This window comes from Erythrolamprus reginae, chromosome 2, assembly GCF_031021105.1.
Source record: "Erythrolamprus reginae isolate rEryReg1 chromosome 2, rEryReg1.hap1, whole genome shotgun sequence".
Taxonomy (NCBI): domain Eukaryota; kingdom Metazoa; phylum Chordata; class Lepidosauria; order Squamata; family Dipsadidae; genus Erythrolamprus; species Erythrolamprus reginae.
In genome coordinates, this window is record NC_091951.1 from 228,230,618 (window position 1) to 228,355,869 (window position 125,252).

At 42.7% G+C, this 125,252-nt stretch overlaps 1 protein-coding gene across 2 annotated transcripts; it reads left to right on the forward strand.

Annotated features, from left to right (window-relative positions):
* The first annotated feature begins 63,733 nt into the window (after nucleotides 1-63,733).
* Nucleotides 63,734-120,983, forward strand: PRAG1 (PEAK1 related, kinase-activating pseudokinase 1). 2 transcript variants are annotated; one of them, XM_070742171.1, is made up of 7 exons: nucleotides 63,734-63,979; nucleotides 82,763-83,178; nucleotides 85,480-85,587; nucleotides 86,736-87,940; nucleotides 111,190-111,308; nucleotides 115,295-116,031; nucleotides 119,630-120,983. In XM_070742171.1, exons 2-7 carry the CDS (start codon nucleotides 82,861-82,863, stop codon nucleotides 120,647-120,649), a joined length of 3,507 nt encoding a protein of 1,168 aa, XP_070598272.1. In that variant the 5' UTR covers nucleotides 63,734-63,979; nucleotides 82,763-82,860; the 3' UTR covers nucleotides 120,650-120,983. The 2 variants fall into 2 exon arrangements, with proteins under 2 accessions (XP_070598272.1, XP_070598273.1); XM_070742172.1 differs by lacking the exon at nucleotides 63,734-63,979 and adding an exon at nucleotides 75,944-76,002.
* The last annotated feature ends 4,269 nt before the right edge of the window (nucleotides 120,984-125,252 follow it).

A 125,252-nucleotide genomic window follows, 5' to 3' on the forward strand; every position in this document is an offset into this window, starting at 1 on the left:
ATTGAGCTGTAACCAGCACATGCTTTGCAGGTGGGAGGTTGCGTGAAATCCTCAGGTGAAGTCTCAATGGGTCAGCAAAAAACTCCCATCTGCAACAAGAATCCCTAGTCAGTTTTTCTCAGCCAGATGATGGCATGATAATTGGCCAAGAGCAAACATAAACATAAGATGAATTTTTATTATTATTAACAACACAAAATAAAAATTTTGCTCATACTTACAGGAAACTCATCTGCCAGTTTTTCTACTAGTGAATTAACTGGCCTGGTTCATTAACTGGTGGGACACAAGTCAATTCTTTTCCATTGGTAATGGCCAACAGCAAGTCACCTTTTTTGGTTCTTTTTGGTTCTTTTTTGTTGTTTATGATATGATTTTTAGAAGGCCTACACATTTTAGGATCCATCTCTCCAAACATGCATTGCTGTTTACAATTTGCTGAATGCACCAATCTTTGCAAATCATTTCTTCAAATAATGCATTTTTGCAAATAATTTTTCTAAACACATGGGATTCTAATGCACATTTCTTAATAGAAATGACAACTGGTTGGCAAAATTAAGAGCACTCCAACTTTCCAATGATGACAACATTTCTGTTTGCATATTACTTTGTGCACTTGAAAATATTGAAAATTTATTTATTTATTTATTTATTTATTTATTTATTTATTTATTTATTTATTTATTTATTTATTTATTTATTTATTTATTTATTTATTTATTACTTAGATTTGTATGCCGCCCCTCTCCGAAGACAAAACATTGTAAGGTAGCTTTGGATTTAAATACTAATTAGCAATTCCACCCAGCTAAACCCTCCTTCCCAATCACTCTGCATCCATTTCTAATCTCCATCAAATTTGTTGGGGAGAAAAAGACAAGTCTCACTGTTCAAAGTTCAAAATGGAGAAAAGCATGAAGATTAACCCCCCTCTATGTTGCTGCCCTGAATTAAAATTTCTTGTATTTCTTTTGCTGTTTTTCTGCTGCTATTATTTATGGGATATCAGAGATAGTTATCACAAATATCAGGATTTTTTTTTTTTTTCATCTGAGATGGCTGTAGGGATGTGGACACGTGAAGCCATCATGCAAGCGATGATGATGGCTTTGGTGCAAGCCATGATGATGTCACACATCATGAATTATTGGCATTGTGTGCACCGTGACATCATTGCCCACATGATATACCCGGCCAACGGTTTCTCCGTCGGCCGGAGTTGCCTCAGGGGCGGGGGAGGCGATGAGGCAGCTAATTTTGCTGCGAACTTCCGGTCTCGGCCGAAATCGGAAGTTCGGGTTCTGGCAACGCGCCAATCAGAGCGCGTTGCTAGCAACTTGAGGCGGGCCAGCAGATCGCCCTATTTAAAGGGCGATCTGCAAAAGCGGCTCCCATTGCTATTTTCTGTTTGCAAACAATCAGTTTGCAAACAGGCTATTTGACGGCGATCGGCGGCGGCTGCAGCGGATCGCCTGCAGCGAGGACGGACCTATCCAGGCCCGACAGGTTTCGAGTCAGGGGCTTGCTGCCCCTGACTCTCTTTTCTGTTTTCTTTTGCAGTGGAGGGTAGGGTAGCCTACTCTCCAGGGGGGTGGGGACAGGTGGCAGCCGGGCCCGAAGGCCTCACCCGGTTAGCGTTTGTGACTCTGGGGCTTTTTGCCTCGGAGTCTGGGTTTGGGATTTTGTTTTATTTGCTGTGAAACTTTTAATTAGTTCTGGGAAAGGCTGGTGCCAGGGGTTTAAAGGGGTGTAGCAGGCCTCTTCCCCTGGGGGGGTGGTAAGCTAGCCCACCCACCCCAGCCTAGGACCCTCTGCAGGGGGACGACCCCCCCCCCTTTTTTAGTGAGGGGCACAGGGGTTTTTTGGGGTTTTTTGGGCCAAGGGGCCTTGTTTTGGGGGTGCTGGGATTAGGTGGGCTGGACTGGTGGTTCCCTACGGTCCCTGGGCTCCCTTAGGTGGCCACGCCCTGGTGAGTTTTTGTTTTGGGGTTTTTTCCCTTGGTGGGGTTTGCCCCAGGGTTTTTTAGGACCTCTATACCTCCCATCCGGGGGGCTAGGGGTAGAGGCCCATTTTTGGAGCCTCTTTTATTTTTGGGTTTGTGCTTGCGTGGCCTGTTTGGTATGGGCCCCAGGAAGCGTGTAGCCAAGCAGGCTCCACAGGGCCCTCGCCCTAGAAGGGCCAGGGTCCCCTCTTGCAGGGCTAGGGAGGCTGGGGCTGTAGTTTCTACCCCCCAAACGCCATCCCCGCCTGCCGCCCAGGCCCCTCAGGGCCAGGGAGCGGTGGTATCTGCTCAAGCTTTTTCTGCTCTCTTAGATCGCCTGGACCGCATGGACGCCCGCTGGGAAGCCGCCTTCGGGGCACGCGGTGGATCCGGGCCCTCCGCAGTGTTGGGGGCCCCTCTGGCTACTGCGCACGCGCAAGGAGCTCCGGACCAGATCGACCCTGTGGTGCGGGATGCCAGTTCTGCAGCGGGGGCCCTCGGGGTCCCATTGGATGGCAGGGGTGAGTCTCTTTCCTTCGCACCCACACCGGTTGTTCAGGGGTTACCCACCCTAACCCCCCCGGCGGGAACGGCCGGCCTGGGCCCTCCTTTGGGGTCCAGCACGCCTGCGGTCTGCTCCCAGGTATGGGGGCCGACCGCACCGCCGGCTTTAGCTCCAGCCGGGGCGCCAGTGGTGACCACGGGATCTTTGATTGGCACGACTGGGGTGACCGGGGTCCAGGTGGCCCCCACTGGGATGGGTGGTTCTGTGGTTCTGCCTGGATTGGCCAGCCTTCCGGCGGCCGTATCTTCGGTGGGGTTGGCCAATAACAGTGTGGCCACCTCGACTGACCCCATGGCAGCCGCCGTGGGGGCGCTTCCTACGGGCCTTCCCTCGACCCCTTTGGGGTATCATTTACACCCCTCAATACGAGATAAGATTTGGAGGGGGGAATACATTGATCTCTACACCCTTTTGAATAGGGAAGTTCCCAAGAAGGAAAGGGATGAAGAGGCCCGTACCGACCGGGCCAAAAAGGTCAAGGTACCTAGGTCGTTCCGTTCTTGGCTTTACGCCTTTTTGACATACGCCACGGTTGTCATACAGAAGGAGCCGGGCAGGGCCACGGCGCTCCTTAAGTACATTGACCTCATTGCCATGGCACACTTCGAGGTCAAAGGGGATGCCTGGCAGACTTACGACGAGTCATTCCGCATGAGGGTGGCGTTTGACCCTTCTCTGCCCTGGGATCGGGAAGTTCCCGATCTATGGTTTCAGGCGACCCGCAAGAGCGGGTCGGGCCAAAGGACCGATAGTGGTCATTTGATGGAGGAGGAGCCGGCTGCGCCCCGCACGGTTGCGGGGCAGGGTGTTCGAACCACCCCGCTTTGTTTCGAGTACAGCGCCAAGGGCTCTTGCGCTCGCTCCTCCTGTAAGTTCCGGCATGCCTGCGGGAAGTGCGGGGGTTCCCATGCCACGCACATGTGCCCGCGTCCCGGGAGAAACAGGAACGGCAGGGACGAGAACAAGCCCGCAGTTCCTGCGACTCAAGGGCCCCAGTCCGGTCAGGCTTAAGCCCCTGACTGAACTCTTGCGGGGATACCGACCGCCAAATAGGGCAGCCGCTATCCTGCGGGGCTTTAGTAAGGCTTTAGAATTCCGTATCAGGGTCCCCGTAGGGCCTTTATGGCCAAGAATTTGAGGTCCCTTCAGGGTTACGAGGAGTTGGTTAGGATAAAGATTAAGAAGGAAGTAGATGAGGGGAGGGTCCTGGGCCCCTTTCCCTCCCCTCCCATCCCGACTTTGAGGGTATCCCCCCTTGGGGTGGTACCCAAGAAGGCACGGGGTGAGTATGGTTTGATTCACCAGCTTTCTTTTCCCCGGGGGGAGTCGGTGAACGGCTTCATACCGGAGGAACTGTGTTCGGTCTGCTACGCCTCGTTCGACGCGGCAGTAGCTATGGTTCGGGCTTGTGGGGTCGGGGCGCTCATGGGCAAGAGCGACCTTAAGTCCTTTTAGGCTCCTGCCCATACACCCCGACGATTTCGATCTCCTGGGTTTCTGCTTTGAGGGAGGTTTTTACAGGGATTGCACACTCAAAAAGCAAGATTTGCTTCTCCAAGCAGACTTGCAATTGCACTCCGACGCCTCGGTTTCCCTGGGCTTCGGGGTGATGCTAGGAGGGAAGTGGTGCCACTCCACTTGGCCGGCCGAAGGGGCTGCTGCTGGTATTGCACGGGATCTTACATTCCTGAAATTTTTCCCTTAGTGGTGGCGAGTTTATGGAGTTCAGGGTTAGTAAAGGCTATGGGCTTTTGTGGCCCATACCGGTCGACCAGTTGTTGGAACACTGCGTGCTGCAGCTCCAACGGGTCTGACCGTGAAAACCATTAGGGGCAGGTTGGCTGGCTTGGCGTTTATCGCCAAAGCTCAAGGGTTCCCTGACACGTGTAGTGACTTTCGGGTTAGGCGTATGTTAGAAGGGTGGTCCCGGGAACGGCCGCACCGGCGGCTGATGCCCGGCAGCCCTTATCCATATTGCAGCTGTCGGCCCTAAGCCAAGCGTGGGTCAGGCTGTGCACTTCACACTTTGATGCCTGCCTTTTCCATGCGGCAGCGACTACGCCCTTGGGGCTTTTCGGGTGAGTGAAGTGTTAGCCAGCTCTGTTCGGGACAATAGCATGCGCGCGCTCCAGCGGAGCGACGTGCAGCTACAAGTTAGGGGTCTTCATACGTCTGCGACAGTCCAAGACGGACCAGGTGGTCGCAGTGTGGAGATTGTTTTGGCACCAACGTCGGATGGTGCAGTGCCTGGTGTCGGCCCTAACTGCCTTTTGGGCTAATCGGGGGGAACACCCGGGGTTTTTTATTTTGTCATTGGAACGGGGCCCCCTTAACTAAGTACCAATTATGGGCGGTTACTAAGCGGGCCCTGGAGCAGGTGGGCGCGGACCCCGCTAGGTTCGGCACCCACTCGTTTCGTATAGGTGCGGCTACCGCAGCCGCCAACGCTGGTCTGACGGATCGCCATATTATGGCCATAGGCCGTTGGAGATCGGCGGCCTTTCGTACATACGTTAGGCCCTCCCGATAGGGACCCGTTTTGGCTGCTTTAATTCTCTGTTTGTCTTTTCAGCTGTTGCTGGTTCCCGGCCCACAGTTTGGCTCATGGGCCACAGTTTCGTGTTTTGGGCCGGCCGTTTTGCCTCACGGTCCCCTGTCGGATCACGCTTTCCCTGGGCTCGACGATGGACGTTGTTCGGATGGGCCGAAGGGGAATGCGCTGGGAGGGGCTCTGCCCCCTGTTTTTGAATGGTGTTGTGCCAAGGGAGCCCCCGAGTTGTTGGTGATCCACCTCGGGGGCAACGATCTTGGCTTTTTGAGCGGCCTGTCGGTGAGCATCCAGGCTCGCGAAGACCTTCGGGCCATCGCAGCCGCGTATCCAGGCACACGTCTGGTTCGGTCTGAGATCCTTCCCAGACTTGTTTGGCGGGATGCTGTTTCACCCGAAGCCGTTAACTAGGCCAGGTTGAGGGTCAACCAGGCCATTGGTAATGTGGCTAGGGAGTTGGGGGGGGGTGTAGTGAAGCATCCCCATATAAAATTTGGAACCCCTTGGCTCTACCGAGCCGACGGCGTTCACCTCTCAGAGGAGGGGAACGCCTTTTTCCTGTCGGACCTGCAGAGGTGCCTCCAGGAATAGGTGTAGGAGGCTGGGTGGGGGTCGGGGGGGCCAAGATTGAGATCTGACCCCCCCTCCGTGGCAGGTTTGGGGCGGAAATGGGCATTTAGATGCAACTGCGCATGCTCCTTTCAGGGCATCATTAAAGGGTGATGGACCGCCTCTCTCCAGGAACCAGAGGTTTAACAACGTCGGGGATTGGAGAGAGGATGTCCATGGGGAATCACCGGATCCAATGTCCCACGGGGATTGGAGGGTGATCTCCTCCCACACGCAGAAGCGTGGCTAGGATCCAGGTGATGGTGGTACCTTCACCTGGATCAGCATGGAGTCATTGCCCAATGTTGCCTAAGTATGTTATGGTAGGAATTTCCGCCCCGTTAGTTTTGCTCTGCAGGTCCTTAGTTTGTTTGGAATTAAATATTCAAATTTGTTTATGCAAATTTATGCAAATTTATTTAAATTTATTTATTTAAATTTATTTAAAGTTATTTAAATATGTTAATTAATAAATGACTCTTAATTAATCCACAACTCACGTCTCAGCGTCGTTACTCCGCCTCCGGGGGCAACTCTCTTACTCTATCCCCTGGTCCTCCATAGGTAGAATCATGCATGTTCAACTCATCTAAGTCAGATTTTGACTCAGGAGAAAAAGAATGTCATGGAGATGAAAAATATTTCATACAATCTTGAGAGCTATTATCCTTGAATCACCTGCTTTCCTACCCAGTTACTGCAGATCTCTCCTCTCACTTTGTAACTTCCTGCTTTCTGAACCACAATATGTTAACTGTTTTAAATTCAGATGACTAAGCCACTGATCAGTTGAATTGAAGAAGCATCTGTAATTTCAGTTTATTATGTTGTGCAACCACTCTGTGTGTGATGGAGTAAAGAAAAAGTGCACTCAAGAAGGACTTCAAGTTGCATCCTACAAAAATCAGAGCTTCTTGAAGTGAGAAAACAAAATCTTTAAAGCTTCCCTTCAGCAGCCTCATGAGAAGAATACCCTATGCAACCAGACTTGAAATCATAGGCTTAGAAAGGTTAGAACTACGTCGCCTTAAACACAACCTAAGCATAGCCCATAAAATCATCTGCTACAACATCCTTCCTGTCAATGACTACTTCAGCTTCAACCATAATAATACACGAGCACACAATAGATACAAAAAAAATGCTCCAAACTTTTGCTATGACTTTAGCAACTGAGTAGTTAATGCATGGAACTCACTACCAGACTCTATAGTTTCATCACCAACCCCCCACCCAAAAAAAACCCTTTACCCTTAGACTATCCACTGTTGACCTCACCCAATTCCTTTTAAAAAAAAATATTTATTAAATATATACATTAAAATAACAGAAAAGAAAAGAGAAACAAAAGAAAAGGAAAATAACAAAAAGAAAACAAGCATATAGTCTAACACTTAAAACACGCCTAGATTCAAAGTACATTGGCTAAGATAGCCCATAAATATCTTGTAGTAATATATATCACCATTTAAATTTAATTTAAACCTCAAATCTATTCCAGCCACCTTTAACCTTGTCTGTTTAGCGTAGAGAACATATCTGTCAAGCATCCAATTGACATACTGTGCGACCTAGTGTTATTTTATCTATAATAGGTATATTCTATCTCACCCGATTCCTAAGAGGTCAGTAAGGGGGATGCGTAAGTGCACCAGCCTACCGTCCCTGTCCTAATGTTTCCCTCTTATTAGCATCAATATCAGTGATATCTCTGTATACTATATCAATATGAACTTGACAAATGAAAAATTAATAAATATAATAAATAGAAGTTGCTTCTTCCTATGACAGCTGAAAAGGAGCATATGCAAGCTAAGAAAAATTGCAAGGATTGAAGAATTTGGCACCCTCTTTGACTGATTTTGAAGACGAATGTTATTTCAGATACTTTCCAGCATATCTCTTCAAAACAACCATGGATTATAACTAGCAGGGCATCCTGCCCATTATATCATTGAATCAAAATAGATAAGGATTTAATGGGGAAAAAAGTGGGGGCACTTCTGCTTGCATTAGAGATTTCAAGTTCATTTATAATTCGTCATATTCCCATAAAATTTATCCTACAATAACCTATCTATCCCTCCTGTTGAGCTCTTTATCACACTGTTTAGGCTTCTTGAAAGCTGTCAAGATATGTTGTCTCCAACTTGCTCGAGCTGAATCTAAACAGTTCTTACTGTATCTGCACACTCCCACAAACAAGTATGGTAGGAATTCATATGGCCAAGTTTAACTTACTAGCTAAAATGAAGGAAAACAACCTTGGAATTACAAGAAACTGCACTGGGAGAAGGGTTTTGGGTCAAAGAAATGAAACATTAATTTTATTGTCTTTTTATTGTAGTCACCCATATTTTTCGCCCATGCTGACACCCCCATGCATAGAGACATACATTAATATAAATGCCAACTAAACATTCCAGCATGAATTTACTTTGTTTCGTTTATTCATTCATGCAAAACATTTATCCAACTTTTAAAGCCAAGCAACCCTTTACTAAATAGTGTGTTACAATATCACAGACATCAGCTAGATGTAGTATTATAAGATGGAGGGGAAAACATCATATGTGTATTACACAGTGAAACTTCACAGTTCATCATATTGTAGGGAAAGGGGGGGGGGGGGAATAAAGCTTTTTAAAAATCTATATCAATAGGAAAAATGTTCCAGAGTTCAGTCTCCAACACTATGAAGATCCAACATGTAAAGCAGAAAAATGGAAGAAATTCCTGCTTCATCTGTATATGTTCTTTTCTTATTTCCCAGAGGGAGAAGGTTGGATCTTCTCCATAGACCTACTAAACCACTTATCTGAATATTCAGTATTAATTTAAATATGTAATTCTTAATTCCTTTTATTTATGGGGAAACAAATATGTAGGTAGTGTTCTGCCAAATTGTTAAGTAACCATGTGAGCCTTTATCTTCCTTTAAACCATCTACACCCTCCCTCCAAGGTTAATTCAATCTACTGTATATTCATTTGGTTAAGAGAGGTTCACCCATTAAACCCAACATTTTCTGCTTAATCTTTGTGTAATCGTTCATAAAAACAATTAATAGGTGTACCACTTTCTCCTACGGCAGTTTATAGTACTTATGAAGATAGATGTTTTATCCTAGTTTTATTGTTAGTTATCTCAACGCAGTGTTTATATCTAATGCTCTCATCTTCTGTTTTCCCACAACCACCCAAGTTGGGGGAAAGAGAATGACTGACCCAAAGTCCACTCGGTCAGTTTTTATATCTGGGGGGGGGGGCTCATAGTATTTATTTTTTTTAGTATTTATTCATTTGTCCAATGCACAATACATATGGAAGAGGATAGACATGAAGTAATATATATAAAGATAATATGTAAAAATAGAGGAGAAGATATATGAAAGGAAGAAAATATATATGATATATGAGATAAAGGAAAAACAATTGGACAGGGGCACTTATGTATGCCCCTTACTGACCTCTTGGGAACCTGGAGAGGTCAATCGTGGAGAGTCTAAGGGAGAAATGTTGGGGGTTAGGGGTTGACACTATTGAGTCCGGTAATGAGTTCCACGCTTTGACAACTCGATTGTTAAAGTCATATTTCTTACAGTCAAGTTTGGAGCGGTTAATATTAAGTTTGAATCTGTTGTGTGCTCTTGTGTTGTTGCGGTTGAAGCTGAAGTAGTCATTGACCGGTAGGACGTTGCAGCATAGTCTTATGGTTTCTAGCCCAGCACTTCAGCCAGTGTATCAAACTCGGAGTTGACATTAACCCTCGCCGTAGTCAGAGGCTTCTGAGAACTGAGAAGCTGATTACCAGCCGTTTCTATTCAAAAGAACTTTTCAAGCTAGAACTCATTTGAAAAACAGCCTTGTGGTCTTTCTTCTTGGGTGTTTTCGCTTTTTACTTTCGTGGGAGCCTCTCCCAGTCCTTTTGAGGTTGCAAAACGAAAATGCCTTCCCGGGAGAATCTGATGAACTTTTGACATCTGAGGAAGATACCTCTGGGTTTTGAAATGCTTGTATTGGTGTCCTGAGAAAAAACAGAAGGGTCATGAATGTGCCGGTTGGAGACCGATGGAAGGGGAGGGTGGGACTTTTAGAACTTTTAATGATCCATTGCAAGAACCAGAGAGGCTGCCCTGGAGGGATGAGCAGTACCGCTCCTTCCAAATTTCTACCACGTTGTTGTGATTCCATTCCCTGATCTGGCCATTGTCCCCTTCCTCCCACAAACACATTCAAACTGTGGATCCTTTTTATCTCCAATACCCTCAGCATTTGTGAGTGAGGCTGCCATGGGAACAGCTTAAAGACTTTTCTGTTCTCCTGGTATTATAAATTCCAACACCCCCCCCTCACCTCACAACCAACCCTTACCTGTCCCAACTCAGACCATGATGCATCTAGTGTTGCAGTGTTTACATTGATCGTCAGCATCCAAAGGAGGGTTCTTCCCTGGCTTTACCTGAAGAAGCCAAGAATTAAACTTCAACTTTTTTGCATCCAAAGCAGATGCTCTAGTTGTGTCTGCCAGAGAGTGATAGAATTTATGACAGAATTCCTAATATTGAGTAAGCATTAAGACCTGTGCTTATGGTGCTTATGGTTAAGTCTGAATAATTATTTGTATCATCATACATCACTCCGTGAGAGATGGATGTGGTTTATAAATTGAAGAAATCAAAGGCCAGTCCTCTTTAGCCTACTCAGGTTTCCTTGTATGGTGCTAAGCTTTTTTTCTAAACAATTCACTATGGACTAGAAAACTGCAAAGTCGATAAGATTAAAAACATGAAGTCATGGATACCTGTCAGTGTTCCAAATAGCACCCAAAATTAAATCAGAGTCCAAAGCATGGCCTTCCTCCAAAGTCCAATTTATTAGGAGAGTCATGTTGGCACATCTGGGAGAAACCCGAATCTGAAGTCCCATGGGTTTCTCCACCCAGTTTGTTTGTTTGTTGATTTGATTTGATTTGATTTGATTTGATTTGATTTGATTTGATTTGATTTGATTTGATTTGATTTGATTTGATTTGATTTGATTTGATTTGATTTGATTTGATTTGATTTGATTTGATTTGATTTGATTTGATTTGTATGCCGCCCCTCTCCGTAGACTCAGGGTGGCTCACAACAGTGATAAAACAATACATGGTAACAAATCTAATATTTAAAATCTAAAAATAATAGTTTTACATTAAAAAGTCTTAAAAACCCCAATATATAAAAACATATACACAATCATATCATACACAAAACTACATGGGCAAGGGGGAGATGTCTCAGTTCCCCCATGCCTGACGGCAGACATGGGTTTTAAGGAGTTTACGAAAGGCAAGGAGGGTGGGGGCAATCCTAATCTCTGGGCAGATCTGGTTCCAGAGGGCTGGAGCCACCACAGAGAAGGCTCTTCCCCTGGGTCCCGCCAGCCGATATTGTTTAGTCGACGGGACCCGGAGAAGGCCAATTCTGTGGGACCTAACTGGCCGCTGGGATTTGTGCGGCAGAAGGCAGTCTCACAGATATAAGTTTCATTCCCTTGTTCCCACACCCACAAGTTCATCACATGGCCCAGTTTGGTTCTGCCAACATGTCCGATCTTCCCATCAACTTCCAGGCAGGTGCTGAACAAAGGATGACCTTGAACATCCAGAAGGAATTCATGGCTACCATTCTACAACCCTCATGCAACAGCCCCTCCCTAATTCTCACCGACTAATATGTTCTCGTACATTGTTATATGTAGCAGGCCAAAATCTCGAACTCAAACGACGGCTTTGACCTGACAATACCCTTATAGAGTTGTATAGAAAAGAACTGATTTGGTTTTGAGTAGCTCTGTTTCAGTTCTAATTATAGTCTGCATATGGCAACTAGGTTGGGGAGGAGCAAAACCTGTCCATTTTCTTCAAATAAAAAGTTATTTATAAGATGCAGGGTTTATTGCATCCCTACATGCCGGAGAAATTTTGAAGTTTCATCCTAAATCCTTTTTCCCATTTTGTGCTGGTACTGATGAGTCAATATGAAATGTTTGCATCTACTGCTGATCATCTTTTAACTGTGTTGTTTAAATTATTAATTGCTTTAAATTGAACACTTGTGTTGGGAAAAGGGCAGTGTGGTAACCCAGCTGCCCCACTGAGAAGGAAGTAATTCAGTAGTACAAGCATCCTACTACAAATACAGCAGCGATGGCAAACTGGATCTGACTCAAGAGCCCAATTCACATACATGCACAGTTGCACACCTCATACTACCTGCAGCCTGGATTATTTTCAAGGGCAGGCTTGGCCCTTGCCTGAACTCGTGCTCCCAATCTCACCTACACTGGGAGGAAAAGCCAGTCCTTTGAACACTTGCCAGCATGAGTTCTTCCTAGTTCCCTTTGTGAAAGATGTGAGGCTGTAAAAACCAAACCAGCAATTGCGGATGTTCCAGATCAGGGTCCCCGACCTTGACAACTTTAACACTAGTGGGCTTCAACTCCCAGAATTCCTCTGCCAGCTGAGGAATTCTGTTCTAGATGGACCACTTTCAAACCTGGGGCTTCTCCTGTACTTGATGGAAGGCCAAGATAGGGAGATTTTCCAGGGTGGAAAAAGTGGCCAAGGTCCAAACAGAACCAACACTGGGAAGTATAATAGTTAGAGCCTTTCAAAGGATAATCTTACACCAACTTTCAGACTCCCTTTTCCTTGACGACCAAATAAGGGAGATTTTGGTGGGAGGGACCTCCCCTAGCCTGGAGAAGTTGATTTTTTTTAATGGCCCAGGTTAGGCCCATTGTCCAAAGCTTCCCTGTGCCCACAAGAGAAAAATTTTCAATATGTTGGACCTATTTGTTTATTTGTTTGTTTGTTTGATCATTCATTCATTCTGTTTACTTACTTACTTACTTACTTACTTACTTACTTACTTACTTACTTACTTACTTACTTACTTACTTACTTACCTACTTACCTACTTACCTACTTACCTACTTACTTACTTACCTACTTACCTACTTACCTACTTACCTACTTACCTACTTACCTATTTACTTACTTACTTACTTACTTACTTACTTACTTACTTACTTACTGTACTTACTAACTTATCAAACATGTACAAGATAGCAACCGAGGTGACTTCCTTCCTGTTTGGACTGGTTCTACACAACAAGTAGGAACTTGGCAGCCTGGGTCACTAGAACCGGCAGCGACCCAGGCCTGCCACACACCACGCTGGTTCTCCCAGCACCGCCATAGGTGCCACCATCTTGTTTTTAGGTCTGTGCAATGTTTTTATGTACTTTTTAAAAAGTACTGCACAATGCACGCACGTCTCCATGGTGGGTCCCTAAGTGAACTGGCGGTAAAGAAAACCAGAATCCACCCCTGGATAGCAGGTATTGGTATAAACATAAAAAAAGGAAGTATTGTAAGTACAGATAAATAATAATAATAATAATATAATAATAATAATAATAATAATAATAATAATAATAATAGGACTAATACTGGGGGCACAAGAACAGGCCATTAGAACAAATGCTGTCAAAGCCAGAATTGAAAAATCAACAGACGATCCAAAGTTCAGATTCTGTAAAAAAACAGATGAAACAATCAATCACATACTCAGCTGCTGCAAAAAGATCGCACAGACTGACTACAAGCATAGACATGATGCTGTGGCACGGATGATCCACTGGAACTTGTGCCGGAACTACCATTTACAAATGGCAAAGAACTGGTGGGATCATAAGCCCCAAAAAGTGGTCAAAAATGAGCAAGCAAAACTACTGTGGGACTTCCGACTTCAGACTGACCGAATTCTGAAGCATAATACACCAGACATTGTGATCGTGGAGAAAAAGAAAGTATGGATCATCGGCATCGCAATCCCAGGAGACAGCAGAATTGAGGAGAAGCAGCTAGAGAAATTAGTGAAATACGAAGATCTAAAAATCGAGCTGCAACGACTCTGGCAAAAGCCAGTGGTACTTGGCATGCTGGGCGCAGTGCCAAAGGATCTCAGCGGACATTTGAAAACCATCGGAATTGACAAAATCTCCATCTGTCAATTGCAAAAGGCCGTTATACTGGGATCGGCAAACATAATTCGCCGCTACATCACGCAGTCCTAGGTGCTTGGGAAGCGCCCGACTGGTGATGAAATATGAAATCCAGCATAGTGATCTCATTTGATGTGTTGTACTGACATAATAATAATAATAATTATTATTATTATTATTATTATTATTATTATTATTATTTATTAGATTTGTATGCCGCCCCTCTCCGAAGACAGTAAGACAGGGATGGTAGGCACGCTGCTGCTGTGCTTGTGCACGCCCCCTTTACGGACCTCTTAGGTATAGGGTGACGTCCACAGCAGACAGTCTGAGGTTGAAGCTGTGAGGTTTTGAGACTGTAACAACAGTCGGGTAGAGCATTGCCGGTGTTGAATACTCTGATGCCGAAGTCGTATTTTCTGCAATGGAGTTTGGAGCAGTTTACCTTGAGTTGTATTGATTGCTTGCCCGTGTATTATTGTGGTTGAAGCTGAAGAAATCATTAACAGGTAAAATGTTGTAGCAGACAATTTTGTGTACTATGCTTAGATCAGACCACAGGCGGCTCAATTCCAGATTGTCCAAGCCCAGAATTTCACATCTGGTGGCATAAAGGATTCTATTGTTAGTGGACTACTCTTCTTGTGAAATACCTCTGGACCTGCTCAATTGTGTCAGTGTCAGATATCCAGTGTGGATTCCAGGCGGATGAGCTGTATTCAAGAATTGGTCTGGCAAAGGTTTTGTATGCCATATGATGTTACTGGAGAAGAAGCTTCACAAGATTAGGTCTTGTCTGTTCTATCCTATTTGGTCTTGTCCTGCTCTCTTGCATTGCATTTATATTAAGAGGTATAAATAAGGTCATGTTCCTTATAAATATGTACTTCATGAAATAAATCTGGGTTTGCTAGACAATTCATTGATGTCACGCTTTGTCAGAATTAGTTCATGTGATTCATGGATGTGTCTTTAGGACTGAGTTATAATTATATCCTTTTGAATGCTTTTTCTACGATTATTTCTATATTTCTAAATCCTTGATTAAGATTTATGTAACATTTTTCATATATTTATTTTGAATGCCACCCCTTAATAATTTCCCCAAAGAAAATAAGGCTGCAGCTGGCACAAATAAGCAAGGCAGCTTGTCCTAGTCATACTCAACACTCACTTTTTAAAAAATGACAATCTAGAATAGGGCTCTTACTTAGAATTGAATGCCTTCTTCACATACATTGAAAGTAAAAAATGCCTATAATGCTCTTTCTCCATTTTGGGATAATTTGTGACTACAGCTCCCTGAATTCCCAGTCAGTATGGGTGAATTCTGGAGATTGAACCTCATCCTATTTGGTAAGGCTGTCCTCATAACCATTCTGATATTTGCTGCAGCATCTTCCATGGGTTTTATATGGACCTAAAGAAACTCCAGGATGCTTTCATCAAGCCTTCACATTTAAGCTGAGTCATATACTGTATACCAATTCCTGCACAAGTCTTAGCATTCCCTCCAAGATGTCAAGGTCCTCTTTGAAAGCGATGGACGAACATAATCATCACCTTTAGCTAGATACAGATCCCATAGATCTGAATATCACATTTTTTGTGTTGCAGTGTACTTGAAGGCCTTTCCATATTTGAAATAGCAACTTATATTTATGTTTATCCCAAATTTACTTTAGTCTATTGCAAGAAATATGCATTCACTAATTCTTAAAACCCACCTCTGTCGTCAGGCATGGGGGAATTAAGATATTCTTTCCCCCTAGGTTTCTACAATTTATGTATGGTACGTTTGTATGTATGATTGGTTTTAAAATAAGGGTTTTTAGCTACTTTAGTATTGGATTGTCGCATGTTGTTTTTACCACTGTTGTTAGCCACCCCGAGTCTACGGAGAGGGGCGGCATACAAATCCAATGAAATGAAATTAATTGTACACTTCATATAATTCCCTTATTTTACCTTAAGATTTTTGACACTTTCATTTCATTCTGAATGTGGTCATTTAATGTAAATGTAGTCATTTAAAGTTTTATTAGGGACCATACAAGCATAACACTGAACCTGCTTAACTTTCCGCTGAATATCTGAGAATTTTGAGAGTTGGATCCAACCGTTTGGAGGCCTTCAGTAGGCAGGATGGGTTTATCTTTTGCAGAATTCTTATCATTAAAAGGAAGAATATAAGATGTCAAATATTCAGTACCTTTGGACATTACAGATACTGGTTAAGGGGAAATAAGATAATGAAGATTTGGACAGAAGTTGCCAGTTCTGTAATATCAGATCAATCAATGGAGCATGTCACCAAGCCTTCAGTCGAGATTAGTTGAAGCATGTTTAACTATGCCAACAGATGAAAGAAAAAGGCAAATATTAAAACACACATTTCTTGCAAAATAAATTCCATGTACAGGAAAATAAGATAAGCCTGAAACAAAAGGAAGCCTTTGCTGTGCCAATCTGTTTCGAAAATATTTCATCACCATCCTCCACGATTTACAAGATTGATTTGTTACTGACTTAGACTGCATTTGGTTTTGCAAGCGCAGCTGTCCTCAGAGGTGGGGCTCTGAAAGGCAGGCTTCTCTTCCAGCAAGATTTGGACGATGGTAGTGTCCACTAGTGTCTATTATTTTTAAGCAGTGTCTACAGTGATGGGCTGCCAAAATTTTTACTACCACACTGTGGGCGTGGCTTATGCATTTTGTTTCAACATCTTTCAGTACAAATTGGGTGCTCTGGGGTGGAGCTCCAAATTTTGCTACCGGTACTGCGTACCTGACCGTACCCGTACGAGCCCATCACTGAGTGTCTAGTAGGTATGCTTCTCTTCAGGCAATATTTGGACAATGGTAGTGTCTACTAGTGTCTATCATTTTTGTCTAAAAATATAGGATAATTATATATTTTTAATTGGCTTCTTCAGTTGGAACAGGAGGAAGTGGAGAAGGATCCACATATTTAAAGAGAGAGAGAGAGACAGACAGACAGACGGACAGACAGATAGACAATATTCCCCAGATTTTAGATGGCTACTCCTCTCAACGATGAGAAAGGGAGGCCTAGACTTATGGATAATTGAGTAGATAGTTAGAGAACCGCAATTGATAGCATTCCATGCCGTCTCCTCATTATACCTAGAATCACTACATCACTTGCAAACTTCCATCTCAAAATCATCTAATTTATGTCCCTCATCTGAATTCTTGCAGGAAATAAATCAATTTACAGAGAGTAGAATTATGATGGAACAGCAGCGGATACATTGTTCAGAAAAACATTGTTTTAAAATGGAACAAGATCAGCTTTTTAAGAACATTGAGGAAGCATTTCACCCCAACTTGTGCAACTACTAGTCCAGTGATGGCGAACCTTTTTTTCCTCGGGTGACAAAAGAGCATGGGCGCACGCTATCGTGCATGCACGAGTGCCCACATTCATAATTCAATGCCTGGAGAGGGCGAAAACAGCTTCCCCATCCCCCAGGGGCCCTTTGGAGGATAGAAATTGCCTGTTTCCCAATTTCTGGTGGGTCCAGTAGGCTCATGTTTCGCCCTCCCCAGGCTCTGAATGCTTCCCTGGAGCTGGTGAAGGATAAAATTTCATTTCATTTCATTCATTTTCATTTTATTGGATTTGTATGCCGCCCCTCTCCGTAGACTCGGGGCGGCTAACAACAGTAATAAAAACAACGTGCGACAATCCAATACTGAAGAAGCTAAAAACCCTTATTTTAAAACCACTCATACATACAAACGTACCATACATAAATTGTGGAAGCCTAGGGGGAAAGAATACACCCTCCCCCACCCCCTGGAGGCTCTCTGGAAGCCACAAACGCCCTCCCAGAACCTCTGTGTGAGCCAAAAATCAGCTGGCCAGCACACATGCACTTGGAGCCTCGCTAGAGCAATGGCTTGCGTGCCAGCAGATATGGCTTCGCGTGCCACCTCCGGCACCTGTGCCATAAGTTCGCCATCACTGTTCTAGTCTGTCCTCACCACTGAAGGGTTCCCTGTTCCTGGCGCACATTGGAGTGAGATTCGGCCTCTACCGAAGACAGTGGTTGGTTGGTTGGTTGGTTATTTATTTATTTATTTATTTATTCATTCATTCATTCATTCATTCATTCATTCATTCATTCATTCATTTATTCATTTGTCCAAAACACAATACATATGGAAGAGAATAGACATGAAGTAATATATATAAAGATAATATGTAAAAATAGAGAAGATATATGAAAGGAAGAAAATATATATGATATATGAGATAAAGGAAAGACAATTGGACAGGGGACAAAGGCACACTAGTGCACTTATGTACGCCCCTTACTGACCTCTTAGGAACCTGGAGAGGTCAATCGTGGATAGTCTAAGGGAGAAATGTTGGGGGTTAGGGGTTGACACTACTGAGTCCGGTAATGCGTTCCACGCTTCGACAACTCGATTGTTAAAGTCATATTTTTTACAGTCAAGTTTGGAGCGGTTAGTATTCAGTTTGAATCTGTTGCGTGCTCTTGTGTTGTTGCGGTTGAAGCTGAAGTAGCCATTGACCGGTAGGACGTTGCAGCATATGATCTTGTGGGCAATACTTAAATCGTGTTTTAGGTGCCATAGTTCTAAGCTTTCAAGACCCAAGATTGTTAGTCTATTTTCGTAGGATATTCTGTTTCGAGTGGAGAAGTGAAGGGCTCTTCTGGTGAAATTTCTTTGGATGTTTGGAGGCATAGCCAATGATGCACCCTCCTTTCCGGTCACCAGCCAACCTCAACCTCAATCTTTCTTCCCCAGCCTTTGCTCTGTGTTTTGTTAGCATTTTGTTTCCCAAAGGGTTTATTTTTAAAATGTCCATTATCACAGATCTTAGTCGCCAATATCAATTTGTCTCCAGGTTTCCAATAAGGCAAGGCAGACCTCCAGGAGGAAGAGGGATTTGCTTTTGTTTATTTGCCACTTTCACCTACTTCTCTTTTCTCTTCTTCTCTTCCTCTACCCTTGGAGAGAGACTAAGCAGTTTCGGTTACCCCACACTGGAGAAACTAGCTATTCATATCAAGGCACCTTTCAGCGATGCCTCAGATCAGGCCCAAAAGAGGTAGGGTAAGAATTGGCTTTGGGGACAGCACATTTAAGGAAGGCATTGTTAAGTGCTGACTCAAGGAGAGGTTGGATAACACTTCAGCTTAGTCATGGCTTTCAATAAACGTCCTTAGAAGCTTTTCGTCCTCCTCACGCTGAGAATTCACCCCCTTTGAGAACCAAAGCCGGGATCATTTCCTCTGACCTAAGTTCCTAGTTCTTAGAGGGTTAAAGAGACTTCGTCCACTACAAAGCACTTGCATTTTAAATCAGGAAATCATTATCAGAAAGTGGAGATTTACACCCTGTTTAGGCAGGGTTTCTCGGGGACTTTTAGAAATAGAAAAGAGCCACTCAGGTGCTTGAAATTGGACTTCCCTGTTTCTTGGGTTCTAAAATACTTCTGCATCCTCTTATATGCCATGCAAAAGTTTAGAGAGAAATCAGAGAATCTAAGTAAAGATAAGTTAGGGTGTTCCTCCAGGGGTGGGTTGCTACTGGTTTAGACTAGTTGGTGCGAGCTGGTGGCGGAAATTTTGGCCCCATTCGCTGAATCGGTAGTTGTGGGCAGTTTGCCACGCCCCTGAACCAGTTCCCCGGTCACTGTTGCTTGAAAGCAGCTAGCAATGAACCCTCTGTGCCTGCTCAATGGCATCTATTCAAATTGTCTTAAAATGCAAGTTCCGAGTATAATTTACTGTACTTTGTTTGTTTGTTTGTTTGTTTGTTTGTTTGTTTGTTTGTTTGTTTGCCACCCATCTCCGAAGACTTGGGGCGGCTTACAACATCTAATAAAAACATTAAAATATAATGGTGAATCCAATTAATTAAACTAAATAACTAACCTAAAATCCCCAATGTTTTAAAAAATCAATCATACACATTCAGACTCAGCCATACATAACATTCATCGGCCAGGGGGCCAAGATCTAATTGCCCAAGCCTGGTGACATAAGTGAGTCTTAAGAATCTTGCAGAAGGCAAGGAAGGTGGTGGCAATGCAAATTTCTGGGGTGAGCTGATTCCAGAGGGCCGGGGCCCCCCACAGAGAAGGCCCTTCCCCTTGGCCCCGCCAAGTGACATTGTCTGATTGATGGGACCTGGAGAAGATCAACTCTGTGGGACTTAACCGGTCACTGGGACTCATGCGGCAGAAGGCGGTCCTGCAAGTAATCTGGCTCGATGCCATGTAGGGCTTTATAGGTCATTACCAACACTTTGAATTGTGTCTAGAAACCAATCGGCAACCAATGGAGTCCGCGAAGTGTTGGAGAAACATGGGCATATCTAGGAAGGGCCATGACTGCTCACACAGCTGCATTTTCCATGATTTGAAGTTCCTGAACACTCTTCAAAGGTAGTTATAGACAACGAAATGATAGACATCAGTGTTGAATATGTAAATAGTTGAATGCAAATAGTTTGAATTTGAATATTTAAAGTTGATTGGTTGATCCATTTGAGCGGGAGAATTGTTTAACTGTCAACCCAGCCTTGGGCGGGAAAAAAAGAGTATAAATATAGGAACCCAAACGCTGCTCGCAGTTCAGGCCTGAATACTTAGTAGCAGCTTGGAGACAATGTTATTACTAAACCACAGCGAATAAAGCAGCTACTTTTCTAGCGTCTGAAGCGCGTTATTTCAATCACGATCTCCAGAACGTTTAAAATTAAGCCCCTGCTGACATTGTCAGAGTGTAAAATCCCCATTGAAGAGATGCTTGCTTTTATGTAATGCCAATTGATTTAATCACTGCACATGTAAAGGCTTCTGTGCATGCCCAGACGGTCAGTACCTGGATGTATTGTGCGTACACTCATGAGCATTTCCGATGCAATGTTCACACTTCTGAACCAGTAGGGAAGGTAAGAGAAACCCACCTCTGGTGTCCATTGGTACTTTCTGCTGCATTTCTGAAGGCTTTTTTTCTTTCCGCTCAGAGCCATAGCCCACTGTGTGACTACTTGATGGAAGACCTGGTTGTTCATTATGAAATCAAATATCCAGGCTGCTAATCTGATTTCACCACCATTCTCTGCTCCTTCCCCCCTGCCAATCTTCATGCATCGGGAGAATCTGAGCAGAAGTTGCCTATCGTTAGAATAGAGAATAGAATAGAATTTTATTGGCCAAGTGTGATTGGATACACAAGGAATTTGTCTTGGTGCATATGCTCCCAGCGTACATAAAAGAAAAAGATACATTTGTCAATGTAAGCTCTTTGGAAGCTCTTCCATTTTTAGGTAAAACAAGCAACAAAAGCTAGGAAGGTGCATACATATGCACCTAAAATAAACTTTATACCAGAGCAAATGTTGAAGTAAAAATGTGAAAATATATAAAAGGTTTTACTTTTAAATCAAAACAAACAAAAGAGGAAAGTACATAGGAAAAAACATTATAGTAGCCTTATCTTCTCCCCGTCCCCCATCACCCATTGCAATTAAAATATTTCTCTGCTATGATTTGGACATCTGCAATATTCTTTGTTTCTATTTGGAGCGTTTTAATTATTTTTTTAAAACAAATTCTTCTTTTCCCTCCGAACCTATACTGTATTTTAAATATCATAGTTTGCCTTGCTGTGTAACATAGCTAAGGGAAAATTCTTATTTGAATTTGGCAGATTTCTTTTGTGACTTTATGCAATTAATTGATCTATTGTCATATATTCTCCAGTTTTAGCCCTCTACTTTTGTATTGTTGGCAAAGTTTCTCTTTCCCCATGTTGTGCTAGATTGATTCTTGTCACCCGCAGTATATAAATTAATAACTTGCGGTACTTTTTATTTATGTTCTCTGGAATCATACCTAGTGAAAATATTAGTGGTTTTAATTCAGATTTTATTTTTAGAATTTTATGGCTCTTCTATGTATTTATTTCCAGTACTTTGGAGTCTTTTTTTACGTTACCATCACATATGATAAAATGTTCCTTTTTTGCTGTGGTATTTCTAACATTTAATGGATAAATTGTCCACCCTGGCAATCATTGATATGGCTAAGGAACATACATAGGACATTTAGTGCTACTTTAGCCTCTAACTGTAGGTTGCTGTGAATTTTATTGATTTTTCCATAGTTCTTATGGTTCCATTGTTATCACTTCCTTAAAAGTTTAGATCTGAAGCTCTTCTATTATAGTCAGGCAGTCTGTTACGACAAGGCACCCCAGTTGCATGGAAGATTACTCTGTGTTACAGTACCTTCCAATGCTAATACTGTAGCAACTCTCAGTAGGTAGAACTTGGATTGAAGCCATTATGTAAATCACCAAGCTGAATATGGGACCAATTGCATGCATTTCCATCCAGTTTCACAAATTAGAAGAACAGTGGGGCACAGCCAATATTTCTGTCTCAATGGATGATGGGTCCCAACAATTCTGTTTTTTGTGAAAATTGGCACTTCAGCAGGTGCACTTTTTTCCTAACCCTGTAGAAATATTTACACCTATTCAAATATGAAATTTTGCACAGCTGTTTAAGATTCAGGAGCTCTGCTTCTGTTGTTCACCTTACTAAGATTTGAACCCTTAAGAACCTAGATAGTCTGCCTGCAATAAATAAATACTTCTGGTAGCCTAGTTGAGTAAAGGGTCAAAGAATGTTCTGTGATTTAAGATAGTAATTAAGGTTAATATTTTACGGGTGCCTGTTTGTGCGAGTCTGGAATTTAGCAAGCTCTTTATCAGCTTTTTAGCAATTTCATGGATGAACCTGTTGGTGTTTTTAGATTCCCTTCTCTGCCAATTTCAAGATTCTTCCATCCTCTACAAAACTATTTGCTGCTTGCTGAGTTGAAATGCCTCTGATACCCACTGTATGCTGAATAGGAAAAAGATGGAGGAAGGACGGTAGCATAGGAAGTAAGATGTCTGGAAACACCCATTTCTAAATCATCTATAACTACTTAGACTGGAGTTACTTTTTGAGTTATTTATTTATTATTTATTTATTTATTTATTAAATTTGTATGCCGCCCCTCTCCATAGACTCGGGGCGGCTCACAACAGTAATAGAAAACAATATATAATACAAATCTAATAATTAAAACTAAAAACCCATAATTTAAAAAACATGCACACAACATACCATACATAAACAATATAGGCCTGGGGAAGTTATCTCAGTTCCCCCATGCCTGACGGCAGAGGTGGTTTTTAAGGAGTTTATGAAAGGCAAGGAGGGTGGGAGCAGTTCTAATCTCAGGGGGGAGCTGGTTCCAGAGGGTCAGGGCCGCCACAGAGAAGGCTCTTCCCCTGGGACCTGCCAAATGACATTGTTTAGTCGACGGGACCTGGAGAAGGCCAACTCTGTGGGACCTAATCGGTCGCTGGGATTCGTGCGGCAGAAGGCAGTCCCGGAGTTACTTTTTTGTATCTCTCTGCTGCCTACTTATTATACTCTGGGTTTTTGTAATTCAGATCTGGCCTGATCTGGTCTCCAATTAAGAAAATAGGTTATTTTCCTTTGTCACCTATAGGCTTTGTCCACAATGATATGCTTATCCTTGGCTAACTTTCTCTCTGTCACTCAAAGTAACAGACCCAAAAGTGAGCTTATAATTATAAAACACAGTGCCTCAGCAGCTAAGATGCTGAGCTTGTCATTAAAAAAGGCGGCATTTCGGGGGTTTGAATCCCTAGCATCACTTAATGGAGTAAGCTCCCGTTACTTGTCCCAGCCTTTGTCAATCTAGCAGTTCGAAAGCATGTAAAAATGCGAGTAGAAAAATAGGGACCACCTTTGGTGGGAAGGTAACAGCATTCCGTGTGCCTTTGGTGTTTAGTCATGTTGCCCAATGACCATGGAGGCATCTTCGGAGAGTGCTGGTTCTTCGACTTAGAAACAGAGATGAACACCACTTCCTAGAGTTCAGAACAACTAGTACAGTACATATATGCAAGGGGAATCTTTACCTTTACCTTTTTATGGTTCAAATATTATATCGAATGAACTAAATCATAGTTGGAGGAAGGAATATGAATCAAAAGGGAAGCATCCGGGGTGGCACAGCAGGTAGTGTGCTGTACTGCACGCCACTGAAGCTGACTGTAGATCTGAAAGTCAGCGGTTCAAATCTCATCACCGGCTCAAGGTTGACTCAGCCTTCCATCCTTCTGAGGTGGGTAAAATGAGGACCCGGATTGTGGGGGCAATAGGCTGGCTCTGTTACAAAAGTGCTATTGCTAACATGTTGTAAGCCGCCCTGAGTCTAAGGAGAAGGGCGGCATAAAAATTGAATAAATAAAATAAATAAATAAATAAATCCTCATACTCTCTATGCTCTAAGAAAGATATACAAAGGCAGAAACCAGGAAAAGTTGAAGAAAGAGCCCAAAGGAAGAAAATTAATATTTAAAAACACAAATATTTCTTTAAATTGTGCTGCTAAGTGGGCTGCTGAGATTGATAATTTTACCAGAGGCAAATGCAGCTGAGCAAGCAGTAAAAACTCATCCAGGGTGGAGGTAGAAACTTCAAGAATGAGAAATATTGGATTGGAAGCCAGCTTTTTAGGCTAATAGGAAAAGTCTGCAAAGTGACAAATTAACTTCTGGCGTTTAACCCATCTGAAGTACAGGTCCTTTTGTTGAAGCCACTGATCGTGGGAGAATGCTTGTTTGCAGAAAAATACCCAAACTGCTTCTCAGTTCTTTATCAGAAACATTTTAAAGAGGCTTCATTCAACACGATAAGTACAGAAAAAGAAAGCATTGGCAAGCCTAGATGTTTCCTAACAGAGCAGGGAGCTAGATACATAACATGGATACTTCACTGGGGGGGGGGGGGGGAGGAAATCACTCTCCATGTTACTTGCTGAAACACTGTGCAGGGGGAACAGGGGTCCATGTTGTTCGGTTTATTTAATGTTGGAAAATTGCCACCATGAAGCCCAAAGGTATTCATGGCTCTTGCCCTTATGAAAAGAGGCTGCAAGACACACAAACTCACGACTGTATCATGGCCCAGAGCCAAAGTGCCGCTATTGCCGTGTACAATAGCTACTATTTTTTCTTTGAAAGCTTAATGTGTGCTTCTACTTGCACTGAAGATGATATACAAGATTGGACCAGGAGTTTTCATATTCTGTAACACATTAATTGACAACTTTATTTGGATATCACAAATTCTCCAGTCTTTTTAAAAGAGTCTGAATGCCCAAATAAAAAAAAAATAGAACATGAGTTATGAACCTGGACACCCATCAACTGTTTTGGACCTATCCCCTTTAAAACCACATCAAATCCTGAAATTCAGCATATTTGTAAAACTTAGGCTGTTGAGCTTCTATGTGCTTTGGCAATCGGCCAGTTCCCAGTCTATTTGTTGTGAAAACAAAGATGATATCTGCAAGAAAAGTTGATAACAGCTTTTTAATTTCCTGAAATGTAAAACAGGTTGGGGGAAAAGCTACATTGATCCAATGTGCACTTAGACATGGGTATAAGTGACATCCTTTCAGAGGTTGTTTTTTAAACATTGCAGAAAATGGAAAGGAGCAAGACCCCATTGGTTCAGATAGGCATGCATTTGATGGATGCCATGATTAAAAGGCCAATGATCGATATCTTCAAAAGTGAAGTGACCTCATATTGCCACCAGTTGTGCTACCTTCATGCTTGCCCCTTCCCACGGTACTACCTGTTACAATCAGCTTTCTTGTTTTTCTTGATAAGAAAGTGTCCTTGTTCCCTTGTTCAAGTACTCTCCAATTTCTAAGAGGTTTTCTTAGCTCTCTTTCTTTCTTTTGCTATTGCCATTGAATTACTCTTTTGAATCATTCTTGTAACTTTGCAGTCTCCGTATCTGAAGGTGCTATAAAGACGACATGTATTTATCTATTTATTTTGTTAGTTAGTTAGTTAGTCCAATACATAATACACATTGAAGATAATAGATATGTAGTAATATAAATAAAGAAAAGAATAGAAGAAAATATATAAAACTATAGGTGAACATATTTGAAAGGAAGAAAAGATAAATGAGATAAGGAGAGACAATTGGACAGGGGACAGAAGGCACACTGGTGCACTTATGCACGCCCCTTACTGACCTCTAAGGAACCTGGAGAGGTCAATCGTGGATAGTCTAAGGGAAAAATGTTGGGGGTTGGGGTTGACACTAATGAGTCAGGTAATGAGTTCCACGCTTCGACAACTCGGTTGCTGAAGTCATATTTTTTACAGTCAAGTTTGGAGCGGTTAATATTAAGTTTGAATCTGTTGCGGGGTCTTGTGTTGTTGCAGTTGAAGCTGAAGTAGTCATTGACAGGTAGAACGTTGTAGCATAGAATATATAGATATTCTATATTAAACTGCTAACATTCATATAGAACATTGACAACTACGATGACCATATTTTCTGGGACAAAATAAAGGACAAACCTGGGAAGGGGCAAATCTGAAAGAGATTCATAAGGATTTTTTTAAAAAATCTAATTGTTTATGTTTATAACTTTACTTTACAAAGGAAGATTCAACAATAAAACATTACTAAAATGCATATTTAAATTAAGAAATACGTACAGTCAAATATTTTATGCAAATTTACTCAAGAAAGATCATTCATTTTTTCCATGTTTTTCACAATATGAAAGATTATGCACTGTTAAAATAGTTCTATGGTAAAGGATCTAAATAAAATCCAAAAATAGAGTTTTTGAGAAATAAATCTAAAGGACGTCTTTCTGAAATATAACTGTTTTGATCATGCAGACAGTATAGATAATGTTCTTTTTCAATATTTCTCCACTATTTATTTTCATCTTGCAGAATAGCAAAGAAACTGGGAAGAACTGAGATAGAGAGTGTGGCAGTATAATCCTACTGTTTCTAATAAGTGCCATATTAATATGGTATGGTAACAGATAAAATTATATTCATATATCTGCCAGGGATGAAATGTTCCCGGTTCGCTCGGGTCCCATCGACTAAACCAGTGTTTTTCAACCAGTGTGCCGCGGCACACTAGTGTGCCGTGAGACATGGTCAGGTGTGCCGCGAAGCTCAGGGAGAGAAAGAAAGCAAGAGAGAGAGAGAGAGAAAGCAAGAGAGAGAGAGAAAGCAAGAGAGAGAGAAAGAGCAAGAGAGAGAGAAAGCAAGAAAGAGAGAGAGAAAGAATACAAGAGAGAGAGAGAAAGCAAGAGAGAGAGAGAGAAAGCAAGAGAGAGAGAAAGCAAGAGAGAGAAAGAGAACAAGAGAGAAAGAAAGCAAGGGAGAGAGAAAGAGAGAGAAAGAAAGAAAGAGAGAGAGAGAGAAAGAGGGAGGGAAGGTGGGAGAGAGAAAGTCATAGAGGGAGGTAGGGAGGGAGAGAGAAAGAGCAAAAAAGAGGAAGGAAGAAAGAGAGAAAGAAAGAGGGATGGAGAGAGAGAGAAAAAAGAGAAAGAGGGAGGGAGGGAGAGAGAAACAGAGCAAAAGGGAGGAAAAGAGAGAGAGAGATTTTTTTGTCCAAACTTTTTTTAGCCCCCCACCCCCACTCAATGTGCCCCATGGTTTTGTAAATGTAAAAAATGTGCCGCGGCTCAAAAAAGGTTGAAAATCACTGGACTAAACAATGCAGGTTGGCGGGACCACGGGGAGGGCCTTCTCTGTGGCTGCACCAGCTCTATGGAACCAACTACCCCCCAATGTGCGTACTGCTCCCACCCTACTGGCCTTCCCAAGGCTATGAAGACCTGGCTTTGCCGGCAGGCCTGGGGGCCATGAATTGTGTATCTTTCATGACCAAATTTTATGAATGGTGTGTATGCATAAGGTTTGACTGTTTTTTATACAAATGGGTTTTATCACGGGGTTAGTTTTAGAGACTATAATCTATTTCTTTTTATTGCTTTTATCTTTTTGTATTGTATCATATTATTTTGTAAGCTGCCCTGAGTCCTTCGGGAATAAATAAATTAAATAATAATAATAATAATGATGATGATGATAATGATGATGATGTCTGTCAGTCATCAGAGAGCCGGTTGCAAAGGCAGCCTGAGGCTCCACCTCAGGTGCTGCCATTTGGGTACTTTTACCCTCTGTGCATGCACAAATCATTCTGTGCATGTGCAGAGGGTAAAAGAACCTAATTGGTGGCATCTGGGTAGGTGGATGGAGCCTTGCAACCGGCTCTCCAATGACTGACAGGCATGAGCCAACCAGGAACATTTCACCCTGATATCTACTCTAGTGATCTATATATAACTTTGGTAGCACTTTGGAGCAAGGAAAACATTCTTAAAATAAATGTAATTCCCATGATAGTTTCTATCCTATGTAGAATTCCCATGTACACATGTAGGAAACATTTTCAAAAACTCAGTATACCATTCCATAAATTGTGATGAGATACTTCAGTTCTGAAGATAGTACCCATGTTTCCCTGAAAATAAGACCGGGTCTTGTATTATTTTTTGCTCCAAAAGACTCATTAGGGCTTATTATTGTTTTCGGGAAAATACAGTACTAAATGCATCTATCTGGCTAATATATTAACTGGAGCTTATTTGAGGGGTAGTGTTTGAAGACCATGGCTTAGAATAGAATAGAATAGAATAGAATAGAATAGAATAGAATTTTATTGGAATTTGTCTTGGTGCACATGCTTTGAGTGATATTTTTGATGAGGCTTGGTCTAGGACTTCTGTGTGTGTGTGTGTGTGTGTGTGTGTGTTTGCAGTCCATGGGTAATCATCACCTCCAGCACCACAATTCCAGCATCATCACTTCTGCTACTACACTGCCTTAAATCAGAAAAAATATTCCTCTGAGAACTGCAGTACAGTGATCTCTCGGTTAGCGCGGGGGTTACGTTCCAAGACCTCCCGCGCTAACCGATTTCCGCGTTATACTGGATGCGGAAGTAAAAACCACCATCTGCGCATGTGCGCCATTTTTTTCATGGCCGCACATGCGCAGATGGTGGAGTTTGCGTGTGGGCGGCGGGGAAGACCAAGGGAAGATTCCTTCAGCCGCCCAACAGCTGATCTGCTCCGCAGCGCGGAAGCAGCGAGGAGCCGAAGATGGGGTAAAGGCAAAGGGGAAACCCCATCTTCGGCTCCTCGCTGCTGCCGCGCTGCGGAGCGGATCAGGTGTTGGGCGGCTGAAGGAACCTTCCCTTGGTCTTCCCGCCAGATCACTTGCCGCTTGCCGCTTGCCAGTCCACGCCCCCCTGGATGAGCGGCCCCGCATGGCCCCAGCGCCAGACTCCGAACGCCGAAACCGGAAGGGGCGAGGTGGGGGAGAACGGGAGGCTCAGCATTCCGTCAGTCGCAGCGCTGGCTGTCAACTTTTCTTTTTAGCACTGGGGAGGCAAGTCAGCTCCTGCCCAGTTTTAAAAAGAAAAGTTGACAGCCAGCGATTGTTCCGCTGCCGCCAGCATGGCCTGGCTGGCAGCGGAAGATGTAACGGAGCCCACGGGGGATTCGCCTTCCTCCCACCCGCAGCCGAGACTGATCGTGGGCTCCTTCGCAACCTCGGAGAGCTTCCAGGGCATGAAAGCTCACGAAAACCAGGAAGCTCTCCGAGGTTGCGAAGGAGCCCACGATCAGTCGGCTGCCGGCGGGAGGAAAGCGAATGCCACGGGGCTGGGCTCGGCTCCCCCCTCGGCTCCCCCCCTTACCAGCCCCGCCGCGGAAGGCTCCATTCTGTTCCCTGCCGGCCCGATTGAGCGGCCGGCGGTCTCCATTCAGGGAACAGACGTCCACCCCCTCCTCGGAGTCCCCGGCACCCAGCGTCCCCACGCCGCCTCCACCTCCCGGTAATGCGCCCGACCTCTGCCTCTCTCTTTCTCTCTCATATACCACGCCGGCAACAGGGAGAGAAAGAGAGAGAGAACTAGCGTGGACTTATTTTTTATTTTTTAATATTTTATTTTTTTAATTAATATTTTTTGAAAAACCGCGTTGCAGCGTTTCGCGCTAATCGAGAACGCGCAAATCGAGGGATCACTGTACATTACATTCATTGCTACAAATGGAACATATGAGAGCGGAGAGAACCATCTCACCTCGAATGTGGCCAGATAGTTTGAAATCTCTTCCTTTTGCATTATTTTGCAAAAGAAAAGGAAGCGGATGTTTATTTTTAAACTCCAGGATTTGTACCTCTTCAGGTTCATTGTTTATGTTCTCAGCAGAGGGAGAAAAATATTCATGTTTTTATTATGTTTATCAACACAATTAGCTTCTCCACTAAGATATATAAACTGAAAGTGTAAAACAAATACAGTGGTACCTCAAGATACGAACTTAATTGGTTCCAGGGGGAGGTTCGTAAGACGAAAGGTTCGTAAGATGAAACATTGTTTCCCATAGGAAACAATGTAAAGTCAATTAATCCGTGCAACAACAAAAAACCCGCAAAAAACCGCTGCCGCCCGGCTGTCACCTTTTAAAACAGCCGGGCGGCTTCCCAGGAGCCTCCGAACGCCAAACCCGGAAGTTCGGGTTTGGCGTTCGTAACACGAAAAAAGTTCGTAAGAAGAGGCAATTTTTTTCTGAACCCCGGGTTCGTATCACGCGTTGTTCGTAAGATGAGGGGTTCGTATCTTGAGGTACCACTGTATATTGGTCCAGTAGTTGTGCCTGAACATAAGATTTATGCCATGCAAACAATTCAATCTTATCTCCATTCATTACCCCTCCTTTTTAGAGTAAAAACATGGCAACTTACATTGTAGATGATGTCAAACTATTTAATACCACTGACAATGCTGCTACCCTTCAAAAAGACCGTGACCACGTAGCAGAATGGTCTAAAACCTGGCAACTTCAAATCTCTACCACTAAATGCTCTGTCTTACACATTGGTAAAAAGAATCAGAATACTAAATATAAACTTGGAGGAATGAACTTATTGATAACCCTCAATCTGTCAAAGACCTTGGAGAACTCATATCCAATGACCTAAGTCCTAGAGCCCACTGCAACCACATTGCCATAAAGTCTTTAACAGTTGTTAACCTAATCCTTCGCAGCTTCTTCTCTGATAACATTAATCTGCTAACCAGAGCAGACTTGAAATTCTTGATTTAGACAACTTACAACTCCGTTGTCTCCCTTCCGACTTAATTATAGTTCATAAAATCATATACCAAAATGTCCTACCTGTTAGTGACTACTTCACCTTCAACCGCAACAACACACGAGCACGAAATCGATTTTAACTAAATGTCAACCGCTCCAAATTGGACTGCAAAAAATACGACTTCAGCAACAGAGTAATCAACGCCTGGAATGCACTTCCTGATTCTGTGGTTTCTACTCCTAACCCAAAAACCTTTAACCTTAGACTATTTACAATCGACCTCTCCCCCTTTCTAAGAGGTCTGTAAGGGGCGTGCATAAGCGCACCACTGTGCCTACCGTCCCTGTCCTATTGTCTTCTTTTGTTACTTTTTATCATTACTTATCTAATGTTTTATTTGTACAAATTACCACCCTATAATTATTTGACAAAATAAATAAATTACAAAATCTTTTTTCATAGGAATCTTTTTTCATAGGAAAGCTATTCTAGCCCTTTGATCCTCTTAGTTGCCCTCCTCTGAACCTCCTCTGGCTCCTCTACAATTTTTTTTGAGGTCCAGGTGCAGTTGGATCTTAAATTTATACCTCAATACATTCTCTATGGCTTCTGCAATGACCTAAATCATGAGTCTGGTCACAATCTTTGGACTTAGGACAGCAATTAATCGAGGAACAGGAACACCTGGTGGTAGCTAGACTTTTATTTCAATATGCATTTTTATCAGTGGTAACTTTTTATTCCATGGGTTGCACAGAGCCATAGGGACCTCTCTGAATAACCAGGTCAATCAAAAGGATGGAAACAAGTTTACACCTGAAAATTTGGGCAAGGCATCAGTGTAGAACAGGACTGGTGCCAGGAAAGCATTTTGAGTAATGGTTTTAGATGCTGGGTGTAGAAGCTGGAGCAAGGCAGCAGCTTGATTACCTGGGCTGGATCCCAGGGAAGCAAGAACAAAAAAAGAGAAGTGTAGCCTTCAAAACAAAAAAGTACAAAGGAGCCCAATTGCTCTCAGGTTGGATGAAGATGAAACGAAGAATTGTGATGATTTGCCTTTGGGAATTTAAAAAGGGCCATAGGAGCATTCCTGTGTGACTGAGTTTAATCTGCTTTCGTGAACGCTGAAAAGCAGCATTATGGAAGAGCATAAAAGAGAGATATGGAAAATTAAAAAGGTATCACAAGGGACGCTCTCCCATCTGATATCTTGACTGTCTTATTTTTTAAGGATTGCTACAGGATGTTGCCAAGACTCTATTGTACAATTCCCAGGAACTATTAGAGGTATACGTTTAATTGTTTAAATAAATAACAATGTGAACTAATAATACAAAGCATTTGACATGAATAGAAAACTGTTGTGGTTGGCTCTGGCCCAGCTCCTGCCCCAGGGAATGTGGAGGTGGAGGCAGGGGAAACGTCAACATGTCATAGGCCTGTTTTGTTGCCGGCAGAGTCAGGGAGTGCAGTTTCCTCGGACGAAGAAGAAGGTGGGGGTGACTTGGAAGAGGGGGGCTTGGCATACAGCCCAGGAAGCCAATCACCATTATCTTCGGTCGATTCGGATGATGAAGTGTTAGACCCACGCAGGGGCAGACTTATGCATCGAAGAGACCAATTGAGGAAATATTACAGGAGATAAGAGAGGCCACCTGTGTTTGGGGGGGGGGCTCCAGTAATTAGAGCTGCTGCTATAAATAGCAGCGTGCTAGTTTGGCCCTTGTGGAAGATTATCTGATCGCAGTTCTTCAGGATCGTGCCTCGCTGTGTCTGAACTTTGTTTGTGGATTTTTCACGCCTTTGACACCAAAGCAGAGTAAAGTATGTGTGTGTTTCACTTTGTGGGAAGAAGGAGAGCTGTGATGTTTCTTCACAGCTACTAGCTAAGCACTTAAGGACTGATTAAGGGACTTGTACAGCCGACAAGGTTTTTTGGGGGAAGAGTGCTCTTTGCAATACAAAAGGGTTCTCCTGGCTCCAGGGAAGTCTTTGGAACCTCAGGAAGACGAAACACGAGCTTACTGGGCCTATCAGAAGTTGGGAAACAGGCCATTTTGGGCCTCCAGAGGCCTCCGGGGGGGCGGGGAAGCTGTTTTCACCCTCCCCAGGGATTGAATTATGGGTGTGGTCACTCACACAGGCATGAGAGCGCATGCACATGCTCTTTCGGCACCCAAGAATAAAAAGGTTCACCACCACTGTTCTAGGAGAAGTTAATTGGGTTTTTTTGAAGCTTAAAAGTGACTGTTAGGGAGTACAATTATTCAAACACAACCAATTTCCCATCAGTGATCCTCTGTCTCCTAATTAGAGATTCCAAACCTGGAAACCTTTAGACTTGTAGACTTCAACTCCCAGAATTCTCCAGCCAGCACATGCTGGGGAATTCTGGGAGCTGAAGTCCACAAGTCTTACATTTTCTGAGTTTGGAGACTCTATGACCTGAAAAAGAGGGGAACCTTTTAGCCCAGTGCAGTCTCTTTTCTTTTTAGTAAGACAGTTGGAATGAAATGATATGTGTAATTACTGTTCATTATTTCAACAGAAAGGCGTGCACGCCCAGATTGTTATAATACATATTTTGAAGAAAAACCCAGTAATTAAGATATATGTAGTACACACAAAGAACATGTTTCTCTCTCTCTCCCTATCATCAAAAATACTACTGTGTCTTTCAAACCTCTCCTTGGCAGCAGATGACATTTCAGAAGATCTGTCCATAAGATGGAAATAACATTTCCTCTTCCCTTCAGACCCACTCAGAGTATATTGTTAATCAAATGACAAAGAATTTTGAAAGAATGCAACCACTTTTGTCCTTCCCCTTGGCTGCCCATAGAAAGTGTTTCCTGCATCTTGCTGCCCCATAGTGAATAAAATCAAGGGGAAATACCCTCTTTGAAGCTTTTGTGCTGCATTAAAAAAGATCATAAGGCAGAAGTGATTAGTCTTCAAAGAAGAAAAGCTAACTGGATCTAAAAAGCATCCTTTTTCTCTTATACACGCATGGCTAGATTTTACTGGTGAGGTCTACTACAAATGGTCTTCTAAAGAGTATCACAATTACAGGGTAGCTGCCTGTACAACTTAGAACTAACGTATGCCAAAGATGCTGGCTGGTTAATTCTTAATCCTTAGCCTGACAAGTATCTAGAAATGAGACCTGTAGTCTAAAACATGATTGGCTATTTAAAATCTACGGGTGATTTTCATCTGGCTTCTGCTTCTGAGGTTAACATGGATCTCCTCTGCTCGCTCTTCCTTCAGTTCCACCCAATGTACATTTTCTCATATTGAGTCTTCTGATTTGCTGGGCTCTCGTCACCTTCCTTCAGCTTTGGAGTCACCTGCTCCTTCTATCCCTCAGCCAATGGCATCTGAACTTCCATTGGAAGTACAACTTACATCATTTATTTATTATTTATTTATCAAATTTGTATGCTGCCCCTCTCCGTAGACTCGGGGCTCTTAACAACAGTAATAAAACAATATAAACAAATCTAATATTTAAGTTAATTTAAAAAGAAACCCCAATTTGAGAAACCAATCATACATACAGACATACCATGCATATTTTTTTTTATAAGTCTAGGGGGAAGGGAATATCTCAATTCCCCCATGCCTGACGACAGAGGTGGGTTTTAAGGAGCTTACGAAAGGCAAGGAGGATGGGGGCAACTCTGATATCAGGGGGGAGTTGGTTCCAGAGGGCCAGGGCCACCACAGAGAAGGCTCTTCCCCTGGGTCCCGCCAAACGGCATTGTTTAGTCGACAGGACCTGGAGAAGGCCAACTCTGTGGGACCTAACTGGTCACTGGGATTCGTGAGGCAGAAGGCGGTCCCGAAGGTATTCTGGTCCAATGCCATGAAGGGCTTTACCTCTCAGGCTCAGTGGAAGCTGCCCAAAATATTTAACATGCTATGGATAGACAAGGGGATTTATTGTACACTGTGATGAAGTCACTTAATAGAGTTGACTCAAGGACCTTCTGTCAACATGGAGACCCATAGTATAGCATCTCTATATAGAGCAGACCTGGGCAAGGGGCGGCCCGCGGGTCCCATCCGGCCAGCCCACTGTCTGTGACTGGCCCGCCCGCTATCTGTGACCAGTCCATGGAGGTCAGGGTCCGCTCCAATGCAAGGATGAAAGAGCTCACCGCGTCTGCCGGGACTCCTCCAGTTCCTGCTTTCCTGATGAATCATAAGGAAAGCAGGAACCAGAGGAGTCCCGACAGATGCGGTGAGCGCCTTATTTATTTTTATTTTATTTATTTATTGATTGATTTTGTCCAATACACAATGAGGGTTTTAGTGGGTATACACACAGTAAAATACATAATGAAGGTTATAGAGGAGATACTCATAGTAAAATATATCTAAGAAAAAATAGAAGTTATAGGAATAGAACATATCAATGAAAGAATAGAAGAAGGAGATATAGGAATAGAAAAAAGGTATAGGAGATATAGGAGATATCCTCGCATTGGAGCAGACCCCGACTTCCTACCGAGAACGGCCGAGCACAGAAACCACGCAAACACTCCAGCGCAGTGACTGTGGTGCACCATGTTGCCGTAAAGCAAACAATTAGGGGTCTCTAGAGTGGGTCTTTACAGTATTGGGTAGAACTGAGTTAATGATATTAGTCCGGCCCTTTAAAACCATCCCAATTTGTCATGCGGCTAAACAATGTCGTTTGGCGGGCCCCAGGGGAAGAGCCTTCTCTGTGGCAGCCCCAACTCTCTGGAACCAGCTCCCCCCAGAGATTAGAACTGCCCCTACCCTCCTTGCCTTTCATAAACTACTCAAAACCCACCTTTGTCATCAGGCATGGGGGAACTGAGATATCTCCCTCGGGCCTATACAATTTATGTATGGTATGTTTGTATGTATGTCTGCTTAATAATGGGTTTTTTAAAAAATATTTTAAATAGTAAATTATTAGATTTGTTATGAACTGTTTTATTGTGTTGTGAGCCGCCCCGAGTCTATGGAGAGGGGCGGCATACAAATCTAATAAATAATAATAATAATAATAATAATAATAATAATAATAATAATAATAATAATGGCAAAATTAATTGCCCACCCCTGACATAGAGTGTAAAACATTTCTTTCCCCCACTTTTTTTTTCACAGTTTAACAGATATTTAGCACTGGCTGTTGACATGAGTGACATTTCTGCCCTGAGCTACTGTAACTGCCAGTGGAGTTTTCACAGTTGAAAATCAGATTAGCTGCCTTCCTTACACCAAAATGAGGGGGATCTGGTTGTTTGCCTGGAGCATCGAAGTGTCCTCAGCTGAGAGGCTGGAAAAAAGATATAAAGCAACAATACAGGCTAGTGTAGTGACTAGGCAGGGCCCATTCATTCAATCGTCTGGTGTAGGTAGGTAAGGCAGGCAAATCCAGTTCTCCACACTCATTAAGTCACGTCTAATCATTTATTCAGACAGGAAAGCAACATCTTTGCTTCCAAAGTCAAAAGATGCCCCAGAGTCCATACACTTTAGGCTGCAGGGAATAAATGTTTAGTCATTTTGGAATCCTCTTCTCAAAAAGGGAGGGGGAAGGCAAGAGGCTTGCTTGGGCAAGCTCAGGAAGAGATCTCCCCAGTCTCCTATTTCTGGTTCAAAAGTCTTGATTTTGAGGCCTGGGGTGTGGTTGAGATCACTGAAACACCTAACTGGGAAAAAGAAAAGCAGAAAATGTTTGCAATGGGCTGAAGGGATGAGGGCTGATGAGACCCTAAGGGAGAGCTGGGCAATAACAAAAACACATGGCTTTGAAAAATAGAAGGTAGTGCTCCAGATATGTGAAGATGCTTTCTCTAAAGCAGTGTTTCCCAACCTTGGCGACTTGAAGATATTTGGACTTCAACTCCCAGAATTCCCCAGCCAGCAGCATATGTGGCTGAGTTTTCCTGAACTCACTATTATTTTCTAACTAAGGCAGATTCATTGCAGGATTTAAAAATTCTATTAAATTTTCTTATATTTCTCCATCTAGCTATTTCTATCCACCAACTGGCAAATTGCAAATATAAATGTATAATCTTACTTCCATCCATAAAATGTTGGGAAGTACAAGTAGTTCTCATTTAGCATTAAATGTTAGCATTAACAGTAAGTAACTTTGCAACCAGTCCTCACGTTTACCATGTCTGTAAAGCAGTGTTTCCCAACCTTGGCAACTTGAAGATATCTGGACTTCAATTCCCAGAATTCCCCAGCCAGCGAGTTGAAGTCCAGATACCTTCAAGTTGCCAAGGCTGGGAAACACTGCTCTAAAGCAGGCGTCTCCAACCTTGGCATCTTTAAGACTTGTGAACTTCAACTCCCAGAATTCCTCAGCCGGCAAAGCTTAAAGGTGTCAAGGTTGGAGACCCCTGCTCTAGGATAAAGCAATATTTTTCAACCTTGGCAACTTTAAGATGTAATGCCTGAGGAGTTCTGGGAGTTGCAATCCAGACATCTTAAAGTTGCCAAGGTTGAGAAAGACTGCTCCAGGGAATGGAGGAGAAGGGAAATCTGGGTCAGATCTCCGGAAGCCTCTGGGAGACACAGGAGCTGAACGAAATTGTTCTATGGTCTCTTAATTGAAGTTACAATCTACTTGAATCAGAGATTATCCAGGAACAGCCAATAGGAAAAGCATGCTGAGGTTATCTTTCAATGCCTAGCTGAGGTGGGTTTCAGCAGGTTCTGACCAGTTCTGGAGAACTGGTAGTGGAAATTTTGAGTAGTTTGAAGAACCGGTAAATACCACCTCTGACTGGCCCCATCCAGTGGTGGGCCCTAGCCTAAACGGTGGGGAACGTGGTTCCGGTGGCAGCCATGTAGCGCATAGCCTAGCTCCGGTGGCGGCAATGATCAGCGGCGAGTGGGCACTTACTTGTTTGCCCATTGCCAGGTTTTTTCGCTTCTGCGCATGCGTAAAGTGAAAAAACCTGGAAATTGCACTCAGACTTCCTCGAGGGTGGCAGAAGCGGGGGGCGCTCCCAGCCCGTTCTGGTAGGGCCGAGAATGGTAGCCCGCTCTATTCTCTGCCTTTCGAGTCCCAGCTAATCGGGAAGAAATGGGGATTTTGCAATAACCTTCCCCTGGAGTAGAGAGGGGATGGATATTTTACAGTATCCTTATTTATTTATTTATTTATTTATTTATTCATTCATTCATTCATTCATTCATTCATTCATTTATTGGATTTATATGCCGCCCCTCTCTGATGATTCGGGGCGGCTAACAGCAATCATAAAACAGCGTACAATAATAATCCAATACTAAAAACGATTAAAACCCCATTAATATAAAAAACCAAACATACATACAGACATACCATGCATAAAATTAATTAATTAATTGATTGATTGATTAATTAATTAATTTACTTACTTACTTACTTACTTACTTACTTACTTATTTATTGGATTTATATCCCGCCCCTCTCCGAAGACTCGGAGCGGCTAACAGCAATCATAAAACAGCGTACAATAATAATCCAATACTAAACACGATTAAAACCCCATTAATATAAAAAACCAAACATACATACAGACATACCATGCATAAAATTGTAAAGGCCTAGGGGGAAAGGGAATCTCAATTCCCCCATGCCTGGCGGCAGAGGTGGGTTTTAAGTAGCTTACGAAAGGCAAGGAGGGTGGGGGCAATTCTAATCTCTGGGGGGAGTTGGTTCCAGAGGGCCGGGGCCACCGCAGAGGAGGCTCTGCCCCTGGGTCCCGCCAAGCGGCATTTTTTAGTTGACGGAACCCGGAGAAGACCCACTCTGTGGGACCTAACTGGTCGCTGGGATTCGTGCAGCAGAACCCTTCCCCTGATACACCCACCAAGCCACACCCACAGAACCTGTAGTAAAAAAAATGAATCCCACCATTGATTCCAAGGGTGTGTCAGACAAGGCTCTGTTCTTTGTTTTAAATTGTGTGCTGGTCTGCTTTATTGACATTGATATCTTGTTTCCGTTAACTCTGCCTACCGAGTAACCTTAGTACCTGAGAAATATTGACGTGGGTAAAGCAAATTCAGTACTTAGTACTTTGTGCGGTCTATGATTTTGCCTTATTCTGCCCACCTTAATTAGTTTTGCAAACGACTACCTTATAAAGTTCAAAAGAAATTTTACATTTTCCCTTTTTCTTGTTTTTCATAACGTTGTATTTTTAATTATACATTGTGTTTTGGTTTGAACTGTCCAACAAAGGAAATAGGCAGGGCTTGTTTTCTCTGGTGACATATACCTCTGGGGTACAAGGGTCAAGAGGTGATGCTGTGGAGTTTAGTTTCTGTTTTGTGGTTGTTGTTGTTATTGCTGCTGCTGCTGCTTGTATGCCCAGTTATTAGAAAGTAAGAGTAACCAGATGGTGAGGTCCCCTGTCTGTCTCAGGGGCAACTGTTAAGGAAAACTTAACTTAAAACTGCATGGTTTTAAATGATGGGGTTTTATATGTTTTTAATATTAGATTTGTTTTATTGTAATATTGTTTTATTATTGTTGTGAGCTGCCCCGAGACTTCGGAGAGGGGCGGCATACAAATCTAATAAATTATTATTATTATTATTATTATTATTATTATTATTATTATTATTATTATTGAAGCCCCAGATGGTTTTACATTCTGTTTTTCGTCACTGTTGTTAGCTGCCCCGAGTCCACGGAGAGGGGCGGCATACAAATCTAATACATAATAATAATAATAATAATAATAATTATTATTATTATTATTATTATTATTATTATTATTATTATTATTATTATTATTATTATTAAGAAAAGACCAGAGCAAGGATTCTCCTCAGTGGTGACATCTGCTTATCTTCACTACCAGTTTGGAAGCATGCATGCTAGCTTTGCACGTGTACATGTGTGCCACTATTGCACATGTTTTTTCACCTTCTGCGCATGCACAGAGAGTTAAAAAAACAAGGAAATGGAGGTGTCCAGGTGGGTGGGCGGAGCCTCACGCAGTCACTGCTATCAGTTCTCTGAACCACTTGCGGCCACCAATACCAATACACCCGAACCAGGCTGGACTGGTAGCATTTTACCCCTGATTCTCCTGAATATTAGTACAGTAATGTTAATGCTGGCTGGGGAATTCTGGGAGTTGAAGTCCAAATACCTTCAAGCTGCCAAGGTTGGGAAATACTGCATTAGAAGATGAAATTTCTTTTTATAAATAGGATTTTGATACAGGAAAGTGGTTGCGAGGGCAAACGGGAACTGCTGTCCAGCAGCAAAAATTCTGTTTCTGAATCTCTGTAGTGGCTGCTCTCTCTCTCTCTCTCTTACCTCAGCATTAAATCAAACTAATTTCAAGGTTGTGGGCTGGAGCTGCCGGTTTTTGGTACAGATGTACTGGTGTCTCTGGAGCCCTTCTTTAATCCAGGAAAACTGTTTCGATAAGAAACAATCTCAAAAAAGGCAAATTGCAGGTAAGGGAAATTTGTTCTTTGTAAATTGGTCCCATCTGAAACTGATCGTTCAAAGGAGGCAGGGAAGGAGGGAGAAAGAAATAAACTTTCCAAATTTAGTTACCCGTATTTGCAGGTAAGATCGTGATTAGCCTGTGTTATGCTGCTGCATGGCTGCCCTTCAGCTAAACATACTGAGATGACCTTGAAATATCCAAACGTCTCGATTTACATTTCTGAGGCTGCTTTTTTCCCCATCTCTAAAATTTTCTGGTCTCTAACATTATGCTGGTGTGTGACTACAGTAGTGGATTGATCTGAGAGTATATTTGTGGTGATGGTATCTCTGTATAGATAACACCCAGATAACAAAGACACCTGCAGATCTTAGTACTGTAATTGATACTTTCCAGCAGACATTTGCAGAGTTAACAAGTTCCATAATCCATGCAAAATTTGTGGGTTTGGGTTGACCTTGACTTGATGCAACAAAGCAGTGAAAGATCACATCTCTTTATGACTGAGCTTGGCTTTGTTATTGCTGTTATTTAAATGCAGAGTATAAGAAAACCTATTCAGAAACAGAGGAAATCATTTACATTTTTAAAAACAGATCAACAAGAAAGTAGCAATTCCTGTAGCAGCAAAGCTGAGCCCGTAGGGCAGTGGTTCTCAACAGGGAGTCGACTCGGGACCCCTTCGGAGGTCGAACGACTGGGTCGCTTAAGACCCTGGGAAAAGACAAATTCCCCATGGTGTTAGGAACTAAAGCTTCTATTCTGGCGCCTTGGAACATATTTTTACAGTCCAACCAATCAGTCGTTTACAGTGGGGTTTTCCTTCTGACCTTCCTGCCAATCAGCTTAAAGCTCTGTTGGGAGAATTGGCGCTAGACTTATGGTTGGGGGTCCCCACAACATGAGGAACTAAAGATCATGGCATTAGAAAGGTTGAGAACCACTGCCATAGGGTGAATGGTGGAAGGTCTTAATCTTCCCCTCCAGAAGCAAGGTCCTTTGGTAGGAAGATAGGTCTAGCCATCCTCCTACCTTCGTGCAACGATCAGTATTATCCCTTCCTCTGCCATTACTAATATTCTGGGGGTGTTGAAATCCAGATATCTTCAAGTTGCCAAGGTTGGGAAACACTGGTCTAATGAATATGTGCAACATCTTTACCTATGATGAAAAGGTTGACTGATGTTTCCACATTTTAGCAGGCATTTTCTTGATTTTTGTTCTTCTGTCTTCTTGTTCATTCCAACATCTCCAACATTATAGTTACCGGCTGATGAAAATCTGTATGAAAAATGGGAAATTTCATGATTGTGCCTTGTTTTTATATTAAAGGCAACAAATACTTGTAGAAAATAAAAGTAACATACGTAACTAATAACAGTTCATTGGGGAGAGTTTATCTCAAGACTTTGAGGTGGCTAAAATTTAAGGTCTGTGGATCTATGGTAAATACATATTTTCTTCTAACTCTAGGAATGGGTTTGTACTATTCATCAGTGCAGACATTATTAGAGCTTCCACCATAGCTCTCCAAATGAAGTTCCAAGATTAATTAAAAGTCCTGTTCCTGACAGAAGTATCCATGATGAGAGGGAGATGTCAAAAAAGTCAGGATGGCAGCCACAACTGTACTATCTTTTTTTTTAACTCTTTAAAAAAAAAAACATGCTACTTAAAAAGAGGTGTGGATACGATTGCCACCATCTTGACTTTTTGACACCCCTGCCCTGGCTGTCATCTTGTTTCCAAACCACTAATAAATGCAGCTACTATACATACCTGACACTTCAAGTAATCCAGTCCCACTGTCATCACCTCAGATCTAAAGGGTTCTCGCTTTTAATGTCTAGCATGCTGAGGCTGCTAGGGTTCTGGGTAAGAGTCCACTCAATTGTTTATCTCACTGTGGGGAATCATTTAATAAAATATTTTTCTTTTGCTGATTATACCTAAAACATGCCACTATTTTTTGCAGTGCCTTCACAATAGAGCGCCCCCACCCCCCCAATGTATGGTTTAATACCACTACTTATCAACATCCCAGCATTGGTTCATAACATAAAGAGCAGAGATGGGTTCCTCCCTGTTTGGACTGATTCTCCCCAATCAGTGGCAACCTGCTGGTGATGTCATGATGATGTCACAGAACCAGTTCAGTCAGTGCTGTTCCATGGGTGCCTCCATCTTTTTTCGTGTGCTTTTTGGATTTTTTAAAAAAATTTCCCTGGTTTTATTTCTTCTGAGCATGCACAGAAGACGAATTTCCTGCACATGCGTCACCATCTTGTATTTGGCTTTTAACTATTGGATTTGTATATTGAATATCTCCAGGACCGTTCTGGGTAAGAGTCCACTCAATTGTTTATCTCACTGTGGGGAATCATTTAATAAAATGTTTTTCTTTTGCTGATTATACCTAAAACATGCCACTGTTTTTTGCAAAGTGTTTTCACAATAGAGCGCCCCCACCATGTATGGTTTAATACCACTATTTATACCCTGCCCACCAGTATTTATGATTGACATAAATACTCTTAAATAAAAGCACCAAAATTACTTTTTAGTAGGATTTCTCAATTGGGCAACTTTAAAGCTGGTTGGGGAATTCTGGGAATTGAGCTCCATCTGATTTAAAGTTGTCACAATTAATAAATGCTGATTTTAGGACAGAAACAATCTTTTTAGGATGCTTCGCAAAGGGAAATTGGTAGGGTGGATAGAAGTTGAGATGGCCTTATAAAATGGTCCTGGACTTTTCCCTTTTCCTTTTTCTGCCTTGATGCATTTCTTTTGCTATTTACAAGTGTGGCTTTTTGCTGAAGTAGCTCATTAGATGCCTGCTGTGAAGACGTTGTTGATGTTGTTAGCATATCTGCAAAAGGAGTACTTAAACTGGATTAGATGTCTTTCCTACTAATAGTCCACCAGGCGTGGGGAACTATCAGGGCCTGTTTTCCCACAAGAGGATCCCATCACTTGATATGTTGATCCAAACTTATTCAGATGAGGTTCCCACCTCATCTTTAATCTCTTGAAGAGGACAAGCTCAAGAATAGAAAATAAAGAAAGGAGGAAAGGATAGTTTCTGTGAGGACACAAAAAACGTGTGAACAGCCTCTATTTTTGCTGCAAATTGTCTTTATGCAACAAACCTCTCAAACAATTCAGCACAGTTGCACGCCACAAAGGGGAAATTATAACTTCCCAATATCGCACATACTGTGTGATTCTAAACATTTTCAAACTGAAAGTCTGCCATCGGTAGTTGAGAAATTGGTAATGTGTTTGGGTTTGTTTGTTTGTTTGTTTGTTTACTTACTTACTTACTTACTTACTTACTTACTTACTTACTTACTTACTTACTTACTTACTTACTTACTTACTTACTTACTTACTTACTTACTTATTGTTAGAGTTGGAAGGGACCATGCGGGTCATCAAGTCCAACCCCCTCCCTAAGCAGGAACCCTATAGCATCCTAGCCAAATGGCAGTCCAATTTCCTCTTTAAAATGTCCAGAGTATTGGAGTTCACAACGTCCGCTGGTCGGTTGTTCCACTGGTTGATCATTCTGACCGTCACTCAAGCCTGCCCAATAATCTAGAAAGCAGATCAAAAAATATTGAGGGCTTAAACAGCTCTCTTTTAGCAAGAAGATATCAATCTGTGTGTGTGTACATGGCAAGGCTTTAATCTATTTGTTAGATTTATATCCCACTTGTCCTGCCGGAGCTGAAATACCTCCTCCCAGTTTTCTCCATTCATAAACTTGGGGGTAGGGGGTAGGTTGGACTGAGAATGACTGGCTCAAGTCACCAGGTAAATTTATGGATGTGGGTGAATGTGAGGCCAATCCAGCACCTTCACCATCCTGTCAGAATGCAATTTGTTTGGTTCTCGCTTTTTAAAAAAAATGTTTTTATTATGCACTTTCTTTTATTATACATAATGTTTCCATTTCTGCAATGTCAGTGTATTTTCTGTATTACATCTCTTTTAAATACACATAGTTTTATACTAGGGTAGGTTCCGATTTTCTTTAGTGCTGGTTCGGTCAGGGACCCGCTATGCAGGTGCACATGTGTTGCGTGCATGTGCGCATATGCAGTACCAAAACAAAGCTTCTGAGCATGTGCAGAAGCAAAAACCGGTGGCAATGCCTAAGACACCACCAAGAAAACCAGTTCTGGGGTGCGACAGGACTGGGTCACTTCTGGTTCCAGTAACCCAGGCTCCAAGTTATTACTGGTTCTATAGAACTGGTCAAAACCGGTAGATAGAAACATAGAAGTCTGACGGCAGAAAAAGACCTCATGGTCCATCTAGTCTGCCCTTATACTATTTCCTGTATTTTATCTTAGGATGGATATATGTTTATCCCAGACATGTTTAAATTCAGTTACTGTGGATTTACCAACCACGTCTGCTGGAAGTTTGTTCCAAGGATCTACTACTCTTTCAGTGAAATAATATTTTCTCACGTTGCTTTTGATCTTTCCCCCAACTAACTTCAGATTGTGTCCCCTTGTTCTTGTATTCACTTTCCTATTAAAAACACTTCCCTCCTGAACCTTATTTAACCCTTTAACATATTTAAATGTTTCGATCATGTTCCCCCTTTTCCTTCTGTCCTCCAGATTACACAGGTGAGGTCCCCAGAACTGAACACAGAATTCCAAATGTGGTCTCACCAGATAACCACCTTTGTTTTATACACACCACAATTATGACCATTTTTCTCATAATATGAGAATAAGACATACAATGTAATCTTCCCTTCTAATCACCCTATACAATTTAATCCATAATCAAATATAATCCAATAATAATATTCCTTATGTATTATTATGTATGTATATGTTTGTGTATATGTGTGTGTGCGTATCTATACACACACACTTTTATTTAATTGGTCATCCTTAATTATAAATTATTAACGTCTGCTTCTATTAACTAACCATTTATAAAATAGGTCGCAAAATTAAATAGTACTCTGTTCCCTCTTTATCCTTAATTTTCATCATTAACCATTTTGGCATGGTCTAATATTTTCTTTATTAACATTTCCATTTATAGGTATATTTCCATTTTTCCAATTTTGTGCACACATAATTCTCACCGCTGTTCATTGTTTGCTTGGTACACAATGTACAAGCTAAAACTTGTCAGCTTTCTTGTGACTCACTACATTAATCTTTATGGGGAAAATTTGTTTGGTTCCTCATGTCTCCTGTAACCAATTAACAGTATTGAGGTACCACTGTGTAGGGTAACCTCAATTTTAAATCATGATAAAGAATTATAAAATAGAATATTAAAGGGTTATATTCTGTCAGGTGCAAAAAATCAGGACTTCTCAAGAAGTACCAGCTAAAGTGATTTATTAATCATGCCTATGCACAAGACTCTACTCAACTAATGGTTGTTGTTGGACAAGGGTCAACGGAATACAACAGGGGTTGGACTTTGTTCATTTGTGGCTATGTTGAGATTCTAGGCCAGTGATGGCATAAGGTTGTATGGAAAGATTGTGTGTGTGTGTGTGTGTGTGTGTGTGTGCACTCATCAGGGATTTGCTCCAGAAAAGCTGAACTTCCATGTCCTAGCACGCATGCGTGCTCGATAACAACTGGGTGATGCGCACGCTCACACTGGTTTTCAGCACTGTTGTGTGTGCGAAGGGATCGGGCTCTGGAAAAGCTTAACTTCTGGGTTCTGGCGTGTATGTGCAGCCAACAATCAGCTGGCTAGTGAACATGCACATAACAGTTTTCAGCACTGTTGCATGTGTGAAGGACAGCTGATCATCTCATGTGCATGCACGCCAGAACCCCAGAAGAAACAAGTAAGGCTGCACATGCCAGGCGACATGGTTTCGTGTGCCACTTTAGTCATGTGGGCCATAGACTCGCCATCACGACCCTGAGTCTTTCAGGATTGGGCAGCATAGAAGTCAAATAAATGAATGTGTTGTGTTGTGCTCTGACACAAAAAGATTTTGGACTAGGATATACAAATGTATACAGGAAATTGCCCATCTACAAATAGAATTCGCACCGGAACTTCTCCTCTTAGGAATATTCAAGAATGACTATACTACTAAGAGCATTAAATACCTCATACTTCATATCACCACAGCGGCTAGGATCACCTTTGCCCAATTTTGGAAAGATTCAGGAACACACACACAATAATTAGCAAAATTTATGAATGCGCTGAAATGGACAGGCTAACAATTGATTGCGAGGCCAGAAAGATTCAGAGTATTTTGAAATATGGAATAGATGGTACCTTCGGATCGAGAAGAGAAAAACAAAAGTAAAAATAAAGAGTTATAATTAGTGTTGGGCAAACCGAACTTGCACAGTTCGGTTTCGTACCGAACTTTGCAGTGTTCGGCATGCCGAACCCGAACCCAAACTTTTTTAAAAGTTCAGGGTCCAGTTTGGCGTTTGTGCCAAACACCGCAAAGCGCCATCATCCGGCTGTCATCTGCTGAGAAGAGGAGGAGGAGCTGGGCGCTGGTGGTGGCGGGGGAAGGCAAACACCGGAGAGCTGTCGGCCGGTCGGGAGACTCGGAGGAAGGTGCAAAAGGCGGTGGGGAATCCCACGATGGGATTCGGGGGGCGGAGCTTTGATGACACGGAGACTTCTTCCTGGCGCGTGGCTTTATTTCCAGAAGTGTTTGGGTTTGGGTTCGGCGAACTTACCCGAACTCTGCCGCCAAGTTTGGATAAGTTCGCCGAACCCGAACTTCGTTGGGTTCGCCCAACACTAGTTAAAATAGAAGTATATCATGTAAATATGTATATAGAAAGTATAAGTATTTTAGCTATTGTAATAATATAATATCAGTACTATATGTCCAAATATATAAAATGTGAGGTAACTCAAAAAAAAAGATGCAATGATGTAACAATGCAGAATTTAGATATGTTTTATTTTAATATTAGATTTGTTTCACTGTTATATTGTTTCTATTACTGTTGTGAGCTGCCCCGAGTCTTCGAAGAGGGGCGGCATACAAATCTAATAAATAATATAATAATAATAATATAATCACTTATTGTATTTATTGTATTATTATATTATTGTTTTTGCAAAGGAGACTGAAAATTAATAAACTCTATTAAAAAAAAATAAAAAATAAACAAGTAAGTAAATCTGCAATCCATGAGCCGTGGGATCAGGGGCATTCCGGGAAATCCCTGGTGGGGTGGGTGGGGAGGGGGACAGAAAACATTCAAGGTGGTTGCTGCTGTTGCATCAGAAATGCATCAGAAATGCAAATAAAAAGGGGCCAGGGCTTTAAACATGTGGTCGCCCCAGTCCTCTTGACTGTTTTAACTTCCCCGTATGAAAGGAAGAGAATTGTTTCTATTTTGTTTTAATATTTGCTTCAGTTCCAGGAGGGAAAATCTATCAATAGTTATCCCCTCCTTCCATTCTTATTTCTTAAGCCTTCTACAACTGATGTTAATCAGACACCCCCCCCCCCCCAAAAGAAAGGGAACATGTTGAAGAAGCAATTTCTATAGAATAATGGATAAGTGAAATGTGGGATTCATTATTATGGCAAGACTCTCATGCAGAGGATATTTCCGTGCTCTGTTCTGCTTTAATTGACTCAACGCCCCTACCCCCCATTTGTAATTTTGCTTTTGAGACCTGCAGATGCAATAATACATAGAAATGAATGTGCAGCTAATATATTTCATTAATTAAAATATTTACCAAGACAAGTATAATGTTTACACAGAGACAACTATGCAGTGTTTACATTGGCTCCTTCTTTGTTTGCTTAAGTATCAAAGCAGGAGTGCTAAAGCAAAACAAAATTAATTGTTATTTTTTTTGGTTGAGAATACAATTGTGTGTATGTTAATTGGAACTTGGGTGTGAGGTTTTGGCTCTCAGAACACATGCTAAAATGCAGCGAGAGGGAGGGAGGGAGGGTGGGTAGTGGTGAAGGCACCAGGCTAGAAACTGAGAGACTGTGAATTCTAGTCCCATGCTGGATATAAAGCCAACCGGGTGATCTTGGGCCTGTCCTTCTCACTCAGTAATGGGAAGGATGCAAGAACAAGCCATTTCTGATATCTTTCCAAGTCAACTGCAGGGACTAGTGCAGGCAATCCCCAGGAGCCAACATTGCCTTCAAAGCACTGTACAGTTTACACTGTATACATTTATTACAGCTTCTTTATGAGTCTTATAAAGTGATAGCAAATAGATAGTGAAAAAACATACCTTTAAAAACAATATCAAAAGGCAACATGATAAAATGCAAAGCAGGTCAAAACTAGTAAGATAAAAGCAGCTGAAAAGGAAGGAAAGAAGGAAGGGAGGAAGGAAGGAGATAGGAAAGGGAGAAAGGAAGGAAGGGAAGGGAAGGAAGGAAGGAGATAGGAAAGGGAGAAAGGAAGGAAGGAAGCAAGGAATGGGGGGAGGAAGCAGCTGAGAGCAAGCACAATTGAAAACTGATGAAGTTGGGAAGAGACATAACTAAAATTCCATTTAATATAGTAGCATAACAACAGCCAGCTACGTTAGTTAGCTTGAGAGAAAAGCAGTCTCCTCAGCTGGTGTCTAAGCATCTCACAGCAGGTGCTAGACTAAATGAGAGAGGAGCCACCCCCTGAGGAAGAGGGTGCCGCACTGACCAGGAATTCACTATCCGCTGACTTGAAAGAGGATATTCTAAGTCGGAACATCCTGTTTGTGGAATGCCTTCCTTGTCAGTGTGGCTGGGCCTTGTAAACGTTTGTCACCAGTTTGAAGAGCTTTACTCAATCTGATTCAACTACTTTAAGCTGATTTCTGTTGTAGCCCATCCTGTGTAGGAGATTTTAAGGGGGGGAAAAATCCATCATTATTATTATTTTACAAATGTTTGCAAAGAGGCGGTTGTTGCATATTGTATTTCTTGCTCTTTTTTCTCATAATATAGAGCAGTGTTTCCCAACCTTGGCCACTTGAAGATATCTGGACTTCAACTCCCAGAATTCTGGGAGTTGAAGTCCAAATATCTTCAAGTGGCCAAGGTTGGGAAACACTGATATAGAGGCTCTCAGATTGCCTACATTGGATTGCAGTTTGGGGATGCTTGAGCCAGAGCATCTCCAGCTATGTGATGTACTTTCATGTCAAAGATGGAGAGGATGAAGAGTGAAGTAGACAGGAGGCCACACCTTTAACCACATCTAGAACACAGATACCGCTTTCTACGTGGATTTGCTATTATGAAATGCAGTCAGGGCTGTCAAATTGAATAGCTTTTCCATTTTTTTTTTAAAAAGGCAAATGAATTGAAAGGTTTGCTTCAGGTTTGTTTGTTTTTTTGCTTTCGATGCTAAAGCACTTGCGTCCTTGGCTTTCTGCTGTTATTGCTTTTGTACCTTCAGCAATCAAAAATGAGACCTTTGAGCCCTCTCCTTCGCTGGAGGTTGAATTTCAATACAGAGGGTCCTTGACTTACAACAGTTAATTTAGTAACCGTTTCAAGTGACTTATGAGAAAAGTGACTCGTGACTGTTTTTCACACTTATGATTATTTTGGTATCCCCCATGGTCACATGATCAAAAGTCAACCTCTTCATCAAAGGCTCATGTTTATGATAGTTGTAGTTTCCTGGTCAGGGGCGAAATGCTCCCCGTTCGTTTGAGGCTGTCAATCATCAGAGAGCCGGTTGCAAAAGGAGCACGAGGCTCCCCCCACTTGCCCTGATGCCAGTTGGGTTTTTTACCTTCTGAGCATGCACAAAGAATTCTGTACATGCGCAGAGGGTAAAAACCCCAAATGGCAGCTTCCATGACTGGTCAATGGGGAATCCAGAGTCACTATATATTTATTTTTATTTTATTTTATTTATTCAATTTTTATGCCGCCCTTCTCCTTAGACTCAGGGCGGCTTACAACATGTTAGCAATAGCACTTTTTAACAGAGCCAGCGTATTGCCCCCCACAATCTGGGTCCTCATTTTACCCACCTCAGAAGGATGGAAGGCTGAGTCAACCTTGAGCCGGTGACGAGATTTGAACCGCTAACCTACAGAACTACAGTCAGCTTCAGTGGCCTACAGTACAGCACTCTACCTGCTGCGCCACCCCGGCTCTATATAACCACGTTAATCATGATTACCATGATTCTCTTGACGACTATTGGATTTGGACTATGGCAAGGATGGTTGTAAAACAGGGCAAAACTCATTTAACAACTGCTTCACTTAGCAACAGAAATTTTGGGCTCAGTTGTAGTTGTGAGTTCAGGACTTATCTGTATTCAAATGATGTACTGTAGCCATTCGTATCAAAGCCCACTGACTTGGGCAAAGAGATGAAAAGGACTCTGGGTTGAACTCAGCAAGACTTTTCTGACATTCTTGTCGATCCTCTATTTTATTTTATAATTTAAATAATTCCATGAGTTATAAATGTGGCATTCCGTTTGACAGTGGGAATAATATATTATTATCTGACACAATCCAGGTCAGGGAAATTGACTATCTTGTCAATCCTTCTGCATATTTTCACTGGTCAGCACTCAGATAGGATCAATAACCACAAACAGCCACAGCTGCTACTCTCTCAAAAGAACTGCAGAAAAGCGTGAAGCTGAAAAGGCGGAGATACAATATTCTGCTTTTGGAGATCCATATTCTGTGTTAGAGAGTGGTTGCATGTAAGCCCTTTAAAGTTTTCAGATTCTCAATGAATATTAGTAACTATTTTTTTTACCTAATGAAAATAACTGGGTTCCAAAGCATTGCACAAACAGTGAACCAAACTACTACTAATAATAATAATTTATTAGATTTGTATGTCACCCCTCTCTGAAGACTCGGGGCGGCTCACAACAAACTACAGGTATTCTTTGACTTACTGTCAGCATAAAACAATTAGGAACATTTGACTTAATCCATTTGTAACCATGCAGAGGTCTTCAAACTTGGCAACTTTAAGACATGTGGACTTCAACTCCCAGAACAATTGTGCAAAGCATTAAATAAGCAGTGAACCAAATTACACGTATTCTTTGACTTACTGTCAGCATGAAACATCAGGACCACATGTGGAGTTCCAATTAAACTCATTTATCGCTAAACATGCCTATGCACGGGAATCTATTCAACTAATGAGTTAGCATTATCTTGGCATTAAATGAGGGCTAACAGTATTTAAGAGAGTTGGACTTAATCCATTTATAACCATGTAGAGACTCTAGAGCCGAGCTCTTCAAACTTGGCAACTTTAAGACTTGTGGATTTCAACTCCCAGAATTCTCCAGCTATGCTGGCTGGAGAATTCTGGGAGTTGAAGTGTACAAGTCTTAAAATTGCCAACTTTGAAGACCTCGGCTCTAGATTGATTCCACTTTTGACTCCTCCCATAGACGCTGCCACTCCTACTCCTACACCTATGACCCCAAAAGGAATCAAAATTTCAGGATGTAAATCAAGGTGCAGTCGTAAGTCTAGGGACCATGTGACCATACCCAGTTTCATGACAAATTTTTAAAAAATGGCTTTAGAGCAAGTCACATGGTCATTACATGAATCACATGATTGTTAAGCAAGTCCAGGTTCCCTAATGCAGTGTTTCCCAACCTTAGCAACTTGAAGATATTTGGACTTCAACTCCCAGAATTCCCCAGCCAGCGTTCGCTGGCTGGGGAATTCTGGGAGTTGAAGTCCAAATATCTTCAAGTTGCCAAGGTTGGGAAACACTGCCCTAATGGATGTTTTTGGTGGAAAGTGACAAAAAAAAGTTGCAGATTTTGATCATGTGAACGCAGGAGGCTGCAACAGATCATAAAGGCGAGCTGCTTGCCAGGTGCCCTAATTGCAATCACAGGGGTGATTCAATGGTTTGCAACAGTGGTAAGGGTAAATGCTGATTGCAAAGTACTTTTTCCATTGTAATTCCAGAGCATCATTAAACCAACAGCTGTAAATCGAGAGCTACCTACCTGTATTGTTTGCAGTTTTTCAAAACCTGACTGCTGCTGACACAGTGGGCTTGTAATTTGATCTGGATTAAGTGATTTTTGTTGAAATAATCGGCAACAGCTAAGTGGCATACACAAATCTATTATTTGCTCTTGCATGTAGAACACATTTCAGTTCCTTTCGCACAACTTATTTTGTCTTTCATTGATTAAATAAATCAATAAATACAGCAATGTTCTTTTTAAATAATTTTTAAAAATTAAGTTATTTACATTTAAAAGCAACAAAATGACACATATACAAAAAGTAGACAAAACAAAACAACGCCATACAACTACACTCCATAACCTCTAAATTACAGGATAGAAAATAATTATGAAACCGGAAACATTTCTTCTGGGAATACTGGACCTGAAATTGGAGGGGGGGGAAATTATTATATTGTATTACATATATTTAGCGCAGCTAGAATCAGCCTCATGCAATGTTGGAAACAAAGTGATATACCAATTGAAAATATAATAATTAAGAAAATTATTTACTGTGTTGAATTAGACAAAATGATGATGGAAATTTGAAATTTGGAACAAATTATATGATTGGCTTGAAAAGAGAAAGCAAAATAAATAAGTAAATAATTAACTTAGTGTAAATATGATGATTCTCAACTATGTTAAAATGGAACAATTATATCAATGAACAATAATAAAATATGTTAATGAAAAAGACTATACTGTATAAATATATTAGTGGAAAAGATTAAATAAGCATGAATTTACTGGCAATATAATTTGTTGTATTACAACCCTAGTGGTTATGCAATGTAGTTTTAAGTAAAGCAATGTTCTATTTACATTAAAAATTTGCTTTAGTCTGTTTCTCCTGGTAAAAAAATGAGGGTCAAAAATTAATGAACCAGACAATGGTATTAGAACTAGACGTTGTAATTATTGTTTTCTTTTGAAAAATTGTCATTGTTCATCAATCCTAATATAACCCCTTTAGAAACAAAGATAGCAGAGCATGAAATGTCAGGATAAACCTATGGAGATTCTCAGTCATCCAAGTCATGGTTGTCCCAAATGTGCTTTTTCAAGAGGCAACTGGACATTTGGACAAAATTAGACAAAAAGTCCAGTTGCCTCTTGAAAAAGCACCTTTGCGTCAGGATAAACGAGAGAAAACAGAGCCGGGGTGGCGCAGCAGGTAGAGTGCTGTACTGCAGGCCACTGAAGCTGACTGTAGATCTGAAGGTCAGCAGTTCAAATCTCATCACCGGCTCAAGGTTGACTCAGCCTTCCATCCTTCCGAGGTGGGTAAAATGAGGACCCGGATTGTGGGAGCAATATGCTGGCTCTGTTAAAAAGTATTATTGCTAACATGTTGTAAGCCGCCCTGAGTCTAAGGAGAAGGGCGGCATAAAACTTGAATAAATAAGGTATCTACGAGACCACCTTCTGCCGCACGAATCCCAGCGACCAGTTAGGTCCCACAGAGTGGGCCTTTGCCAGGTCCCGTCAACAAAACAATGTCGTTTGGCGGGGCCCAGGGGAAGAGCCTTCTCTGTGGCGGCCCCGGCCCTCTGGAACCAACTCCCCCCGGAGATTAGAATTGCCCCCATCCTCCTTGCCTTTCGTAAACTCCTTAAAACCCACCTCGGTCGTCAAGCGTGGGGGAACTGAGACATCTCCCCCTGCCTATGTAGTTCTAGTGCATGATATGACTGTATGTATGTTTTTTATATTGGGGTTCCTTGCTTTTAGATTTTTAAATGTGTAATCGTTATCTTAGATTTTAATTATTAGATTTGTCAGTATATATTGTTTTTGTCACTGTTGTGAGCCGCCCCGAGTCTGCGGAGAGGGGCGGCATACAAATCTAATTAATAATAATAATAATAATTAATTAATAAATAAATAAATATTTTAAAAGGGAAAAAGTCACCTATTATATGCAGTACCTCAATCAAACCTGAACTATAAAGACTACAAGCCTCAGTCACGTCAAAGCACAGTACTAAAACAGCCCAATGCTTCTCTGTCCCCATAGAATGGCATATTTTTTATTCCACTCAAACTCCAAGGCATTCTGTTGAAGAATTTTATGTCAGTTTTGATCAGAATAGAATAAATTGAGGTTAAGAAAATAGAGAATCATCTCTATGATTCAGTCACTTACAAACTTCCAGACAAACACTTGACTGAAGGGAAGAGTTTGACCCGCAGCTTTATTTAGAGGGGATTCGATGACTTAATCAGCAAAAACTTTGCCTTTTTATGTTCGCTTGTTCCCTCTTTGCGAGACTAGACTCCAAATAAAGTGCCCCTATTGTGAGCAGCACACTGGAGCAGCTGCAGGTGTCCGGGTAGTGGCATATGACAAAGCTCGTTTGTGAATCAGCCCTTGTCACATGGCCTGCGGTGCCCTGCTCCATCACTACTGCCTTCAAAAGCAAAAGCTACGCATTCAGTCAAAAGAGCCATTCTTCTTGGCTTTCTTAGCAACTACTGTCCTTGGTAGGTATGTAAAGCAGGGGGTCTGTTTTTCGCCTGATGCCCAGAACTAAGAGATGGGTACAGTGGCTGTTCGGGCTTCTGCTCAGTTTGAGGATCCTTTGAAAGAATCTACATGGATATTAAAAAAAAAAAAAAAAGATTAAGGCACACCAAGAGAAGTTAAACAAGGATACCAGACTGGCAGAGATGCCAGAAGAATAGCTTTCTTCCAACCCTTTGAAACCCAAGGAACCACTATCAAAATGCTTGGCAATATTTGTGGCTTTATCTCTTTTTTTTTATAAGGGTAAAAATGGATCACGGGAGCTATCATTAATCATTTCCTTTTTAAAAAAAAATTATATACTGCTCAAAAATAAATAAATAAAGGGAACACTCAAATAACACATCCTAGATCTGAATGAATGAAATATTCTCATTGAATACTTCGTTCTGTACAAAGTTGAATGTGCCCAACAGCATGTGAAATTGACTGTCAATCAGTGTTGCTTCCTAAGTGGACAGTTTGATTTCACAGAAGTTTGATTTACTTGGAGTTATATTGTGTTGTTTAAGTGTTCCCTTTTATGTTAACAAAGGAGTTAAAAACAGTCCATAAATTCATGGATTACTTATATACAAAAGCACATTAATATTAGCCCATCATTTCATACCATAGATCTATTAGTTGAAATAAGTAAGCTATTGACATTTGTCAGATCATTTAACCAACAGAAACAGTGGGGGAATTAAGCCTATTAATAAGTAAACGCAATCCAGATTTCTAAATGGCTCTCAAAATAGCTCTGTTGGTGCAAATGCGGAATAATACAGTAAGCGGACTCCTGTATCAATTAGTATTTTCTTCAATCTTCACAACTTCAAGATGTCTAGACCAGTATTTCCCAACCTTGGCAATTTGAAGATATCTAGACTTCAACTCCCAGAATTCCCCAGCCAGCATTCGCTGGCTGGGGAATTCTGGGAGTTGAAGTCCAAATATCTTCAAGTTGCCAAGGTTGGGAAACACTGGTCTAGACTTCAAGTTGAAGTACAAGCATCTTAAAGTTGCCAAGATTGAAAAAATACTGGATTAGACTGACCATCACATACTGAATAGTGAGAGCCAGTTTGGACTAGCGCAGTGATAGCTAACTTTTCTGGAAAGAGTACCCAAAGTGCACGCGGGCATGCGCAAATGCATGCATGTGCATCTGAACCCCCAAAATGCAATGCATGCATGACCCCTGTGCATGCATACATACCTCCACACGTGCCCTGCCTTGTGCATGTGTGCACAACTCCCACAAAATCTCATTGAAATCTCATTTGAATTTACTAGCTGTCCAATTCCAATGGACTTTTGTGTGAGAATACCAACAACTCAAACCGTCGTGGAGAAAGCCTTATTTTTGTATGAGTTCTTGTAAGTTTTCAGCCACATTTTTTTCATTACTATTATTATTGACTGGATTTCATTTCGGAATTGTCAATCCAATTTTGCAACTATAGAAGGTTTGTGGTCTATAGGTGCTTTATTGCCAAGCCCACCCTAAATTGCATAATATGCATGGCTGCCAGGCTAATTGCTACATTTTACACCCAACTGCAACTTCCAAATACTTAGCAATATAAAGAGTGTGGTGCAAGAGTAAAGATGGGCTGAAACCAAAATGTGAATAACTGTTGCAAACCCAACTGGCATACAAATCCTCACAATAGGTGTTCTGGCTATAATTGTGGAAATGCATCACTCGCTATAATCACTGTGCTGCAAAACTTATTCCAATTTCCTTTTGGCAACAGCAGCACAACATTTAACCTTAATCTCAGCTTTTTTATTGTTTCCTATGCCATTAGCCAGGGTGATATTCAAAGTTATCCACTGATTCTTTGGAATTAAATGGTAAGGAACAATAGAGCTGGATGCTATCAGCATCATTACGACAATTCAATCCAAAGTTTCGAAAGTTTTGTCTATGCAGTTTCATTCACATGCATATTATGGTAGCATATGCCTCTCTTCTTCCACAGAACCACAGTTCCCAGGAATCCATTATTCAAAGCAGACTGACTCACATTGGCCTGGAGCTGTAGACTCCAGAGGCGGCAATTCATTCACTATTATTTTCCCCTACCCTTTCTTCTAGTTTGGACTGGCTTCCCAAATCCTTCTGTATTTTTCAAATAATTATGCACGAAATTACATAATAATTACATACAAAAACAATATAGCATTCATTTGGTTTTTGGATTGCATGCGATTGTGTCATTTTGACAGATTGCCCATGAAACTGAAAAAACTATTTTTAGATTTTGCTAAAACAGGCAACTTTCTATTTCCTGTGCGACTAACCTGCCCCTTTCCTTCCTGCTAGATAGAAACGCTAGATAGGTTTGTACAATGACATGGATTTTGAAAGTGTGAAAACTGCAGTAGTCCTCCCTTCCTATTTCTAACATAAATAATACAGTATTTGTTAAATCTGAAAACATGAAATTAAACTCCTTTGAATTTCTTGCTCCCATAAATTAACATGGTTTCCCTCCTATCATATTACTAACATAGAGAACCTGATGTATAACACAGTAAGAGTATATAACTAAGAATTTGTTTGTTTGTTCATAAAATTTATTGATCGCCCATCTTATCACAGGATAAATTGACAGTTACATTGTACTTCATGTCTAACAATAAAATTTAACAAAATCTGTTTGCAGTTGCATATATCAAAAACTGATTCCTTTCTCACTGTCGCATGATTATCATTGATAGGTGGGAATTATGGGAATTGTAATCCCATACTCATAAAAGGCTGAGTGTTTCCAATTAGCTTTGTAGCTTTGAAACAATTACAAATGATACGTATTTATCAAACCTCAAAATGGGGGTCCTTCTTTCAATCTGCCTTAAATTTTCAGGTTTCTAGGAGTTAAAAAAACTGCTATGTCTACAGCCAAAGCAATTAGATTAGATTAGATTATTAGAGTTGAAAGGAGTCTTGTAGGTCATCTAGTCCAACCCCCAGGTCAAGCAGGAGTCCTACACTATTTCAGACAAATGGCAGTCCAATCTCCCCTTGAAAGTCTCCAGTGTTGGAGTATTCACAATCTCCGCAGGCAAGCTGTTCCACTGGTTGATCGTTCTCACTGTCAGAAAGTTCCTCCTTATTATTCCTTGTATGGCCTTCTGGTACTTTGGAGAACAGCTCCCCACCATGATAACACCATGGGCCGGTCCTTCGCTGTTTCCACAGGCCAGATTTAAGCACCGTGTACACCCGGCCCCCGGGCCTTCAGTTTGACAACCCTGCTTTACAGTATTTCAAGCGGTAGAATAAGTGTTCAAAATGTTGATAGATAGATAGATAGATAGATAGATAGATAGATAGATAGATAGATAGATAGATAGATAGATAGGGAGGGAGGGAGGGAGGGAGAGAGAGAGAGAGAGAGAAATATATTAAATGTTTCACTTGCTAAAACATCAAACATTGGGAATAAAATCTATATTTAAGGCCATTGTTGTTTTTATTTTTCCTGTAATGCCTCTAGTGACCCTTGGTTTTTTTATGTCCATAGTATGACAACCAGTTGTGCCATTCATTTCCATCTTTAATAATGACTAGACAACCCGTGACTCACTGAGTCATCATTTTAGAGTTACTTCTTTATTTAAACAGAAAAGCAACCACAACTTTGCTAATTTCAGTTCCACAAGAGTCATGGGTCCTAGATTTTGGGCACATTCTTAAAGTTAGCCCATTGGAGATATCTCTTGGTTCAAAAAAAATGTTGCCTTTTGATTCACTGTTTCACTCAATTAAGAGTTGAACAGACAAGGCACAGTGGCTTTACAGTGAATGAATACTTCAAGAAGCTGCCCATCATCCTTAGTGCACAGGTGAATTGGGAGATTTTTTTTAAAAAGGCATCTATTTAACCAACAGTACAATTTACTGAAAAACATTACACATTCAGCCATTTTAACTTCCTATATAGTTTGATTATTCTGGGTGAAGCTCCTTTGGAAACCAGTCAGTTGAGATCAGATCGTAGTTGGCAATGTTTTGACTGAAACCAAGAAACCAGGTTTCTGACAGCAGCAAGAATATGCATAAAAATGGACGGACACTTTGATTCCCATCATGGATGAATGGTTGCAAATGCTGATGGAGTTAGCAGAGATGATTAAATCGACTGCTTTGATTAAAGAAAATAAAGGGGGGGATTTTGGTTTTGCTGGTTGGATGGATTTGCTGGTATAAACGGCTAGTAGAGATTTTTATGTAAAAGGTTGAGGTTATATGTTATCACCTTATTCTACCACAACAAATGAAGTCAAAGTCAATGTTTTTCTTCTTCTTCTCCCCTTTACCCTACACTTTTTTCTCTTCCCTTTTTCCTCCCCTATTTTTTCATTATTTTCATTTTTCTTTGTATTTCTGTGTTTCATCTTGATAAAGTAATAAAAATATGAACCCCCCAAAAAATTAAGTTTCTGCACACACCAATTCTTTACATCTAGTTTGAAGTCAGAGTACTGGTTATCATCTTTAAAGTTTAGAACAGCTTTGGGAGAGAATGTCTCAATAATTGTAATTAACAATGGAATTACAAGATTAAGCGGAAACAGAATTTTATAAAATTTAGGAGAACTGGTATAATTGGTTAGGATGCAAAAAAATCAAATAAAACAACCAACAAGAAACACAGAATATAAGAGGGCAAGTAGATAGAGATTGATAAATGATTTAAGAAGATGGAAATAGTAATAGAATAAAAATATTTGAAGATAGATAAGTGAAGGAATTAATGGTACAGTAACCTAGAAAATACAATGGTACGTAATGCTGCAAAAAATATTAATATCAATTGTTTATGTTTTTGTCAAATTATGTTTATATGTTGATGTTATATGGAGTTTGATGGATGTTTGATTTGTATATACCGGTATGTATATTTGTACACACATGTTGCTTTTAAAATTATTCAATAAAAATATTTTTTTTTTTAAAAGTGCTAAACTCATATCCAAAAATAGCATGACTGCCTGGTCAAAAAGGACAAGTGTCCATCCTGGAATGAGACAGGACCCCAATGCATCTTCCGTCTCCTATTCTCCACCTGTGACCTCAGCCAACAGATCCCAGGCCCAATGCTGTTCCGTGGCTGCAAATTGTTATTCGAATGGCTCAATTGGTAGCCAAGCCTGTCTTTCAAAGCATGTGCTTAAACTGATCCATCCCCAGCCCATCCTATATTTTTTTTTATTTATTTATTTATTTTTAATTTTATTTATTCAATTTTTATGCCGCCCTTCTCCTTAAACTCAGGGCGGCTTACAACATGTTAGCAATAGCACTTTTTAACAGAGCCAGCATATTGCCCCCACAATCTGGGTCCTCATTTTACCCACCTCGGAAGGATGGAAGGCTGAGTCAACCTTGAGCCGGTGATGAGATTTGAACCGCTGATCTTCAGATCTACTGTCAGCTTCAGGGGCCTTTATTTGTTTGTTTGTTTGTTTGTTTGTTTATCAATTATAGGATGGTAATTTGTATCAACATAACATTAGAAAGTAATGATAAAAAGTAATGACAAAAGACAATAGAACAGTAGGAGAGGGAGGGTAGGCACAATGGTGCGCTTCTGCACGCCCCTTACAGACCTCTTAGAAAGGGGGAGAGGTCAATTGTAAATAATCTATGGTTTAAGGTTTTGGGGTTAGGAGTAGAAACCACAGAGTCAGGTAGTGCATTCTAGACGTTGATTACTCTATTGCTGCAGTCGTATTTTTTACAGTCTAATTTAGAGCGGTTAACATTTAGTTTAAATCTATTGTGTGCTCATGTGTTGTTGCGGTTGAAGGTGAAGTAGTCATTAACAGGTAGGACATTTTGGTATATGATTTTATGAATTATAGGTAAGTCGGAATGGAGGCGACAGAGTTGTAAGTTGTGTAGTCAAAGTATTTCAATTCTGGTAAGGTATTTTGTTGTGGAAAGAGGAGTGAAGGATTCTTCTTGTGAAATATTTCTGAACTCTCTCAATTGTGTTGTCAGATATGCAATGTGGGATCCATACAAGTGAGCTGTATTCTAGGATTGGTCTGACAAATGTTTTGTATGCTCTGGTTAGCAGATCAATGTTACCAAAGAAGAAGCTGCGAGGGATTAGGTTAACAACTCTTAAAGCTTTTTTTTGGCAATGTTGTTACAGTGAGCTCTAGGACTTAGGTCATTGGATATGAGTACTCCAAGGTCTTTGACAGAGTGAGGGTCATCAACAAGTTCATTTCCTCCATGATTATATTTAGTATTCTGATTCTTTTTACCAATGTGTAAGACAGAGCATTTAGTGGTAGAGAGTGATCTGCCATTGATTCCACCAACAGATGAAAGAGGCAGCAAAGCCAGGAAATTTCAAGTTTCCTTAACTTGTTCTGATTGGAAACAATAAAGATGCACACCACACACCCGCCAACCTTGTTTCTGAGGCTGAATAAGACACATCCGAGCAGTGCCATTGAAAGTCATAGTTTTCTTCTAGTTTTAGGATCGTTTGGATTGTCATTTGATACAATAATAAGCTTGCATCCAAAACAGAACCAGGATGAACTGGGCAAAACTACAAGTGAAAAAAGAAGGGAAGAAAGAGGCAGCAGGTAAGATTGCAAAGGAGAGGGGGAAAGGAGGGGGAAGAGAAAGAAAAAAATTGAACAAGAAGAGGGAGGCAATAGAAAGTTACACTAAAGAAATCTGGTGGAGAGAGAACTTCCCCCATGAGCAAGATAAGAGTAACAATTGGAATTGGTGAAAAGATGAAAACAAGTCTACACAGGTAGTCCTCAACTTACAATTATTTGTTTAGTGACCATTTGAAGTTACAGTGGCAATGAAAAATGTGACTTATGACCTTTTCTCACATTTATGACCACTGTAGCACCTTTCTGGACACGTGATCAAAATTTAGATACTTGGCCACTGGCATGTACTTATGACAGTTGCAGTGTTCCCTGGTTATGGGATCACCTTTTGTGACCGTCTAACAACCAAAGTCAATGGAGAAGCCAGACTCATCATTAATCTTCTCATCGTTCCCATCACCCATCTCCTCCCACAAATGACTGTATGACTGTAACTTTGTTGTTTGTGTCCTTATGATTTACATTGCTTGCTTCCTAACATGATTTGATTGCTTATTTGTACTCTATGACAATCATTAAGTGTTGCAGCTTATGATTCTTGACCAATGTATCTTGTCTTTTTATGTACACTGAGAGCATATGCACCAAACACAAATTCCTTGTGTGTTCAATCACACTTGGCCAATAAAGAATTATATTCTATTCAATCGAGGGCCTAAGTGGAAGACTACTGTAAAACAATGATTCTCCAACTCGGTTCCTTTAAGACAGGTGGACTTTTAACTCCCCAGAATTCCCTAGTACGGGGAATTAACTGCTTTTCCTAGCAGGGGGAAATTCTAGGAGTGTGCAAAGCTCTGCTTTATTTTTAAAGATCTAACTGGCAGCAACGCAAAACCTTCCTTAAAACAATTGCTGAGAAACCTGGAGGCGACAGCGATGGCTCGCTGTGCCTGCCACAACAAATTGATTGATTTGTCAAAACATGTACAAGATAATAAGTATGGTATAAACTTAAACAAAAACAAGTAGGTATGGGTAAATTTGGACAATAGGATAGTAGGACAGGGACAGTAGGCACAGTGGTGCTCTTATGCCCTCCCCCCCTTACAGACCTAGGAATGGGGTGAGGTCGACTGTAGACAGTCTAAGATTAAAGTTTTGGGGGTTTGGGGAAGAAACCAGAGAGTCAGGTAGTGCATTCCAGGCATTGATCACTCTGTTGCTGAAGTGGTATTTTCTGCAGTTCAGTTTCGAGCGGTCGACATTGAGTTTGAATCTATTTTGTGCATGTGCGTTGTTGAGGAAGCTGAAAAAATCATTAACCGGTAGGACATTGTAATAGATGATTTTATGAACTACATTTAGAACAGATCAAAGGTGAGGTAGCTCTAGGTTTTCTAAGCCCAAAATTTCAAGTCTGGTGGAATGAGGTACAGGGGTACCTCTACTTAAGAACACCTCTACTTAAGAACTTTTCTACATAAGAACCAAGTATTCAAGATTTTTTTGCCTCTACTTAAGAACCATTTTCTACTTAAGAACCTGAGCCCGGAAAAGTTTCCCAGGAAATTTGAGAACGGCACGAAGGCCCGGCCAGTTTTTTGCCATTCCCCCTTTAATCCCTGCCATCTTGGGCTTTTTTGGGCTGCCAGAGGAGCCTTTCAGTGGCGCTTAAGGAGGCTTTGGCAGTCCAGAGCGAACAAAGCATTTTCCTTTCTCGGGGCACCGCCTCAAGAGTCCCTCTTTTTTTTAAGCCTTAAAGTTTTGCATTTTTTTTATTCCCCTCACATTACTTTCTTCCTTCGGCAGCAACTGTCCTCCTCCCACCCAAATTCCGAGCTTTTATTTCTTTCTTAATGGGTTTGCACGCATTATTTGCTTTTACATTGATTCCTATTGCTTCTACTTAAGAACTTTTCTACTTAAGAACCTGGTCACGGAATGAATTAAGCTCTTAAGTAGAGGTACCACTGTATTCTGCTGCCAGCAGAGCAGCGAAGGAATCTTCTTGTGAAATATTTCTGGACTCTCTCAATTGTATTAATCTCCGATATGCAGTGCTGGTTCCAGACGGGTGAGCTGTTTTCGAGGATTGGTCTGGCAAATGTTTTGTATGCTCTGGTTAGCAGTGTAATATTGCCAGGGAAGAAGCCAGGCAAGATTAGGTTAACAACTCTTAGTGCCTTTTTGGCACCTAAGACGCCACTCTCCTCAGAGACACCAGCTAACCAGGCGCTTCTGAGGGAAAGCCCAGGCGCGCTTCCTCCGGTGCTGGGGGGGGGGGGGGCAAGAAGGCGGGGCGGGCAACTCTTGGGGGGGGGCGGAGGAAGGAGGAGATGGAGGATTCCTTCGCTGCTGCAGCAGCGGGAGGAGGAGGAGCCGCCGGCCAATCTTCCGCGGCTGAGGCGCACACGCGTGCACGGCGCCCCAAGTTGTCCCGCTTCCTAAGCCGGCGGGGCGCTCGGGGAGCGTCGGCCGGTGGGGAAGCAGAACGGATAGCCCCGCTCGCCTTAGCCAGGAGCTTCGGCTTATGGCGCTGCAGCCGTATGTCTGGGACGGTAAGTTTGCCGCGGCGCTCCCTTCTTGGCCGCGGGTGCACACCGGGATCCGCCGCCGCTCCGCAACGCCAAGAAGGCGAAGTTTCCTCTCGCCTGGGGTTGTTGGCAGGAGGCAGCTTCCCCACGAATGACGTTTGCTGAGGCAAGAGACAGGCGCCCATTCATTCTCGGGTGCCTTCCTTTCGGAGCGAGACCTTGGCCCCCAAAGCGCCCTCGGGAGTCCTCGTGGCAGCGGCCGAGGAGCCGCGTTTGCACCGCGGGGAAGAGCAGGAGGCGACTTTGCACAAGATTTCTTCTTAGGAACAGGCAAAAAAAAAAAAAAGGCTGAGCCCGCCTGGCTTTTGTTTTGGGGGCAGGGCGCTTTGCTCGGAGCCCTTGCCGTGCACGTGCGGCGTGTTCTGTGAGGTGCCTTTTCTCCGCTTCGGTGGGGAAGCGAGGAGCCCGAAAGGTGCGTTTGCGAGGGGGTTTTTTTTTGCGCCCTGCGCGGGAAAGGAAAGCAATGTTTTTTGCCCCTGCGTTGAAAGGACGCCCGCCCGCCCCGTGCGCGAAGTGACAGGGCTCGCTCAGCTGTTCCCTACGGAATCCTTGCGGTGCCTTCGCTGAGGGAAAGAGAAGTCTCTCCACAAACACCCCCATCGCCTCCCCGGGGCTTGAATGATGGGCTTTTAAAAAGTCAGGTTTTCGTTAGGTGCTCGAATTGAGGGGGGGGGGGAAAGGAGAGGAAATGTTCCTAATAAAGCTGTAGGGCTAGAAACTATGGTGGGGATTGGTAGTATAACCTCTTTTTCCCTCTATTTCAAACTCGGCAAACTTCAAACACCCCCCCTCCCTTTCCCCCACCCCCTGAGTATTTCTGGAATGCGGCATTTACAGGCTTTGTTTGGTCTCTTACCTCTGTATTGCTCAATTATTTTCAAGTTGTCCATTTCCTTAAATCTTGTTGGATGTAAGCTACATTTTAAACTGTCTTTTCGTTTTAGCTGAACCTTCTGGCCGTTTTTTGCTTTTTTAAAAGTTATCATTAATGGGCTTGTCACTGACTCATTTCCATATAATTTGGGGTTGATGGATTCCCCTTTCTTGAACAACTCAGATGTAAAATATTTCAGATTTTCAGGAAATATTTCAATATTTCAGGATTTATTTTTTTTAAAATAATTCAATATTTCAGAGAAAAAAAATTATTGAAGGCATTCCTTTCTGACTTCATTCCAAAAAGCTTAAAAGATACACAGAAGCAAGCAAAGAAGCTAATGTTTATGTATTCATTTCGTCTATGGCAAAATAAGCTAATGCAAATATTGAAATGTAATAATTTTTGTTGATTAATTTGCAAATCTAGCCCTAAATTTGATATAATTAAGGTTTTTTTTCTTCTTCTGGGCAGTTGCCAGAAATCTGAATTGTCAGGTTTTTGCCTACCAAACTGGACCTTTTCAATTTCTGGTTTATAAACTAGAGCAAAGCTTTTTTGAATGTACAATCTGTAGTGCACTAGAACAGTGTTTCTCTATCTCAGCAACATGCTGCCTAGGGAATTCTGGGAGTTGAAGTCTATACAGTCCATATAGCCTGAAGTTGGCAAGGTTGTGAAAGACTGCTAGATGCTTGATAAAGCTAATTCTACTGCCTGCTTGTGACTGCTAAAGTAATGCAAAGTGTCACACACCTGGCAGGCCTGGTTTGTCAGGGATCCTTGTAATATTTTTAGTCCCATGCTGCAATTTCATTTTTCTCATATTCTGACATTTCATCTCAGTGAATTTTAAAGTAGACACGTTTATACCTGCTCCCGGTTTTATCTTTTACCCGCGGGGATGACCCAGCCATTTTAGTTCCACTGATTTAGTGGGTTTAAATTTCTCCTGCTGAAGTGAATAGAACTGATTTTGTTCATTAGTTTTTGCATTCTCTGTCTTTAGAATTTAGCATTTTGAGTCTGGGGCAGAGGTAGGTTCCTGCCGGTGTGGTCCAGTGTGCCGCTTCTGTAGTGGCCCACCGATGATGCAATTTGGTGTGACGGGTCTGGTGCTGTTTTTACGGGACCGTGTGCACCGCCATCTTTTTTTCCTAATTTTTGGGCAATTTTCACCTCTGCGCATTCGCGGAAGGAAAGTCATCCCTCTGTGCATGTGTGGAAGCCAAATCACAGGAGGGGATGTGTGCGTGCAAAACATCACAACGGGCACCAGCAAGAGGAGGATTAATTATTCCACTAAAATAGGCCTAACATATTCTGCATAAGGCGCCATGGGTGATGTTTAGTCATTGACCAATTATTTTTATTATGTTTTTATCGATTTTATATCTGTGTTGTTCCATGTTTTTATGCCTTTATGAGGCTAACTGCCAGGAGCCTTTGTGACAGTGTTCAAAGCCAATAAACAATAATAAATTTGCAACCATCCACATTCCTTCCAGGAACCCACTTATCTCTTTGTGCGTGAAATTGTCCCACTTTTGTTGTAACTGTTGGGTGCCCCAAAATAAAAAGTGGGTCCCCTGGGCATTACGCCTGTCACTAATCACGGAATCACTAATTTATTTATAGTGACTAAAGCCCAAGCCATTTTTGCTGAATGACCTGCCATAACCGTGAATTATGCCATATGGCCTGTCATTTTGTAACCGCTCTTATATTTCACTGATAGCTTTGTGACTTTTCTTGCCACAAGGTCTGAATGCAATCTCCAGGGATTTTTTGAGAGGGGTGGGAGTGGGGCCTCCTAGGAAAGCCCTATAAAAAATGAATGCATCTGTGCATATCCTGTTGATTTGCCATTCCCATGTTAGTTCAAGCACCAGCTGATCAGAACAAATAGTAATATTATTATTGATCCGGGCAATGAAGAATTAACAGATGGAGCTGCCAATCTAATATCCAGCATTTCCTTTACACCTCCAAACCTAATATATGTGTACTTACCTCCCAAAGCTGTTCCCTTTTAGAAAGAGACGATTGTGCACAGCATTGGAAAAAAAGTTAATTAACCAACTAAATTAGAGGCAGAAGGTAAAACAAAACCTAAATAAAATCTGGTCAACCTGAGTCCCATTCATCAGGATCTCTCTCTCTCCCCATACCTTTTTAGCCTTGCCAAGCCATGTTTTCAACACTTCTGCATTGTGGTTCATGCATCATCTTTTGCTATTTTGATTTGTCATGTGCCTCTTTGAGAAGATTGCATGAACTGTATCAGCCACGTCATCCTTGGTTTTCCCTTTCCTTTAAGCCCATTCACTTTTCCTTCATGCATTTGTTTTACCGTTTCTTCCTCGTTCATTCTTGCCATATGGCCGGATCATGTCAGCCTTCTTCTTTTGTACTCGGTTTAGTTCCTTAGCCACATTCTTCAGCGCTCGTTCATTCTTGATCTGAATTCTTCTTGTTTTTATCAGACACATTTCCCTTAGTAACCTGTTCAACGTAAGGTAAAGTTTTCTCCTTTACCTCACATCATGCAGAATGCAGCTGCGAGAGCAATCATGGCCTTCTCTAAATATGCCCATGTTACTCCAACACTCCGCAGTCTGCACTGGTTGCCGATCAGTTTCCGGTCACAATTCAAAGTGTTGGTTATAACCTATAAAGCCCTACATGGCATCAGACCAAAATATCTCTGGGACCGCCTTCTGCCGCACAAATCCCAGCGACCGGTTAGGTCCCACAGAGTGGGTCTTCTCCAGGTCCCGTCGACTAAACAATGTCGTCTAGCGGGACCCAGGGGAAGAGCCTTCACTGTGGTGGCTCCGACCCTCTGGAACCAGCTCCCCCCGAGATTAGAACTGCCCCCACCCTCCTTGCCTTTAGGGAACTCCTTAAAACCCACCTCAGCCGTCAGGCATGGGGGAATTGAAACATCTCCCCCTTGCCCATGTAGTTTCTGTGTATGATTCGACTGTGTGCTTGTTTTTTATATATTGGGGTTTCTTTTGGATTTTTTAACCTAAAACTGTAATTTAGATTGCTAAATATTAGATTTGTTACTATGTATTGTTTTTTACCATTATTGTGAGCCACCCCGAGTCTACAGAGAGGGGCGGCATATAAATCCAATAAATCTAATCTAATCTAATCTTTCCAGTCATGACCAACTCTAGGGAGCAGTGCTCATCTCCATTTCTTAGCCAAGGGAACCGGCGTTGTTTGAAAACCTTTCTGTGGCCATGTGGACAGCATCAGTAATGGGTTGCTAACTGGTACGCGCCACACTGTGTACCGCCTGTGTACAGGCGACTGGTGGGAGAGGACACGCTTGTGCATGAGATTTCAGTGGTTTTTTGCCTTTTTTGCTTCTGTGCATGCACGGAAGCAAACAAAATTGCCAAAATCTCAGGCGGCCATGCAAACCTCTCACGAGATTTTGCCTCCTGCGCATACGCAGAAGCAAAATCTCGCTCAGATGTGCACGTGCGCACGCTAATCACCCAGAGCTGTGTCCTCATCACGCCAGTAGTGGCGGTGAGTAGGAACCCCCGCCTGGACAGCATGACTGTACACTGAGGAGCACAGAAAGCTGTTACCTTCCCATCAAAATGGTACCTATTTATCTACTTGTAGTTGCATGCTTTTGAACTACTAGGTGGAAAGGAGTTGGTGCAAACAAGAGATCAACTTGTTAAGTGAGCACTTGGGTCTTGAACCCAGGCTGTCAGCTTTCCAACTGAAAAGTTTAGCTTCTTTAACCAGTGAGCCATTGGGCTCACCCCCCTCCCACACTTTTATGTTTCTCCTTAAGTACCCAAGTCTCATTTTCATATAACAAAACCAATAGAAGCCCACTATTATACACAGGAATGTTTGTTTGTTTTTTCAGCAAACATTCTGGGTCTTAGCTGATGGAATTTAAGAAAGTTTTTGAAATAATTTAATAACTAACTTAAGGGGGGGGGATAAAAGTTGTACATTATTTTATGCTGGGACATAAAAAAAGGGATGAATGAAAGGCAGAACAGTAAATATAAGTAGAAAGGAAACAATTAATTCAGCCACACCCCAGAAGTATGGGCTAAAAGTAGTTGAAGGACAGATGTCCTGGCTGCTTCTAGGAGGTTAGATTAGCCAGACCTTGATTTGAAATGATGCATTGGTTCTTTAGCAGGCTAGCTGGGTTTTCATCATATTGCCTGCAATTAAAATAATTTTATATTTCATGTTTAACATTGTCTAGATCCAATCCTGTATTCCTGTGCTTAGGGGGTATTGCTGTCCCGTATTTGGAAGAAAACACATGTAGTGTATTATTTTCTCTCTCTAAGATTGCTGCTTCAGAGACTCTACCAGTGATGGCGAACCTTTTTTGGTTCGTGGGCCAAAATGCGGGACCATGGGGAGGCGGACTGTGTGCATGCGTGCCCACACCCATAATTCCATGCAGAGCCCCCCGCACATGCGTGCATAAACACACACACAGAGCACACAATGGGAGGCCCATTTTTTGCTCTCCCCAGGCTTCAGGGACTTTATTTATATACAATTCATTGTACAGTATATAAATTGTTTGTTTGTTTGTTTGTTTGTTTGTTTAGTCAAACAATTATAGAGTGGTAATTTGTACAAATAAAACATTAGATAAGTAATGATAAAAAGTAACAAAAGAAGACAATAGGACAGGGATGGTAGGCACAGTGGTGCGCTTATGCACGCCCCTTACAGACCTCTTAGAAAGGTCAATTGTAGATAGTCTAAGGTTAAAGGCTTTGGGATTAGGAATAGAAACCACAGAGTCAGGTAGTGCATTCCAGGCGTTGATTACTCTGTTGCTGAAGTCGTATTTTTTGCAGTCAAGTTTGGAGAAGTTGACATTTAGTTTAAATCGATTTCGTGCTCGTGTGTTGTTGCGGTTGAAGGTGAAGTAGTCGTTAACAGGTAGGACATTTTGGTATATGATTTTATGAACTACAATTAAGTTGGAACGAAGACGACCGAGTTGTAAGTTGTCTAAACCAAGAATTTCAAGTCTGGCGTAGTAAGGTATTTTGTTGTGAGAAGAGGAGTGAAGGACTCTATTTGTGAAATATTTCTGGACTCTCTCAATTGTGTTGATGTCAGATATGCAATGTGGGTTCCATACAGGCGAGCTGTATTCTAGGATTGGTCTGACAAATGTTTTGTAAGCTCTTGTCAGCAGTTCAAAATTACCAGAGAAGAAGCTGCAAAGGATTAGGACCTGTGAATATCTCTGGATAGGGCAATGTGGTCTAAGGGGGGGGAGGGGGGAGAGAGCAAATTAATTAAAATAATTAAAATTATAAAGGAGTCAAGTTGTTTTTAAAGCCTAACATAGTTTTTACTGTATGATCTTGTGGGAGATAGTACTATAAATTTCGTAAAATATGAAGAGAACTGTATCATGGTAGTTAGTGCCATAGGCATTTTTTGGATTTCAATATGATATTACTGCAGTAGGATAATATGGCAACCATCTGGAAACTATTAAACAATTGAGAATTTGACTATTGCCCACAATGAGATGTGTACATTGTAAATGGAGATTCCAGAAATACTGCATTGCATCTGCTTAATAGAAATTACTTCAAATCATTCTGTTAATTATGAGAAGAGTCTAGAGTTAATCTCTGACTTAATTTTAACAAGACTTGAAAGCTTATGTGGAATTTTCTAATTGATGACAAGATGATCCTAGTAATTAGAGATCAGGTAGTCTTACTTCAATCTGGAATGTAGTAATGGAGAAAAAAAATATCTGAAATGGAATTTAACGAATTTATATCAAGGGAGGTTTAAAAAGAGAAATGTAAAAATGTCAGATATTCTGGGGTTGGGCTACTCTGGCTTCTTAGTCCGATAACCTAGAAACACTTAGAGGCTGTGGTATCTGTATAGCAATAACATCATCGCAATGAAGATCAACCTGGTCTCATTCATCACCAGAGATAATTGTGAGAGCTTGGATCCTTCTGAGGCCAAAACGATACCACTCTTGTAAAAGAGTGAAAGATAGCATACCCTGGAAGGAATGTCAGTGTTTGCAGAAGGTGCTATAGATCTACTTAAAATAGAACATCGCCACCACCCAAAATAGGCCAAAACCCCCCTCTTATCATACTTATCAGCCATAAAGGAAGACAGAATGTTGGGAAGAATGCAATGGAAAGCCCTGCATATGTCGAAGTGGCAGAAACCCTAAACTGGCATTTTTCATTTTGCAAATTTTCTGCAGACTAAGTGGTTGCTAATATAGCTGGTTAGTAATATATCAATTATCATTATTTATATAGCCTTAATTCAATTCTTGGAGGAATTGAAATGCCACCAGTTCTTGCAAAAAAAACCCTGTTTAAATAGACTATTACAGATTACAGAAGAATTGCAACTAAAAGAAAAGGTGATTTTTTTTCCAGTTAAAACTCATATCACTGTATGTTGTAAAGGAAATTACTATATTTGTGAACCATAGCCCCATATCTGTCACACAGAATGCCTTAACCAATCTCAGAGGGTGCTCATTAAAATATTATGAAGTAATAGGGCTGAAGTACTTTATTCATTAAGAATACATTGGACAATGTGATGGTTGTACCAGTACTTAATCCCTTATGATGCTATAAATTCTACCAATTCTCTGTGTGTTGTTTTGAATATTTGGGGTGCATAAAAGCATCATGAGATAGTCCTACTTTACACTGCACTGGTAAGACCCCACTTGGAATGCTGAGTCCAATTTTGGTTACTATGATACAGAAAAGATGCTGAGACCTGGGATGGCGAACCTGCTAGCATCAAAGCAGGCTGGGAGGGTTACCAGTGCATATGGTGGGGGGGAGCATGAGGGGTCACCCACGCATGCGTGGACAGCATTCGCATGTGCACTTTTTTGGCACCAGCGGAAGAAAAGGTTAGCCATCACTGCTCTAGACAGAATGCAGAGAAGAGGAAAAAAGAGGATTTAAGATGAATGGTTGTGGAAACTAGGTATGTCTGATGTAATGAAAAGAAGGACTAAGAATGACATGATAGCAATCTTCCAATACTTGAGAGGCTGTCACAGAGAAGAGGGAGTCAACTTATTCTGCAAACTACTCAAGCGCAGGACAAGAATGGCTGGAAAATTATTAAAGAGGGAGCCAATTTAGGATTAAGGAGAAATTTCCTAACAGTGAGCAAAATTAATCAGTGGGACAGGCTGTCTCCAGAAGTTGTGAGTGCTCTTTCACTGGAGGTTTTCAAGAAATTGGACAACCCTTTAAGAATTGTAGAGTATCTCCTGGTTGAGCAGGGGGGTTGGAATAGAAGACCTCCAAGGTTCCTTCCAATACTGTTTATGTTCTATCTTCTATTATTGAAAAATAGGAAAAGTTTTGCTACTACAGTATTAGACAGTATTCCATTATTTATTGGATTGGACCAGAATAGAATAGAATTCTTTATTGCCAAGTGTGATTGGACACAGAAGGAATTTGTCTTTGGTGCATATGCTTTCAATGTACATAAAAGATATGTTTGTCAAGAATTATGAGGTGCAACACTTAATGATAGTCTGGGTACAAATAAGCAATCGGGAAACAATCAGTGTTAATATAAATTGTAAGGAAACAAACAACAAGTTACAGTCATACAGTCATAAGTGGGAGGAGTTGGCTGATAGGAATGATGAGAAGACTAATAGTAATAGTATTGCAGCCTCAGTGAATAGTTTGACAGTGTTGAGGGAATTACTTGTTTAGCAGAGCGCTGACATTTGGAAAAAAGCTGTTCTTATGTCTAGTTGTCTTAGTGTGCAGTGCTCCATAGCGCTCTATTTGTTCGTTTATTTCTCGAATTTATAGATTCATCCATCTCACAGTGATTTTGGGTGGCACACAGAATTAAAATACAAGAACAACAAATTGAATAAACAAAGCAATTTAAAATGACCATTAAAGTCCAACGAAACAGCTAAAATTTTAGTGAATACACAGGAGAGCGCAATCCAAACTTATAAACAATACAATCATTTTGCAGCTTTTATACTTCCATGGAATCCACTGGCCAGCGACAAAAACCAGATTTAAGGGCCTTCTAGAAGGTTAACAGAGTAGGAACCAATCATACCCTAGGAAGGGCAATGATGTTCTAAAGGGTAATTGCCATTCAACATCATGTCAGCATTGCACTAATACAACAGATGTGCGGGACCCAGGGGAAGAGCCTTCTCTGTGGCGGCCCCGGCCCTCTGAAACCAACTCCCCCCAGAGATTAGAATTGCCCCCACCCTCCTTGCCTTTCGTAAGCTACTTAAAACCCACCTCTGCCGCCAGGCATGGGGGAATTGAGATACCCTTTCCCCTTAGGCCTTTACAATTTTATGCATGGTATGTCTATATGCCTGTTTGGTTTTTATTATAATGGGTTTTTAATTGTTTTTAGTATTGGATTATTATTATATACTGTCTTATTATTGCTGTTAGCCGCCCCGAGTTTCCGGAGAGGGGCGGCATACAAATCCAAAAAATAAAATAAAATAAATAAATAAATAAATAAAACAGTGATCACAAAATACAAGATGTGAATGTTCAAAATATTTTTGTTAGAAAGTTTTAATTTAATATGCAGCATGTTTGCCTATCCTAGCACTAGAAGCAATTGCTTCTAAAATTGCTGATCCACCTGGGGTGGGGGTGAATAACAATTGCTGCCAGGTGACTAGACAGGGACCTAAAATGTTGGTTCATTTATTTTTCTGTTTCAACTATACATTAGTCAGTAGGTTTTGTAAATCCCCCCCCCCCAATCACTGCACATATATAAATCGATTCTAAAAATTGAGATAAGCATAAAAAAGGTGGAAAAAATACATGTACGGAAACTATTATAGTGGGCTTTTAGCAAAGTCTTATCTTTTCACCTCTTCAGAAAATAGCTAGTGTTTCAAAATCTGGCAGATACCTGTTATTTATTTAGGTGCTTTCTTGAACTTCCAGATGTTAACCTTCTGTATGTGTTAGATTCACATTATTTTAGCATTGTTACCATATTTAGTTACGTAAAACAGGAACTGCTGTACTTCACAGGGTGAGCTCAGCTTCCCTCTGTTTTTTTCACTGCAAATGGTATGCATCATGGTGAGTAATTCTTAGAATTGTTTTCCTTCCCTTACACTTTATTTCATATGTTTCTGTAACTTAAAGTTCATTATTTGAAGCACAAAGACACACGGGCAGAATTTGGAAAATCTGAAAGAAGAATTCACTTGGCTTTGTGCAATCAGCTTCTGCAACAAGCACATAGAGCCATTTCATTTTTAAAGAAATTTTTCTGATGAATGGATTGCTCCATGATGTTCCTCTACTGTGTTTTTCCATCCTTCTTGAACAAGGATGCAAAAATTGAATGTCTTGTAAAGGGGAAAGGTCAACAAATTAGGTTGGGGATTTTTTTCTATTCTATGGAAACGGGCTTCATATTTTGAGCCATTTACGAAAGAGATGAAAAATTACAATTTCAAGCCATTTCCCCCCATAATAACAATGCCAATGAATGAGACTAAGCTGAAATGCATTATATTTACATATAATGTACAGTACATATTTAAACACTGTATAAATGCATACAATGTACATTGTACATTGATAGCTCAGCTGACAATTTCATATATTGACCCTTCCTTTTTCCCCCTTTTACTCTTCATCTTTTACATTCAATCAGCACCTAAAAAACAATAAATTATTGGACCCAAATCAGCATGGCTTTACTGAAGGCAAATCATGTCAGACTAATCTCATTGATTTCTTTGACTATGTCACAAAGGTGTTGGATGAAGGTGGTGCCGTGGATATTGCCTACCTGGACTTCAGCAAAGCCTTTGATACGGTTCCACATAAAGAGCTGATAGATAAATTAGTGAAGATTGGACTTAATCCCTGGATAGTTCAATGGATTTGCAGCTGGCTGAAGCATAGACACCAGAGGGTTGTTGTGAATGGCGAGTATTCTGAGCAGAGTCAGGTTACAAGCGGTGTGCCACAAGGGTCTGTTCTGGGTCCTATTCTTTTTAATATGTTTGTGAGTGACATAGGGGAAGGTCTGGTAGGGAAGGTTTGCCTATTTGCCGATGACTCTAAAGTGTGCAATAGGGTTGATATTCCTGGAGGCGTCGGCAATATGGTAAATGATTTAGCTTTACTAGATAAATGGTCAAAGCAATGGAAACTGCAGTTTAATGTTTCCAAATGTAAAATAATGCACTTGGGGAAAAGGAATCCTCAATCTGACTATTGTATTGGCAGTTCTGTGTTAGCAAATACTTCAAAAGAAAAGGATTTAGGCGTAGTGATTTCTGACAGTCTCAAAATGGGTGAACAGTGCAGTCAGGCAGTAGGGAAAGCAAGTAGGATGCTTGGCTGCATAGCTAGAGGTATAACAAGCAGGAAGAGGGAGATTATGATCCCGCTATATAGAATGCTGGTGAGACCACATTTGGAATACTGTGTTCAGTTCTGGAGACCTCACCTACAAAAAGATATTGACAAAATTGAACGGGTCCAAAGACGGGCTACAAGAATGGTGGAAGGTCTTAAGTATAAAACGTATCAGGAAAGACTTAATGAACTCAATCTGTATAGTCTGGAGGACAGAAGGAAAAGGGGGGACATGATCGAAACATTTAAATATATTAAAGGGTTAAATAAGGTCCAGGAGGGAAGTGTTTTTAATAGGAAAGTGAACACAAGAACAAGGGGACACAATCTGAGGTTGGTTGGGGGAAAGATCAAAAGCAACATGAGAAAATATTATTTTACTGAAAGAGTAGTAGATCCTTGGAACAAACTTCCAGCAGACGTGGTAGATAAATCCACAGTAACTGAATTTAAACATGCCTGGGATAAACATATATCCATCCTAAGATAAAATACAGAAAATAGTATAAGGGCAGACTAGATGGACCATGGGGTCTTTTTCTGCCGTCAGACTTCTATGTTTCTATGTTTCTATCTTTTCCCCTTTTCTTTCAATGTATCATAGAGCAAAGTATCTTTTGGCTCATCAGAATATGGACTTATGATCAGATCATCTTCAGAATGTGAGCTTCTTAAATTTCTATTGTGACTAGTTATGCGGACATTCATAAACATATGTGCATATGCATGGGTTTTTTTCTTTAATACATTTTTGCGAATGAAAAGAGCATTTTTATTCTAGTTGGCCTCCATCATTTAGGAATCTAAAACTATTGTTTCAGTAAATAAAATTCAACAGGCTACAGTATAACTTAATTGAAGGGTAAGAAGATTTGGAGTTAGCAAAAGTAAGCAAGCATATTTAAAGAGTTTTATAAAATGCCTTAATTAAATAAAGTTGTACTGAACAACATTCCTAATTATACCTGTAGAATTTCTTTTATTGTGCCTAGAGAAAATCTCTATGGAAAAATCATTTAAATGAAAGCAGGAATTTTCCAGAGTATATAGTATACTAAGCAATAATTTACTTGAATTTAGAATGATGAAAGTGAAGGAAACAACAAAAAAAAGTATATTCTGGCTGGCTCTAGCTACTATTTAGTTTAGGGTTATAGGACTGAGCTGAATGTTAATCAGTAGTTTCTTTATAGAGCAGTGATGGCGTACCTTTTTTCCCTTGGGTGCCGAAAGTGCGCGTGCCCACACCCATAATGCAATTCTGCCACGCCCCATTCCCCCTGTGCATGTGTGTATGACGTTTTGTTTTTTTAAATATTAGATTTGTACCAGTATAATATTGTTTTTATCGTTGTTGTGAGCCACCCCGAGTCTTCGGAAAGGGGCGGCATACAAATCTAATAAATTATTATTATTATTAAATTATTATTATATGCTGCCCCACCCTTGCATGTGTGCAGACGCTGCCCCTCCCTGCTGCCCCGTTTCCTGACTTCCAGTGGGCTCAGGAGGCCCATTTTTTGCCCTCCCCAGGCTCCAGAGGCTTTCTTGGAGCCTGGGGAGGGTGAAAATGCAAGCCGAAAATCAGATGGCGGGGTGCACACATGCGTGCTGGAACTGAACTAGGGCAACGCTCGCATGCCAGCAGATAGGGCATAGCTTCACCATCAGAGTTATAGAGTATTTACTGTGTATGGCACTCAAATGACTCTTCTTTTGGGGAGGTCAAAATTAGAATCAATTCCGATTATTTATTAATTTGTTTGTTTGTTATTAGTTAGATTTCTAAGCCGCCCAACTCCTTTCAGACTCTGAAACATAGAAACATAGAAGTCTGATGGCAGAAAAAGACCTCATGGTCCATCTAGTCTGCCCTTATACTATTTTCTGTATTTTATCTTAGGATGGATATATGTTTATCCCAGGCATGTTTAAATTCAGTTACTGTGGATTTATCTACCCCGTCTGCTGGAAGTTTGTTCCAAGGATCTACTACTCTTTCAGTAAAATAATATTTTCTCATATTGCTATTGATCTTTCCCTCTGGGCGGCGTACATCAAATTTAAAAACAATAAAACCCCTAAATATAAAACCACTCATTCTTCCTGGCCAGAGCTAGATGATGCTTCTCAACAGCCCCAGGCCAGTTGATTCCAGAGGACCGGAGCCACCACAGAGAAGGCCCTCCCATGCAGCCCTTCCAACCAACATTGTCTAGTCAATGGGACCCAGAGTAGGCCAACCCTGTGGGCCCTAATCGGTCACTGGAAGGTATGTGGCAGAAGACGATCCCGTAAATAGTCTGGCCCTAAGCCATGTAGGGCTTTATATACTTAAGTACTTAATGCATAGGTAGTTAATACTTATTGAATTAATCATGAATAATGATTAATTGTATAACAGTTCAGGCAAACATGCTAAATAAGAAGGGTTTAAGGTAGTGTCTAGTCAGGATCCCCACTGGAGTTTCCTAACACATTCAAATAAACCCGGATTCTACACAAAAATATTCAGATTTTTTAAATCCCACAATAAATTTGTTTTAAACTAAAATATTTTCACATATTTCATATGGATAGTATTAACTGTCCTGTTGGCATATTGCAGCAGAAGAAATTCCTGGGACATTGATTTTCCAAGAGTGTAGCTTTAGTGATAATTCTATATAGGTGTAGTAGAAGAAGCAAAGACAGTTATGAGGTTTTCCTATGAAAAGCACCTTAAGGAAAAATCCCTTTGCCCCGGGCCACCCACTGTCCATTGTCCACCAATCATATACAGTCAGTTTCTTTTGAGAACAGTGTGTGTTTGAGAGGTTTCTCAGCATTTGACCTTGAGGTGTAGAAATTCTCTCAGACCAGCTCCTCATACATTTTAATCACTCCCTTCCCCCCTCCCTAGTTTCTGGTTGCAAGCAGTTGTGTATGAGAAGTCAACCAGTCTTTGATGTACAACCACAATTGGGACCAGTATTTCCACTGCTGGTCAGGGTTGCTGTTATGTACTGACAGTTGTACATGGTTTCACCCAGGTCCAGCGTTTGAGCGGGAGAATGCTCAAACACTATTGGTTGTTGTATGTCACAGCTTCTGTCAGACTTCAAGTTGATGGGTGTCTTGAGCAATTGCTGAGTAAAGAGCTATTCTATGAGCCGAGATGGCGCAGTGGGTAGAGTGCAGTACTGCAGGCCATTAAAAGCTGACTGCTAGATCTGCAGGTCAGCAGTTCAAATCTCATCACCGGCTTAAAGTTGACTCAGCCTTCCATCCTTCCGAGGTGGATAATATGAGGACCCGGATTGTGGGGGCAATATGCTGGCTCTGTTAAAAAGTGCTATTGCTAACATGTTGTAAGCCCCAGTCCAACTTCCTTCATGGTTTTTGCTTCCAGGAAACTGAGTGGAAAGGTCGCAATCATGGCAATCATTTGACCTCAGGACACTACATAATCATAATGATAAATACATGTTGGTTGTCTGTTCTGCCGGGCTCTATGGTATGAGTCTCCCGAAAATTCAAGGGTACAAATTTCAGACACACCCAAGTTCAAAAACAAAGTTCTTTATCACAAAATTCAAAAGAAACAAAGCACCCTTTTTGTATTGCAAAGAGCACTCGTCCCAAAACAACCTGGTAATCTGTACAATCCCCTTAATCAGTCCTTAAATACTTAGCTAGCAGCTGTGAAGGAACGTCACAGCCCTCCTTCTTCCACGAAGTGAGACCCCCACACTTTGCTCTGCTTTCGTTTCAAAGTCGTGAAAAATCAACAAACAAAGTCTGGAAACAGCAAGGCCACAGTCCTGAAGAAACAATGATCAGATAATCTTCCACAACGGCCAAGCCAGCATGCTGCTATTTACATCAGCAGCACTAATTACTGGAGCCCCACCCAAACACAGGTGGCCTCTCTTATCTCCTGTAATATGCCCTCAATTGGTCTGCGCCTGCATGGGTCTAACACTTCCTCATCCGAATCGACTGAAGATAATGGAGATTGGCTTCCTGGGCTGTGTGCCAAGCCCCCCTCTTCCAAGTCACTCCCACCTTCTTCTTCGTCCGAGGAAACTGCACTACCTGACTCTGTCGGCAATAAAACAGGCCTATGACATGTTGATGTTTCCTCTGCATCCACCTCCACATTCCTTGGGGCAGGAGCTGGGCCAGAGCCAACCACAACAGTTGCCAAATGCCTGGATTTTGATTAATAACCATAGGGATGTTGCGTCAGTTATAAGTGAGAGAACTGGTTGTAAGCAACATTTGAACTTTGAACAGTTACTAAATGAATGTTTTCTCTCTTCATCATTCCTTAAATAGATTTGGGGAGTGGCCAATTAGCTCCAAGCCTACTCCAGAGGAGACCTCCTCCCGAGTAGCCATTCCTGCTTTTTGACAGCACTGCTGTGAGGTGCTAGAAGTTCCAAAGGCCCTGGCTGAACCTCTGCCTCTGGCACTGAGTCCTCGCCAGCCTCCCCACTCTCCGACTCAAGTGCCAGCTGCACAGGCCGCTTGCACATCACATAATCGGCCTCGTCTCGGATGGGATCCGCTACCAGCTGCAGGGGTTGCTGGTGGGTCACAATAGCAGGAGTGTCAAACTGGCAACGTGTGGGCGGGATGCATCGTGCGCGGGCCATGCCCATCCCAGGTCCACAAAGGGGGAAAACCATCACAATATGCCATGTGACAGCAATGTGATGTGGCAATTTTGACATCTGCTCTAGAGCAGTATTTCCCAACCTTGGCCACTTGAAGGTATCTGGACTTCAACTCCCAGAATTCCCCAGCCAGCATTTGCTGGCTGGGGAATTCTGGGAGTTGAAGTCCAAATATCTTCAAGTGGCCAAGGTTGGGAAACACTGCTCTATAGGCTTTCCTAAGGATCAGTATTGCATAACAAAAGTTTCTTCCTGTTCCGTTTGATAGGGTGGCCTAATTAAAATCTAGATAAATGAGTGGCAGGCAGGCAGGCAGGCAGGCAGACAGGCAGGCAGACAGGCAGGCAGGCAGGCAGGCAGACAGACAGACAGACAGACAGACAGACAGACAGACAGCTAGGATATCCTGCTATGAATAAGTATCCTGCCTCCAGATATTTTCTGATGGTAGCCATGTCTAGAGCACATTGGAGTAGTCCAAACCGGAGGTGACCAGGGCATGAATGACCAAGCAGAGAGCTTCCCTATCCAGGAAGTTGAGAAAATCCCCCCCCCCCCAAACAAAACTACTATAAGTGGAATCAGTTGCCAAATATACACATCCGTGTGGGGGGTTACACAGGAGCAGAGTTTCCTCTTGCACTTCAAGGGCTCCCAGGTAGAAATGTGCTGGGTGGAAGGGAGTGATGAGAAAGAAGAAAAGATGAAAAAGAGAAATGGGAAAGATAAAAGTGACCCATGGGAGACAATCTAGTTACTTGAATTTATACTGTATTTTCTGGGGGGGGGGGCTGTGTATAATATAATAGGAAATTTAGAGAATTCCATGTCATGAAAAAAAGAAGGGCTCTGTTGTTATATGCTCTGGCTTTATAATAGCTATCATGATTTGGCATACCAACTTGTTAAATTACAGTTGGTGTAGCTACAGTCCAAGACATGGATGCATATTTGTGTGCTCGACAAAGAACTGCCATTTGGAACACAGGCCCTCAATCTTTTTATAATTGTCTTGTACTTTGATCTGTTGGACTGTAACTCCCATAATCACCAGCCTAAACACTAAGCTAAGTGTTTAACCTAAGAAGAGCAGCCACTAAGTGAAATGCAGTTGTGCCTTTGAACTTACTCTAGCTTTTCTTTGCTTTAGACATGCAAATATCGTAAATGGGAGAATTGATTGCAAAGTTAATGTTCCATGTTATTTACTATTTGCTGTCACTAAATAAGTCAGTCACTGAATGAGCCCTATCTGTACTGGAAACAGCAGCTTTAAAAAAACCAAGAAATTGCTGTTTGTATTTTTTGAATTAATGCATACAGGAAGCATCAACTCTGTTGCATAGTTAAATGTCTATGGAAATTCACCCTCATCCAGGTCATGGTTGTCCCAAAGTTGCTTTTTCAGGAGGCAACCGGACTTTCTTGGTTTTTTTTGAAGGCATTTTGTTTCTCACCCAAGAAGCTTCATCAACTCTGTGGCTGGTCAAAAATGCCAGAATCTAAGAGAGCAACACTGTTAGGCAGACTGTGTAATTTGCATCATGACATTACTAACCCAGATCACAGAATTGGCACCAACATGATACATGCAATGGAAACATTCGTGATATAATGATGTGTAATATCTGTTTAACCTGATTGTATATATTTATATGATGAAGTAAAATGTACAAAGTATTACAACCCCCCCCCCATCAGCTTTACTCCACTGTTTGCGCAATAAATGTGCCACATTGTTATTTCCTGCAAAACAGCAAGAACTTTTTGTCATGTCCTTTACACAGACACACAATCATCATAGAATTTCTATGTATAGAAACATAGAAGTCTGACGGCAGAAAAAGACCTCATGGTCCATCTAGTCTGTCCTTATACTATTTTCTGTATTTTATCTTAGGATGGATATATGTTTATCCCAGGCATGTTTAAATTCAGTTACTGTGAATTTATCTAACACGTCTGCTGGAAGTTTGTTCCAAGGATCTACTACTCTTTCAGTAAAATAATATTTTCTCACGTTGCTTTTGATCTTTCCCCCAACTAACTTCAGATTGTGTCCCCTTGTTCTTGTGTTCACTTTCCTATTAAAAACACTTCCTTCCTGGACCTTATTTAACCCTTTAACATATTTAAATGTTTCGATCATGTCCCCCCTTTTCCTTCTGTCCTCCAGACTATACAGATTGAGTTCATTAAGTCTTTCCTGATACGTTTTATGCTTAAGACCTTCCACCATTCTTGTAGCCCGTCTTTGGACCCGTTCAATTTTGTCAATATCTTTTTGTAGGTGAGGTCTCCAGAACTGAACACAGTATTCCAAATGTGGTCTCACCAGCACTCTATATAGCGGGATCACAATCTCCTCTTCCTGCTTGTTATACATCTAGCTATGCAGCCAAGCATCCTACTTGCTTTCCCTACCGCCTGACTGCACTGTTCACCCATTTTGAGACTGTCTGAAATCACTGCCCCTAAATCCTTTTCTTCTGAAGTTTTTGCTAACACAGGAACACATTTGGAGCCTAGAAAAGTGTTGGGATGAGTGTTAGCAAACTCTGTCCCTCTGCCCCTTTCTTATGATAAACTGTCTGTGGAGGGAAAGCATATAATTCTGAGGAGCAAACAAAGCTGACATAATATTGTGACTAATGGAGAACACGTGAGGGTGCCCAATAATGTGAAATATTGGAACTTGGGAAACAACTTTGGGAGCTGGGGAGGACATTATTAACATGGATTCTGTGCTCTTTCTTTGCAGTTTGGTTACAAGTCCAGGATTGTTCAGTCCAGCCGTAGAGAGGAGAACAAAATGAACTACCCAGCCCAATCCAGAAGAAGGTGCAGAGGGCAGTGGAAATGAAGCGAGAGGGCTTGAAAATGTCTGTGTGCAGCGATTTTGTGGAGCACATCTGGAAGCCTGGCTCCTGCAAAAACTGTTTCTGTCCCAGAAGTTTTCACCAGCTGCAGGCACCATCCCTTAACCAGCAAGGCTGCAGTGAAGCCTTGCAGGATTTGAATGGAATCGGAGCCAAAGTTGAGAATACGCCTTGGGAGGATGAGAGCGTAATTTCCTTGTCTTACTCGAAGCCAACTATTGCTGTTAAACCAACTATGATAACCTCGGATGCTGCTGGTGTGTGGGCGGATGGGAACCTGAATACAGATGTCTCGCAGGTAAATGATTAATAAGGGGTGTGTGGTGTATTTTACAAGGTTGCTTCCGTTGTAAAATTTGTAACTGCCTGGGAGCAACCTTTGTATTTGTTACGGTAGGGCTTTGCAGAAATGGATTGTTTCAATTTCTTGAGAAGGCAGGGAGAAATTCACCAATAAGCAGCCCCCGCCGCCCCGCCCCCCAAATCTTAGTAAAGTGGAAGGTTTTTCAGACATTTATGATATTAGTGAGCAAGATGCTTTCGGTTTAAAAGCCAACAGAAGTGCTCAGATACTTCTTCGTACAAAAAGACTTTAGCTGTTGCACTTTGATTCTCCCATCGGGTTGAGTTTCCACCACTGCACTGACCAATGCAAAGCTTTACTTCCAACTGTCTGGGCTAAGTTCACCTGAGATGCAAATATTTTACAGCTTTCTTTGCAAATCACAATGCCAATTGCCCTATTCCCAACATTCTTTATAATAAATGAATAGAATTCAATTTGGAAAAAATACTTCCATAAAGAGATAGTGTTGACTGAAACAATCAGCTCGTCTCAGTTTTCCACCGTTTTTCTGGCTAATGATGCAAGTTTACATTTACTTGGAGTGAAATATGAGAATGGTAAACTTTTAAAAAAAAATAAAAAGATATAGCTCACCTTTTCGGAAAGCTGGTATCCAAATTAGTTAACTACAAATATTTTAAAACAGTCAATTTTAAACATGCAGCATTAATTAGGCAGCTATCAGGAAAGTGCTTTTTTTTTAAAAAAAAAAATACAGTTTATTTATTAATACAAAAGGGGGGGGAAGGGAAGTATAAACAGAAAGAGAAAAAGGGTAAGGGGAGAGGATACAAAATCAAGGAGTTTGGGAAAATAGTAGTATTATACATAGTAATACATAAAATTCTTTGTATCAATATATTTCTCAAACTATGTAAATAAGAAGTATCTTTAGTATAACCATTTATATCATATATTATATTTGTAAATCTTACATTTAATTTCCAATTAAATTCCAATTTCTAATACGTGTATATATATATGTGTGTGTGTTTTTTTAATGTTGGATCACCCTGGTATATTGAAGGAACGTCACAGCTCCTTTTTGCCTCTAGGCCCAGCCCAGGACCATTTCAAGGCAGTTAATTTGTTCATAGCCGACAACTATATTCTGTATGTATCTAAAAACATTTGATACATACATACATACATACATACATACATACATACATACATACATACATATGTAGATTGTTCTGAGTTTGGGTTTTGCCCCGTGTAATGTTTTGAGTGTCTATGCGACGTTTCGGTGAAATCACATTCACCATCATCAGGCTGAAGTTTTGAGCTTCGTGCTGTTGTAAATATTCCATATTTACAACAGCAAGAAGCTCAAAACTTCAGCCTGATGATGGTGAATGTGATTTCACCGAAACGTCGCATAGACACTCAAAATATTACACGGGGCAAAACCCGAACTCAGAACAATCTACATACATATACCCGTGAAAACCTACGAAAACAAATATATATATATATATATATATATATATATATATATATATATATATATATATATATTCATTGATAAAAAATAAATAAAGATGATTTATGAAAGAGGAAAGTAAAAGCAAAGTGCTTTTTACATTATTGAAGAAATGGAATCGGATTGAGAAGATCCAGGTTGAAAAACCAACATAGTTAAAAGAACAAAACCTCTCTGGGAAACTGGGCCAGTATATTTTTCAGCCTGGCCTCTGTCATAAATGTGCAGACAGGGGAAATCATGAAGAAGGAATCATGTGCCGATCTTCAGTTTTAGCATATCCAATAAATCTGCATATTGAAAGTACAGTAAATCTATAAATGTAAAGGTAAATGCACATATGTGCTAGTTGTTCCTGACTCTAGGGGGAGCTGCTCGTCTCTATTTCAAAGCCAAAGAGCCTGTGTTGTCCAAAGACATCTCCATGGTCATGTGTAAGGTGCTATAAATTTGCTAGTAATTTGATTCATTTTATTTATTGTTTTAGTTTTTAAAAAAATGCTAAATAAGGTCATAATTCCATTGATTCCAAAGGAGAGTTCATCCACCTACTTTAAAAATGTTCAACACTTTTAAAATATATTTTTTGGAAGATGGATATAGCCAAATTATAGAAGATTCTATTTGAGTTGTATATAAAATATTTTTAAATAATTTTTCCCCATAAAATTTATATGCCGTTCATCTCGTAGTAGGTGACGTATAAACCCCCATCCCCATCTTGGAGAAATGTCCACCTTGCTACATTTCATCTTTGATCAATGCAGGGCAATGAGATCAAAAGGAAGCCCCAGAACATCCCAGAAGATCGTCCTTTATTCCTTGGCCCACCTGGTCCTGAAACAGCAGAAAGAAATATCTCATACAGTAAAGAGGTACGTGTCCATGGGGATAGGTCAAAGCACCCGGTAAAAGGAGCAGTCATTTATTTATTTATTCATTCATTCATTCATTCATTCATTCATTCATTCATTCATTCGATTTTTATGCCGCCCTTCTTCTTAGACTCAGGCTGGCTCACATCATGTTAGCAATAGCACTTTTTAACAGAGCCAGTACTTCCAATGGATGTTCGGATGCCATTGGCTGAGGGATAGAAGGAGCAGGTGACTCCAAAGCTGAAGGAAGGTAACGAAAGCCCAGCAAATCAGAAGACTCAATAGGAGAAAATGTACATTGGGTGGAACTGAAGGAAGAGCGAGCAGAGGAGATCCATGTTAACCTCAGAAGCAGAAGCCAGATGAAAATCACCCGTAGATTTTAAATAGCCAATCATGTTTTAGGCTACAGGTCTCATTTCTAGATACTTTTCAGGCTAAGGATTGATTATTTATTTATTCATTCATTCATTCATTCGATTTTTATGCCGCCCTTTTCCTTAGACTCAGGGCGGCTTACAACATGTTAGCAATAGCACTTTTTTAACAGAGCTAGGCTATTGCCCCCACAATCTGGGTCCTCATTTTACCCACCTCGGAAGGATGGAAGGCTGAGTCAACCTTGAGCCGGTGATGAGATTTGAATCGCTTACCTACAAATCTACAGTCAGCTTCAGTGGCCTGCAGTACAGCACTCTACCTGCTGCGCCACCACGGCTCATGCCATTTTGTAGTCTCGATACCATTTCTGCCACTTCTGAGAAAATTACCCTTCCATCAACCCAAAGGGAGCAGCAACACCAGCAATGCATTTAATTTATCTGAGCAAAAGAGTGAATGTTGGGTGTACTTTCCCTTTAGGTTGGACATACTTTCCCCTAAACCATAAGCCTTGAGTCTTGGTGGCACAGGGGTTAGAGTGTAATACTGCAAGCTGCTTCACCAGTTCAAAGCTTCCATCTTTCCGAGGTGGGTAAAATGAGGACCCAAATTATTGGGAGCAATATGCGGATTCTGTAAACTGCTTAGAGAGAGCTGTAAAGCACTGTGAAGCAGTATATAAGTGCGATTGCTATAAATTATTTGAGAAACTCCCCGGCAGTATAGCATGGCCTGATAATGAAATTTTTTCTTCAAAATTGCAGGGCCAGGATTCCATGGCTGGTGCATCCAGGATAACAAATTTTGGTGAAGATAAAAGAAGAGTCTTGAACTCATTCTCCAACTTTCACGTGCATGATTCTGTGTATAACCCCTTAAACCCAGAAAGAGACTTACGGGCACGTCCACCAGATACTGTGCTAAAAAGCAGCAATTCTTTCGATTTGTCCCAAGGAAGCCCTTACTGTCTTCTGGTTAGAACCTCAGATCAAATTGAAAACAAGCCTACAGATAGCCGAGGTCATTCCAAAGAACAACAGCTTTCCTTTCAAGGAAAGAGCCAAAATGAACCCATCTATGCCGAGAGTTCAAAGAGGAAAAAGACGCAGCATAATAACACTAATTCATCGAAGAGTGGCATCTTGACTGTTAGCCCAAGTCAGAATCAACATGATGGGATGAAGACCCTCCATTTGAGCTGCGAGAGGAATTTTCGAGATCCCGGTTCACAAAGAGTCGCAACTATTACTATAATGGCTCCACAAATGGAAGATGACCATCGGGCGTTTTTTCTTAGCAGCCCAGACTCGGCAGTTGGGGTACAGTGGCCCTATGTTAGCCCCACTACTAGCCCGGATACTGAGAAATCCTCCTCTTTCTTTGAGCCCAGGGAGTTGCCACAAGAAAGATGCGATATAAATTCAAGAGACAAAAGTCCAGAGGCCGAGTCTCCAATGTCCAGCATGTTTGACAAGAGTCCTGCTATTCCGCCAAAGATGTCCAAAGGAAGCCCTCCTGAACTTGAAGAGTCTCTTCCACAATCGGTCCATACTTCCCTTAAAGCCAGTTCTTCCATTGCTGAATCCTGGGATACCAGCATGCCAAGGAATGAGGACGATGGCCCTGTGATTGGGCCTCTGTCGCCCTTGGGTTCTCAGACGAACAGCATTTCCCCAGATGAATCCAGCAGAGGTCCTTTGACCTCAGGCTCTGAGAGGAGGCCAAAATACTACCACGCCACCTGGCATAGGCCATGTAGGATTGAGGAAGAAGAGGAGGAAGAGCAAAGAAATGCAACAGAAATGGAGAGTGGAACAACTGTTTCTCCAAGTTTTTCGGTTCAGATAAAACCATGCTCTGTTCAAGCAGTTGAGACCGGCGAAGTGAATCAGTCAACGACTTTTGCTTTTGATGATCCTGGACCTGAGGAAGTGACAAATCCTCGGCTGCCTCCGAAGAAACCACCCAGGTAAATGGTTTTTTTTAAGGTTGCTTATAAATGATCAAAGCTAGGTAGACAGGATAAATGATGTAATTCAGGAAGTCCCAGTGATGAGTCTCTATTTCCTCTACTCCTGCTTTCCAGTGGAAACATTTGGGTACTTCCCAGGATAAAAGTTTTGCATGTCTGTATATATGTTTTTTTTAATTTATTTATTCATTTGTCCAATACACAAATACACAGGAAGAGAATAGACATGAAGTAATTTTATATAGAGATAAATGTAAAAATAGAGGAGAAGATATATGAAAGGAAGAAAATATATATGATATATGAGATAAAGGAAAGACAATTGGACAGGGGACAAAAGGCACACTAGTGCACTTATGTACGCCCCTTACTGGCCTCTTAGGAACCTGGAGAGGTCAATCGTGGATAGTCTAAGGGAGAAATGTTGGGGGCTAGGGGTTGACACTATTGAGTCCGGTAATGAGTTCCACGCTTCGACAACTCGATTGTTAAAGTCATATTTTTTACAGTCAAGTTTGGAGCCGTTAGTATTGAATTTGAATCTGTTGCGTGCTCTTTTGTGTTGTTGCGGTTAAAACTAAATATGTTGTCAGGGTTCCAATGAAAGAAAACTCCGAGGCATGAGTTTCCTCAAAGTTCCATTTTAGTAGAGATGTCATATTGGCACATCTGGGAAAACCTGAATCTGAAAGCTTCCAGGTTTTCTCCACTCAAAGGAAGGTTCAAGCCCCTGCCTAGCACCCACAAACCCATCACGTGGTCCAATCAATGCACCGTCCCAAACTGGAGATGTTTCCAAACCACTCCCTTCCAGGTGCAGGGTAAGATGGCCTTGACTCTCAGAGAAAAGAATGTTATTATGACAACATATCAACCATATTCCATACAATCCCTCCTTCCAGTTTCCCACAGTAGTAACCTGTGGCACGCCTGAAGGCCCAATATGAAAAATGACTTCTAAGCCTGACATATGTGAACTTATGCAGCAGTCTTTCTATTTTGTAATCTTTTCTCTTTGAATCAGGGTTTCAGAAAGCCATTAGCTGCAACAATGGAAATGAAATTTTGCTAATGTGTTTTTAAACATGCCTGGGGTAAACATAGATCCATCCTAAGATAAAATACAGGAAATAGTATAAGGGCAGACTAGATGGACCATGAGGTCTTTTTCTGCTGTCAATCTTCTATGTTTCCATGTTCTGTATTTTAAGCATAAGTTGAAATCAACCCTACTTTTTTCTCACGTCGGAGACTTTTTTAAACTATAATCTGATGGGCAAAAATAGCATTTCAGATGATTGAGCAGTGAATCAGTCATTTTTCTGGAACAGTCTTTCTTCAAATGCAAACAGAAGCACATTGCTAGTCAGAGGAAAACAGATGTGTCTGATTTTCTCACTCTTCTGACAAGAACTTCATTGTGTTGCTCTGAGTAATTTCATCCTCTGAATGACTATCTGTAGTGATCAAGAAGAAATTGTAAGGAAAGGCCTATGACTACTCTGTTTTCCCCAAAACAAGACATCCCCTGATAATAAGCCCAATCTGGCTTTTCAGTGCATGCAATAAGGCCAACCATTTATTTCAGGGTTCAAAACAATATAAGACAGGGTCTTATTTTTGGGGAAACACAGTGTTTATTTGGGGAAACATGGTATTTATTTGGAAAATCAGAAATTAACTGTTGTGAAGGTTTTTTTTTCCAAGAGAAATATTAAAATTGAAGGGAGGGGTGAGTTGGAGTAGGCTCCAAGCTGGGTTTTCCAGATGGGTAGAACTAAAATCCCAGTTAGCATCCATATTGATTAAGAATGATGGAAATTGTAACCCAGTGAAAGGAGGAAGTGAGGAGAGGGCACTAAATTAGGGAAAGCAAAATTATTAAAGTATGGTCCTTTTAGTACTCTGTTTTCTGTGGGTAATTTTCTAAATTTCTGCAAACTCCCAGGTGAGTAAAAGCCAAATAATTAGGCTTTTTCCCTAAGAATAGAGCACAGATTCAGTCACTAAGACTGAGTAATGAATATTAACATGAGTAACAGCACCGTGTGTATGCTGTATGGGTGAAAATACAGTGAAAATATTTTAGTTTCAGACCCAGACCCCACCCCCTGAAAAAGGTGGTCCTTGTATAATGACCATTTGTTCGATGATTGTTCAAACTTATGATGGGAGTGAACAAGTGCTAGTTACAACTGGTACTTGTATTTATGGCCATTACTCCTCTGGTCACATGATAATGATTTGAGACCCTTCCTGCCGGGGGTGAAAAGCTATCGGAAGTGTGCACTTCCGAACAGGTAGGGGAGATTTCACTGCTGCTCTCTACCAGCTTCCAACAAGCAAAGTTGATGGGGAAGCTGGCAAGGAGCTAACCCTACATAAGATCAATTAGGGTGGCCTCATCCGTGTTACTACTGTTACTATTGGAACACAATATTGTGTGATTATTAGCTGTACCAGATCAGTTGTTTGAAATGACTTGTTGACTTCCTTTAGTGTATTCAGTAAACCATGAGTGACCCAACAAGGGCTTGGGAAACAACTTTGTTATAAATATAAGGTGTTGCCTTTGAAAACATTTGGAACATTCAGAAATGAAGGAATTTGCATTTCATAAGATAGTGATTTGATTTGATTTTGATTTTATTGGATTTGTATGCCGCCCCTCTCTGTAGACTTGGGGCGGCTAACAACAGTAGTAAACAGCATATGACAATCTAATATTAAAACAATTAAAAACCCTTATTGTAAAACCAAACATACATACAGACATACCATGCATAAAATTGTAAAGGCCTAGGGGGGGAAGAGTATCTCAATTCCCCCATGCCTGGCAGCAGAGGTGGGTTTTAACAAGCTTATGAAAGGCAAGGAGGGTGGGAGCAATTCTAATCTCTGGGGGGAGTTGGTTCCAGAGGGCCGGGGCTCTTCCCCTGGGTTGCGCCAAGCGACATTGTTTAGTTGACGGGACCCGGAGAAGACCGACCCTGTGGGACCTAACTGGTGCAGCAGAAAGCGGTCCCTGAGATAGTGCCTCCAATTTGAGAGAGCTGTGATAGTTTCTAGTAATTTTTTTCAAGTTCAGTTAAACTTTAATGACCTAGGTCAGTGGCCAATGAAAATGCATCAGGATCAAAGGTTTATGACTCTTTGGCATTAAACATTAGTTTCAGAGTTGACTCCTGTTGAAGGAATTAAAATTTATCCCCTTAGCATGGTGTTGGCCATCTGTAATCTTAAGAATATAGAGAAAACACTTTTCCATGATTCTCCTCATGGGAAAAAGATGGGCCCTGCTTTTGGCTTGTGAATAGATAGAAGGGGCTCATTAAATTAGCCCCATTCTGTGTCTCAGAAAAGCTGCTTGGCTGTTTATCTCAAAATTCAATTCAGGGAATGCTTAAATGAAATGGAATTAAAGTTTCTATTTTTAGAGGCTGTTTTACTTCATTTTTAAATTCTTGCGCAGAGCGGCAGAAGGGATGAACAGTTCTTTGTTTCGGTCAATAGTCAACAATCAATTAATTTATCTGTTATGTAGAAGAAAAATGGATCTTTGTGTATCATTCAAATGTGCTTCAGGCAAGACTGGAAAAGAAGAATCGAGTTGACAGGAAAATGTAGTATTTTTTAGCACTTAAAGCCAGAACCCTTTTTGAAAAGGGAAATACAGAATAGCCATATAAAATCACATCACTTAGGAGGATGGAGAGAGGCAGGGAGCAGTTTGTAACCTACGTTAAACTCCTGTTAGCCTTGCCAGTATGGCCGGTAGTAGAGGTTTTATTTTATTTTTTATTTATTTTTATTTTATTTATTTATTTTGTCCAATACACAATGAGGGTTTTAGTGGGTGTATGTATGTATGTATGTATGTATGTATGTATGTATGTATGTATGTACAAGTGATCCCTCGGGTTTCGCGAGGGTTCCGTTCCAAGACCCCTCGCGAAACTCGATTTTTCACGATATAGCGGTGCGGAAGTAAAAACACCCATCTGCGCATGCGCACCCTTTTTTTCATGGCCGCACATGCGCAGATGGTGGAGTTTGCGTGTGGGCGGCGGGGAAGACCCAGGGAAGGTTCCTTCGGCCGCCCAACAGCTGATCTGCTCCGCAGCGCGGCGGCAGCGAGGAGCCGAAGATGGGGTTTCCCCGTTGCCCAGGCAAAGGGGAAACCCCAAGATCGCTTGCCGCTTGCCCGTTCACCCGCCCGCCCGGCTGCTCGCTTGCCCGTTCACCCGCCCGCCCAGCCGCTCCGCTTGCCCATTCACCCGCCCGCCCGGCCGCTCCGCTTGCCCGTTCGCCCGCCCGGCCGCTCCGCTTGCCCGTTCGCCCGCCCGGCCGCTCCGCTTGCCCGTTCACCCGCCCGCCCGGCCGCTCCGCTTGCCCGCCCGCCCGGCTGCTCGCTTGCCGCTCGAGAGCAAGAGGGGGAGAGATAGAGAAAGAGAGAGAAGGAAAGAAAGAGATGAGAGAGGGAGGAAGAGAGTGTGTGAGAGAAAGAAGCAAGATAGAGAAAGAGAGAGAGAAAGAAAGATGAGAAAGGAAGGGAGTGACGTCATCGGGTGGAAAAATCGCGATATAGCGTTTCGCAACGATCGAGATCGCGGCACTCGGGGGATCACTGTATGTAGATTGTTCTGAGTTCGGGTTTTGCCCCATGTAATATATATATATACAGTGATCCCCCGTTTATTGCGTCCCCAACCATTGTGAACAGGGTACTTCGCGATTTTTCAACCCGGAAGTAAAAATACCATCTACGCATGCGTGCCCGTTTTTTCTATGGGCACGCATGCGTAGATGGCAACCGGGAGATCAGCTGCTGGGCGGCTTCCCTGGGTCTTCCCCCTCTTGCTGGCGTCAGGGAGGAGTTTCCCCACCGCCCACGCAAACTCCTCGCTGCCGCCCGCCCTTCGCCCGCCCACGCCGTTCATTCTCGCCGCTTTCGAGCTGAGTCCTGAAGCGAATTCGCTCCAGGACTCAGCTCGAAAGCGCCGAGAGCCAGCGTGGACAAGCCGTTCCTTGGCGCTGGCTATCGGCGCTTTTGAGCTGAGTCCGGAAGCGAATTCGCTCCCGGACTCAGCTCGAAAGCGCCGAGAGCCAGCGTGGACAAGCCGTTCCTTGGCGCTGGCTATCGGCGCTTTTGAGCTGAGTCCGGAAGCGAATTCGCTCCCGGACTCAGCTCGAAAGCGCCGAGAGCCAGCGTGGACAAGCCGTTCCTTGGCGCTGGCTATCGGCGCTTTTGAGCTGAGTCCGGAAGCGAATTCGCTCCCGGACTCAGCTCGAAAGCGCCGAGAGCCAGCGTGGACAAGCCGTTCCTTGGCGCTGGCTATCGGCGCTTTTGAGCTGAGTCCGGAAGCGAATTCGCTCCCGGACTCAGCTCGAAAGCGCCGAGAGCCAGCGTGGACAAGCCGTTCCTTGGCGCTGGCTATCGGCGCTTTTGAGCTGAGTCCGGAAGCGAATTCGCTCCCGGACTCAGCTCGAAAGCGCCGAGAGCCAGCGTGGACAAGCCGTTCCTTGGCGCTGGCTATCGGCGCTTTTGAGCTGAGTCCGGAAGCGAATTCGCTCCCGGACTCAGCTCGAAAGCGCCGAGAGCCAGCGTGGACAAGCCGTTCCTTGGCGCTGGCTATCGGCGCTTTTGAGCTGAGTCCGGAAGCGAATTCGCTCCCGGACTCAGCTCGAAAGCGCCGAGAGCCAGCGTGGACAAGCCGTTCCTTGGCGCTGGCTATCGGCGCTTTTGAGCTGAGTCCGGAAGCGAATTCGCTCCCGGACTCAGCTCGAAAGCGCCGAGAGCCAGCGCCCCCCGGACCCCCAACCCAGGTTTGGGGGGCTGCTAGGAAGCCCTCCATGCCGGCGGCAAACAGCCACGCCGCCCCCAATCTTCGGCTCCTCGCTAGCGCTGTGGGAGTAAAAACACCATCTGCACATGCGCAGATGGTGTTTTTACTTCCGCAGCGCTACTTCGCGAAAACCCGCTCGTTGCGGGGGGTCCTGGAACGGAACCCTCGCAACGAGCGGGGGATCACTACACACATAGTAAAATACATGATGAAGGTTATAGAGGAGATACTCATAGTAAACTATATCTAAGAAAGAATAGAAAAGAAGATATAGTAATAGAACATATCAATGAAAGAATAGAAGAAGAGATATAGGAATAAAAGAAAGGTATAGGAGATATAGGAGAGCAATAGGACAGGGGACAGAAGGCACTCTAGTGCACTTGTACTCGTTGATGCAACATCTGGAGATGTAAAGCTCTGTTTGAAGCCACCGTCACATAAAAATGACATCTCACTTATTGTCTCATTGCAAAGATAATGCAATTACATAGTTTGCAGCTGGCACATCTGTGGCTGACACAAATTGCGTGAATGCATCATTTGGGCAATGATGTCTTGAAGTGTTTGCTGTCATTTGCCCACCAAGATACCTATGTCTACAGTAACTGCTTATAATGCAGACTCTTTCTCCATCAAAATTAGGATGGAGAAAAAGTCCTTAAGAATCAAATTGTGCTGATGTCCTAAATTAAGGATATTGAACATTAAGGCTGTAATGTATGAAAATAAATGAATAGAACTTGCTTACTTTTTCACACACACATGCGGACATAGAATATACATGATTGTATTGGGCACAAAGGTGGTGTTGACTTACTTTCCCTACCGCTTCACTCACAATCTGCCTTGTCCATATATGCGCATGCTCCATGCACGTATGCGCACAGCTTCAAAATGAGACTGAATAGAATGACATAGCGCTGGGGCGGACGCACACACGCACGTCACCACTACCAGTTCATCTGAACCTGTCCTGAACCTCTAGTTGTGCATCTTTTCCTTGTGTATATTCTAATCATCAGCGATTTTCCTGTATTTTGAAGAAAGCTATTCCAGAAGTCCTAAAGGTGCTTTTTTCAAGAGGCAACTGAGCTTCCTTGTTTTTCTTAAGAGCTTCTCTGCTTCTCAAGAAGCTCCTTCACCTCTGACCGGATGGCGGGGAATGGAAGGATTTATAATTCTTTGCAAACCCTTCAATTTCCCACTATCCTGTCAGAGCTGAATATGCATCTTAGATGGGAAGCGGAATGCCCTCAAAGAAAAACAAGGCGGTCCACTTACCTCTTGAAAAAGCACCTTTGGGACAAGCATGACCTGGATGATTGAGAATCTCCATAGACACTCTTCCAGATGTTACCTCCCTCCTCATTATAGCTACATGCGTTTACGTTTTGAAAAGATGTTTCGGGTTTTTTCAAAAGGAAGCACTGCCATTCAATTAAACATAGAATCTTCCTCTTCGATCGTAATTAGGGGATTTTGGTTTCCATTTTTAAGTGAAGCAATTTAATGTGCCAATGAGAAACCACCTTTCTTTTACATCATTCATTTAAGTTCTGAAGCAGCATTCTTGACTCCCTAAGTCAGTGTTTCCCAATCTTGACAACTTGAAGATATCTGGACTTCAACTCCCAGAATTCCCTAGCCAGCGAATGCTGGCTGGGGAATTCTGGGAGTTGAAGTCCAGATATCTTCAAGTTGCCAAGGTTGGGAAACACTGCCCTAAGTGAATGCATGATGTAGACAAAATGAAATTAAATATTTGCACATTCAGATTTTTTTAAAAATATAAACAACTGTGGAAACTGGACAGAATTCATTTGTGACTAAATACAGATAGACCTTGACTTATGACCGATTGCTTAGCGACCATTTGAAGTTTTGATCTCCCCACCCCCCCACCCCCGGTTCCCAAAAGCTACTTAACAACCCAGTTCTGAAGTTGTTGTAATGTCCCCATCCCCCAAGGTCATATGGTCACATTTTGGGTACTCTGCAACTGGCCTGCATTTATGGCTATTTGTAGTGTTCTGGATCACACAACCACCATTTGTGATATTTTTGCTGGACACTGGTGTTTTGCTTCCACTTTCCAGCTAAAACCACCCCATGGTTTTGCTTAATAACTGCCACATTCACTTAATGACCACCTCACACAAAGTCATAAAATCACCAGTCATGTCACCATCACAACTTACAACCATAATTGCCAGGCTCAATTACAGTCCTGAGTTGAGGAGTTGTAATGCACAATTGAGCCAGACTGATTGATCCAACCTTGTTTGACCTGTTCTCAACATGAGGGAGAGACCATAGAACGATAATAGAAAAAACTTTTTCTATCCTCCTTTGCCTTTAGTCCTGATAGAAGGTAACTTCTTATTCTTTAGCAGGCTTCTCAATAGCCCAGGAGATTTTTTGGTGAAGAATTGTACATATTCTTCATGTACAGTTCTTGGCAGATGGGACTGCCAATTTCCTCTAAGTCCTTTTTCAGCCATAGCATAATGCAGCTCTTTATCTATTTTTTTTCTTGGAATGATTGTCTTTTTCAATGGATGGATATTAAAGTTTTCATTTATAAGTACGGAAAAAGTGGTGCTGATGAAGGTTATTATTTCACACTTTCAATCCGATGAACTCAATTGCTATTCTAAGACTAGCACAAGACTATTTTTCGGGTTGTTTACTCATTTGCACCTGCCAAGGACATTACTTCAAAGCTGCCAAATGCCCCACTTCTTTCAAATATTACCTTTGGCCTTTGCAGAAATGTTCCTCTATTCTACTGATCGGGACAGCAAAATGCAGGAACAAAAGGAGAAAGGATGTCTTTTCTTGGTTTCAGTATTTTTCAATAGAGCAATACTTCTGTGATTTCCTCAAAAATCGGTGTTTGGGAATTTTTTAGAATTTCTTTTTTGGGGGGAGCATTCATTGTTGTAATGATAGTAACAGAAGAGTATTTGGTTTTCTTCTGCATTTATAAGTTTTATGATCAGGTACAATCTGAAATTCAAAGAACATGCAAGTAACATGCATGTATAACCACACCGTTGTGCCTACAATCCCTGTCCTACTGTTCTCCGTACTGAAGGAGCGGGTCCAGCAGTCACATGGGTTGCTCATGTCCAATCCGGTGGAACTGAGCCTAGTATTAAAAAAGCTTGCCGGATCCGCCCCTTCCCCAGAATTCGCTCAGTTCGCATATCCTGCGGTTGTATTGTGATAGCTCGTTCGACATTCTAACACCTTCCCTTCGTTCTTTCCTTCAAAAAGTAGTAAGATTTATTGTCTTTATTTTATTACTTGCACTAATTGCGCCAGCCGTTTAAAAGGAAAAAAGAAAAAAACGCGGCTTGGCTTTCTTTCCTTGGGAGAAGTTGCGGTTTCGTTTTCCCCCGGCGGTTTTGCCGGTTACGATTCCTGCGGCCGCTTGTGGATTCTTCTAATCCTTAGGCCTGGAGGTCCTAGTGCAAGTATTTATACCATTGAAATTTTGATTATTTACTGTATATAAATATTTAAGGGCTTATAATATACCTCCTGCGGAGTGAGACGCCTTCTAGTCTCCTGGACTTAGTCGATCGCTTTCCCTTTAGAAATTCTCAGCAGCGATCTTTTCGGCGCGAAGGCCTTCGCGCCCTTTTTTTTTTTAAAATCTAGGCCTCTCGTGTTGGCCTTCTGCCAGCCGCGTAGGCCTCAGTCCACCGCGTGGATCCGGGAGCGGGCCTTGGGGGTCCCAGGCTAAATTCTCCACCGGCTAAGCCTCCAACCAGAGTGCCTTGGTTTACTTAATTACTAAGTTTAGGGAGGCTGGCCCCGCTGGATTTGGGGGCACGAACTCTGGGTTTGCCCAGATTGTCCTCACGTTTCAGCAGCTTCGAGGCCTCGAAGCAGGATCCATTCCTCTTGGGAAGTCCTTGAAATCTTCTCCTTTTAATTCAGTCATTGGCTCAGCCTTGTCTTCTGTTAATTGTCAGACTATGGCTACCTTTCCCAAGAGAGGCACAACTAAAGGTCCCAGAGAGGCCAGGCCTACAGGCGATGAGATTACTAGTATCCCCCAGGCCTCTTCCTCCTCTTCTCCAGGGGCCCGCCCCTCGACCAAGGTCACCAGGGCCGAGAAGAGAAGGGACCTAGCCCTACAAAAAATCCATGACAAATCAGCAAAACGTTTAAAAGTGCAGGCCCAAGTAATCAGTAGCCAAGACCCACCAGAGGCCTCTAGTCTGCCTCCTTCTGGGGTCCCTGTGTTATCTCTGGATGAGCCAAACCTAGACAGACCCCAACCTAACCTATGGGGCATAGGTCCAGAGGAACCAGATATTATTGAAGATTCCCCCCAGCCAGGATCCTCCCAGGCCTTTAGGGATTCTTCTGCCATTTCTGCTGATATTTCCAGTTTACCTCCTGAGTTCCAATCTATTTTTGCTGTGTTGTCCAAAGCCATTGATGCCAAACTCTCCTCCATCAATGAGCTTCCTGTACCTCTTCCTCCTTCTCGTTCCTCCCGCCCCTTGGGTTCTTCCCCAGCGGTCAGAGCTCCTACTCAGGATGATTCAGAATCCTCCCAGGATGAATATGAGGATGTAGAGGAGGATGAAGACCCTTTTCAGGGCTTATCAGAGGATGAGGAATCCCAAATAAAAGTTCCTCCTCCAATTACTATTTTTCCTTCTCAACTATTCAAATCTCTCCTCCTCAAAGCTAGAATTTCTACGGGATTAGCGGCTCAGGAGAAACAAGCCTCCACTTCCACTGATCCCCCGGAGGAGAATTTACCTTACTTCACAGAGGAACAGGAGGATAACGAGGTAATTCCTATGCCTAAATTGTTTAAAGATGCCTTACTCAAACAGTGGGATTTTCCAGCCTCTGGCCTTAATCCCTCTACCAAGGACAGAAAGTTGTATAAACTCTCCTCTTCCTATGAAGAGCTTCTTTCCTTTCCCAAACCAGATGAACCTGTCAAGATTCTTCACTCGGCAGCGGCTGTACCAGGCGAGGCGGAGGAAGTCCTCCGTCCAGAGGACAAGCGCATCGAGCTGATGCTCAAAAGAGGATTCACCGCTGATTCCTGGTCCATTAAAAGTTCTGCAGCGGCCTCCTTCTTCTCCAGAGCCATGCTGCTGTGGCTTCGCCAGCTTCAACAGCACATTCCTCCTGATGACTTGAGAGGTCAACAAGACTTCAACAAGGTCTTTGCAGCTGCCCAGTACGTGGCTGATGCCACCTTGCAATCTACTAGATTTTCTGCTAAGTCTATTGCAGCCTCTACAACGGCAAGAAGACTCCTATGGATTCGCCCTTGGCAAGCGGGAGTTCGCCAAAAGTGGCAGTTATCCCAGGGCCCCTTAAAGCGCGACCTTCTCTTCGGTGATCTTCTGGATCCACTCCTCACGGAGACCACGGACAAGAAGAAGGTTTTGGGTCCAACCACAAAAAAGGTTACCAAAACGCAGTCCTTTCGTCGCCCAGGGCGCCAGCAAGATCAAGCGGCTTCCTATCAGAGATCTTCAGGTCAGTATTCCCCCCGCTTTCGTTCCCAAGGCAGGAACTCCAGGGGTAGAGGGTTTCGTTTCCAAAGGGGAGCTTCCTCTAACAGGGCTTCAAAGAAACCTAGATGGTAATCTTGCCTCCATTCCCATAGGGGGTCGCCTGGCTCATTTCGCCTCTAATTGGCGTCTCACCTCCAAGGACCCTTGGGTCATTGACACTGTTCAAACAGGCCTTCTTTTAGAATTTATTTCTCCTCCCCCTAAACGTTTTATTTCCTGCCCTTCTCCCAGGTCATCCTCAGATTGTAACCGTATGGAGGAGGCCATTTCTCATCTTTTGTCCATCAGAGCCATTCAACCGGTCCCTGCCGGTCAGAAGGGCCTAGGTTTTTACTCCATCCTATTTATGGTTCCAAAGTCCTCCGGAGGTTGGAGAGCTATTTTGGATTTAAAGAAACTAAACCTATTCATCAAATATAGGAAGTTTAAAATGCACTCCCTGTCTTCTATTTTGGCCGCCATTCACTCAGGAGATTTCATGGTCTCCTTAGACCTCACTGAGGCCTACCTTCACATCCCTATAGCCAAATGCCACAGAAAATTTTTACGTTTTTCCTTTCAAGGCAGGCATTTCCAGTATAGAGCGATGCCATTTGGCCTTTCCTCGGCCCCTCGGGTCTTTACAAAGCTCTTGGGGTCCCTGGCGGCCTATATCCGGGCGTCTCCCATTCACATTTTATGTTATCTTGATGATATTTTAATTCATGGGAACTCCCTAGAGAGAGTGAAAACAGACCTTGCTGTCACCATGTCTGTCCTTCAGGACCATGGATTTTCCATCAACTTTGATAAAAGTCACCTCCAACCTTCCACTTCCATTTCTCACCTGGGATCCATTATTGATTCAAAATCCTCCCAGGTTTTTCTCTCTCCCGAGAGAAAACTCAGTATAGTGGAGTTAATTTCTAACATTTTATCTAATCCTTCAGTATCCATAGTTACTCTATCTTCCCTTTTGGGGAAGATGGTGTCATGCATAGGCATCATTCCCTGGGCTCGCCTTCATGCTAGGGAACTCCAGTGGCTTCTGTTGCCTTTTCAGAGATCAGGGCACAGCAACTCAAATCGACGCATTGTCATCCCACTGAGTGTTCGCAGATCCTTCAAGTGGTGGAAGTCTCCGGCCATGGACAGAGGATCCCCGTTCAGGTGCCCGGATCAATTTGTCATCACCACAGATGCCAGTCTATCGGGATGGGGCGCCCACGCCCAGGGGATGATAGCCCAGGGCACGTGGTCCCCGGAGGAGGCTTCCAGGCCAATCAATTGGCTAGAGTTAAGAGCCGTCTCCCTGGCTCTGAAGCATTTCTCTCCTCGCATTCCCAACCGGCACGTTCTCATTCTCACCGACAACATTGCCACAAAAAGCCATATCTGCAGACAGGGGGGCACGAGATCCAAGGCTCTCATGAGGGAGGCCCTCAAGTTGGGCCTTTGGGCGGAAAAACATCTCCAGTCGCTCCTAGCCGATCACATCTCCGGGAGTCTCAACGTCCAGGCGGATTGGCTATCCCGAGCAACGATAGACCCAGGAGAGTGGAACCTCCATCAAGACCTGTTCCATCAAATCACCCTCAGATTCGGCCTACCAGTCCTGGATCTCTTCGCGACCAATGCGAACACCCAGCTCCCTCGCTTCTATGCCAGATTTCCATCCCCGGGAGCGGAAGCAATCAATGCCCTCCGGAGTCCATGGCCTCCAGGCCTACTCTACGCATTTCCTCCGATTCCAATCCTCCCGGACGTGATTCACAAGGTCCTCACCGAGAGGGCCAGAGTAATCTTAATCGCCCCTCATTGGCCCCGCCGGCCCTGGTTCGCGGATCTCCAACAGCTGTCCGTCCAGGACCCTTGGCGACTCCCCGTTTCGGGGGATATGCTGCGGCAGGGGGCCTCTTTCCATCCAGACCCGGAGTGGTTCCACCTCACCGCCTGGCTGTTATCAGGAGAGATTTAGAACTGCGTGGTCATGACCCAGATTCAGTGGAGGTCATTTTAAAGGCCAGGAGGGGCTCGACCAATCGAATCTACGACCACACGTGGTCCAAGTTTCACCAGTGGTGTCTACAGGAAGGTATCTCCCCTCTGTGCATCCCTATTCACAGAATTATTTCCTTCCTTATGCAAGGCTTCCATAAAGGACTTTCCACCAGCACCCTCCGGCGTCATCTGGCAGCCATTTCATCTGTCCTAGGAGGTCCCCGCAGACAGCCTCTCCGATCCTTCCCTGAAGTTCAGGAATTCCTTAAGGGCATAGCCAACCTCAGACCTTCCAAGGTCCACAGGTATCCATCCTGGGATTTGCCACGGGTTCTCCACTCCCTCACGCAGGCACCATACGAACCCCTAAAATCGGCGTCCCTCAGGTACCTATCCTTTAAGGTAGCCTTCTGGTGGCTATTACCTCTGCCCGGCGCATTTCGGAGCTGGCTGCTCTCTCGATCAGGCGGGACCTTTGTCAATTTCATCAGGACAAGGTAGTCTTGCGACTGGACCCCACCTTCTTACCCAAGGTCAGTTCCATGTTCCACAGATCTCAGGATATTGTCCTACCTTCCTTCTGCCTCCAACGAGACCATCCATTGGCAATTAGATGGCACACCCTGGATCTCACCAGAGCGCTGAGAATATATATCCAACGCACAGGACCTTTTCGGAGGTCAGAAGCACTTTTTGTAGCCTATCATCCCAGAGTCATGGGGGCCAAAGTGTCTTCATCAGTAATAGGCCGTTGGATCAGAGGGACTATATCTAAGGCCTATGAGTCGGCCTCCCTCTCAGTTCCAAGGAACATCACTGCGCATTCCACCAGGAGCGCAGCCACCTCAGCCGCTTGGGCGACTCAAGCCCCGTTGGAGGAGGTCTGCAAAGCAGCCACTTGGGCCTCACCAAATTCCTTCATCAGGCACTACAAGATTGATTCTTACGCTTCAGCGGACGCTGCCTTCGGCAGAAGGGTACTCCAATCCGTTATCTCACACGATAGCAAGCTAATCCCACCCTAGGGACCATCTATTGGGTATGTCCCATGTGACTGCTGGACCCGCTCCTTCAGTACGGAGAATAGGCGTTGAATTGCTTACCTGAACGCCTCTTCTCGTACGGTGAGCGGGTACAGCAGTCACTTCCCGCCCTTGTATGTGTCTTCTTTACCTTTTTCTATATCTTTCTTCCTCTAACAATGAGAGTTGAACACTACAGAGCTTCACAACTGAGCCTAGTCTATGGATTCGCGAATTCTGGGGAAGGGGCGGATCCGGCAAGCTTTTTTAATACTAGGCTCAGTTCCACCGGATTGGACATGAGCAACCCATGTGACTGCTGTACCCGCTCACCGTACGAGAAGAGGCGTTCAGGTAAGCAATTCAACGCCTATTCTATTGCCTAGTTTACCTATACCTAGTTTGCTAATGTTTATGTTTATACCAATACCTACTATCTTGTACATGTTTGACAAACTAAATAAATGAATAAAATAAATAAGATGTGCTGCTTATGGCTGGAAACTGGAAAACTAAACTTGAAAATAGCGAGTTGTAAAATTTATCATCTAGGAATTCCCATTATTTTTTTCAATGCTGATACAATTTTCAGACAACCAGCAGACATCACCAGATGGAGTTCCCAGGAATCTGTTTGACTATATTTTTGGTTTTTTTAAAAAATGGAAGAGCTTGGTTGTAACAGCAAAGATATAATCGAGCTCCCTGTGGAACAGATAAAAAACTGCTTATATGTAAGTTTCGAGTCAAAAGAACAAAGCCAAACAGTTCCTGCAGTATGGGAACCAGAGGAACTGTGGAATGAAATCAAAGAAAATTTAAGGATGAATGTAAAGGGAGACTGCCAAAAATAAAGAAACAGAAGAAAGAAAACTGGATGTCAGAACAGTTGGTAGAAATTGCTGAGAAGAGAAGCCAATAAGAAAATTAGAGTTTAAATAAAGTTTTCAGAATGAACTTAAGTTAACCAAGAAGTTCTGAAAGCTGTTAGAAGAGACCAGAAGCAACATCATAATGACTTCTGTAAAGGCAATGAAGATGAGAACAGAGATGGAAAAACAAGGGAGATCTTTTTGAAAGATCTCTGAACTAAATTAATATGCAAAAAGAGGCCAGTGGACAGAATCTGATTTCAAGATCAAACAAATATGGAATATGCTGAAATTAAAAAGGAGCTAAATTTAGCTAAAAGTAGCTAAATGCAAGCTATCTTAAAAGATACTGTTTTCCCTATTCACATTCACAAATAATCTTTAGTGCTAAAGTTATATCAGAATTCCAATTAGTACCAAGTCACAAGGCTACAGTGATTGATGAAATATCTATAAAAATATAGCAACCAACAGAAGAAGAAGCAATATTGCCGCTGTTGGACACTGGACAATCAAGAACCAAAAATACCAAAAAAGTCCATATGTGCCTACTTGACTATAGAAACAGCTTTTATAGTGTTGATCACATGCACTTGTGGAAATGTCCTTAGAAAAACAATCATCCTAGAACATTTTATTGTCCTGGGGGCGATAAGCCACAATCAGACCAAACTAAACATGGAAAATCCAAAGCACCAGAAGGACCACAATCATTCAATCTTGACAAGATTAAGCCTGTTCCTCCCCAACAATCTCCAGGCACTGGGATAAGACTTTGACAGCACCCCTTGTTCTACAGAGGGTCTAGATGTACAGATGGGAATCTTCAGCTGATTGATAACACCTGACCTTGCAAGGATGACCTCATTAGGCAAACCTCATGCAGATATTAAAAAGGAGGAGGCAAGAGCCTCAGCCCTGGGTCATCCTATACAAAGCAGAGGCTGCTGACTTCCTCCCTCCTTTCTTATCAAGTTGACGAGAACCAAATTCACTAGGCATAGTGAAAAGAGTGGTACCACCTATCAGCCTGCCTCCCAACCTCCCAATCCCAATCTCCACAATCAGAAGGATATTGTTGTTACAACATCAATTGTAATGCAAGCAACTAGTAGGAAATTTAGGAGAACCAAGATGATTGCATCGCCCCATCCTGGATTAATAGTTAATAGTTCTCAGCAAATGTTATCAGTGCCCCAACCTGAAAGCAAATAAAATAAAATAAAAAAGGCCCAGATAATCTGCCTCCCACGCTGTCTGAAGTTGCAGCCTAACTATTGTCTCAACAACCTTAATAATAATAATAATAAAAGGGGGGGGTAGGTTGGAGACCATCCAGAAACTTTCCATAACAGTTTATTTCAAGCAAAATTGAACCTCCTCTTCCTCAAATATGAGTACATCTCAGGGTATATATCCAATTCCGTGGTGGTTCCTACCAGTTCGAACTGGTTCTTTAGAACAATTAGTAAAACGGTGATGATGTCACAGAACTGGTTCTGTCGGTGCTGGTCCGTGGATATTTTTTGACTGCTGTGGGTGCAGAGCGAGCATGCGCGTCCGGTGCAACCCTGAGCAAACCGGCAGCAAAAGGATCCACAACCCACCTCTGATCCAATCATATATAATCTCTCACTTAATTTAACAAGCCTTAATGCATGTTTTTACTGACTTAACAAGCCAGTAAAATCATGCACCGAACAAACATGCTGGTTAGCACTGTCCATTTTTTAAAGAAGTACAGGATCAAACACCATGTCTCTAAAGGTGGTCTTCTGACCTCTCACTTCCCACCACTGAGAGCTCGGGAGGTTATTTTCTAAGTTGGCAAAAATATATCTCAGCTGTGTTCCCCAAGCAGCAGTGCTTTTACAGTATATACATCACTTTTATTCCTATTCAGAAAATGCATTTTATAGTAAAGCATAACACAATGGGAACAAATAGAACTCTTCCACAGTGACTTCCTGCAATCAGTGCTGAAGAGCTTTGCAAAGGCAGCTAGCTCGCTTATGAAAAGAATTTCCAGTCCCGAAATGATGCCATTAAATAATGATATTCTTTTGATGAAAATTGTCAGATTTTTTTTTAACCGAAGTCAGGTCTTCAGATTTTATACCATTGGATATACATGTGCACTAGCCCAGTGTTTCCCAACCTTGGCAATTTGAAGATATCTGGACTTCAACTCCCAGAATTTCCCAGCCAGCATTTGCTGGCTGGAGAATTCTGGGAGTTGAAGTCCAAATATCTTCAAGTTGCCAAGGTTGGGAAACACTGCACTAGCCAACTCATCTCCTGGTTTCTGTTGTGCATTCGTGCACAAAGATCAGCTTGCCCATGTGCATGCACATGCCAGAAACTGGAAGATCATCTTCCCGGCGCATGCATGCTCACTGTTTTCCAGTGCATGCACACATGCAAGCTCCGTTTCAGCTCTCGGTGCCAAAAAAGTTATCGAACACTAGAGTAAGGTATTGTTGAGTGCCAAATAAGTGACTCTGCCGGTTTCTGCTATTCATCCAACTATTTGGTTTAGTTCTGTTGGGTTTTGTTATCAGATGGACGGGGATTTAAGTTTATGGCATATATAAAAGATTTAGATAAACCAGTTATTGTATAACTAAAGCCCGTGATGGACTTTGTTTTTTAACATAAAATATAAAAATCTTAACAGGCCTAGACTTATCAAATATTTTAATAACAAAACATCGGAGACAAATGGACCATAACAATATGCAGAATGCGGCTGGGAGAGCTATCATGGGCATTCCCAGATATGCCCATGTTTCGTCATCACTCCGCAGCCTGCACTAGCTACCGATCAGTTTCCGGTCACAATTCAAAGTGTTGGTTATGACCTATAAAGCCCTACATGGCATCGGACCAGAATATCTCTGGGACCACCTGCTACCGCATGAATCCCAGCGACCGATTAAGTCCCACTGAGTTGGTCTTCTCCGGGTCCTGTCGACGAAACAATGCTGTCTGGCGGGACCCAGGGGAAGAGCTTTCTCTGTGGCGGCCCCGGCCCTCTGGAATCAGCTCCCCTCAGAGATTAGGACTGCCCCCACCCTCCTTGCCCTTCGCAAACTTTTCAAAACTCATTTATGTCGCCAGGCATGGAGCAATTGATATATCCTTAGCTGCCTTTGACTTTATGGATGGTGTGTTTGGACTGTATGACTGTTTTAATGGGGTTTTTTTAAAGACTGTTTTAACATTGGATTTGTATATGATGTTTTATTGTTGTGAACCACTCTGAGTCCTCGGAGAGGGGCGGCATACAAATCTAATAAATTATTATTATTATTATTATTATTATTATTATTATTATTATTTAATAAACCAATCCTTTTTAAAAAAAATAAATAATTGTGAAGTTCTTGAGTCTTAGCTTATGTTTGAAATGTCTGAATCAATTTCAAGCAACAAACTATGTTTATTTTTATTTCAAGAGTTCTACTTCAAGCCATGTTTTCATGCTTGTTTATGTTATAGCCATGGCTTGCAAAGACAGACTTTGAATCCACATGCTATTCAAGAGGAATTGACTACATGCTTACCCATTGAGCTTTATTGCTCTTTAACGGAAGAATTTTAAAAACATTTCTATAAAAAGTTTTGTTATAACATCTTGAAAGCCCTTTAATATGCTGTCCTGTTTGTAAATCTCTAAGGAGGGTTGACTTCTAAGAAGGAACAAATGATTCCTTATTTACACTAAAGCAGTGATGCCAAGTCTATGGCATGCGTGCAGAACCATCTCTCTGGACAAGCCAGCGGTCGCCAGTTGCTTTTCTGGGTTCTGGCACCGGCCAGCTGATCTTCATGCATACATGCACATATCAGAAAATGGAAGGTCAGCTTCCTAGTTCACGCATGCACAGCAGGGAACTGTTCTTCCGATTTCCAGGGCTCCCCGGCCTTCCCACACCAACACTGCACTGTCAGTCCAAGCCATCGTTTGAGACTTTGACCTGCCACAAGTAGGTGGGAATTGGGAAGGAGTGGTTTATTTATTTATTTATTGGATTTGTATGCCGCCCCTCTCCGCAGACTCAGGGCGGTTAACAACAGTAATAAAACAGTGTATGACAATAATCCAATACTAAAAACAGTTAAAAACCCATTATATAAAAACCAATCATACATACAGACATACCATGCATAAAATTGTAAAGGCCTAGGGGGAAAGTGTATCTCAATTCCCCCATGCCTGGCGGCAAAGGTGGGTTTTAAGCAGCTTACGAAAGGCAAGGAGGGTGGGGGCAATTCTAATCTCTGGGGGGAGTTGGTTCCAGAGGGCCGGGGCCACCACAGAGAAGGCTCTTCCCCTGGGTCCCGCCAAGCGACATTGTTTGGTTGACGGGACCCGGAGAAGGCCCACTCTGTGGGACCTAACTGGTCGCTGGGATTCGTGCAGCAGAAGGCGGTCCCTGAGGTAATCTGGTCTGGTGCCATGAAGGGCTTTATAGGTCATAACCAACACTTTGAATTGTGACCGGAAACTGATCGGCAACCAATGCAGACTGCGGAGTGTTGGTGTAACATCAGCATATTTGGGAAAGCCCATGATTGCTCTCGCAGCTGCATTCTACACGATCTGAAGTTTCCGAACACTTTTCAAAGGTAGCCTCATGTCGAGGTGATGAGGGCATGAGTGACTGTGAGCAGTGACTCCCGGTCCAAATAGGGTTGCATGAGAGGGAAAAATACTAGCCACAGCAAATGCTTTCCAAAGATTCAAGGTCATCCTTTGTTCAACGCCAGCTCGAAGTACAGAGGAGGATTGTGGACGTTGAGAGAACCAGAGTGGTCCATGTGATGAACCTGTGGGTGTGCGGGCGAAGGATGAACCTTAACCTAGATGGAGAACTGTAGGAAAAGTTAGTATCAGGTTGACTATAGTTTGTGACCAACGTGGCTGTTAATAAATTGGAACTTGGAAGAAAGCCAAGGTTTGGACTCTGGTTTATTTCTCTGATGTTATTTGGAACGCTGACAGTATTTTATTCTTAGTGGACAAGACCCTTTCTGCAATTGAGTAGATTCCCAAAGGTTTACAGAGGAGAATTAGAATGGCAAGAGTTTTAGGAGATGACCTAGGAGCAATATTTCCTGTTGAATGAGACTTTATGAATAGCTGGGGATGACTGTGTTTAATACACAGTCAAGATGTTTGGACTGAGGAAACACAAGTTCTACTCCTGTACCTTGGGGGGAAATGAATTACCGTATTTTTTGCTCTATAAGACACACCTGCTGATAAGACGCACCTAGATTTTAGAGGTTCGGGGGGGTGCTGGGAAGCCCCCCAGGCCGGCTGTGATCTTTTAAAACAGCTGCGCCGCTTCTCAGCTGACTCCTGAAGCGCGGAAGTTCACCTTTGGCTTTTGGCTTCAGGAGTCAGCTGAGAAGCGGCGCGGCTGTTTTAAAAGATCGCAGCTGGCCTGGGGGGCTTCCCAGCACCCCCCCGAACCCGGGTTGGGGGCTCGGGGGGTGCTGGAAAGCCCCCCAGGCCGGCTGTGATCTTTTAAAACAGCCGCGCCGCTTCTCAGCTGGCTCCTGAAGCGCGGAAGTTCGCTTTTGGCTTCAGGAGTCAGCTGGGAAGCGGCGCGGCTGTTTTAAAAGATCGCAGCCGGCCTGGTGGGCTTTCCAGCACACACACCCCGAACCCCCTACTCGGAACCGCGTTCAGACGATTCCCCCCCCTGTCCCCGTCCCCGCGCCTACCGCGCACCGCTCGCCTTCCCGGGCAGCCCGACACGCCGGATCGCTCGCTCCCTCGCACGTCCCGCCCGCCGCCAAGCCCCGCCCGCCGCCAGGCTCCTTCCATCCACTCAGTCCCGGCGGCCGCTTTCCCGGGACGCAGGCGGAGCTGCTGCTCCAGTTCGCTGCCAGTACTGTAGTATCCAGCTTGCACGCATTAATCGCTTTTCCATTGTTTCCTATGGGAAACAATGTTTCGACATACGAGCTTTTCGACTCACGAGCCTCCTTCCGGCACCAATTAAATTCGTATGTCGAGGTTCTACTGTATATCGCCGCCCCCCCTCTGCTCCAGCGCCTCCCCCCCCCTCCCTGCCTGCATCTTCGCTCCATAAGACGGGGCTGATTTTTCATCCTACTTTGGGAGGAAAAAAACTGCGTCTTATGGAGCGAAAAATACGGTATATATATTTTCTCTGAGAAGGGAGGGAAGGAAGGAATTCACCACTAATTGTATCATCCCAACTCCACTCTGCCCTGTCCAAAAATAAAGTGGGTAGTGAACTTGGGCCAGTCACTTTCTTTCAGTTCTAAAAAGAAGGCAATGGCAAACCACTTTGGGAGGGTGGAACTTGCCCCAAAACTGCAAGGATTTGCCCAGGCAATCTCCAAAATTCAGAGAAATTTGAACAGGAAAAAAAACCCAACTTCCTCAGAGTTATATATCCCCCTGTGGGATCTGATTGGTCACATCCCAGCGACCAATCAGATCTCACAGGCTTGGCCTCCTCCCAAGTCCCGTCAATCAAACAGTGTCAGCTGGTGGGACCCCGGGGAAGAGCCTTCTCTGTGGGGGCTCCGATTTTCTTAGAACCAACTTCCTCCAGAGATGCGCAACACCCCCACCCTCCTTGCCTTCCGAAAGGCCTTAAAAACACGGCTTTGCCACCAAGCCTGGGGCCATTGAGTAAACAACACACTGCTCCATCCCAAATTGATGAACGGTTAGTAGATGAATGTTTTTATGATTAATGTTTTATTATGACAAAGGTTTTTTAATGAATGATTGACGAGTGGATGTTTTAAATTCATGGGTTTTACTTATTGTATGTTTTTATCCTTGTAGGCCACCCTGAGTCCATTGAAGAAAGACGGCTTATAAATCTAATCAATTCAATTCGATAGGATAGCCCTTAAACTGTCATCTATCCAGAGACTGACAAATTTAGTACAGTGATACCTCGTCTTACAAACCCCTCGTCATAGAAACTTTTCGAGATACAAACTCGGGGTTTAAGATTTTTTTGCCTCTTCTTCCAAACTATTTTCACCTTACAAACCCAAGCTGCCGCGACTGGGATGCCTCGCCTCCGGACTTCTGTTGCCAGCGAAGCGCCCGTTTTTGCGCTGCTGGGATTCCCTGAGGCTCCCCTCCATGGGAAACCCCACCTCCGGACTTCTGTGTTTTTGTGATGCTGCAGGGGAATCCCAGCATCGCAAAAATGGGTGCTTCGCTGGCAACAGAAGTCCGGAGGTGGGGTTTCTCAGCGAGGGGAGCCTCAGCAAAATTGCAGCATCACAAAAACATGGAAGTCCGGAGGTGGGGTTTTGAGGACTTCCGTGTTTTTGCGATGCTGCAATTTCGCTGAGGCTCCCCTTGCTGGGAAACCCCACCTCTGGACTTCCATTGCCAGTTAAGCGCCCGTTTTTGCGCTGCTGTGATTCCCCTACTGGGATTCCCCTGCAGTATCACAAAAACACAGAAGTCCGGAGGTGGGGTTTCCCATGGAGGGGAGCCTCAGAGGAATCCCAGCAGCACAAAAACGGGCGCTTCGTCTGGCAAAAGGGGTGAGTTTTGGGCTTGCATGCATGATTCGCTTTTCCATTGATTCCTATGGGAAACGTTGTTTCATCTTACAAACGTTTCACTTTACAAACCTCATCCCGGAACCAATTAAGTTCGTAAGACGAGGTATCACTGTACTTTCTTAAGTTTATAAATATACCTCTACACCTTTATCTGTCTGTTTCTTTTTATGTCTTTTTGTAAGTAGCCACTTTGTTTGTATGTACTACATCGTGAACAAAATAGGGACAAGAGAAATAGACAGATACAAATGGGAGCAAATCTAGCAAAATCGAGGGGCTCTCAAACAGACCTACTATAATTCTTCAAAAGCAACTTATCTATTGCATATAGTATGTTCACCATATTTTATGGCATATCCCCCCCCCCTCCAATATTTCTAGGCGTCATCTACAAACAACAAAAAATGGTGAACTGGAGCAGCTCAACAGTGATTCTACTGAGAACCTCAGGGGATCAACAGCCAGCTTGAATTTGGATACAAATCCACTCGGCAGTGGAGGTACTTAAATCTTGTGTATGATTATGTAAGAAACATATTCGGCGGATGAAATGTTTTGTACTTTGCATTTCTTCAGTTGACCCAAAAACAAACTTGTCCTATAAAATCAGCCTGCCACTTGAGAGCCATTTTTGGGGAAGACTATATGCTTATGGTCATTTATAAAGCTTGTTGATTCACGAGTCAGGGAGGTATTACAGGGATGCAAGAACACCGGTCAGTAGTGAAGTAATAATACAGCTTATTCATTTATTTATTTATTTATTCGAAACATTTACCTGATCGCCCAACTCAAACAGCAAAATTCTAGGCCACAAAATCGTTTAGAAAAAATGTAGAAGGAAATTAATATCACTAAGGTAAAGGTAAAGGTTCCCCTCGCATATATGTGCTAGTCATTCACGACTCTAGGGGGCAGTGTTCATTTATTTGTTTATTTGTTTGTTTATTTATTTATTTATTTAATGCGTATGCCACACCTCTCCACAGACTCGGGACGGCTCACAACAGCAACAGAAAAACAGTGTGAAATACAAATTCAATAACTAGAAAGCTAAAAACCCATAATTTAAAAAAACATTCACACAACATACCATACATAAACAGTATAGGCCTGGGGAAGATATTTCAGTTCCCCCATGCCTGACGACAGGTGGGTCTTAAGGAGTTTGCGAAAGGCAAAGAGGGTGGGGGCTGTTCTAATCTCAGGGGGGAGCTGTTTCCAGAGGGTCGGGGCCACCACAGAGAAGGCTCTTCCCCTGGGACCCGCCAAACGACATTGTTTGGTCGACGGGACCCAGAGAAGGCCAACTCTGTGGGACCTAATCGGTCACTGGGATTCGTGCGGCAGAAGGCGGTCCCGGAGATATTCTGGTCCGATGCCATTTCATTTCCGTTTCAAAGCCAAAGAGCCAGCACTGTCCAAAGATGTCTCTGTGGTCATGTGGCCAGAATAACTAAATGCCAAAGGCACACGGAATGCTGTTACCTTCCCATCAAAATTGGTCCTTATTTTTCTACCTGCATTTTTACATGCTTTCGAACTGCTAGGCTGGTAGAAGCTGGGACAAGTAACAGGAGCTCATTCTATTCCCCGGCGCTAGGGATTCGAGCCACTGAACTGCTGATCTTTCTGATCAACAAGCTCAGCGTCTTTAGCCATTGAGCCTCGGCATCGCTATTACTACTACAGGCTAAAACAATTAACTGGCAATCGGAATGTAAAATATATTATAATTCACCAACTGGGAATTCTGCTCATTTGATCTAAGAATCTAGGAAAAGGCCCAGATCTTACCTACCTTTCTAAAGACCTGCAGGATTAGGAGCCAACCCTACATCAAGAGGGTCACTGTTCGAAAGGAAGGCATCATCAGCCCCCTGAAAAACTATAGATGTTATTTCTTCCTCAGCTAAATGTAAATTCTGTTTTCCATATTTTTGGTATATATCGCTATGAGGTGCAAAAACCTTTTCTAGGGTGCTTATGTAAAGTGCCAGTAATGGATTTTTCCATTTGTTTCTTGCCCTTTGCAAATTGAGAATGTGCTGCAGGGAGGAAGAGTATTGATAGGCAAGCAAGGTGTCCTTTAATAAAAAAAAATTATCCAGCCTTATTTTTTAATTGAGGAATTTATGAGAAGCTTCTGAAGACCCACTAGCATAGTGACATAGCATAAAAGTCATAAAATAAAAATACATTTTCCCCAACTTAGTAATTGCCTAATTAGGTGGTAGAGCACACTACAGAATTGATTGTCATCATTAGAAATTCATTCATTTGGCTTGCATTGGCTGCCGATCAGTTTCCAGTCACAATTCAAAGTATTGGTCATGACCTTTAAAGCCCTACATGGCATTGGACCAGATTACCTCCGGAAACGCCTGCTACCGCACGAATCCCAGCAACCAATAAGGTTCCACAGAGTTGGCCTTCTCCGGGTCCCATCGACTAAACAATGTCGTTTGGCGGCCCCAGGGGAAGAGCCTTTTCTGTGGCGGCCCCAGCCCTCTGGAACCAACTCCCCCCGGAGATTAGAACTGCCCCCACCCTCCCTGCCTTTCGTAAACTACTCAAGACTCACTTATACCGCCAGGCATGGGGGAGTTAAAGTTATGCATAGTATGTTTGTGTGTATGTTTGGTTTTAAAATAAGGGTTTTTAGTTGTTTTATTATTGGATTGTTACATGCTGTTTTTATCATTGTTGTTAGCCGCCCCGGGTCTACGGAGAGGGGCGGCATACAAATCCAATAAATAGATAAATAGATAAATAAATAAATAAATAAAATAAATAAATAAATAAAATAAATTTATACAGCTGTCCATCTCACAATTAAGTGACTCTGGATATAATTGTAATTAGCCATTCCCACACAGTTTTCCCAAACAGTTAAAGATAGCTTGCTATATAACTACCTGATTTTCTGTATGATACTTGCAAATCAATGCATAATGTGAAACTAGGAAAAGCAAGCATATTCCTAACCTGTGAATTTAATGTGAGAAAGAAAATGTTCTTAATTCCAGAAACTTAGTGTGGAAAGCATATATTGTTTTTTTTAAATGCCATGCGTCATCCAACTTTGGTTTTTCAGTAGGTAATGCTGAGCAGGCATGCTTTTTACCAAATTGTCATATGGCTGACTGTCTGCTTAAACATTTACCTGGCAGTCAGTGCTCACCTATATGACAAAATGTCATTGATCTTCAAAACATTGTGTGGCATTGACTTCTACCTTTCAGTAGTGTTTCCTTATTTTGCTTAGTGGTTCATTTCCCATATATGTCAGTTTATTATACAGTGATCCCCCGGGTATTGCGCTCCCGATCATTGCGAAACGGCTATATGGCGATTTTTGAACCCGGAAGTAAAAACACCATCTGCGCATGCGCACCCTTTTTTTCTATGGGCACGCATGCGTAGATGGCGCCGGACAGATCAGCTGCTGGGCGGCTTCCCTGGGTCTTCCCCCTCTTGCTGGCGGGAGGGCGAAGCCCCCCCCAGCACCCGCTCGCCCGCCGTTCGCCCGGCCACCCGCCGTTCGCCGCTCGCCCGCCCTTCGCCCGGCCACCCGCCGTTCGCCCGGCTCGCCCGCCGTTCGCCACTCGCCCGCCCTTTGCCCGGCCACCCGCCGTTCGCATCGCTGCTCGCCCCGGCCACCCGGGTTCGTTTGGCTTCGGGACATGCCGGCGGTGACGTTTTAAAACAGCCGCGCGGTTTACCAACTGAGTCCCGAAGTTCGCCTTTGACTTCGGGACTCAGTTGGTAAACCGCGCGGCTGTTTTAAAACGTCGCCGCCGGCATGTCCCGAAGCCAAACGAACCCGGGTGGCCGGGCGAGCAGCGAGCCCGCCCTTCGCCCGGCCACCCGCCATTCGTTCGCCGGGTTAGGGGTCCGGGGGGTGCTGGCAAGCCCCCCCATGCCGGCGGCGACGTTTTAAAACAGCCGCGCGGCTTCCCAATGCGTCCCGAAGACAAACGCGGAAGTTCGCCTTTGACGTTTGTCTTCGGGACTCAGTTGGCAAGCCGCGCGGCTGTTTTAAAACGTCGCCGCCGGCATGGGGGGCTTCCTAGCAGCCCCCCAAACCCGGGTTGGGGGTCCGGGGGGTGCTGGCAAGCCCCCCATGCCGGCGGCGACGTTTTAAAACAGCCGCGCGGCCCCCAATCTTCGGCTCCTCGCTAGCGCTGCGGAAGTAAAAACACCATCTGCGCATGCGCAGATGGTGTTTTTACTTCCGCAGCGCTACTTCGCTAAAACCCGATCATTGCTAGGGGTCCTGGAACGGAACCCTCGCAATGATCGGGGGATCACTGTACTCTTAGATTAGTACGCCCATATGAATATACATATGTTATACTTAGTTTCCACTACATAATTCGTTGGAAATGTACTTTGAACTTTACCCTCTTGATATAATTGTCTTTATCTACGCTGCCAAGATTTTCTGGTTGATAATTATCTTACTTGTCTCTATACGTTTTAGGAGAATTGTGCAAAATGAGTGTTCTTCCCTCCATCCATACCGAGAAACCTGCCTTGCCTTCCGTTCACTTTTCTGCATGCTTGACTGAAAGCACGGCACCGTGCAAAACTGTGGAGCCACCCCCTCTGCCCCAGAAGAAGACTGTCAGCAGAGCTCTTTCATCACCTGATGGGTTTTACTGGGGCTCATCCTCTCCGTCTAAAGCAGCCGTCTTCCCGAGCTTCAAGCTGAACTCCAGCCAGTCAGAAAGTAACGTCTGCATCCAAGAAAAATCTCTCGTTTGCTCTAACTTGGGAATCAACCCTCATACAGTTTCCTCCTCTGAGTCTCTGGGAAAAAACTTCGTGGGGTCCACAACTTCTCCGTTCCCAGGTTCTGCTAAGAACAGCAGCCTTTGTGGCTTTCAGGATAGAAACCTTCCGTCTCGTTCCTTGTCACAGCACAGTATCTCCACCCAGGTCTCCTCAGGTTCTGGCCTTCATAACCTCTTCGGCAACATCAACAGCAAAGAAGGAGTGTATACCAAGTTAGGAGGACTCTATGCGGAATCCTTGCGCCGCCTGGTCTCCAAATGTGAAGAGTATTTTATGCACGATCAAAAAAGCGAGCTGCGTTTCAGTGAGAACTACTGGCCTTTCTTCAAACTTACATGCAACACACCATGCTGTAATGCGGGAGATGCGGTGTATTTCTGTGCAACATGTGCCAAGGATCCTTTGAGCACTTACGCAGTGAAAGTAAGTAGTTGAAGAATATCATTTTGTAATGTAGGGGGTTAAGAAACATGCCTGGTATAACCCCCCCTTCCAGGAAATGTATCACGCCAAGAGTTCATTCAGCTAAAGTCAGAGCCAAGAAGCCCATCCTGCAAAGTCCTTTTTGTCTTTGTGGCACTTCAAATAACTAGAGGAGGAGACAACTCTCCAGAAGCAATGCAAAGATCCAGAGAGCAGGTGCCAGAGAGCAGGTAAACCTAGAACTAAGGAGACATTTCTGAACAGTGAGAACAATTAACCAATGGAGCGGTCTGCCTTCAGAAGTTGTGGGTGGCTCCATTACTGGAGGCTTTTAAGAAAAGATTAGGTAGCCTTGTGTCCAGAATGATATAGGGTCTTCTGACTGAGCAGTGAGTGGGTTAGATGAAAAGACCTCCAAGGTCCCTCTCAAGTCTGTTGTTCTGTTATCTCGAGGTTTGCATGATGATTTTTTAAAAAGTTCCATATGATTACTTAGGTGGAAATTCTCATCAGCTGCAAAGGCTTTTAGCTGGTCTCTTGTTGCTAGGAAAAGATATTTGTCACTAGCCTGGAGAATTTTACTAGCTCTAAAAATGTGTCTCCTAAAGTCATTGTTGAGTGGCTTTGCTCGAGGTGAAATAGAAGCAGATCCTGAGACCTTGAGAATATCATCGGTTTCTTTTGCTTTGCCTGTGTAATTAGTCAAATAATTGTCACTAGTCTGATTTAAATGGTGGAATTAGTTGGTCTCCTTCAAAATTCCTGAAATAAATGGCCTGGAACTTTTTTTTTTTTAAGGTTTCTGGAACCTAGGATAAAACAAATATACCATCAACTTTTTTTATTTTTTTATTCTGATCAAAATACTTTGGGCTTCTGTTTGAGGTCTTTTTGGAGATTTTACCTAGATCTTCTCATTGTTCCCATCACTGCTTCCTAATATGATTGGATTGCTTGTTTGTTTGTACCAGGACTATGATTAAGTATTGTACCTTATGATTCTTGACAAACTTATCTTTTCTTTTATGCACACTGAGAGCATATGCACTAAAGACAAATCCTTTGTGTGTCCAATCTCACTTGTCCAATAAAAATTCTATTATTTTCTCTATTCAACAATTCCTTTCCATTGGCAAAGTTCAGGAGCAAATAGCAGCTAGCAGGATCAAGCCCATTGAGAAACCAATGTGGATTAAAAAGTGAGCTTCAATAAAAACAGAAGTACAGGGAATAATTAATTCCAAAATGCCAAGTTAGAACAAATAGAAATTTGAAGTGAGAAAAAAACCCTCTCATATACTATCATCAAAAAAGGAGAATTTCTGGACCTATGCCAGTGTGCTCGGCACTAACATTCTCCTCCTTTTAACAGGAAAGTGCAGAGTCTGGTGTCAGGCCAAGAGGGTGTGTGTAGCTGGGATTGTTGCCCTGGCATCCCTTGTAGTGCCAGGAGAGTAGAACAATGAGGAAGCAAGTCTTGACCCTCCTAACATCATTTGAGCATGAACTGGTGCCAAGAACGTCATGAGGCCCTAAATTCCTGTGATTCATGAGAATCCTCCATGGATGCAAATGAGTCATCCTTCATTCGGCCATGTAGGGCAGGACTTCCAGAACCTTCCGGTGCTCACCAGAAAGCCTGGGGCAGTTGCCACCTTCCTTCTGGCTGTTGGTTTTGTAAGTTTTTAAAGGATGCCCTGGCATAATTTAACACCCTTAAGTAAAAATGAACTTTAAAAACAAAGAGGATATTTTCAAATTATTTCACTCACATAATTTTCATTGTCGCTTCTTGATCTTAGTTCCACACACGGTTATATCTTTTCAATCTAAAGAGACTGTAGATGGTTTTAGTCACTTTATAAAGAAAGTCAAGAACCTGCATTGCTTCAGTTCCGTTGATCTCTTTTGCCTTTTGTGGATTGTGGCCTTAATTTTCAATGCCGAGCACGAAGTGTTGTCTGCATGGGTGCCAGTTTCACAAAAGGCAAGGGCTTGGCTCTCCTGTCAGTCAAGCAATCGGATGGCTTGTATTCACAATGGGTGTTTAAAATAGAGTGTGTGATTGCTAGGAGAGGAAATATGCCTTTTTGTGTGGTGTTCATTGCAGACCACACGTGTGTATGCCTCTGTTACAGAATGTGTCTTCATTGTCTCAGACCAGCACTGTAGCTTCATAAGGCTGAGTCCAGAAAACTAAGAACCAAGTTAGTGTGTGGGAAAATCTAGTTATTCGCTGCTTAAATATTTGATTGATTGGCACGTTTCAGGACTTAGTCACTGAGATAAATAATTTTCCCAGGTGCCTCTCTTATTCAACCATGTGAATGTGAATTACACTTTTTTCCCCTGTTCAGTTGTGTCAGATTCTTGGAAACTGACTAAAACAAGTTCCTGCTGTTTTCCTGGCAAGGTTTTTCAGAAGTGGTCTGCCTATGGACAAGAGGACATGATTGGCCCAAGGTCACAAGCTGACTTTGAGCCCAAGGCAGGACTAAAACTCACAGGCTCCCAGTTTTTAGCCAGATACCATCATTATTACAGACGACTGTTCTTTAGAACACTGGCCTCCAACCTTTTGGCCACCAGGGACCGGTTCTATGGAGATAGGTTTTTCCATGGATGGGGGGGGGGGGGGTATAGTTTTGGGTGCGGTCTGCATCCCACGGATGAGGCTTTGCCTTTTTGTGCAACTCAGTTTCTGGCATGCTGCAGCCCAGTGCTGGTCCCAGGTGTTGGGAACCAGTGCTTAACATAGTATCATAAGGGGGGGGGGGGGGTTGGAATAGCCTAGAGACAGGTTGTCTCCATTTAGATTAGATTTACAGAAAGGGAATGGGGATGAGAAAAACCTAAGGAGTAAGCCAGTACCAGTGGATTCACATCTAAATTACTCAGTAGAGGTCAAGTAATATGAAAACTAGGAGGGTCCCTCCAGTTCTGACCCTTCCTCACCTTCGGCTCAATCGTAACTCCCTGTCCTAGCAGTGATTGGCTGCTCATGCTGTAAAGGTATTTGGAATTCAATTTATATCAGACTCAGTAACCATGGTACAAATACAGTGGTTCTCAACCTTTCTAATGCCGTGACTCCTTAATACAGTTTATCCTGTTGTGGTGACCCCCAACAATAAGTCTAGTGCCAATTCTTCCAACAGAGCTTCAAGCTGATTGGCAGGAAGGTCAGAGGGGCACCCGCACTGTGAACTCCTGATTGGTCAGATTGTAATATGTTCCAAGCTGCCAGAATAGAAGCTTTAGTTCTTACACCATGGGAAATTTGTCTTTTCCCACGGTCTTAGGTGACCCCCCGTGAAACAGTCATTCGATCCCCAAAAGGGTCCCAACCCACTGATACAAAATCTAAAACATACCTGGGAACCATAGGCTAAACTATCTGAAATTGCTCTTTAGTTCAAAACTTCTCTAGATACCTCTTTCATGACTCAGCTGTTTTCCATTCAGCTGCATGTATATCTGTTTGCTTGCTAATTGCTTTAGGGAATATCTTTGCCTCTGAAGCCATTTCTTTGTTTACTAATCAGTTTCCAGATGTTAGTGACATTTTCAATCTTTGCTTGTACTTTTTTCCTCTTAGATATGCACATACCAAGACATTAAAGCTGCAGCATCCTGTATTAGCCCTTCTATCCCCGTTCACTTCAATATCCAGCAGGACTGTGGGCATTTTGTAGCCACTGTGCCCTCCAGCATGGTGAAGACGGCTTCCGTGGACAGCCAGTGTCCTTCCCACGCTGCCAATGAGCAAGAATGTGTGGTGGTCATTACCCGCGAAGTGCCACACCAGACTGCGGCTGACTTTGTGAGAGTCGCTGAAACTTCCCATAAAGATGAGCCGGACCAGTATGAGAGGAGAGTGTGTTTCCTGCTGCTACAGCTTTGCAACGGGTTGGAGCACCTTAAGGAGCACAACGTCATCCACAGAGACCTCTGCCTAGAAAACCTGCTGCTGGTGCACTGCAGACCTTTCAAAGGCTGTGGCAGGACCAAAAACGACAAGCATCTGCCAAGGCTCCTCATCACCAATTTTTTGAAAGCCATGCAAAAGCCAGGCACCGGCGAATCCAAAGCGAAAAAGAACCAGGCCCGGTTAGCTCCGGAGATTGTATCCGCCTCCCAGTTCAAAAAGTTTGACGAATTCCAAACCGGCATTCTCATCTATGAGCTTCTGCACCAGCCGAACCCATTTGAAGTCCAGACCCGTCTCAGAGAACAAGGGTACAACCAGGGCGACCTCCCTGCCCTTCCTAACCTTTCCATTTATTCCAGTGGGCTCCAGAAGCTTGCACATTTGCTCCTGGAAGCGGACCCGGTCAGACGTATCCACATCACAGAAGCAAAGCGGATCCTTCAGTGCCTGCTTTGGGGTCCTCGGAAAGACATAGCAGATCAGCCACTAAAGCACAAGGAAGCCCTTCATGGAGCCCTTCAGAACTGGGTTGACATGAAACGGGCTTTGTTAATGATGAAGTTTGCCGAGAGGGCAGTGGATGCGCAGCACAGCGTCCAGCTGGAGGACTGGCTCTGTTGCCAGTATCTGGCCTCTGCAAATCCCTCCTCCCTCTTTAAGTCTCTGAAACTTCTTCACCTGCTCTGATCCTGTAGCATTTTCAAAGCTGACATTGGTCCTGGCAGAATCTGCCTTGAGAGTGCACTAGGAGTTGGCTCTATTGAAAGGGGTGCACACCCCACATTTTTCCTTTGTGTAACATTACCTGACCAATTTTTTTTTTTTAAAAAAAAGACCATGCATTCTATGCAGTCATTGTGAATGTTATAAAAATGTAAACAGTATTATCTAGATTCCACCTCTAAGTAATTCTTGAAAGCCCCTTTAAAGTGTTTTCCCCCCCAACCCCAATTTGAAGGAGTTGTTCTTGTAAGATGTTTTGTTGTTATTTTCATATGAAATAGATTTAAGTTAAAAACAACATCGGCCTTTTTGTTTTATTTCTGCGGGTTAAAGGGGGAAAAAATCCAGGGAGAACTGCACAGCCGGGTCCTGACAAAGCTGCCTTGAAATTGCATCTTACTAAACCACTGAAACCGGTTCTTTCAGTCTTGTTCTAATTCCATCTTGGATGTTTGGGTTGTGATGTGCTTAGTACAGTATTTCTCAAGCTGATGCTAGCTGGGGAATTCTGGGAGTTGAAGTCCATACATTATTACATACATACATTCGCCCATGTTTCTTCAACACTCCGTGGCTTGCATTGGCTGCCGATCAGTTTCCGGTCACAATTCAAAGTGTTGGTCATGACCTTTAAAGCCCTACATGGCATTGGACCAGATTACCTCCAGAACCGCCTGCTACCGCACCAATCCCAGCGACTGATAAGGTCCCACAGAGTTGGCCTTCTCCGGGTCCCATCGACTAAACAATGTCGTTTGGCGGGCCCCAGAGGAAGAGCTTTCTCTGTGGCGGCCCCAGCTCTCTGGAACCAACTCCCACCGGAGATTAGAACTGCCCCCACCCTCCCTGTCTTTCGTAAACTACTCAAGACTCATTTATACCGCCAGGCATGGGGGAGTTGAGATAGCCTTTCTCCCTAGGCCATTACAAGTTATGCATGGTATGTTTGTGTGTATGTTTGGTTTTATAATAGGGGTTTTAGTTGTTTTTTATTATTGGATTGTACATGTTGTTTTTATTATTGTTGTTAGCCGCCCCGAGTCTACGGAGAGGGGCGGCATACAAATCCAATAAATTATTATTATTATTATTATTATTATTATTATTATTATTATTATTATTATTAAAGTTGCTAAGGGTTGAGAGAAACTGGCTTAGAGAATACAAGGCAGGGGAAATATGGGATCTTTCAGAGGAGAGGAAAAATAGAAAGTTGAACAATAGGAAAATCTCTTTGAAGTAAGCTTCGGAACCATATTTCAGGCAGCCCATATACACTGAAATACAATTATCCCAATGCAAGGTGAGACTATAATGGAATTCCTGGGAGGACAATCTCCTGACACCATCATTAGCTCCTGTTTAGACAGGAGTGGAATTGTTGTAAAATGTGCCTCCGATCCCTATTATTTGCAAGCAGAAGAGCATTCGGGCAACATAGTACCTTCCCCACAGGTCTGGGTTATATTCTTAATTACTCCGTGTGATATTTCTTTGGGATTGTTCTCTTCTTGTTAAACAAGATTCTCTTCCTACCTTTCTGTTGAACATGGAAATAATCTCTTGGCACAGCAACGTTTCCCCATCTGACCGAGTTTCTTTTACTGTGATTCTGAACACAGTAATCATTGCAAGGGCAGAAGAAACCTAATCTGCCTGATTCCCCAACGTCCTTTGAACCAACTCCTTCATTTATGCCTCAGTTGAAACCACATGTGGTTATGTTGGGCTCGCTTAGCAATTTTGGGTTTATATATAGATTATCTATTTCTAAATTTCTTGAATTGGGATCTCATAAGTTTCAAAGTGCAATGCAGAGACTGCATAGAGCTGCTCAAGCCCGTGTTTCAAAAACCCTGTGGCCTTCTCAACAATGTCTAGCTACAAATGCTTATGGTGCATGGCACACTTATAAATTATGATGTATTCCCCAGAATCCAAAAGGATAATGAATTCTCTCTATAAAACACCTATCTTTTTTGTTCATATGTATAATACAGACCCATCTAGTTCATGTTCCAGTTTATCATGGAACACAAATTGTGGTCCCCACTGCCATCATTCAGGGATACATACAGCCTCTAGTCTCCCCTGGTATAAACAATGTTGACTAAACAATGTGGTCTGGTGGGACCCAGGGGAAGAGCCTTCTCTGTGGCGGCCCCGACCCTCTGCAACCAGCTCCCCCCAGAGATTAGGATTGCTCCCACCCTCCTTGCCTTTCGTAAACTTCTTAAAACCCACCTCTGCCGTCAGGCATGGGGGAACTGAGACATCTCCCCCTGGCCTATATAATTTATGCATGGTATGTTTGTGTGTATGTCTGTTTTTTAAATAAGGGGTTTTTAGAGACTTTTTAATATTACATTTGTGATATATTGCTCGTATTATTGTTGTGAGCCGCCCCGAGTCTGCGGAGAGGGGCGGCATACAAATCTAATTAATAATAATAATAATAATAATAATAATAATAATAATAATAATAATATAGGAGGAGTGAACCACCCTCTGAAAAGTTTAACAGTTCTATCAGGCTTCTCATGTGCATTATGCATAGAAAGTGGAATTCATAAGAGATTTTGCAGTTACTCAGACTATTCTCTGTAATAGAAAGTGCAGATGTTTGTTGTGCAGTGTAGTATCCATATAGCACCTGAGCTATGTAAATAGCACAATCTTGCCGCGTACCTAGAGTGAATGCCTATGATCTGATACATAACATCTCTACAATATCCGTCCTGAGATCTTTGAGGAAGCGATGAAGCCCCAGCAGCCATATTGTTTACAGAAGGCAGTGAGGAACAATGTAAGATTTATACCACCAGCTTTGTAATGTAAAGAACAGCAGGATCTGGTTTCTTAGTCATGCTATGATTGGTTTGGATACCTTCCCATTTTCCTTTACTAATCTCCTATAACTCAATACTACTGGAAAGGATTGAAAGGAAAAGCCATGTTGTAAAAGAGACAATTTCAATTCTTATTCCATATGTTTTCTTTTGGGGGCCAAAATCAGACCAAGTGGCACCAAACAGGGCCTTCAGGGTACTTCTTGTTGACCCCAGGCACGTTTAAAACTAATGCTGTCATTATAGCACATTACCTCTTTTTCCATATTTATTTTAATGAATAGCAAGTTGTAATAAGGATAACATTGAGAATGAGAACAAGGTATCCTGTCAATGACAAAACCCCCAATAATAATTTTCTTTCTTGTCCTGTTCATCATCTTTAAATGGTGCAGAAGTAACATTAGAAGGGACGGAAACAACACATTGCTGATGATGATACAAAGTGAAATCCAATGAGCTTTTTCATCTGACACTTTCTTTTCAAGGCAATGGATATTTTTATATCTGCAAAGGATTTACAGGTAATCCTCAGTTAGTGACCACAAATGGGACAATTGTTATTAATTTTAATTTTCTTAAATGTATTTATTATTTTTACAAATACCTCAAGAGGTCAAACATACCCAACCCACCTTCCTCTTCCTATTTTTCCTCCAACTATAATTCTATGAGGTGAATTGGGGTGAGAGGGGCTCACTGGACTCAAAGCCTCCCAGCTGGCTTTTATGGCTAAGATGAGACTAGAACTCACGATTTCCCACTTTTCATCCTGTCACATTAACTACTAGAACAAATTGGCTCTCTTGTTTTTATTTCTTTCTTCTCTCCTTGTTCTCTCTGTTTTGTCTGTTGCTAAAGGCAGGTGTTTGCTAAGAGTTTTGCACCTGATTCCACAACTTATTTTTCCCACGGTTGTTAATGAATTATTGCAGTTGTTAAATGAATCTAACTTCCCCCCACTGATTTTTCTGGTCAGAAGCTAGCCTGGAGGGTTGCAAACAGCAATCACATGATCCAGGATGCTGCAACTATTGCAAATATATGCCAGTTGCCAAGAATTTCAATCATGTGGCCACAGAGTTGCCCCAACCATTGGATAAGTGTGAGAATGGCTGTGTCATTGCTCTTGTAACTCCAAACAGTTGTAAATAGATGGCTGTAAGTCGAGGACTAACTGTATTGTCTTTACCTTTTATCCTTTATTAGTTTCGCCTGAAACTGGGAAATGAGAGAAGAAAGAAAAATCTTCACAATCCAGATGTTCCTTTAAAGCAGAGGTCCCCAACCGCCGGTCCGTGGACCGGCACCGGGCCGTTGGGGGTTTTCAGCCGGTCCGCGGCGCCAGGGCCCCCTCGGCCTTTCCGCACCACCAGCGGCGCTCCCCCCGCCAGCCAGCCAATCCCCGCGCCCGCCGGAACCGGCTCCTCGCTCTCCCCCCGCCGCCCGCCGCGTTTGCAGGAGGTGGGGAGGGTCGGGCGGCCCGCCAAGGCCAGGAGGGACGCCGCTGCCCCCCCCTTCCCTCTCTCCGCCCGCCGCTGCGCCTCCTTGATGCCGAGAGGAAATGCCGGCAAAGGCTTTTCTCAGCGGAGGTCTTCAATGTCGGGGGCGCACGGGCGGTTGCACGCGCTCCCTATCTCCCTGCTAGCCCACTCGGAGTATTCAAAATAAGAAAAACCTTTGCCGGCGAAGGCTTTTCTTATTTTGAATATTCTGAG

What these genes read in the sequence shown, in the direction of transcription:
- PRAG1 (XM_070742171.1), top strand. Translation starts at nt 82,861, where the DNA reads ATGAAGCGAGAGGGCTTGAAAATGTCTGTGTGCAGCGATTTTGTGGAG. An exon ending in ATATCTCATACAGTAAAGAG is followed by an intron (nt 85,588 to 86,735) that starts GTACGTGTCCAT and finishes TCAAAATTGCAG; the next exon opens with GGCCAGGATTCCATGGCTGG. An exon ending in AAATCCACTCGGCAGTGGAG is followed by an intron (nt 111,309 to 115,294) that starts GTACTTAAATCT and finishes TATACGTTTTAG; the next exon opens with GAGAATTGTGCAAAATGAGT.